This window comes from Sceloporus occidentalis, unplaced genomic scaffold, assembly GCF_023333645.1.
Source record: "Sceloporus occidentalis isolate IW3139 unplaced genomic scaffold, rSceOcc1.0.p SCAF_7, whole genome shotgun sequence".
Classification (NCBI taxonomy): Eukaryota; Metazoa; Chordata; class Lepidosauria; order Squamata; family Phrynosomatidae; genus Sceloporus; species Sceloporus occidentalis.
The window spans coordinates 84215658-84358983 of NW_028316987.1; the positions used below are offsets into that span (position 1 = coordinate 84215658).

The following is a 143326-nucleotide window of genomic DNA, read 5'->3' on the forward strand; positions in this document are numbered from 1 at the left end:
AACTTTAACAAGGCTGGGGGAAGACAGGATTCAAGCACACAAGCTGAAGGTACAAACTAACTGTGAGATTAGTAGTGGGAACAGCCATGTTCAAATCCCCACTCAGCCATAAAGCTCATTTACTTTTGCTTCTCATCAGCTCTCGGACTGACTTATGCACCATTTTGAGCTCCTTGGAGGAAAAGCATGATATAAATATGGGCTACATAAGCCTAAACCACAAAGTCCTGGTTCCTGCAGTCTCTTGTGCTTTGTCAAGAGGCACAAACAGGGATGCGGTACATGATTGCAAGTAAATGTTGGACTGAAGGCATCCTGCCTTGTGGTTTGTGTTGAGGATTCAGCTGAATTCATTGTTCAGTTGCACATCATCTTCAGAGGAATCTGGCTGGTTAGGACACCTGAACATGCCACTGCTTTTTTACATTTGCCTTTTCTTATTGAAGGCTTGCTTCATTTTAGCAATAACGTGTATTTTATCATGCAGCCTTAGAATCAACCAGCTCTTTCACACCAAGCCACTGCTAAGTAAGCAAAACACAGTCTTAAGTGTTTGACTCCTTTCCATGATACCTTTTACAGAGGCCAACCGGTTTAGTGCATGTGGACTGTGATCTTATCCTGATTTACCATCTTCTCAGTAACCTGAGAATTTCAAGTTGGCACTTAATGAACATTCCCTATACCTGTATTGTAAGGTATAACCAAGAGCAAGCTCTGACTATATGGCAACAGAATGCTGAAAGTCATTACAAAGCACCAGGTTAATTTCCTAATCCCTCCTGGTTTATAGAAGTAGTTTTCACATCCCTTGTCTTCTCATGATTAACAGCTGTGTTGTACTATCAATCTTCCTCTGAGATTGTATCCATAAAAAAAACCCAAAATCTTTGTTTTCCTTGGCTTCAGATAAGTTATGCTGCAGAAATGTAGATAACATTTTGACAAAGCTAGATAAGGAATAAAAATCAGATTAAACCTTACTCCATCATTTCACTTTTAAATAACAAAATGCCCTTTCTCTGGGGATGTTGCTTAAGCTGGTGAGAAATCCAAACATTAAATAATCCAGTTATATTAACCTGTTTACCATCATCACTTGCTGGCATTTCATTCGAGGAAGCACAAAGTTGGATCTTAATATAGTCATCTCTCTATAGTATAATCTCATCCAAGACAGGCAAACGAGGCTCACCTTGACAAACCCCAAGTACAATTAGACCCAGCTGTCTGCTAATACATAATTCAGCACCTCCAAATACTGAATCTGAATAAGTGTATTTTAAATAAATTTACTCTAGCTCTACTACTTGAGGAGAGGGACAGGGACAAAACGTTATACCTTAATATTAGAACTTAAATCAGCCACTTCTCTTGTTCCTGAGATTTTAGTAGGCATCACTCGCAAGCATATACAGTACAGTGAATAATTTAACTTTTCTTCAAAAGGAAAGTTGAGATTCTCAAGATGTGGAGTCTCCCATCTCCTGCAATGCTATGTTCTGCACATTTTCTTTGCTTCCACAGGGAACTCACAATGCAATCCACTTACTTGTTGTTGTTGTTGGCGACCCTAGGGTGGATCTATCATGGGGTTTTCTTAGTAAGATATGTTCCAAGGTTTGCCACTGCCTTCGCTTGAGAGCATGTGATTTGCCCAAGGCCACCCAGTGGATTTCATGGTCAAGTGGGGAATCAAACCCTGGTCTCCAGTCATAGTCCAATACTCAAACCACTACACCATGGACCAGTGCCAAAACATGTTCTTCATAGTGTGGCTTGCTGGCTAGTCTTCTCATGCCTAATTATGAAATGTGTTAGCTGATCAACTACTCCATTAAATGGTACCATTTTCAGCAGCCATGAACTTGGGACTTTTGTGATATTTTGTACAAGGCACTATATTAACCAGTGATAATTCAGTGTTATGATGACCTAATATCGTTCAAAGAGCATGAATAATCTTGATATTATATTCATCACTGCCACATCTATCTCGTGTTAGCTGGTTTGCTGTTGTGTGCCTTTAAGTCATTCCAACAAATGGCTGATGATGATGAATGCTAGGTGAACTTATCACAGGGTCTCCTTGGCAAGATTTGTTCAGAGTGAGTTTGCCTTTGCCTTCCTCTGAGGTTGAGAGAATGTGACTTATCCAAAATCACTCAGTGGGTTTCCATAGCTGAGCAGAGATTCAAATCAGCTTGATGTGGTAGCGTTTACTCCTGTCACCGCACCACATCAGCATGTTAATGTTTATGAAGCCATGCTCACATTAAAATCCAAATGTATTGCTTCAAGCAAGGATGGGAATCATACACACCTTACAATACTGCTGGACTGCATCTCCTAGCACTCATCATCATCAGCTAGGTTGGCTAGGATTGTTGGAAATAACAGTTCGACAAAATTCAGTGGGCCTCATTATTCTCACTCCTCGTTTAGAGCAATGGCAGAGAACATTCAGCATTCCAGTTGCTTTTAACTTCAACTACCAGAAACCCCATTCAGCATGGCCAATGATCAGGAGATTTTGAGAGGTGCAGTCCAAAGCATCTGAAGGGTCAAAGGACCCCCACTCCAAATGCTTAGAACTTTCTCTTTGAACCTTCTTTGACTCACAAAGATTATACAGACCATATTGTACAAGAAGCCTATTAGTGCAAAACATTTTCATCTACACCATTTTGGAGATTTTTATGCTTGTGGGCAAGTCACCTGCTTGTACATGCTATTGATATTTTGGATTGCGCTTCTCCTCTGCAAGAGCAAAAAGGAGTAACAGTGTCATTTGTTCAAGTCCCATTTCAGTTTTCACACTTGCAAAGATTACTCCAAGAGAAATGTTTAACTCCAATAACTTAACATGCTTGGCCTCACTCATGCTGTCTGACAAATTCAAAGATGACAATTTTGTAAGAATATTCCAGGAAGGATCTTAACTATGCAAGATGTTTCCATAGCAATCCTAACACTTCATTTTTATATGAATGCAACAATCTTTGGATCACTTGTCAATCTCGAGTTCAGCTTATTGTAAGCTGTATCAGTTATTTCTGTTCAGTCTGTAAAGTTGTTTCGTGATACACTGAGGGCTGTTGTATCAAAATAAATTGTACTGATTCTATGTTTTGACTGGTTTCTTTAAGCAAGAAAAATCAATTTAATGTAACATTGGGGAAACGAGCCACGTGGAGGATGTTCCTAACCTGTGTAGCAAGATGCAATTAAAGATTTCCTTGCAAAGAATATGGAAGGAAATGGAAGTGTACAAAAGTACCAGTAAAAGGCACTTTTAAGTTATATAGTTCAAAATGTATAACAGCAAAACAGGACCACACTGTGTAACACAGACAAATCCTGTTTTCAACAGCTACTTTGGGTTTTTTTCTGTGAACTATGGCTGATAATGTAACTAGATGTTAAAAAGGACAAAGGGGTGACTACTAGAAATCGCAGGATTGTATCTCATTCTCGTAATGTTAAGCTATTTATACACAACTGACCTCAAGGTGTGAGTTTCCCTCTCCTGTAGTCAACAGCCAATTAGCAAAACAGGGACAATTAAAATCAGTATTATTGTGTGTCATGTATGGTATATTCCTAGATGTTTCAAAACAAAAGGAAATGAAAATGAGAGAAGGCCACTATTTTTAGTGGCAGTCCAGTGGTTTGTAACATCTCATTCCATCTTTAATAGCAGACAAAACTCTCAGAAAAGGCTGAACTACTTCTGACTGATATTCATGTAGCCAGCTTATTGAGAGAATAAGGAAAGACTTTTACGAATCACATCATTTGGAGCTTATTAAAAATGCAAATTCTGAAATTATGATGAATGGTTTAATGGCATTTCAAATTGCAACAAAGACAAACACTGAACATCTAAAAAAACTCACAATTATATATATCACCAGAACCTCAGTAAACAAAAAAACAAGTGGTTCTACATTGACACACAACTACAGGATTTTCTCCCTCTCAAGAAGTTGGTTTTCAAAGACTTAGGCATCAAAATAAGATTCTTCTGATTTAGAAATAGTTACACATTTTTTCATCTGCAAAAAATGATGTGCACTGTTTGAAGAACTTATATACACAGAGAAAGAGACAGACAGACACATGTCTTTGTGATTTACCCAGTGATACAGCCATCTTCTGCAAAACCAAATCTCAATACTGAAAATATGCAACAGTCACTTTCCTTCTATGTGAAATGCAGGACATAATTAAGTACAGCAGTAGTTAGAATCCTTATTCATTTTGACATGGAGATGAGAAAAAGTGGAGTGTGTAACTGACTTTACTGACCTATTGAAATGGGCACTTGTTGCCTCAAGGCAACACTTAAGATATTGCAGTAGTTCAGTAACAAATCTGCTCCTTTAAAAAAGCTAAGGCCTACTGCTTAAGTCAGAACAACTCTGTGGATATATCTGCTATGAAAGGTTGGTCCTTTGGTGATATAAAGCTCAGCAACAGGGAATCGTATCAGTGCCATGTTCCTGTTACTTCTCATGCATTTAAGAAAAACTACAGACCCAAAGCATGTGACCTTTTTATGCAGCTGAAGCCAAAGAACCATTCCCAAACCATTCCATAGAGACCCCAGTCAGCGAGACCAAGGGGCATGCAAGCTTTTCCCTAAAAGGGGTGTGTGTGTGTCTCAAAGGTCCAAATAGTTTATTGCTCTCATACTGTACATGAATTGGGATTAAAATGCGTTCTGCTCCATTAGCCATGGAGCACACAGATAAAAACAGGGCTTTTTAGAGAAAGAACTCTACATGTGTGTTGTAGAGTTGAAATTTACTCCAGCTTTTCTTACTATCCAAACAGGAGAGTAAAAGGATGAACTGGCATGGCTACTTCTGTCCAACTATGTTGATTTACCTGCTAATCACTCCATGGCAATAGTAGATGTACATGCCCCAAAATATAATAAATCCCATCTACAAGTTTTGGAGCACAAAGAGATCATGGAGTCTTTTTTTTTTTTTTCAGACACAAGTAAGGATTCTCCAGGGAGGAGAGAAACCCCTCTAGTAGATTTAAATCAACCTGCAAATCATCATTATATGTCTGATAAACATTCAGAGCACTGAATCCCACTTTAAATTCAACACAGCCACTTCAGTTTTGGGATCATGTAACCATTTGCCCCAGACAGATCAAGCTACTGTTAACGTTATATGTTTGTTGTAATAACTCTCTTCTGGGTTTTCCATAAACTACCTTAACTGCCATTTATTATGTATCATTTCATGGCTGGTGTTGTTTCTAGGATTCTGGTTCTCTTGTAAATATATATCCACTTTTGACTTACTCTTTCTGCTATACAGAGAAGGAAATAAGAGCAAGTCTCTCCAATTTATGCTGGGCAGTGCTCTGGAAAACAAAACAATCTAAACTAAACAACAACAAAGAATGAAGAAAATGTAATGCAGGGTTTTTATGGGGATTCATGTTAAAATATTTGTAAGCGATCTACACTTCCACTTTGATTAACTCCAACCCTGAGATATGGACAGAAAGTTAAGAGAAGCACTTTCTGCTTTCAGCTGAAAATGAAACATCTATGAAGAAACTGTAAACACAGCCTCCACATATTTTTTTTTCAAAACTGCCATCTAAGAAACATCCTTACAAATCACAGACGCCAAACACAGTGCAGGAAGAGTAAAACCCATTTAGAACTGTCTTGAATTAAATTTAAAGAAAACCTTTAAAATGTTGGGGAACAGGGACTTTTATCTACATTCAAAATGAACAAGTAATGCCTAACTGTGGTAATATTTTTATTATGCTTGACTCAATTAAAGTCTGAAATTTGGTATGATTGTCTTCTACTCTTTAAGACAGCACATCAGAATGAGATCCAAAGTGCCTTGTCAAGGTTAAACAGCAAAATTCAAAGTAGCCTTACATTCATTTTTGAGGTAGCATTCTCAGTTTCAATGGCCAGAATCCACAGAAGTATGTTTGGCATGGCCAATGGCTTGGGCATACCTGATTAGATTTTTAAAATTATTTTCTTTTAACAATGGTCCACTATGTGACATTATGTACTGCTTTTGTAAGACCCCTTAGTTTCAAAAGTAGCTTGCCATGGGATGGGTGGAGGAGGGCAAGGAACACTCAAGCTGCTTTGAGCATGCAGAATTCATATGCTTGTTAGGATATTGACCTTTGAATTTTTTGGCTCAAAATGTAACTATGATGGGGGAGCTCCCACCAAATCTGAAATATGTTAAACACAGCTATAGTTAAAAAAAAATATTCTCTGCCTTAAAAAAAATACTTCACAAAAGTGTAGTGATGTCAATCCTTCTTAGATACAACTCTCACATTCTTTAGGAAATGTCATCAAATACTGGTGGTTTATAACTGCTGCTATAAACTAAAGTGCTTATTAAGAACTTATTCAGACTGCCGTGATTGTAATAGTTTGTCATTTGCTGAGATTTCAAAACACGGAGTGGTAGCTCAAACCAAATGAGAGGTAAGAATGAACCAATTAGTTCTTGAAATGTATAGGGATATTTCAACTTGGCAACCTAACATTCTATGCCCAATGTTAAAACATTACTTTTCATCTCCTTTTATAACCATTAATTTCATTCCAGTAACTAGACTAGGTTTGGTGTTGAAATTAATACTACACTGGAGTCAGGTCAGACTTCATATAGATATAAGTAAATTTCCATCATACTTCTCAATGAAATTCTCCCTTCATTTTAAAAAGTTTAGCCCTATACTCTTTTTAACAACAAGGCAGATATGTAAAATGATATCAGACTATATATTCTTCACAATAAGTACATAGAATTCACATTTAAGTCAGACATAATGTCCTACTCTTCATCTAGGCTGAATAACTTATGAACACTTATATGCTCCATAGGAAAGCCAAACATCCTTCTAGTCACCAGTGGATGCCAAGATATAAAAATTCATACACAAGAACCTAACATCTTTGAAAGGTCACATTTTTTCTGTATATTTCATGCAACTGTGCACAACGTGGTAACAACTTTGCAACACATCCCCTTTCAAGGAGCACCTTGTACAATGATAGCAGACTAGCTTACAGGAAAGTCTGCACAGAAGTCTATGGCAACAAAACTGAAAAGGGAGGGGGGGAGGATACTTCCAACATCTCATTTTTCCTGAAGCAAGGCAGGGATGTTGATGTTCCATCCAATAGCCTGGCGATCAAATCCACAAGTGAACAGATTACATATTGGATGGTCTTCGCTCCAAGCGGAACAACAGACCATTCTTCTGTGGCCCTGTAACAACAAAAGGACTGCATTAGAATTTCTGCCCCATGTACTCCTGTTGCTGTTTCAAAAACATGTATACCAAGATGGTTTGTTTGTTCATATCAGTTAACTTTCTGAAGGATTCGGTTCCCACCATAGCTGAGACTCAACTCTTGTTCTGATGATCAAGTTATGCTACATACAAAGTAAGCAGCCAAATACAACTCATAAATAAATTGAAGATCATCCTAATTGTTGGAAAGCTTTGGAAGGGAATCAGTAGACTAGATCAGCTCCTCAGAAGTCCATTAGTCACACTATTAAAAATATGTTATCAAAACAAACAAAAGAACCAAAGAGGGCATTATCTGACTAAATTTAAATGCTTTCACATCCCTTTGATTTCAGTGAGCAAATTAAACATTTATTTGAAGAACTTTATGAGCTCAGTGGAACTTCCTATGGCTATGTTTAGCAACACATGCCCCTGCTCTCTTTGACTTCTTTCCACCAGCCTGAGAAGTTCTCTGACTGTCTTTACCTACAGAACCTCCTTCTATTGCTAATACACCAAAATATAACCAGACTAAAGTCTTCATTTTTTACATTACTCATTATGTATATTACTAGACTGTCTCATCTTGGTATATATTTATCAATATGAGGTGTTTCAATTATATTTATCAATATGAGGTGTTTCAATTATATTTATATGGCTTGTAAAAATTAGTCCTTAATGTGAAGTTTTATGGTATTACATACTTCTGATATCACAAACCAGCTTGAACATGGCTTATCATGGAAAAGCAACACAGAGACAGATATACTCAAAGCCCAAAATTAGTTATGGCTCCCTGTCAAATAGATTCTGCATAACCAAGCTGGATTTATGTAATGTGGTGTTATTTTTTTAAAAGTCCCAAAAAAGCATGGATTGAAAGACAGCATAGTGAAGTGACTATATTTTCTATTGGTCAGAAGTCTCTCATATTAACTTCCAATATTTTTTTTTAAAAAAATGGTAGCACAATAATATGAACCAGAACTTGCAGTAGGCCTGCCACAGGAAAAGATCCTTCCTTGATGCTACAAACATTGGACTCAATGCTAAGTGAGCTTCTTTGAAGAAACAGTTCCAAAATGAGAAAGCATTGTGAATATGCACTAGCTTAAATTCTGAAAAAGGAAGAACTGCAAGAATGTCTACTGAGGAAAAACTAAATAGCTGTCTATGGAACAGGAAAGGTCATCCTTAAGGTGTACCAGACTTAAGCCATTCAGGACTTTGAAGACTAAGACCTTCAGTGGACTTGGATACAATGCAGTTACTTTAAATAGGCAAACTGCACTCAAGATATGCCAAAAATAAAGAGGAAGGAAATACATTTTTATTCAATACATAACGGTATGACAGTTTGACTACTGTTAGACCAGGCATGATCTTTGCAAAGGACATTTCCGTAAATTAGATAGCCCTTGAATAAGATATCCTGCAATAAGCATTCTAAATTCTGAAAAAAGGATGGGAAGCATCTTTCTAATATATGGAACTAAAACTGCTGGTACCTGTCTGTTGCTGCGAGGGAGCCGTGCTAATCGCACTCCAGACATGTCAAATAATCTAACCTGCCGGTTGTCATGTGGAAGTGCAATGATTCTTTGACCGACACAAACATTAATCCTGCACAGAAGAGATTTTAAAAAATAGGTTAGGGAGCCTGACACATAGGAACTGACAGTTGTTCAAATTCACAGAACATGATTTACCTGATATTTAAGTTCTACATACTTCCCACCATTGCGTACAACAATTTTTAAACTAAGAAAAATAAAATCCACAAGGTGGTCATCAAAATCCTCATTGTTACCACCACCACTAGAAGCCCTAATACAGTTCTCTGGGCAAGGAAGGACCATGGAAGATTATAATTGGGCACACTGGAACTTGCCTATATTCCCCTCCCCTCAGCATCAGGGAATCTTCCAGAGGGATAGCTAATGCAGTCCAAGGGGAAGTAAAAGAAATTAAGTCATTCACTCAGTTTGCATTAAGTGCCTTTAATTGCACACATGGGATTCTTTATACAGTCTCTCAAAAACAACTGTTACATAAACAGCTAGTAACTCAGGTATGTTTGTGCAAATTCACAGGAAAACTCTAACCTGCAAGCAATAAACAAATACATCCAAAGTAATCCTGAAGTTTTAAGAGGCCTTTCTTACATTCACTCTAAAGCCCACAGGATAGCCTTCAGCACTACAGCTCAAAATGATCTGGTACAAACCATGGATAATGCTTGGCTATTATTTGTTGTTATGTGCCCTCAAGTAATTTCTGACTCAGGCCTCATTCCACATGTTGGGAATGATGTGAATAACCTCACTCTCACATTCCGTGTTATTCACACCATGAAACAACTTCTTTCCAGGAACCACATCGCTTCGCATCTCTCTGACTTCGGATGCTCACATGTGCAGGCACCCTTCTCTTGTCCCCGCACCCATCAGCCAGACAAAAAGGGACCAGCATCCCTTTTTCTCTGCCTCCTTTTCTTCTCTCTCTCCTCTTTTCTCCCCAGTGATTGCTATTCTGCTGGGAAAGGGGTGGCGTTTTCTTGACCACATGGGCTGTTGATGATGTGAATGCATTTGAAGCCCGTTAAAGGCATGAGGAATTTTATCCCGAGTCTTTTCAGCTCTATTCGCATTGTTGTTCACACAGCCGACGATGCAAGTCTTTTGTAAAAACTTGGAGGAAAGCCCAATATCGATTATCCTGGGGTAAGTGGGTTTTTTGGCAGCCCCTCCCCAAACTTAAACAAGTACATTCGGGATTCGTGTGAACAACAAAGATTTCTCCCAAATTCATCCCGGATTATTTTCACTGTGTGAATAACCCTTCAAATACAGAATCCATGCAGCTTTCCCAACAGTAATTTTTAGCTGCTCTGCACCCCTGATTTCAATAATTTCCTTTCAGAAAAGGCTAAGAGAACTGGGTACCACAATTATGACATACCACTACAGTTTCTGGAGTAATTAGAGCTCATGGTTAAAAGAGTACCAATATGTCTAATTTACTGCTGTGATTTTAGATGCAGAGTATTAATCTCAAAATCATAACATTCATCTAGCTTCAACAAAACAATTATGTAATGGATGTCAATAAGGAGGGCAGGATCCCCCAATCTATGGTATATTAATAGTACAAAGTTTCTGAATGTAAACAGATCCTCCCCTCTGACTCCAACAATTATGTTAGTATCTCAACCACTTGTCCAGATGGGCTCTTCTGGCTTACCTGTTTACCGCAGAATCTGTGCGAATAGTGGCAATTGGCGATCTCATATTTTTCAAGTCCCAGACTTTCACAGTACGGTCGTCACTACCCGAAACAACATTGTCTCCCACAGTGAAGACAGCTGAAGTCACAGTGCTTAAAGGGAAATGGTAACAGTTATCACAATTATTCTTGAACTTTTTAAAATGTACAATACTGCTTTGAAGAAAACTAAAATCAAATTATTTCAAAATTGTAATAGTGGAATAATACACACAAAAAGCCAAAGATTTCTGATATGGCTATTTATTTCAATCAACAGCTCCCTACAGGATGTAGTTTGTGCTTGTTTTTCTCATACACATGCATACTAAATAATGCAGTCCAACACTTTGACACATGAATGGATATAACACAGAAACATAATACCACATGGCAGTGTAATGGGCTGTTATGCCAATGTAAGGCACTTTTTGGAGTGTTAGGTAGTGGTGGTGTTGGAAAGGAATGGCAGAGAAAGCAATTCCCGTCAGCAGAGAAAGCTGTCCTGCAAGCTTCTAAACAGCTCAGGAGCTAGCAGAATAGTTTTCTCAGAAGAAACCTCATCATCACTGGTCCTTGCTCTCATGGCCATTTAACCCCTGCCAATGCCACCATCTATGCCAGTGTAGTTAATTCTATTTTAATGTACTATTTTTGTATGGTTTTAATTGTACTGTTTTTTAATGTGGTGAGCCACCCTGAGTCCCAGCTTTGGAAAAAGAGTGGGATATAAATAAATAGAAGAAGAAGAAGAAGAAGAAGAAGAAGAAGAAGAAGAAGAAGAAGAAGAAGAAGAAGCAGCAGCAGCAGCAGCAGCAGCAGCAGCAGCAGCAGCTTACCAACAAGATTGTGGTCAGTAGCATAAACCACATATATGAAGAAAAATTTAACTCATAAGTAACAATAGGTGATCTTGGTCTCCTGTGTTATTGGTAGCTGATTCCTAGAAATGAAGTTGTTGGGGTTTTTTTTTCTTTAAAAATCCTGTTTATTGGCATCACAATGTTCAAATGAAGGCTCAACAGAGAACAAAAATAATTAACCCAAGTAACCAAAAATATGTTACATCTGCAGAGACAAAGACTTGAGTTTTAAGGGTCCCCCCCCCCCTTTATTCTAGTCTACGAAGCCTTTAGCTTGTTTCCACCTGTACAGCATGTTAACAAAGCATTTTGTTCCTTCCCCTGGCTCATTACAGTGTGCTTCTCAGCTCAATTTGTATGGATTGCATTTAATGACCTATCCTGTATAGCTTGGGGGTCACACACATCAATTGCTTGGAATTTAGTAATTTTAATTTAAGGTGTCAAGTTGCTCCTGTCACTTCTATTGTACTGTGAGAATGTGATCTCATGTCCTATTCAGCCTACTGATTGAGATTAGTATTACCCCAAGTCACAATGGACTAGTATGTGCAAGCCCTCTTAATTTAAATTGACATCAAATTAAAGTTTAATTAGATCCAAACAGCATTGTGTCAGTGGTATGAAGTTTTTTAAAGCTGTATCAAAGTGCCACTGAGCTGGTCAGGGTAATTATGTGGCACAAACTAAAGGTTTTCACTTGAGCCTTCTGAGCCCAAGACCCAATTACATATGCCTATGCACCTGAGCTGCAGTGAGGGCACAAGCAATTACAAATGGCTACTTGATCTATGGATGATCTCCAAAATTACCATACATTCACACCAAGAAATACACAGAGCATCTCAAATTATATGCATTAGATACTGAAATATTCCTGCAAGGAGAGCTGTTGCATAACACATGACAATAGATTTTATTTTTCATCATGCATTAAAATTATTCATCTAGTTAACTAGATGTAAAAGCTTGTATTTTCAAGCAACTGTTCAAAGCTCCCTGCTTTTCAGTCTTTGCTCAAGAACTTGAACATTTTTTGTATTTTGTTTAAATTTGCACCCCAATCCACATCCCAAAGGTATAGCATGGGTCACATATGCTGAAAGATTTTTGAAGACAGAAATGGCAAGGAATTAACTCTTGAGTAGTTGAAATATTCCATGTGTTAACTTGAAAACAATGATCCAACACTGCTCATGAAAAATTCCCGTACTGTCAAAACATTATCAAATAAAATTTATTTCTGCTGGGTCACCTGTGTGCTCCAGATGGCTAAGGTCTTCTTCGTGAGATGTTTCCTACATTTCTTGTGGAAGATCTTATTTAACTAGAGATTCCATATATGAACTACGGAATATATACATGTGTGTTTTCCTACTCATTTATTATCATTCTGACTACCCAATGGCTTTCTGAAAAAACTCATCTGGACCTGGATTGTTGGATATGCCCACAGAGATGTGTTGGACTCCTTCTATAGTTTCATTTTGAGATTACCGTTTAGACTTTTCAATTTCAGTAGGCTTCTACAGTGCAAATCTGCAAATTTTTCATTGTACTTGGCTTCTTCCAATCATCTCTTCTCTGGGTTAAATATACCCAGCTCCCTAAGCCATAGTTTCCAGTGATCATATGCCAGTATGACTGTACACAACACTGGTACCTTCCTACCAAAGTGGTAGCTATTTATCTACTTGCTCTTTTACATGCTTTCAAATTGCTAGGTTGGCAGAAGCTGGGACTAGTGACCGGAGTTCTTGAACTGTCAACTTGCCAATCTTGCAATTGTCAGAGTCAGTGACTTAACCACTGAGCCACTGTGTGCTCATTCATAAATACTTTTTGAATTTAAGTCCTGCATAAATGGCACTTCACAAATGTTAACTAGATGCCCATGTTCCAGCACTGTACAAGGAAGGATGTCTTTTTCATATGAAGTGTAATGAACCTTTGAACCTCTCTAATTTGTGGTTCCCTCTAACATTATACTTCTAACTGCTCCTGTAACAAACAAAACAGAATTAGGGCCAATTTCCTTTTAAAACTTACAAACTATATTGAAGTTTCATCTCAATCTTTAAGAAAAATAGGGAAGGAGCTAAGCAGAACATTTGGTTAATTTAGTGATTTCTTCTACAGAGGCTAATGACATAACAGATACAGGTTATCCAGTCTCTCTTATCCAGAATTCCAAAATGCAAAATATTCCAAAAAACAAACAAACAAAAAACTCAAAAGGTTTTCCATGGGGGGCTGAAACAGTGTCATCTTTGCTTTCTGATGGTTCCGTTTACACAAACTTTGTTTCATGCACAAAATTATTAAAATTATTGTATAAAATTACATTCAGGCTATATGTATAAGAAGTATATGAAACATACAGGAATTTTGTGTTTAGACTTCGGTTCCATCTCCAAGATATCTCATTATGTACATATATGCAAATACAGGTATTCCAAAATCCAAAAAGAATCCAAAACACCTCTGTTCCCAAGCATTTTGGATAAGGGAGACTCAACCTGTACTGCCCAGACAGAGCTCAATCTGTGCTGAACCTGGAATGTTTGAATAAAAAACTAGGAAAGAGAATAAGCATCTCTCCCCCCCCCCTTTTTTTTTTTTTTTTCCTTTCACTTGATGCTGATTCTCTAGCAACTGTAACCAACTTAAATCTGTGGTTAATATCCCTTTGGCTAAATTAATGAAAAATGTCAACAAAAGATCGTTAGACATAGTGTTAATGGAACGCTAAAAGACATTAGCTTTTAATAACTCAGAATGGATGACAGGTATTCTTTGGGCATTAAAAAAGTTGGCAAAGAAGCAGTAGTCTTACAACACCCTTAAACTGTGGGTTTCCCACAGGGAGTTTGGTGTGCTACTACCATTCTGTGGAAAAACTTCAGACTCTGCCAAGACCCAGTAAAACTCATTTATCTTGTCGTAGGGAGCAGCCGAGCATGTACTTCCAGCTGACAGAGTGGCACTTTCTCACCACACACCACTGCCTGATCTGGAACATTCTGCTCCCTCCGTGGGTCTCAATCAACAGAAATACTGTAAAGCTAGCACTCCTCATTAGGACTAACAGCTGTCTCCCCAGTCACACAGAGACACAAAACTGTTTTGCATAACAATCTGCTGAAATTTCACACTCATGGGGGAAAAATATGATGCAGAAAATGCTGGACCATGAAATGCTGATGCGGTGTGCAGCTTGGAATGGCTTCAAAAAATTAACACTGCAGTGCCCATTTTACTCACATGGCAGGATGTTTCAGGGAGTGTTGGAAGGGGGGAAACAAATTCAATGCATTTTGGAAAGAGGTGTTTCTTACAAAAAAAAAATGTTATATATATTTTCATTTGCAGGCTATTTTGAGGGCCCTTCCCAGGCTGAAATATGACTCGTAAGTTTTATAAATAAGCCAGTCCCATTTTGAGGAGAAAGGCAGGATAATAATAAAAGTAAAACAAATGCTTGTTACTGAACATTAGAAGTAGAGGGAAAGATGACATCCTATTTAGATTTTAGTTCAAGTGAATAAGCACTACTTCCCTTCAAACAAAATGGATCACTGTCAACATTATTGACAAAATGGTAAACACTAGAAAATTAGCTATTCAGACATATATTTTCCAAGAAGTATTTTAAGCAGCAACTAAAATTTGGAAAGTGCCAAGTCTCATTAGGATTCTATTTACTGCACTACTATATGATACAGAGAGAGCAACTGTCCGGTGAATGGACTCAAATATCATCTCTACTGGAATGAAAAACTCTCTCTTCCCAAGTATAACTGAAAGCAGTAAAACTATAATCCCTAATTCACCCCAAACAGACTACAGTACACACATAACAGTATTCATACTAGTTGCCATTATTTCAGCAAGAAATGTTAACTCACCAAATACTCATTCACCTGCCCACCCACCCACCCCAAATTATTGTCTAGTGGTTTGAAGCTGCTTCTTTATTTCTTCCCATCACAAGGAAAGTCTTTCAATAATAATCTTTCTGCGTAACCAAAACAGTATACATTTACTCTTTATTTTAAGTAAACCTATATTTTCAGTTTCTAACATGCAGAAGTCTAATTTTTGTTCTTTTTTCTCAAGCAAGGCAATTCATAATTAAGGCTTCAGTTTTAATTGTGTGTACCCAAAAGTTATGGCATGGCAACTGAAGTAAATATGCAAGACCAAGCCAACATTGTATTGGTTCAGAAGCTTCTGAACTAGAAATTAATGTGAAAATCTTGCTGCCTCTTATATAACAAAACCCCTGTTCACAGCAAATTATTTCTCAGGGTATTTCTTCTAAAAATCTGTTTGAAAAAATAGCAGCGTTGATATCCTTACTGTATTCTAGCTAAGAGTATGGACTATCAATGGCTAAACAATGTAGTTCTACACTACTTCTCGGAGCAGAGACATGTGGCTTTCAAAGATCAGTTCCTAGGGAATATGTACAGGAAAGTACTATTGCAGTCATACAACTTTGTAAGTTCGATCCTAGAGGAGGGCTCCAAGGTGCACTCAGCCTTCCATCCTTTCATAGGTCAGTAAAATGAGTACCCAGCTTGTTGGGGGCAATTGGCTTACGTATTGTAAACTGCTCAGGGAATGCTAGTTCACTGATAAACAATATAGAAATATACTTCCTATTGCTATATTCTCCTTATAAAGCTTGGCATCTGGTTGGGGGGTAGAGTCCTGAACTATACAAGAGTTTAACCTAACAAGATACTTCTTGTGTTCTTATACACAACCACATTTTTTAAAAAAATCTTGATTTAAAACACTCTTGACATTTCTGGAAGTGCACATTATTACCTTCCCTCCAACATTGTTTCTGAGGCTGTTTCATCTCAGTTCTGAACTGCCAGATATATTGATAGTGTATTAAAATCTGATACCATCACCTTCTAATATCAAGAACCATTAAGCCATGAAAGCAAACATTATATAGCCGTGCTTACTTTTTTCATGCTGATTTCTCCTTTTTCTAGAGCACATTGTTTTAACCCAAGGCATTGCAAACATTTAGTGAAACGTATTCACACAGCATTAAAAATTAAACAAATCCTGTACTGCTGTGTTTTATAGTCTCACTCGACATTTTTAATGGAATCTATATATGCCTGGATGTTAAAGATAGTATTTTTTTTTCAGGTTTGAATACAGAACTAAGGCGCCATCTGGTGGAAAATATTCTATACATCAAAAATGTTTTTAAAAACACTCATTAGCAAAAGTATGGCATGTAGAAGTTAAGATGGTCTATCATTAAGCCATTGCCCTCCCTATTTTTCAGAACTAAGCAAGTATTACATTTTCACAGGTGTAATAAGATACTTAAATCTGGTAACGAAGAGTGGCTTATTTATTTTTTTAAAAACACAAACATGTCTCACACTTAATGACCACTGATGGAAAAATGCACACAATTATTAAGATGCTCACAAAATTATTGTGCTGGACCTAAAGAAATGTAGAAGGAAGAACTACTTCTGTCAGTGTTGCTTTTGCAAACTCAAGTAATTGAGAACTCACTTAAGAACCCACAACAACTGGACCATCAACAATGTCTACACGGATTTAGGGCTTTAAAAATTACACTCAGTTGAGGTTTCTACTTGACAGAGTCCAATAAGTCACTGCAGTTTTAGGTGAACCTGCTATGTCTCTCTAGTCTTCTGCCCGAGGAAAACAGATACACTTCCTAAAATTTCATCAGATGAAGAAAAACATTAGGAGAAGCCAAAACAAAGAGCACATTTGCATCTTGTGTCTTGCTTTGCATTCCAGTAAGCATCTTTCAGTTCAACAGTATGTCAGCTCTTACCATAGATGTTCATCTAAAACACGGTAATCATAGACTTGATGTTCCAATGCTGTATCTACACTAAAGACCAGAGGAAGGTGTGTTGTCACAAGGAGGAAGGAAGGAAGGAAGGAAGGAAGGAAGGAAGGAAGGAAGGAAGGAAGGAATTATGACAGAAACCAGCAAGGGAGAAGAAGGGGTAAGGCAAGTTAGGAGCACAGTGATGGAAGCAAGGCAGAATCAACCAAGGTCCTCAAGGAAGGGAACAGTATAATTGATTGCTTCCATGTTCTGCTCCCTGAAAAGTAGAGCTAGGAGGAGGCTAGAAGAGAGGCTAGTCAGAAGCTTCTTAGGTGGATGCTCGATGTGAATATCCACTCTCTGGAATTGGATCCAAATGATTAAAAAAAACCACACATGTGTTCTGATACATCAACTTCACATTTATTTGCCTTTGGAGTATCATATGGGTATTAAGTGTTTAGCACACTTCAAAGTGTGGTAAAAGCCTTCTAAGTGGCTGCTCCCACCCTCTGGAATGCCCTTTTGCAGCAGGCTAGGCTGCCCCACTACCTGCTTTCTTTTCAATAGCAACCTAAGACATTTTCATTCAAGCAGGCTTTTAATATATAATCATGTCAGAGTGGCCTTTATATGGCATGTGTACTTTAGTTATGTTTTTACAACTTTTGTATATTTTTATGTAATTTTATATTGTTTTTAGATAGATGATTTTAATTGTTTTTATATTTTTATTGAAAAGATTTTAAAATATTTTTATCTGTGAGCCACAGAAAGGCGGCATACAAATGAAATAAATGAATAAATAAAATGTTCAAATAAGTTAAATGTGCATAAGAAAGGAATACCACTTACCTTGACAATGTAAATTATTTGGGGGGAGGGGCATAATTACAGGATGAAAATGTAGGAAGGATTTACACTAAGAGGTACAAGGATAGTGGTACTGGAGGAACCACATCTGCCACAATAAATTAGTACTTTCTTTGAAATGCCTTTTTTTCCCCATTTAACAAGAGATACTTTTCAAAGTTTTTAAGAGGATAGCTGTTTTGGTCTTTTGCAGTAAAAACAACAGGATGTATTACCATTGCTGATTGCAGCCCACATCTTCAGATTCCTGGAGAGAATTCTCACTTGGCAAATATTTATACATACATTGGGGGTGGAAGGATGTATTTAGTGATATTAGACAGAACAAAAATGTTAAAAGTACAGACATTTATCACTACCTTAACTGTCATGAACAACCAACAACTAGGTGGGAGAAGAGACATCCTAACACAGATCATCTGCTTAGTATGTATATTTTGATGAAAAGTCAAATAGGTGAAAGAAGGTTACAGTAGACAGTTTTATAGTTTTAATATTTATCCTATATCTCCGAAGCAAATCAGACCACAATTTCTTTTTCCCTTCAATTACTGCCATTTGTCTTTATTTTCTTCTGGCATATGATGAAAGGAAACCTAGAGGGAGCATGTTGCAGATAGGAATCAGCTAATTTGTATAGGGCTGAGACAATTGAAAAGACCATTACAACGGATTCATGCAAACATCAGCTGACAGGTGCATGTATACACATGACTGAAAGGAACAAGACTCAGCATGTTGTAGTGGTCTGAGTGTTGGATTAGGACTCCTAGAGACCAGGGTTCAAATCCTCACTCAGAGATGTAACTCCACAGGGCCATCTAGACAAGGCCTACTCTCTCAACTTTAGAGGAAAGCAAACCGCCTCTGAATAAATCTTGCCAAGAAAAAACTATGATAGGGTAGCCATAAATCAGGCACATAAACAACAAAGAGAGAAACAATGCAATCCTTAGAAGGACAGAGCTGCTACAGCAATCCTCCAGATACAGTGGAAGCTACTGCTGGGAAATCTACTTCCAATCTATTCTAAAATGCAGTACAGATCTAAGGACATTCATTTAAAACTGATGCAGCCTCTCATAATTCTATTTCAATGCAACCAGAAATGAATATCTCTTAACTTTCTTTTATCTGACAACAACTAAGTTTTACTTTGGTTTGGAAAGGCATAAAAGACATTTTGAGAAGTCCCAAATACAAAAAAATAACTACAAAATCCAAAGGATAGTGTCTTGAGCATAACTACCCTAACAAAATTCCCCCTTAAAGACCTAGAAAATATTTTTCACTTACTCTGTATGGCCCTGAAAGACATTCACAGAATGGATAGAAGGATCTCTGAAATCCCATAGACGAAAGGTTGTGTCGCGTGATGAGGTCACCACAAGACGCTGGGTGGGATGGGTGCAACAATGTGTAAGTTCTTGATCATGCCCTACAACCACAGATGAAAACATTAAGGCACTGAGAATGCAAGACATTCTATTTCCTCAAACACTGGAGATGAAAAACATCAGACACAATCTTTATGTTTTGACGACAACCAAAATGACTCCAGAAAGCAGGACCCTTGCCAGTTATCAATTCTCCCCAGACCCACGTGTGTTATTATAATGTTTATCCCAGATTGCTAGCAACATTTCTAACAAACAACAATTAAATTAAAATAAAAGCATGTATTTAAAAAGCTTAATATACTTCAAACATCCTGATGGTGAGTCCAATTTTTCCTACAAGATCTGCCAAGTACCAAAAGGATAAACAACAATTTGACACGTGTTGTGATGCTGCAACATGCAGAGACACTCTGAATTGGGGGATTGGAGTCTTATACAATCAGTAAGCTTGTGAATTGTATTGAGCCCTCCCTTCAAAAGTGCAGCAGACCATGTGCCCTTGCCAATCATTTACAAAATCAGGCCTGGTTACAGGACAGACATGTAGAGAGATCTTGTAGCACCTTTGAGACTAACTGAAAGAAAGAAGTTGGCAGCATGAGCCTTCATAGACTTAAATCCACTTCCTCAGACACTAATGACATATATAGGTCTGTCCCTTGTTTTCCACTCCATCAAATGCATCTGATGACAGCTTCATTCTTTCAGTTAGTCTCAAAGATGCTACAAGATCTCTCTACACACTGATTCTACACATTAACACGGCTATACCTTTGAATTCTACCACTACAGGGCAGTTCGAATTCTACAGGACCGACAACCTTTGTGATGACCTATGGTAGGAACTGGACAGATGGAATTGCGCCCCTGTTGATTCTGCTGGACTTCTCAGGAGCTTTTGGTTCCATTGATTGTAGTATTTTTCTGGGTCACCTCTCTGAAATAGGGCTTGGGACACTGTTCTGCAATGGCTTTAATCCTTTGTAAAACGCCAAGCTCAGAAGATGGTGCTGGGAGACTCCTGTTTAACCTCTTGCCTATTGCCCTTTGGCAGGGGTAGGCAACCTTTTTGAGCCGGGGGCCGGGTTGCTGTCCCTCAGCCGACTAGGGGGCCGAAGCCGGGGGTGGAGCTTCAACCCTCCGGGGCGGGGCCACCTGCCGGGGGTGGAGCTTCCACCCTCCAGGGCGGGGCCGCATGCTGGGGGCGGAGCTTCCAGCCTCCGGGGGCGAGGCCTCCCCATCTTTGCTGGCCCCTGACGGGGTCCCAGGCCCCGTCAGAGACCGGCAAAAAAGCTGGGGGGGCCGCCAGCGCTGGAGGGCCCCAGAGATGGCACCGGGCCCCCCAGAGGCCCCCTGCCGCCCTCGGAGCCCTCCTGGAGGGCCCCGGAGACGGCAGCGGGCCCCCCAGAGGCCCCCTGCTGCCCTCGGAGCCCTCCTGGAGGGCTCCGGAGACTGCAGCGGGCCTCCTAGAGGCCCGCCAACGCCGCTGCTGCTGCCCATCGCAGCTTTTCACTGCTCTGGGCGCCACCATTTTGGGCGGCAAAGTCTCGCGCGACCTTGCCGCCATTTGGGGGGGAAAAAGACGGCGCCCATAGCAGCCTCTGGAGCTATGGGCGCCGCCATTTTTGCGCCCAGAGCGGCGAAAAGCTGTGACGGGCGGCCGCGGTGGCGGCAACAGCAGCCAGGGGCCGGTCGCCAGGCCTCCGCGGGCCGCATCCGGCCCGCGGGCTGGAGGTTGCCAACCCCTGGCCTATGGGGTTCTTCAGTTTTTCTCCCTATGCTATTTAACATACACATCAAACTGCTCACAGAATTTGTCCAGAGTTTGGGTGTTTGGTACCATCAGCATGTAGATGACATCCAATTCTGTTAAATCTGTAAAGCTGCTTCCAATTCTGTTAAATCCTTTCCATCTGATCCCAAGGAAAAGGCTTGGTACTAAAGCAGTACCTGTTATCAGTAATGGACTGATAAGGGTGAACAAACTAAAGTTTAATCTAATGAAGGCAGAGAGCAATTTAGGCTGGGGAAAGGTGAGCTACACTGATTGTCTACCCATGCAAACCTAAAACTAAGGACCAAGCTTAGGACTGTAAAATCATATGCTGAAAAATCTAGTCCAGAGATGGTCAACCTCTAGGAGGTGGGATATCAAGCAACCACACACACTCAAATCATGAGATTCACTGCCACCACTAAAATTCAATCACAATATGGTTTAAAACAAGGCATGAAAATCATGCTTTTCAGAGAGTGTAAAAGGACACAAACTGCATTCAGCCTATGGAACACACAATGCCTAACTTAATATAATCTGTACTTCAGGTACTATCCACAAACAAGCTTTTAACAGATTACAGGCTGCCACTAGCAGATACAGCAGCAGTACACCATTTCTACAAAATTACAGGGGCATCATCAGACAAGAGAATGTTGAGGAAAAACTAAAGGTACCTCCTTGTTCAACAGGGAGAAGTCAAAACTAATCTGCTAAAAATAACTGTATTTCGTTACTCCTAAAAGAAAGTTTTTAAAACTACCCTGAATAGTGGTGTTTTAAAATGCATTTTTTTAAAAAATCAGAGCCAAATCTAGTAAGCCGTGTTCTACAGAACTTTTCATTAGGCAGAAACTGATCTATATTAACTATATCACAGATTTCACATTTCTTACATGTAACGAATGGAAGTCTTCGTGTATTTGGTAAAAAGCTATGACACACCAAGCTTCTGCAGCTAGTACAGTGGTACCTCGGGATACGAAATACCCAGGTTACGAAATTTTCGGGATACGAAAAAATCCCATTGGAAAACATTGTTCCGGGTTACGAAAGTTTTTTCGGGTTACGAAAAAACTTTTGGTGCTTTTCGGCGCGATTTCACACGGAATCGCGGCTTTTCCCCATTAGCGCCTATGGGAATTCGGCTTGCGAAAGCCTTTCGGGTTACGAAATTGACAGCGGAACGAATTAATTTCGTAACCCGAGGCACCACTGTATAGGAAAACCTCCAATCATGAAAGCATAACACTTATATAGGATACAGTATGTGTGTAGTTTTTGTGTTGTTTGGCAAAAAAAAGTTAAATAGATAAACATTTTGTATGAGTCAAATACAAAACTTATTTTTAAATACATTTTTAAAAATCTGTATCTGTTTTGACTTTTATATTATTTATTTATTTATTTGATATGCCTCCTTTCTCCCTGGAGAGACCCAAGGCAGCTCACAGACAAAACATTTAAAATCTCAATAAAATTCATAATAATTAAAAACATCTACTCTCAATATAAAATCACATAAAAATTAACAAAAGTTAAAACAAACTAAAAACAAACCTGCTCCATAAAAAACACCCTGCAATGCATTATATACCTAATGCCTGCCTGCATAAAAACATTTTTACTTGCTGACAAAAGGCCAGCAAAAAGGGGGCCAGTCTAGCCTTCTGAAAAATGGCATTCCACAGGGTGGGAGCAGCCACAGAAAAGGCTCTCTCTTGTGTCCTCACCAGGTGAGCCAGTGATCTTGGAGGGACCGAGAGAAAGCTTTCTCCTGAAGATCTTAGGGCTCTAGCAGATTTATAGGGGAAATATGGTCTCTCAAATAGTCTGGATACTGTCCTGAATCCCAGGGCCAGGAAAAAGTCAGGAGATTTAAAGAAACAAGATGAAAATGAAACTTCCATACAAAGAGATATACCTGTCAGAGAGTGTACAAGTTCGGATGTCTCCACATCATACAAGTTTGCTGTCCTATCCCATGAAGCAGTCACAGCTTGCTTTCCTCCAACCAGCCAATCTGCTGCAATGACTACACCTTGATGGCTTTTTAGAGAGGTTGAAGAAGTCCGGATGGTGGGACAATCACCACAGCCATCTCCATCTGCATCAGTTTCATCTTTATCAGAAAATTCAACTTCATCTTCTCCAGACATTTGCTGTTAATTTTGAGAATATTTGAGAATGTTTAATATATATTAAACAGGCCAAGTTAAACGTTGCTTTCAGCAGTTGGTACTGAACAACTCCTGATCCTTAACATGGAAAATTTATCCCACAAACACAAAAGTTTCTGTTGTCTGAATTCACACTGTGCATGTAATTCCCAAGTCAGACAGTCTGAGAAACAAATAACTAATGAGGGACATTAGCAGACACAGAAAGATTGGATTGTAGAGAGAATCCACAATGGTATAGGATTTGGGAGGGAAAGACACAGGGCACAAGACCAAAGGGTCAATATTCAACAAATTTCCCCTATTAACTGTGGGGGAAAGTAACTTAAAACATTCCCTCTTGGAATTCTATTTTCAAATTGTATATTGTCATGAGCCTTTCAGAATAAAACAGGACACTGAAGTTTTTATCTAAAATCTAAAAGTTAGCCAATACATTTTCTTTGAAAAGTTTACAGAACCTTTATTAAATCAAGAGCAGTGTCTCCTGCTATACAGTCATGCCCTGAAACTGTCAAGCGATTGGGTCTGTTACATGGAGAATAGACTAGGGACAACAAAATCAATAGAAGAACTATACAGAAGCTGGAAATGCTAAGGGCATAGTTTTCAAAGTTTTTTTTAAAAAATAATGCTAGTGCCAAGTTCTTGATGGGCGAGGGCCAGCTAACATTGGTTCTAACAGTAGCAGCCCTCTGAAATAAGCCACAAGATTAGGTTGATAGACTTTACAACATAGTTACAGTCAACCATACCATGTCTAGCACATGCAATAATATAAAAATAGCAATTAGCAAAATACTACACAGTAATAGTGACAAAAGAAGTTTTGTCAACTAAGCCAAGGGAAAAAACATCTTCAGTTTCCATGATCTCTCTAGATTTCATCACTTACATTGCAGTCTGTGGTAGGTTGAGGTGTAGGTAACTGCACCATGTATCTCCAGATATGAGCTGTCTGATCTCCTGAAGCTGCAAAACAAATAAATACAGAAAATTAAGAGACACCAATTCAGAATCACACACTTGATCCTCCAACATAGAACATGAAGAAGTGGAAATAGGAACAAGCTCAAGTGTTCCCTCCTTCCCAAATTCTCTTTCTTTTGCAATTCTTCATACAAATTTTCTAGTTTATTATGGTGTGGAAACAGCAAGCAGTTTAAAATGAGCCCTCCAAACCAGTATTTCAAACAATGGTTTTGAGTCTAATTTATAATCTTGTTTTGGTGGTCTGCCACTCTCAATGACAGAACCTGAGAAAACTGGAAAGATGAGGGAGCACTTGGGTTTGTGCCTAATCCTTCATATCATGCTTTAGAGAATGCGACATCTGAACACTGGTTATTATGTGGGTTTTTTAACCATTTGAACAAATTACATTACTTTTGAACAAACAGTATTACCAATCATTACAATTTAGTATCTGGCTGTTCATCAAAATAATTTATTTATTTATTTATTTATTTATAGTATTTATATCCCGCCCTTCAGCCCTAAAGGCTATCAGAGCGGCTTACAAATAATGCACATATCTCAAAGGATATTCACCCCTTCTTACTACCAGTGTATTCTGCCTTCGTTTCCTGTATTGCAATCTAAGCTTTAAAGTGATTACAACTTCAGGAAAGCAAATGGCATCCTTAATCCATAGCTGGCATCCCTTATCTTCCCAGACCCATTACAATACTTCATCATTTTCTCCCAACTAAAGCTTATTATGTCATTCCAGGGACAGAGTATGAGCTATACATGTCAAAAGTACACAATTATCTCCAGGGAGGCAGACAATTAAAAAAAATTAAATATTACAGAAATTATTTTGGTACAAGCTTTTATGGGCCAATGAGCTGCAGTACATGAAAGCTTACAGTATAATAAAGCAGCTAGTCTTTAAGGTGATCTTGATATGACAGACAGATTATCATGATTTCTTATAGCTATGATAGTTGGAAACCTATTTCATTTTTTTAAAAAAATTAACACTTTGAATCCACTGATCAAACTGTAATGAAAAATAATTTTCAAAGAAAATGTGACCACGTCAAAAATAATTTGTAAAGTGTCAATGGCAAGCCTCAAGTTCAATTCTTGCCCTCATCAGCCAGGATAGAAACAATGGGAAAGCTGCTGTCATTAATAATAGATAGATAGACTGACCACTTAAAGTGAATTGTGGGAGAGTCATGACACTAAGTGTTTTTGTTCACACATTTCATAGTTAACTTGGGGAAACACAGATGACATTAAAGGAGGTTTAGACTAATTCATGGAGAATGCTATCAATGGCTATGAATGATGATTATACACTTCAGCCTTTTGAATACTAGTAGCTGAGAAACAGTTAGAGAAGGCTACTGGCTTCACAATTTGCTTATGTGATTCCCAGGGTGGACTGCTGTGGATGACAGGGTGCAGGTCAGATAGGTCTTCAGTCTTAAGCAGCAGAGTTCTTATGCTATTCACAGGCTGACAGTACAATGCAGTTTCCTACAGCCCTATACACAGAACCTGTAACAAATTATTCAAAAGACACATGTGTGAAACAAGCAAGTATACTGTGAACACTTCTTGGAACAAAATGTTTACATACCTGTGAGAGCCACTTGCTCTGTTGGATGGAACTTTATGGAATTTACTGTGTTAAGAACAAAGGAAGAAAACACAAGTGTTACACCAAGAAAACCAGAGGAAAGCCTTATCAAAAGTCACATGCAACTGAACTGTTCCATGGCATAGCCTGGCCTCCACTGTGGCAGATTCTGTGTAATGAATGGCTTGTGAGCAGACTATGTGAGATTCAATCTTTTCCAGCTCTATAAGTTAAAATGTATGGTTCCATTCTGAGCTGTTCCCAATACTTATACTGTTGTGTTGAAAATGTAATTTAAAGAATAAAATAAAAAGACAAGTTTTTTTTAATGTAACTTGTGCTTTCTTTTCAGGAACCTTTTACCTAGCACTAGATAAATCTGCATTTGTGCACACAAATTCTGACACAAATCTGCTGGATCTAATGTGCAACAGTGTTTTTTGGGAGGGTAGAGAAGAGGGAACCTCAAGTAATTCTAATAGCAGGAGGGCTGGGGAAGAAAAAACCCTTGTAGGAATTCAGAGCAAATACTTATAACAGCAGAAAAAGTCTGTCTGATCTAATCAGAACCAGTTCACAAGTTACAGAGCCCAAATTATTTTACTTCATATTATAGGTGGGATGGGGACAGAAAACTAGAACTCCCTGCATATTCCCTGTATACTAACACATCAAAGGAGAATACGAAGTGTGCCAGTTTTTGACAAGTAGGTAGCTTTCTGCATGTAACAGTTTCCAATTCCAACTCCAATTCTAATTGGACGAGTAGGAGGCTTTTCAATAATCCAGGAATGTGACATCCCTTAACCTCAGTCTGAAGAGTACAGTTCAATATTATACCACCCCAGTTGGTATAATGTTCTAACAATCAAATGAATGTTACCACTAACACTAGCAACCAACGTACTAGTCCCAACTTCTGAAGACTGTAGCGAATAACATTCCATGACAGGCTGCAGGCCAGGTCCAAATGAGAGGTGGGAAGTGCTCGATCCAAGGCAGATAGGCATGTCTCTAAGTTTGATGCAGCAGCAGCAAAATCTCCTTTGGCCAAGTCCAGGTCTGCCTGCTTCCGATGCCGCCAAAAGGTTACAGAGGAGCGGGAATGCAGCTGGGTCACTGGCTCTCCATGCACTAGCAATTTTATGAATACACTCAAGACAATAACACCATTCACAAACCACAAGATCAGAGTGGGCATCATCCAGCCAAACCAGCCACCAGAGCCTGAATCTATCGTCAGTGTACTCCTTGCAGAACCATGACGTACAGGGCCATCAGAGTCAGATGTCCTCTGGACCTCCAGCAGGGAAGTTAAAGGATTGAAGGAGAGGCAGAGGAATGTAAGAGCACAAAGTAGCATTCGTGAACGGTCAACCATTCCCAGAGCAACAGCTGGAGAGTCAGGTTCATCTTTAACCTTTGCATCATCCAGCAATGGGCTTCTTGGCTCTGAATCAATTGAATAAGGAGAAAAGCCTGCTGGTGAACCAGTCAGAAGCTGGAGGAGACATCAACTGAGCATTTTGGTTGAAGCCATCCATCTTCAGATCCACATCATTGTCCACTAGACTGCTTAGGTCAAAACCCTTCAAGAGCTTGTTTTTCTGGTTAGCCAGCTTCAAGACCATGTTTTTCTTGCCGCAGCTTATGATTAACCTGCTGTAGATGTAATCAATGGCCTTCCTCAGTACACCAGACTTGTGCATTTTAGCATCAGTTCCCATTACGAGATCCTTTAGTTCTATAATCTTGTCATTTATAGAGGATCGGTATCTCTTTTCAATGATATTATGAGTGGTTCGTTTCTCTCCTTCCTTTGGTGGTTCTGGCTGCTTGGTAGCACCAGGCACCTGTTTGATGGGCATCTTCTCTTAACCTCCCATCATCATAGGCATTGTAGTCAAGATGGTCCCATTGCCACCAACTAAAGTCTGCAGGGCTGTTGTCTAAATAGGCGTGGTCAGAGCTGTGAGGGCTGGATTTTGAACAGCAGCTATTACAGGACTACCATCAGCTTTCAATGTTGTTAAGACAAGAAAATCTGTCTTGAATATCTGTGGCTGGACAAGGACTGGAACTTGCTGCACTTGAGGGGCAGCTATTGCCTGGACCGTGGCTGGCGTCAGTGTCTGGATGGTGCCATTGGCTGCCTGTGTCAATACTCTCTGAGCCTGCATGGTCTGCACTTGCTGCTGGATGGTAACTGGCTGAACTTGAGAAGAAGCTACCAGGCTCTGAACCTGTGGCTGCAGCACTTGAAAACTTGTGGCTGCATTTTGGTATATTACAGGCTGCTGAATGATTCGGGTCTGAGGAGCAGAGCTAAAAGTTGGAGTAATCATCACTGTTTGTTGCTGGAGCTGAGGCTGAACCTGGGGACGAGGTTGGAGAGGAGGAGCAGTCCGTTGTGGAGCTGGTGGTGTGGCAGCTGTCTGGGATGCTTTCATTTGAATAGCTGGAAGCTGTGGAGAAGCTGCATTAGGTGAGAAGGACTGTAGCTGTCCCTGGCTATAGGACCTCTGTGATGAGGAATCAAATGTTCCACTGCCATTACATGTGCTGTTGCTCTGGAAGGTGCCACATAACTGTTCAGAAAACAGTTCTGGAAAATCTCCAACCTGGTTGCTGACAAATTGTAGCATCTCGTCAATATCGCCCAGCGTCAGCTCGTCCCCGAGCTCCGTCAGGGTCTCCATGCTGTTCAGTTCGCCACTCTCCATAGCCGAGCCACTCAGCCTCAGAGGCCTTAACCCTTTCCCAGCCAAACAGGCGGCGAGGCGGCTTCAGCTCAAGCGGTCGCCTTTCTCTGTCTCAGCGGCGGCCACCATCTTAGACTCAGCCTGCCTGTGACTCCGCCCCCTTTCCACCTGCCACGTGCGCCACCCATGTTTCTCTCTCACACACACACCCTCCCACCGCCCACTAACACTAGCTTCTCAGCAACAAAATTATCAAATTTGAAACTGGAAACCAATTTAAGCAAACTATTTCAATTTGTTATTCTGTACTCAGATATTGGTTTTTGTGGACAGATCTACATTACAGTTATATGAATCAAATCAGTTCTTAAAAAGTATTTTTACACTCAAAGTAGTTTCTAAAGTTTGCCTAAGCATTTATCTTCTACTAAACATGCCATTATGGGAAGACAACATACATAAACATGTTATCTGAAGTTCTTGTTCATTGTCAAGAATGTATTCTTACCTGATCCAGCATGCCCGATATATTTGATGAGACACTTTCCTGTTTCTATGCTCCATAACAAAGCAGTGTGATCTGTAAGAATTAAAACAGACAGGAAAATGTATACCATATTTCAAGAGATAAATGAGTTTATATACTGTAAGCCTGACAGCAAAACATACCATCACTAGTTTATGATTAGCAACCTATGGACTTGAAAGTTAAACCTGAGAATAAAAGGCAATGAAAGTTCTAAATGCTTTTAAAAAATGCCTCTTAGAGGAGTCACACAACTTTTACTCTTCTGCCCTCACAAGGCAGAAGACTTCATTACTACATGGTCTAGTACTGCAGGATGATTCATGCACATCTTGGGTTCCCGTTGTTTCATAACTCAGCTGAATGACTGAACTGACTCCACTGAAAAACACCAATTTTAAGGTGATAAAACTCTTTTTTAAAGTGATATTTTTATCTGTGATGTTTCATTCACACATGGAAACCACCGCCAAGTGATAAGCCACTCTCTGGGCTGCAAATAAAAATCCAACATTACAAGAGCAGATTTTTGTCAACGCAATAGGCCTTTCCTCTCTTGCCTTTCACTTTGTAGCACCCGCTATTATTTCTACAGAAGATTTGAGGATATGGAGATAGTATTTCTCCTTCTTTTGCTGTGAGAAGCTGCTTCACTGGTACAAAGAATTAAACAGATATTATCCTATCTTCATAATTTCATAATTTCTGTGAACCATGCCCTCCTGCTTTTTCCAATGACCAGTAGATGGCACTAAAGTATCTCAGACTCCTCCTTTTAATAATGGAAATTGTTACTTTTAAAAAAGAGTGGGGGAAAATTAATTTAAGACTTAGTACTGCTTATAGCCATAGGAAGACAGGGAGTTACAGTGTGCCCGCGTCATACGCGGGTGCACTTTACGCAGCTTTCAGCATATGCTGAAAGCCGCACAGGGAGGAAGGGGTGGTGCATCCCATAGGGAGTAATGGGGTACATGTCTGTGGCGCACGCCGCACCACCACATGCACAAGCCCCATTCATTTAAAGGGGGCTCGAGCATGCGCGGAATTTGCTTTACGCAGGGGAGTCCGGAAGAGATCCCCCATGTAAAGCAAGGGTGCACTGTACTTTATACTGAGACACGCCATTGGTCCATATACTATAGCTCTGTCAACTCAGGCAGAAGCTCTCCAGATTTAAAAGCAAGAATCTCTCTTAGCCTTAGCTGGAGATCCTGCTTCTAAGATCAGAAAGTGTGGTTTTCAGTTACTAGGTGAACAGACAAAGATTAAGAGATGAGAGACAAACTTGAAAATGAAAAAATAAAGAGGAGAATGCAATAACAGCAATTTAGAATTTTAGTTATTTTATAGTATTATTATTATTATTAACCTTTATTTATAAAGCGCTGTAAATTTACACAGTGCTGTACATACAATCTTTTTAATTAGACAGTTCCCTGCCCTCAGGCTTGAGAAAATATTATTAACAGAATATTTTTCTGAAGCTGCATCTCAGCAGTTAAAAATGAAGCTACTATAGTAATCTTGAGAGAGACTTACTTCAAACCAAGAGGCACTATAGGTACTTTTTACAGAAGAAGAGACAGCACTTTACAGTGATTACAGTGTCTGGCTGACAAAAAAGACACTAGTTCCCATTTGAAGAGAAACATATCCAAAATTAAAGAACTGTAAACTACGCTTTCAGAGCTGCAGACTAACGTTTCACTACAGATAGACATGCCCACGGAAGCATCTCTTCTTTAGCAAAGTACAAAGAAAGGGAATGCACAAGACTGAGGGTCCTCTGGTCACTGGCTGAACATATACAATCTAGCTTGATCCTTAAATATCATAGGCAACAGTGAAGACATGATGTAATAATGTTACCAGCAGATGCAGTCCCCAGAACTACTGGCTGAGTTTTCGTAACACTGACATCCCAAATCCCATCCCGATGACCAATATACTCTTTCACTAGCTGGCAGATTGCTCTGGATGTTGTTGTTTTGAAACTGGATACAATCTAAGAAAAGGAAAAGGCAGATCTGAGACACAAAGTATAGAAATACAATTGCTTACCACTATCCCCCCCCCCCGCACCACCGCCATCCTGCTTAAATGCACAACATAAAAGCTGTTGATGCATTTAACTCTAGCAGTCTATGGATGCGTAAGCTTTAAGATGTTTTCTCCTAAAAATAATGGGACCAAATTTGTCCTGTGTGAAGTTAGGACATTATATTGTAAGCGCCAAAGCAGAATTTGGCCCAATATGAACATTTTAGGAGGTCATAACGCAGCAAACTCTCAGATTCCCCTGTACCTTTTTTCGATAAACAGGTAAGTATAATCTGAGAAGCACTTTGCTCTTTTTTTTTTCTTTTCTTTTTTTTTTTTTTTTTTTTTTTTTTTGCCTAAAACCATACAAATCTGTTTGTTATATACAGCTAGCCCAAAATGGGTAAAGTGGGAAAGAAATAATGAATAAAAAAATCCAAAGCCATGTGAAATGGCAAAATATCACAGCTGGAAATAACAATCACTCTGGAAGCAGAGGCCAGGTTTTTTTGGTTTTTTGCATGACAATGAAACATTCCTTTCAAGAAATAGTACAGTATGAAATAAAAGAAATGGTAAAAAAGAAAATAAGAGAAAAGTCTAATGAATGCTTATATTAATTACTTTACTTGCCTGCTCTGATTAGTGCCTTTGGGAGAAAAAATGGAGAAAACCTTTCCCAACTTGCAACCATTGCTTTAAAAAAAAACCTCAGCAGGAAAAGGGAGGTATAAACAGTTCATACTTTTCCAGAATTCTCCCTGTAAACAGAGTGTTTTGGCACTAGTGTTGCAGGAACAACAGATGGAATATTTGAATGTCTGGAGCAATCTAAAGCAGCAATAATTGTTTATAAATATTTGTTAGAATGGAGTAAATTTTACATTCTAAAGTTCAGACCTGTGAAATAAGGAACAAGACCATCTTGTGCAACATAAACAATATAATGGTGCTTTAATATCTAAAAATACTGTTTTTGTAGATATGAATCTGAATGCCTGAGGCATATTGGATACCAGAGTGCCTTTGTAGAAAGGAGCTGACTAGTACAGCCACATGTGTTCAGTGCCTCTCTAAAGCACACAATAAGGTAATGATCTATGGCGGCTTCCTTTTAGTTGGAAGTTGATTCATATTATTTGAGCTTATAAATCTTCAATGATTACAGATGCTCATGCACCATTAAACTACATTTCTGTAAGGACAAGGTGGAATTTAACATAGGATAGTAAAAGTGGATTGCTAGAGCCCCTACAGTGTAAAAAGATGTTACACCAAGGTTGGATAGATTAGCATTCACCATGGTTTGCTCAATAGTCTCAATGTTCTATCCATATTTTAATATATATTTTTTGCATTTTGTGGTGGGACACTTTTTGAATACATGAACTGCCTCCATTAATTTATATGCTTTATTGATGATAATTTGAGCCTTATTAGTGGATTTTTGTTATTGTAAACTGACTTCAGACCCCCCACTCCTCTTTTGTGTATTCGGGGAAATAGTAACAATGTAAAAAAGCATGTAGGACTTAGGTTTCCAAACACACAACTAGGTGTATTGAACTTCATAAATCTTGGATCATCAGAATAAAAAATGGAAGAACAAAATGAAGTCAGATATAAAATATCTGCAGTTCTAGATCATGCAAATATCCAGAAGGAAGCATGTTAAATTAGTATAGCCATCTGGCATTTTTTTTCATCTTACCTCTGTCTTCAACTAATAGGTTGGGAGGTGGGTTAGACAAGCAGCACTAAGAGTGTGGAGAAAACCCATGTAAGGCAGGACTATAAAATGCCTACAAAACCAGTTTGGTTTTTAAGCGGTCTCTAATATGGCCTGGCACAATCCAAAAAAATTCCAAACATATTCAGACTGAACCATTCATAGCTAAAAAACATTGTGTTTGGGATTCAACGTCTGTCCCACTTATATGGGTGCTACTGCTCACCATAGCATTAGCGCCTACTTAAAGCAGTAAAATAAGCTTTAAGGGATTTGGAACATGTGGAATTTAGTATGCTCCAATTAACAGGAGAATGGGTTGTGGTAGTGAATGAAGAAGCCTTTATTAGTGATGTTTTGACAGTCACTAATAAAGAAGATGGAGGGGATCTTCTTAACTATGATACCAAGTATGTGGTGGCCCCTCAAAATTATGCCAAACATTTTGGGCTCATTCTGTGCCACAGTTTACTGACACATCCAGTCAAGTTTCCTAAAATTGTAGTTACCATTCAGATCAATGACAACTTTCTATAGTAGTTTTGTGCTGCTCTCCAGAAGCATGCAACTAATTCATTCAGTATTGGAGCCTACTGAATATGCCCAAAGTATCACTTCCATATCTCCTCAAACCTCTGCCAAGATTTTCTGCTAGTTCTGTGCTGTTCTGTATGACTAAGATCAAGTTTTGCAGTACTATCCTTTAGTGTATAAATATTTGTCTGGCTGGAATTCCAAGTTAACACCAACAATGAAGACTGATAACCTCTCAAAACCTATGCCCATTTTTTTAATTGATATTTTTGGTGGTGTTCCTTATCACAAGCAACATCTGTGGCATTTTTAGTGTACAGTAGCAAATCAATTTTTTTAAATGTCTGAATTTTCCAATTCACTCAGCATTTCTCAATGATTTGTACTGAGCAATGACATCTACTGCACTAACAGCTGCTTGACTTACCACTGCTGAGAAATGGGAGGGGAAAAAAACCCAAATGGAAACCCAACATGCAAAAAAATGGAGCATGGCACAGTGAAAGTGGCCTACAGAAATTCAAAGATGAGTTTAAAAGGTGGGGGGACCATTATGTCATGAAAACCCATATTTGATAAATCAACAAAGGTTACTGAGATATCTTTAAGAAGTGATAGAGTACAGTCATCTTGAGCTCCCAGATAAATAGCATTTTCAGAGTCCCTTTAGGAAAAATCTGTTTATGATATTTTGAATTATCAAATAGAAACTACAGCTGAATGTTTCAGCACACACTTCTGAGTAGCTGCTCAAAACTCAGGATCCAAGATACAAACACTGGGTTTGAAGGATTTCAGGGTTAAATTTCAAGGTTCATAATTTACAGAGCATTATACATGGGGAGAGGAACATGGTCCTTCATCCAGGTGAGTTTGCTAATCCTTACAGAGGCAGAAAATGAAATGGTTGTATGTGGTTATAGATCAGGGTTAATGGTGGGTCTCACATCTGAAAAGGTAGAGGACTAATGGTTTAAATCATAGTAATACTTCTTTCTATGCAGTTCTCATCTATTATAGTATGCATTATTTATTCACATAAATCAATTGCAATAAACTGTTAGGGTGAGCCACTGCGAGGATCTGTTTAAAAAGGATACATGAAGCAAATACTGTCATTACATACATGATCCAGGGAAAATTAATGGTGCTTGAAAGTGTGCCTTAAGCTGCTGGAGTTTTTTCTAACAGTGTTCCCATTACTTAAAAATTCTAATTTGGAAAACATTTCTAAGAAGCATCTTAAAACAAAAAGAGACAAGAGGGGATAGAGTTGAAAGTTATTTCCAAACAACGGTTTCAGGTGAGAGCCTAAGATTTTTTGTCTAGTAAAGAGGAAATATCATTTTAAGACATGTCTGAATGCATGTGTTTTTATATCCTCACTTAATTGCGCCAAGAATACTTGTGGCTCCCTATGAAGTAGAGTTAGATCGAGATTTAGTCATAGAGAAGATACATTCAAATCATTAGAACTTAAGTTAGTCACAACTAACTTAACTTCTCTTGATTATAATGGCCTATTCTAAATGTAATTTCATCTAACCAATGTTTGCTGCTAGTAATTCCACAGAAAGAAATTGAGGCATTACCTCTGTATCCATGGATTCTTTATCAATGGGATCAACTATCCACAGCTTGAAAATATTTTTCAAAATATAAATTCCAAAAACCTTGATTTTGCAAGGGACATCATTTTACTATGCCATTGTACATAATGGGACTTGAGCATCCACAGATTTTGATATCCACGGGGTTTCCTGAAACCAAACCCCCTCAGATACCAAAGACCTACTGTATATCAATTGCAGCACTAAGAGAAAATGTTGCCACAAAAAGAATTAAAAGGCTTGAAAGAAGAAGATGTGTATATTCATCTTTAATTTAGGAGACTCATTAAATATCCTACAAGTAAACTTAGAATTAGAAGCAGTTATATGAAGAGCCTAGTTAAGCCAAAATCCTTGATGCAACATGTATTGTCTTGTAAACAAACACAGAAAAAGATTTCAATTATAGTCAATTCTGTTATTATAAGCAAGGTCTTAGGAATGTTCAATGATAAAAACCAAAATAAAAGACAAGGTATTATATCAACATATACAATTAAATTTTAGGGAGGGAATAATTTAAGGACCAGAGGAAGCCTAAAACGGTTTAGGGCGTGACAGTATTCCATTTTTTCCTCCTTGTTAATATTTACAATGATGAAATGAGACCTAGATGGAATCATAATTAAGTAGTTAATGAGCAGAATTGTTTCAAAACAAGTAGAAGCAATAATTTCAATGGATGCATTGAAAAGGAAACAGGTTAATTCTTGCATAACTAGGTTCAGATTAGTACTTAAACCACAGTGTGGAATTAATCATAAAATGTTCAAGGCAATATTAAAATTCAGTTGTCAGATTTAATAAATGTTTTCAAACAAAATAGAGTTATGTATGAGAAGTGGAACTGCAGAATAAATTGGAGCAACTTGCATAGCTCTCAATTGTTAACAAGAAGTGGGAAAGAGTCCTGATAGGCTCCTGGGTCCACAACTCACCTCAACGAGGAAAGTAATTTATTATAAGATCTCTTTGGTTTCCTAAGAAATTTACACAGCATAGTTCTCTGAAATATTTAAATTCTAAGATTCCAAACTCCCGATGGTGGAAGCTCACAAAGTGTCTGCTGTTGGAAAAGTGACATGTATGTTAATTCTGCTTTCCATTTATTTTTACTAAGGGACACCTTAGGCCTACTCTGTAAACCTATTATCAATATAGTTTTTTAAATTTTTTATTTATTTAGCTAAGATACATGTTTTTGTTAAAATCTAACTCAAGGAAAAGAGAGGATATGAATACAACATTGGTTTTAGAATGCCTGGGTAGAATGACAAATCCTGGCAGAATAGTCCAAGAGTGTCCTCAGTAAGTATGCCTTGTCTGAAGATCATGTCCTTTGTTTTTCAACAGCCTACATGGTTGTTTATCTAATTCATAATAGTTGTTAGCCTCCATGCCAAAGCTGGCAATTATGCCACCCTCCAGATGTTGTCGAACTACAACTCCCTGCATTATTGGCTATGTTAGCTAGGGCTGATGTGTGTGTCTTACATCTGGAAGGCCATATGATACTTCTTACTCTACACTTGTTTCTTATGCTACACCTGTTTATTCTCAACCAATTTTCTCCTTCTCCCAGACCACTCAGCATATTTCTTAACAGTCATTTCTTCCTATTAGATATGGGTTTTGATATTGTTACACACGCCACACTGGTTACAGTGGAAGACAATGAATAGAGCCTGAGTGCTGCAGAATTAGCCCAAGATCACTGCATACGTGCACTGCTTTCTTTGAGGTGTGAGCTGGTCTGTTGCTAGACAGTCTTTCAGTTCAGCAAGACAGGACTCACAACAGCTGTTTACCAGATTAGTAATGGGACTTGTAATCATGCAGATTGGTCATTACAAGAAAGGGGGAGGCTTAATGACTGCTAATATCATGAAGACACTGAAACCTGCATATGAAAGTAGTTTTGCTGCAGTAACTCCATCTTTTGGGGTTAAAGGGGGCACCTGAAAAATTGCTCCTGGGTAGAAGATCATATGTGGACTAAAACTAGGCTGCTCCTATTCCCTACTTAAAATTCCTCACAACATTGCTAATGTACAATGTTTCAGAAGAATACAGACTGATAGATTTACAAATGAGGACCATTGTACTTTCTAATACATTTAAAGGGTGTCAACACTTACACTAGAGGAGATCATAAAGAAGAAGAATGTCTTATTTCTTCACTGTCTATTGGAGTCTACTATTAACTAAATGCTTTATATACCTTTCTGCAGGGTAGTTTTCACAAACAGCAGCCTACTTCAGCCACAATACAGGTATCATCTTTAATGTCATTTGATATTTGGGCTCTTTTTAACTTACAGAAGAGTAATACAAGTTTGTAGCTAGTATTCTTCAGTTCCTGGAATTAAAAAAGCATCACTGCCTACTCACAGTCTAACCTCAAGACTTATAATAGGCTCATACACTGCTGGTTGTCAAGTCTGGTATGTTGCACTAAGAGAAATCATTATGATTTAGCCTCTGTTAAATGCTGTCATGGAATTAATTGGCTGTTTCATGTGCCTTAACAAAAAGTAAGTGTGTAATTTCTCTTTACTTGCCATGAAATGGTAAAAACTCCTTACAATAACATCCACAAAATTTATTATAACTCTATAACTTTCGGTTTATTGTACATTACCTGTATTTAATTCATATGACCTACTGCAAAGTTTTAAACTGTGCTTGATTCTACTTCCAAAATCTGAAGCCTTGATTACGGTAGTCTTTTTACTGACAAGTACAAGAAGTTCTACAGCCTCTTCTGATTTATGACAGCCATACAGGAAAACAACGCACCTATATCTTGCTTATTTTCTGAAACATAAACTAGGATGAATCCTATCCATATTTGAAAACCTAATCTTTTCCAGACTACAAACCACAAAACATAGAGAAAGGATTAGACTATACTAAATTTATTCATCTTAAATAAATAAAACATTTACCCCAGTTAACCCAAACTAGAAAGTCAGCAGGTTCTATTAATTTAGATTATTACCTCCTATAAAAATTTCCAGATTTCCTTCTTTAGACTCATTCACTGCCAACACAGCCTTAATTCCAGTAAACTACAATTTGATTCTATTGTCCAAGTAAAGTCTTTGGAACTAGACTTGATCTCAACCAGCTTTGCATAGTTTTTTTTTCTTTTTGCATAGAATATGAGTGTATTCCATGCAATTTTAATTTCTTCAAAATCTACACACTGACATTATATTTCATCTACTAATATTTTCATTAGGTAGCTTAAGGTGTCCAAATATATAATTAACAACCAGTTATTATTACCTTACCAGGAGATTTGTTGTTCTTTTTATTAAGAAACAATTCATTTTAGTACTTCCACGTGATCACTAAAATGGTTCTTCCTGCAGCCTCTGTAGATTTGATTTTTTTTCTTCTCTGAAGAAATTTTATATGCTACCACCACTGTTTTACAGAGTATTCAGTTTAAAAAGAGGTTTATCAGGCTGTATTGTAGGGATGGAGCTGCTGTTTATGAAACCCAAACCCACCTGGGGCATCTAGTACTAGCTACACATTTGTGTTTCTAGTTCTGAATTTGCCTTTTCATTCACAGTTAATTTAGCTAACTTTTATATTATTATTTACTACTCTTCCAGACACTACTCAAAAAGTTATATGTCCAAAACACACTGCATAAATAATCTAGTTTGAATCTGCTTTAACTGCCTTGGCTCAATACTAGGGACTTCTGAGGACTGTTTTATGAGACATTTAGCTTTCTCTGTCAGAGAGCTCTGGTACCACAATAAACTACAATTCCCAGGATTCCCTAGCACTGAGCCAAGGCAGTTAAAGTGGTCTCAAACTGGATCATTTCTGCAATGTTTTCAACCACAGTCTGACAAAAGTTCAGCAACATATTTCTGAAATCTCAAAAGGGAATTAATTCTGTTTTATAAACTTCTCCAGCAATATGAATATGTACAAATCTGCTAAATAAATGGACATATAGAAGGATCCTCTTAGTGCATATTAGAGCTTTCTTCCCCTCTCCCATTCATCCCAGCATACAAGCAACAAGTACCAGACTATCATGGAAGATAAGAGATCTGTACTTCTTACATCTTATCCACACTCAGATTCATTTCTTACACAAGTAAAAAGATATGTGTGCATATACAGATCTCATATTCTCTACAATGGCTTGGTAGTCTTGAGTGCTTGTGTATAATCATTTGCAGAGGAAGGAGGAATAGATCTGTTATGCCCTACAGAGATCTCTGTCTGTCTATGGGTATATGATTATATAATTCTAATAGCAATAGGTAGTTAGTTTTAATAATTTTGAATTGTAACAGAGGAATATAATGGGGGAAATCTGCCTCTTTTGTTAGATCCTGATTGAACAACTAACACCTAAAAACTAAAACAAGAATTAACTAAAAATTGGGTAACACAAGGTCCACCAAGAGGGCACAGTTGGCAGATATGGCATTCAGAGAAAAACTGCTTAATATACTATTCTGCATGTTCCACCACTCACTATTGTTTAGCTGGGCATGCAAACTGGCACACTGGGAAGCAAAGCAGTTACCCAGGAGTCTCCACCCCATATTTCCCAGCTTCCCACGCTGAAGTTGCGAGGTCCACCTGATTTGCCTGGGAAAGAATTTGAGCGCTATGTAGCAAGTAAGAAGAGATAAATGTTCAGCACTTGCTTTTAAAGAACAACAATTTATAACATACACTTCACAGCAAATTTCTTTACTTTAGCGACTATGTAGAAATTGAACAGTCTGCTGTTCACATTTAATAAATAAATGATCTATCAATACAAAATGGAAGGGGATATATTTCCTTCCCACAACATTAATATTAATGATTGGGACAACACAGAAAGTGAAAGGATGACAATTCCTTAAACTAAAAATTAGCACTGTAAATAGAAGCCATTAAAGCATTTCAAAAAATTCTTCAAAATCTACACATTGACATTATATTTCATCTACTAATATTTTATTTGATCAAATGGCAGTAGGCCACTTATACTACAAAAGGTTCATTGGAGAGAATCTGATTAAAAATGACCAAAAAGGATAATGCACTGAAATATGTTACATTGAGGATAGGTTTCGATTATTATTTAAAGCATTTCTGCAGCTGCTAAGACAAGAGGCTCTATGATGCCTAAATGCCACCAGGGTGTAAGAGGCTTGAGCTTAAAATCCCTCCTCTTCACAACATTTTAGACACCACAAATAGGTTTCACTTAGGCAGCAGTCAACCTAGCATCAAGGTAGGCACTGTCATCTTAGTATAAGGCCAGTGGTGCGAGCCTAAGCTACAAACCTACACACTCTGTTCCAACCATAAGCATTGTATCTCCTTGGTAGTGGAGATCATATGGATGAGGGGGAGGCTCGCTGTAGACAATCCTAGTACCAATAGTCTTTTTGTATACTACACTACCAATGAATAGCAGGTGCTGCAGGTTATACTTCAGAGGAAGGAACTGGCAAAACTACCTCTCAGTATTCCTTGCCTAAGAAAACCGTATGAAATTCATAGGGTTGACCTAAGTTGACAGATTAATTGAGGGCACATACACAGACATAAGTTACAAAGAGGGAGGAGAGGCAGATTCAAACTGTGTAAGCATACATCTTACACAGAAAAACAAAAAAGAGAGTATTTGAGGGAGGAAGTGGTTTTCTCCTTTGTTTTTCAAAAAATCAGAAAGTACTACCCCTCCCAATCAATCAATAGGACAAGATATTTTTGACAGCTGATAAGCAAACCTTAATTTCATGTGATAGCCATGACTGGAAAAGACAAGTGTTTCATCCTAGAAATGTGATATTGATTCCATAGGAATTTTCAAAACTATGTGCATAAGACTTTTTTTAAAAATATGTGCACAGCTAATTTAATTTTGTGCCTGAAAATCTGGTTTATTTCAAAAGATAGGAAAATGGGGGGGGGGGGGGTCGGGGAGAATATGAACTCTACAGCTGACATGTGATTAGTCAGTCAAATTGCTTTGCAAAGGGGACACAAGAGAAATGATGCCCTTGAACTATGAGAAATATTAGGGGAAATAATTTAATACTTCTTTTACTGTATATATCTGTGTATAAGTCGACCTCATGTATACCTCAAGGGCAGTTTTGGGGGCCAAAATCATGGATTTTGATATGACCCATGCATAAGTCAAGGGTCGAACAATGGAGCATGTAACAATGGATCTAAAGGAGGAAACAAACCACCACTTCCCTCCCTCCTTCTCCCTCTCTGGACGTCTCCCAGTTTCAGCATGGAAAATGGGGAAACAAACATCAGCACACACACTCTCCCTCCCCCCCCCCTTCACCACCAGAATTTGCCAGGTTCACAGCTTGCAAAACAGGGTACAAACCTCTCTCTCTCCCCTTTTCCAAAAGCATTTTCCAGGCTCATGACTTTCAAAAGAGGGTACAAACTTCTCTCTCTCTCTTTTCCCTTTACCAAACGCATTTCAAGGCTCACGGCTTGCAAAATGTTGTAGATGCCTAAGCACGTACACTCTCCCTTGCCTCACCAGCTGTTTGTTAGCTCTGGCTATGAGGGAAGGCTGAGAGTAAACACACACACACACACAGAGGAGTGTGTGCAGGGACTCAAACAGGGAGTCAAACTCTCTCTCTCCCTCCCTCGCCTCAACTGCTGTTTGTTTGCTCTGTTTACCAAGAAAGGCTGACGGATAACACACACGCACACACAGGAGAGCACGTGGAGACTCAAATGGGGAGCTGTTTAAAGATCCCTGGCTACAAAGGTGGACACTTCTTTCAGGAACTTTATAAGCAGTATTACCATAATGCTCCATATATAAATTGACCTATGATTTTGGAATCATTTTGGGGCATACATTTCTCGACTTATAATCGAGTATATACAGTAATTTAAGTACTTTTGTAGAATCCTATCAATAACACTATTAGTTTTAGCTTTGTGTTGGCATCTACAAAAGCAATCCTCTTAACAATTCTCCTTTGCTACAAACCTCCCGCCATTAGATTTGCTATGTGATTTTTCTTAATGATGTAAATTATTCTGAAACAACACTGTTCTAATAGATTTCATTAAGTGTTCCTACATAAAGACAGTGCTTAAAACAAAACTGCCACAGTAAGACTGGTTGGTTAAATGTTCTAGGTAAAGGAAAAGTTTATGGTGTATCATACCTTGCTAGTAGATGCCTTGTAAGTAGTCTTTAATTTCTGAGAGAGCTGACTGGTACTATGACTGGCTGTTGAGACAAATAAATTTAAAAGGAATTTTGTTTTTAACAGGTTATTTTATTATCTTATCTGAACACTGGTATTAATATCCTTCCAAGAGATTGCCAGGTTAAGTTATAAAATGTCAGCTATAAGAAGCATATTGTCAAGACTCTTCTTACCTTTTGTTTTCAGCTGTCCCTTGCTTAATTCAGCTCCATCAATGGTTTGGCCTTCAGCTGTTAAGCGCTCATTAAGTGTATCAATCTCTCTACGTACTAGCAGTAGCATAAAAATTCATGTTAATGTAAACAATAAGCATTCAATCATAACGTTTAAATTAGAGATTTCTCATTTTTAAAAAATGTTAATCCTAACAATAAGCATTCAGTCATAATTTTTAAATTACTATATATTCCCCACTTCAAAGGCAACAACTCTCAAGCCAATTCTTCACTTTTCATCTACAAAGGATGCTTATAATTGTATATTACTAACATGATACATAATGTCAAGAGAACAGCATTCTGAAAGGTTTCATAATGAACATTATCTCAGGTTTGCTTTACAATCAATTTCTAAGACAGTACTAGTGCAAAGCAACCATAAGCTAAAGTATCTCAGAGACCGCCTCTTCCCATACAATCCTCCCCGCGCTCTCCGGTCCTCTGGGAGGAACTTGTTGCAGCCTCAAAAATCAAGGCTTGCAGTGACCTCCCGGAGGGCTTTTTCTGCTGTCGCCCCCAGGCTCTGGAACGACCTGCCGGACAAGATCCGTCAATTAACATCTTTGGACAGCTTCAAAAAGGCTATCAAGACGGATCTCTTCAGGCAGGCCCTCCCAGACTGAAATATCCCGGCCTCAGGATCTCCCCCCTCCTCAGTAATGTCTCCAAAGCCCCCTTTTCTTTTCTTTAGAACTGAAGTTGCAGTGGTTTGTTGGTTGGTATTATTTTGTTTACTTTATTGTTATTTTAATTAGTTATTGTGGTTTTAAATTAGATATGTTGTTTAATAACTTTTTAAGGGGGGAGGGAAATATATTGTTTTTATGCTGTATGTTATTTTAATGTTGTAAACCGCCCGGATTGGTTCGCCACAGGGTGGTATATAAATAAAGATTTATTATTATTATATTATAAGTAAAAGATAATTAAGGAAGGAAAATGGCTCTGTCTTCCAAAATCAGAAATTCACTGTTTGGTAAGAATCCTCTTTGGGTATGTACAGGTTGAGTCTCCCTTATATGGAATTCCAAAAATCCAAAATACTCCAAAATCCAAAACTGTCCACATGGGTTTGTGTCTGGTTCAATGTACACAAACCTTGTTTCATGCAAAAAAATATTTTACAATGTAGTGTATAAAATTACCTTCAGGTTATGTTTATGAGCTGTATACAGTCATCCCTTCGTTTCCATGGGGGATCCATTCCAGACCCCGTGTGGATAAGTAAAAATGTGGGACAACGGGAGTCTGCTGTCCACGGAAGCTCAAATCCATGGGTGGTAAGCCCATGGATAACAGGAGCACTATATGAAACTTAAATAAATTTGATGTTTAGACTTGGGTCTCATCACCAAGATATCTTATTATGTATATGCAAATATTCCAAAAATCCAAAAAGATTCCAAAATCCAAAACACTTCTCATCCCAGTCATTCTGAATAAGGGAAACTCAACATGTAATTCTATTACAAATGGGAGGAGACAATGAAACCAGCATTACATTATTGCCAAGTTTTAAAAAAAGAACATCTAGTCCAGATACTTGGTAACAAAAACTTGAATTAATTCACATTAGGAATGAGTAAGAACCTATGTAATACTTCAGTTTGAAAGATTAAAATACACACTGTAGTCTGCACAGAAATTATCTTCAGTTGTTGTTGTTGCTGTTATTATTATTGTTATTATTATTATATTTATTTGTATCCTGCTCTTTTCCCAAAATAGGGACTCAGAGCCGCTTTACAATATTTAAAAATAATACAATTAAAAACATAGAAAAGTGACACATTAAAACAGAATTAAATTGTTAGAATATTAAAATAGATTACTCCAGAGTCAGTTCATTCCAGGCAGTTGTGGAGGAGTAAGAGGCTATACATACTGGCCCTCTTCAAAGATCCCTGCAACACCACCCTCAGAATATAACACATGGGCAGAAGATCTGCAAAATATACCTATGGCGCGTTACAGACAGCCCAGAAGGGGCCGTCTCACGCCACCACCGGTTGCAGCATCCGGGAACCGCAGCAGCCAAACGGCGCGGTTCCCGGATGCTGCCAAGAAGGAGCGCGAAAATTGCGCTCCTTCTTGCTCCCCGGAAGCGACGCTGCGAGGCACTAGTCGCGCACTCGCGGCGTCATTTCTGGGGCGTGACGTGCAGACGCAGAGCATCCGTTACGTCAAGATGGTGGCGGCTGCGTGGAACGGCCGCCACCATTTGTTACAGACAGAGTCCGTAACAGGAGTAGGGGCGTCTAGAAGAGACACCCCTTTTTTAATAATAATAATAATAATAAAAACTTTATTTGTATACCGCCCTGAGGACGTCCCAAATGGCGGTATGTAACCTGCCTAAGAATGTTTGGCCTGAATGCATATACACTCCTCCATGTAACTGGGAATATTGACAGGATAAAACTCCAGACTCTGTGAAGAACCTGCACATGTAACCTTCCCTTCAATGATGGTGAGATGACAAAACTCGAGGCTTTGTGGTGACTGGGGCTCATCCAGGCCTCCCCCTAATACATTTTGAGAACATAAAGAGGGTAATGTCTGTACAAGGTTTATTTGACTGGTATATTATTCCTTGTCATTTATTACTTAATTTTACACTGTCACCTGACCAACTGAGTCACTCGTTAAAACACCATGTCCAATAATAATAATAATAATAATAATAATAATATTTATATCCCGCCTCTTCCATTTGGGGATCGAGGCGGGTAACCACAGAGTTTATGATAGGCAATATAAAAACAATAAAACCCACAAAACCCTAATCCAACCCTCCTTCCCAGACTATAAAATTAACATAAAACATGATTAAAATATATAACCATACAAAACATTACAAGATTATTCTAAAATCCACGAATGACGAGGAGATATAGTAGGACGGACGGATAGAATCAGTTCTGGGCGGTTATCACTCAAGGAAGGCCTGCCGGAAGAGAAAGGTTTTTCTCACTTTTTTAAAAGCCTCCAATGAGGATAATTGGCGAATCTCTACTGGCAGGTCATTCCAAGCTTTAGGAGTCGTAGCAGAAAAAGACCTCGGGGAGGTCACCCCCAATCTGGTCTTTTTTGGATGTAAAAGATTTTTCCAGGAGGAACGGAGTGTATGGGAAGGATTGTATGGGAGGAGGCATTCCTTCAAGTAGACTGGACCCAGGCCATGTAGGGCTTTGTAGGTAATAACCAACACCTTGTGCTGAGCCCGGAAGCTAATAGGTGTAATGACTTTAAAATAGGTATAATTCGGTCAAACCTAGATTTTCCGGTGACCAGTCTGGCTGCCATGTTTTGTATCAGTTGAAGCTTCTGGACATGGCACAAGGGTTGCCCCATGTAGAGCCCATTACAGAAATCAAGACGAGAGGTTACCAGGGCATATACAACTGTTTCTAGGTCCCGCTGCTCCAGGTAGGGGCACAACTGGCGTATCAGCCGAAGCGGATAACATGCGCTCCTGGCTGCCGCATCAATCTGAAAGGATAGATGAAGCGACGAATCCAGGAGCACCCCCAAGCTACAGACGCAGTCCTTCGGGGAAGTGTGACCCCATCTAGAACTGGCGAACATATCTCCAAACCCGGGTTGGGGTTACTTATCACAAGTACCTCCGTTTTGTTTGGATTCAACTTAAGTCTATTTTCCCTCATCCAATCCATTACCGACCTCAGGCAGTCATTCAGAGGAGAGATGCCCTCCTTGGTCACTGAAACAGTCCTAGACATAGAGAAATAGATTTGGGTGTCATCAGCGTACTGATAACACCCACCCCATGTCTCCGGATGATATCACCCAGCAGCTTCATGTAAATGTTGAATAGCATTGGTGACAGTATTGCGGAGGGACGCCCGAACTAAGCTCCCTTTTGGCCGAACAACTGTCGCCAAGCGACACCATCTGGAACCTGCCCGAGAGATAGGACCAGAACCACTGCAAAGCAGTGCCTCCAATTCCTAGTTCCCTCAAGCGCTCCAGAAGGATACCATGGTCTATGGTATCAAAAGCCACTGAGAGGTCCAAGATCACCAACAGGGCCACACTTCCTCTGTTGATGCACAGACGGAGATCATCGACCAAGGCGACCAGGGCAGTTTCAACTCCATATCCCGACCTAAAGGCAGTTTGAAATGGCTCAAGATAATCGGTGTCATCCAAGACTGCTTGGAGCTGGTTTGCAACCACCCTCTTGATCACCTTACCCAGAAAGGGGAGTAGAGATACTGGTCAGTAATTGTTTTTGTCCAGGGGATCTAGGGAAGGTTTCTTTAGAATGGGTTTTACCACTGTTAATTTTAGAAAACAACATTCCCTGAAGGAGGCATTAATTATAGATTGTAACAACTTCCGAGTTGCCTCACCTCCCTGGATGGCCAGCCAAGTAAGTGTATGTCCACTCTTAACATAGGACCATTCCAGAGATAGCCTGCAATATCCACATAAACAATTTTTGTTGGTTCTGCTACTGCCAAATTCAGCAGTGTGGTGGTTTAAAAACCCAAACATTTTGACTTTAAAGCAAAGCATGGAAAAATAAACTCACATTCAAGATTTTCAATGTAGAGGTTCTCAAACTCTCTTTCTATTTGGCCAAAAAGTTCCAGAAGTGTATTCCTAACAGACGATGGAAGTTTTGAATCCTAGAGAAGATGATACATTGAAATTACAGGAAAGGTTTGAACGGTGTTATTCTTATTGTTTGGTAAGGTACACAAAATTTGCTATTGGACTCCTTCAGAGAATATTCTGAAATTATGTTTCATCATTTCAAAGCAGAGATTTCAAGTTCAAGCACTCAGATCCAAACCATACTTCCCTTTACATTGTTGGTTTGCATTTTTTTAATGAAATCATATTTTTATCTCCATATAACAAGCAGCTTCACTTTTATTGTTTTTAAAGTATTTACAGTGGGGCTTCACAATGTGTAGGCTTCCCATCCATTCAGTTGCCTGCAGACAATCGTGCCCTGTACTACTCAAGGGTGGTGACATGCACAGACACACTTCAGAATGTGCATGTTCACATTGTCATTACTGAATATGGGGCACAACTGACTGGTTTTTTATTTTTGGGGTTTTTTTTGCACCTGTGGGGAAGCCCCAGAACTGAACTCCTACTGATACTGAGAGTCCACTGTATTTACCATAGCCATTAGAAGGTGTCTCAAATTGGAACACAAGAGAGTAAAGCACTCAAGTAAATACTGAGAATTATTTAAAAGCAACAACAACCAAGAATATAGAAAAAACATTGTTTTGGTAATAAGTGGGGTGGAGTGGTAAGAGAGACTTAATATTCTTTGAATATTTCACCTTCAGGCTATGCATTTCAGATACAAGCCAAGAATGATCAATTCATTCTCTTTTTGAGCTGAAAAACTTGTACTGCTTGCAATGGAAGAAGAGAATGCTGATGAAGCTATGGCACAATGATCACTATAACCCAGAATCTTTGGTATGGCCTTCAGTACAATTTCCAGTACAAGTCAAATACTGCACAAGAAATTTCACACAATTATCCCGTGATATCCTTCCTAACCTGTTCAAGGATTTTTTCTTTAAAAGTTGGCAGAATAGTTGACAATTTTCTAAGTTTAAGACATAAACATCTTCTGCAACAGAACACAATCCTAAAACCAGTTCAAGCTTTTATGAATCTTTATTTGCCACTGAAACAGTCATTCTAAAGATCATGTCTTGTTTTCCATCACTTCTGGATACTGAATGTCCATATCAAACCTATGTCTCCCCAATAAGCTTTGAGATTTAAACCGCACTTCACCTGAAAGGTTAGAAAGAACTAACACTAAAAGAGAAAAACTAAGCAAATTTCCAAACCAAAAAAGGTGGGTTCCAAAAGATCTGATTAGGCTAAAAAAAAACCTGTCAGCATTGCTCCAGTAGAATCTTTTCCCCCTTTGAACTACTGAGTCTGATGCAATCATTACTCAAGTAGTAAGGGGAAAGAGTCTCAGGGCTGAGAACAGAATACAAGAAACCTAGAACACACTTTGGTTCATTAAAAGTTCAGAATTCTTTGAATATTGGCCAATACTCCTACAAACAGGTTTTGGCGTTTGTTGCTTTTGTTGTTCAAATAGAGATAACAAACTTTCTAATTTATAGAAACTTGGGGAATTTTTTCTTTTTACAAAACTGAAGATATGATGGTCATGTTTGGATAATAATTTGAATTTTCAAATAAAAAAAACTGGCTTATGAAGGCAAGAACAAGAGTGGCACTAAACACACCACTTTGGCCCCTTCCCTCCACACAATGTTCCCCAACATGTCCAAATCAGGAGCTTAACCACCCGTGAGTCAGACTGTGCTTACTTTCTTTATTTCTTAATCATCAATAGGCTGAGGGGATGATGGAGAGGAAGTTGGCTCAAAAATAACACCTGTTCCTCTCTTCATTAAACATGGTTTATTAACTGCTGAACAATCATCTGAACGTGCCCTCCTAGGTCAGGCATGAAACTCAAAACAGCAACCTCATCCCCAAACCTACTTGGAAAGATTATAACAAGGAACAAGGTCACAGTTCTTAGGGACACCCACATTTCAAAGACATTTCTTCCTAGGCGTTTTAAGTCTTTATGCTTGAAAATGTGCTTTCCATATTAGCTTGTTACATGTCTTTTTAATCTGTGATTAGATTTGTTGTTCAGTGGATTGTTATCAAGGTACTGTAACCTGCCCTAATACTGTAGAGGTGAATTCGAAAAGTTAAGAGCATACACACATGCAGAGACATTTTCTAATCATGTTTACCTGGCCTTCCAGCATTTCTCTCTGCAATCCTGATCGCTCTTGCTCAGAACTGTTGGTTCGCCGTATAGAAAGACTGTGAGACTTGCGCTTCTGCTTTGCTTGGCGAGCAGTGGCACAACTTCCACTTTCTGTGGGCATTACTTCAAAAAAATAACTTCCCAGAAGCTCCTAAGATAAACTAAACCAAGCATTAAGTATTAAAGCTTGCCTCTTGCAACAAGTTACATTTTTAAGTAACAACTGTAATGGAAATGTTTAGGCTTGCTGAATTCTTTAATGATTTTAAGGTAAGTTTTTTCTTAATCAAATATTTCCAGAAAAGAAAAGAAAAACTTATTTAATTAAGATTAAAGCTGTGATTTCACTTCTTTAGAAATAAGTTGCTGATAATGACTATTAATTCCGCAAATAATTACATCACACTTTCACTATTAAGTGCTTTGTACAAAGCAAACCATAAAAAAGATCAATCCCATCAAGATCTACTATGCATTTTTAAAATGCACTCCCACTGAATTGCAAAACAACTGAGAGTTCCAAAATGCTTTCAGCAAACAACCAATATCTACTGTAGTTCAATGAAACACATGCAAAGTGATAAATATACCAGTAGCTAGACATACATTGCAGGATGATATTTAAAAGGCAGTGTCTCAGGCAAATTATCTAGAAACAAATCTTTGCTTGCCTCTATGAAGTCATTTTAGATACTTCAAAATTGAATTCCATAAAACACATTTAAATTGATTCTACATTCCATGACTTCAGCCGGACTCACCGATTCATGAATTATTTTGCTCCCTTCAAAAAAAAAAGTACTTCATGTACTGATGTGTACAAGAACTGTACCACATCCACAGCTTCTAAAAATAAATATGAGGCTACTAAGTGAGTAGCATTTTTCATTTCCTACTCTCCCTTCCGCCATCAATTAGGGCTGCAACATTTAATCACTTAAACAACTAGGTCTGCATCTAATCAACTTTTAGTCTGATTAAAAAGGTGATCATCATTTATCCAGCAGTAGATTTTTATTAATATGTATTGTGTTTAGTACAAATACTTTAAAAATCTGAGAGGCAGATACCATCTTAATTGAAGTTTTCCTCCCCTGTTCCATGAGAAAGGTTGCCCCTTCTAAAATAGCCATACACATACATGCATAATTTCAAAAACACAGAGTGTTCTCATTCATGTGTAATTTTAATCAATTATGCATCATAGTTAATGATTTGAGATTTCATTAATTGCTGACAGTCCATATGTTCACATAAGAAGTTTATTTCTACTTTCAGTAGAGAACAGCATTACTGCTTTGAGATCAAGATTTAAAAGGCTATCCGTTCATCTGACAGAAAGCAATGTTAATTCTCTGGAAATTTAATAGAACAGCAATGACAGTGCAAGATCCACAATCTGGTAGCGCAAAGAAACAGAAACAGTAAACAAAGAATTTTGAGCAGGATTTAAAACAACTATGCTCTTACCCCAATCCTGGGATAGATGACAACATGCTCCAATAAACTAGGAATGAACACGGTCACACTTGTAACAACTAGGGGATGGTTAGGATTTGAAAAATTCTTGGTTATGAAATATAAAGTCAAAGATAAAATGTATTAAGTTTAAGTTAAGTCAATGCAGTATAGATAGGTCATCTGAGATCAACACAGAAAAATACAGTTCAATTATGTCCTTTCCTTTTGGTATGTCTATGTAAGTAAAGGGTATCTTCTTGATGTAGCCTTTTTTCCATGTCTACCAGCTAAGCACTATTTTCACAATTAAGCAAATGATTATCAGCAACGTGGAAGATATCCCCATGTGCAACATCACCTTAAATAAAGTCAGTCTATTAATGTTAGTTCTGTCAGACCAACTCCACATTGCACATAGGACCTCTTTTTCAAATTATATTATTAAATTATTTCATTTAACTCTTCCCAGATTTCTTTCATAATTATCAGAGAAATACATTTTCCTCATGAGGTATTAACTGTGTCCAGATAAAAATCTACTCTTCCACAATTTTATCATTTTTTTTTTCCTAATTCACAACATAAAGGAGGTGAAATCTTATTTAGCTATAGGGTTCTTTCAACTGATTCCAGCTAAGAAATCAGAAGAAGACTAGGACATGGAAGGGTAGCTATGAAGAAACCAGACAAGGTCCTGAAGTGTAAAGATATATCACTGAATACTAAAGTTAGGATTGCCCACGTCCTTATATTTCCCATGACTATGTAGATTGTGAAAAATTGGCCAATGAAGGAAAGCTGATAGAAAGAAAATGAGCTCATTAAAATTTGGTGAAGGGATAGAGTTCTATGGATAGTGTAGACTACTAAAAAGACAAGTAAATAGGTGGTAGAGAAAAATCAAACCTGAACACTCCCTTGAAGCTAAGATGACAAAATTAATACTGGACATATGAAAAGACATGATTCACTAGAAAAGACAATAATGCTTGGAAAGGTAGAAGCCAGTAGGAAAAGAGGAAGACTGCATTACAAATTGATAAGACATTGTCTATCAAGAAAGACACGGTTCTGAATCTGCAAGACCTGAACAGGGCTGATGATGATAGGATGGGTGACCTGAAGGTCTTTGATTCATAGGGTCACCATAAGCCAAAGTCAATTTGACAGCAGTTAGCAATAAAATAAGAGGCAGAAAGCTGAAGCCACAATTAAAGTGATACAAGCCAAATTTGGTGAGTAGGAAGAAACTGCACTAGCATCTACTGTACTAATACTATTTGTAAAGATTCTAAAGAAATGAATGGCTATATGAACACTTAAGTACAGGCCTTGCCCAATGGGTTGCCAAATCTAGTTTAGACAAAAACTAAAACGTCTACGTAATCAGGAGGAAAGGGCTAAATAAACTTAACAAGACACTGTCAACCCCTCAAAAGTAATATAATTTGAAGAGCAGAGTTAGTTATTCATTTATTAAATGCTAACAGCTTACTTATTTGAATATCACCATTCTGTGTTTCATTGCACTAATGCTCCATGGACTAACTTCATGCAATAGCATGGCTGCAAAATGCATGCATTATTCAGGGAAACATGTCACATGCAGCCCTCTCCCAGGTCTTGCAAGAAGAAAAAACCTAACATTAAAGAGGCAGCAAGCAAGCATACACAGAAGAGAAAGCGAGAAGTAACAGGCAGGGTCAATCTTCAGGTGCCAGCTGACATGTGATGTTTCTCCTAAATGGGGAATCCTGGTGTACAAGAAACATACACCACTGTAATGACGAGTGAATATTTTAGTACAGCTAAATTAGCAAGCCAGTGTAGGAAAAACATCATGTGTGAAGTAGCTCTAAGTGTATTTCATATTATTTATTAAAATGCAGTCTTATATATCCTTAGAAATAACTCACACTGAACTCAGTGCAATTTATTTCTGGTTAGACATGTAGAAGATTACTTGGTAAATCTATCCACAAGCCACTTCACTAGAAATAAAGAACAGCCTTATTAGAACAGCATTATAAGAAATACAGAACAGCCTTATTAGAACAGCTTTATAAACATCAAAGGAAAATTATTTTAAATGTTTGTCATAAATCACGTCTCCAAGCTGAAAAAGTGATTTATGTCATCACCAGCTGCATATTTCACAACATCTTACAGATTTAAAAATTAAATTAATTGAACAGGTCCTTAGCAATATGATGCTACAAGGAGACAAACAGCTGAAAATTTTTGCCAGTTACCTGGCTTCCCCGTATAAGATTAGGTTTTCAAAACAATGGCAATTACCTGTCCAGTATATCAGTGTCATGTTACATATCCTATGAAAACCATATTAGATATTGATTAGTGAAACATTCAAAAACAAATCAAAAGACTTTAAAATGTGAAAGTTAATTGTACACGAAGCATGCAAAATTATTCCTGCTTCCAAATGCTTGCTAACAAGGATGGTAAAGGCAACAATCACAAACCATTGAAAAATTAGAAAACAAATAGTTCAAATTATGTAGCAGTTTACCTTTAGTATGATCGGACTCTTGCTGATTCATGCTCTTGGGACAGCAATATCTACAGAGCAGAAAGGCACCCCTACAGCACCATCCCAAATTTACCTACTTAAACTTGCAACTTACTTATTTCAATGAGACTTACACTGAAACCATGGCATCAATGTCAGTAGAATTATTCTAGACTAGTTTTCAATCAAGATCAAGTTCACTCATCTGCATGTAACTGCAGAGTGAATTGAGTCCACCTCTTAGTACACCAGCATCCAAGCCAAGGTGAGCCAAATAGTCTTACAAAATGTAATTACATATGGTCCAAAACATTAAGTTAACACAGCATGGCGTATGAACACAACATTGTAAAAATTGCTCAAAATCGTCAGGGAGCTCGGTTCAGCAATTCTCATTCTGTCAGATGGAATTTATGGTAGCCACAGCACAATGACTGTAGCCTGCAAATGGCAACATGCAGGACAATCAGGCAAGTTAACATAGGAACGGTTGGTGAAGACCTGACCCATACCACTTGGCAAACATCACACATTTCTCTGGAGTGAGTCTGACCCCAATGCTTTTGAATTGTCAGTGGCACTGGTATATGTTGTGAATTTTTCACATAAATAAAGGGGCGGTAAGGGGTTAGCTAAATGGTGCTAGATGTCACTTGCAGAAAAGACACCACCTACTTCAGCAGCTACATTTTATACCAGTGATTCCCAAACTCTGGTCCTCCAGGTGTTTTGGACTTTAACTCTCAAAAGCCTAGCTAGCTTGGCCTGAAGTCAGGAATTCTGGGACCTGAAGTCCAAAACACCTGGAGGACCAAAGTTTGGGAACCACTGCTTTACAACTGTGTTGAATACTGTATCTGCAAAAAATTATGCAGCCCAAATACCTTACTTTGCACCCCTAAAAGCCTCATCCCTCCAAATAATAGTGGTTACTAGCAAATGTATTATCTGAATTGACTAACAATTTATTAATTTCAGTTTCACTCACAGCAAAGGCCTTTTTTCAGATTAATTGCTTGAATAATAAGCCTACAAGTGATTATTCAAAGTCAAAACTGCATATTTTATTTTACTCTCTGGAACTCTCTTCCGGCTCTCCCCCTCCAAACTGCTCATGTCAGTATTCAGAATGCACATGAGTTCAGAACTAGTTTGATAAATTGTAGATAACCCACCTTTGACATGCACACATATAGTATTTTCGCACAAAGAAAAAAGAAAAATGACTGGGTTTAAATCATTTACATACTAACAAATCTTCCCACACAAGGAAGAGAAAAAATGTATTCCACACAACAGCAAAAAGAATACAATTATGTATATGTACATTTTGAATGCCATTATTTCAGTGTTTTAATATTCATTTCATCACACCTGATCTCTCCATTTAAATAAAATGCTTGAAATAGGGAAGATATCAAGTTCCATGTGAAATGAATAAATGCAAAACAATAATCTTTTGCCTGAATAAGCAACAAAGTCTGGCAATGAGGGTATGAATTCTCCTCAAAAGTCACTTCTTTAACATTAGTTATAACTTGCTTGCTTATATAGTCAATAATCAAGTTGAGTTGTATAACGAAAGGGGGGGAAATCCCTTGGATGTATGTGGTTCTGAAAGCCAAGTATCTCTGTTTCAGGAAGTGTCAAAATGTGGAAAGAATTACTAAAGCAGTGTACTTCCTTTTTTGTTGTTGTTTGTTTCAGGTGACTAAAAGACTGGGGAAATGGGAGGGTGGCAGACTAAAGCAGAAAAATTGAGGCAAGACCTCCACCCTTTTCTGTTTCAGTGTCTAATATACAGTTTGATTTTGATTCAAATTTTAAACAGGCACTATTATTACCAAGGGATACCCTCAGAAGACGATAGGAATAGAAAGAATGCAACTGAGGGCCTGTAGGCAAGGGCCAAAAGGCTTACATTCCCTCTGCTTCATGTTGTCCTGTCCTATCTACAGGCCATTAGCCCCAGGCTGGGTTTGGCAAGTCCAAAAACAAATCTGCCAGTCCTAGAACGAACAGGTCAATGGCACATTGGCAGAAGGGTGTGTAAACACCCGCTCATCACCACGCCACCCCGGGTACTGATCCAAGTTGGAACCTGGATCAGGATACCATGGACTTGGTATAATCCAACTTCAATCCCCAGAATTCCACAGAATTGAGCCATGGCAGTTAAAGTAGTGTCAAACTGGATTATTTCTGTCATGCAGATGTAGCCTAAGACTCTGGTAGTGACTACCTAAAGAAGTGACCTCCTATACGTTCTATTTAACAAACATGAAACAAATGAGTTCACATTTTCAAAGTGGTGGTTGTGTAAGTCAGATGCGGGGGGGGGGGGGAGCAGGTTGTTGTGTCACCTTCAAGACTTAACTCATTTATTTTGACATATATACTTAACAAAGAGGCTGTGCAGACTGCCCCTGAGGGATGGCCTGCAGCCGCAGCTGCATGCCACTCCCCAGTCTGTCTTTTCCAGGGCACAAAAAGGAGCTGCAAAAAGTGGCTCCTTTTTGCGCCCTGGAAAGGGAGCGATGGCTGTGGGGCTGCGGCTTTAAGGCACTCCTTTGGCGCTGCATTGTGTGGACACAGCGCCAGAGGAGCACCATGACGTTGTGTGCCATGTGGAGCAGCGCGTGACATCATGCTGCCCTGGGGGAATAGTCAGGGCAAGGGTCACATGGACGCCACGACCCGACTCTGCCCCAGGCCAGCCTTTATGGCTGGTGTGCCCAGTCCCAAAGAGCAAAAGAAAAGGTTAGATATTACGAAACAGAACAACACTTTTCAAACTGTATTCCATGGAAACCAAAATTCCCAAACGTTTCAAGGTTCCCATGGTAAGATAATCATACTGGATAACTACTCCTAAATGATAGCTGGGTCACCCCAGGAAAACAGAACCAAAGAAGTTTAGAGAATACAGTATAGGAGAACTGGGTGTGAACTCAAGACGTTCCTCAGAAATCCTCTTCAACATGCAAAGGATCCTCAGCCAATAAGATATGGAATGGATTCTTTAGGGATAAAATGAAAGCTTCTTCTGAAAGCTGGAAAAGTATTGCTATTCCCTGGCCCATCCACCTGGGTAACTATCAGAGACCTCCAACAGCTTCTGTATGCCCTGACTACTTGTGTTTCAATCTCCATCTGGAACTGCTGCTTCCCTCATCTAGATTGTATGTTTCTGAGCCATTACTGACCATACGAACTAGTGTTTATACTCCAAAAAACATATAGACGGCCACAACTGCTCAGCTATCATCTAGACAGCAGTCAATGATTACTGGGTTTTTTCTTCATCCTTCAAATTACTTGTCTCCAACGGTACTTAGTTCAAGTTACTCTATATCTTACCTGTACCTCAGCAAATGTATAGGGGTATATAACAACATACATTTTTCCTGTTTATGCCAAACTCTAATATTCCTTTCTTCTCCTGCATGTGTTTTAGACTGTGAGACTCTTGGGGTAGGAACCTCTCAGACTTACGGTAAGTATAATTAAAGTAAAAAAGAAAGGGGAGGAAAGAATCAAATAAGATGATGATCAATGTACAAGTCATATACCTGTTTTCATTTTCACTCTTACTCACTTTCATAAGAGTCAACTCAAAAATTCTAACAAATTAGCCCTAGCACTATTTGATCTAGATACACTGACCAAAAACATTTTAACCATTTAAAACACATATTCGCCAAGAAATTCTATCATCCATATGAAAGGTTTCTGTGGCTTTTGGAAACTCCACTTCACAATTATATGTAATCATATTACAGGTTCAATTACAGTCTGGACTTGTATTACTGTCCAGGTACCAAACATGGATGGTGCCTAATCTAGCCAACCTTGTTACTACAGTAAATATCACCACAGCATGCTTGCATTAAGGAAAGCATAGCTCTACTGCTAGTGTCATAAGACAAATGTTTGAGACCAGATCTTCCTGACAATTTAAGTCTGATTCTGATCCAAAAAACACTGCAGAAATAATCCAGTTTGAGACTGCTTTAAATGCCCTGGCTTAATGCTAGGGAACTGGGAACTGGAGTTTTGTGAGACATTTAGCCTTCTCTGTCAGAGCTCTGGTGCCACAATAAACTATAATTCCCAGAATTCTCTAGCACTGAGTCAGGGCAGTTAAAGCAGTCTCAAACTGGATTACTTCTGCAGTATGCTTTGGATGAGAATCAGACTTAAATTGACAGGAAGATCTGGTCTCAAACACGTTATCATACTGAAACTTAATTGCATGATCCTCCATTATCTTATATTTCACTATGGTGAAGATCAATAGCCAAAGCCCCTGTGTATCAGTGGGAAGCCCCTGTATCATGACTGAGGACAAATACCAATCAGAAGCAAAGCATATGCGGAACTTAATGAGAAAATGCTCAATGTCCAAACATAGTTTATAATACCATGAGAGCAAATTTAGTCACTAACATTACCAGTCACACTCTAGGGAAGTAAGTGGTCTGTCCTTCATGTACATCAAAGCTCTTCTTCCTTTCCTGGCATTAGAATCCCAGAGGACAGCCTGCTAGGCCTTTGATAAACTGCCTAAGCAGAAAGCATTATCGTCAGCACCAAAGGAAAAAAACATTAAGATGAAGCAGACTCATAGTCATTACCCTGGGACAGGAGCCAGAAATTCAGCTGGCAGTTAGAGACCCAACAGATGGAGGTAGGCTACACAGGGAAGGAAACAAGCATAAGGAAAACCACATCTGATATACCCTGGTAAGAAAATGCTAAGACAGGAAAGGAAGTGCACTGAAATAGGGCATAATGTGGAAATCTGAGTAGATGTACATCACCTGGCTTTTGGAATTATTCAATGTCCAGTGCAGATGATATCCACCTATCTCTACTAGCTACTAGGACAGTGATGGCGAACCTATGGCACACGTGCCAAAGGTGGCACTCAGAGCCCTCCTCTCTGTGGGCACACATGCTGTCGCCCTAGCAGAGAGTTTGCCAGAGTTTCTTACCAGAAAGCCAGAAGGACATGGCACTTTGCAATAAATAAGTGGGGTCTGGGTTGCGGTTTGGGCATTCGGTGTGTAAAAGGTTCACCGTTACTATACTAAGAAATAATGGCATAAAGAGTTGGCTTTCTATTGCCTATCTCCAAAGACCTGAATTTAAGGTCTGTCAAGTGTCACAACCCAACATGGGAATACTTTCCCCATAATACAGTCTGTATTTCAAACAAGGATTTCTATAAGCAATATAATACACAAAATTGGAAGTACTTGATAGGGGCAAATGGTGCTGTAACGTGGCTAATTTCAACAGCATACATGAAAGTTCTCCAGATTAGATAATTTGTCCAGGTGAACTACCTAATCCATTCCAGTAACTAATTTTCTGTATTGGATTTTACCTAATCTAGTTTTTTATAGACTTAAAAAAATTGCAAGCTTTTATGAACCACTATGGAACCACTTGGTCACTTTCTTCTCCTTATCATAAGCATACCTGGATAATAATGTGTGTGCCTTAAAGCCACATCTAATCTCTAATCAGAAAACAGATAATCTGTTCCATTTTCTTATTACCACATTTACAAGTTTATCCTGTTCTGATATAAGGGTTTTAAAAAAAAAAGGCTTACCCAGTGTCCTTAAAAGTTCAAACCCACTAATCTTGCTCACAAAATGTCAATAGCATGTTATTTTTTAAAAGGGATCAGATGTGTAAGTTTGTAGAATCCAAGCAAGTTTTCCAGCCTATTTTCAAAGTAATTAATGGATTCTGTTACTGAAAAGAGACACAAAAATATCTGTATTTTTTACATAAGGTATGTACATAAAATATAAATGTGAGGCTAATTTTTTCCCTGTAATAACAACCCCCCTTACCCCTTTCTTTATTCCTATTGTTTTTGTTACTTTAAAAATAGCTTTTTAGTGCTCTTCCTTATTTCCTACAATCCCTCCTCTACTCTAATCTGCCAAAGTAAGGGACATTCTATATCCTATGCACTGCACATGTGGGGAGCTGCTGGTACTACTACAACTCAAAAATGATGGTGCAGCTGCTGGTAGACCGAACAAATAAGAAAACACTGCATAAGCTATGATGCTGAGGCCCACGGGGTGCCCCAACCTATTATATAAATTTTGCATTAAGAGTTTCTAGTTGAAAAGAGAAGAAAGCTCCCAATAACTGAGAAACACCTCTAACCTACCAAAGCATGGCCAATATTTACAGCCTAGATGTGCTAAAACATGTGGCACCAACACAGTGGCACTACAACAGCGAGTATTTTAATCACATGTTCTGTAACACAGTTTTAGTTAAATACTCATTTAGTAATGAAATTGTTCATATCACTACCCTGACTATCAGCAGGCCTCACGTATTTCAAAATTTCCCAAACCTTTCCAGAAACAGGAGTTGAACCTGGGATGTTTTATATACAGGTACAGTTGGTCCTCCATATCCATGGATTATGCATCCACAGATTCAGCTATCCACATCTTGAAAATAATTTTTTTAAAAATCAAAAATTGGGGGGGGGGGGGGATCCTCCACCACAAAAAATCCAAAAAGCAAACCATGGATTTTGCCATTTTATAAAAGGGATGCTATTTTACTACACCAATGTATATAATGGGACTTGTGCATCCATGGATTCTGGTATCCACAGGTAGTCCTGGAACCGAACTCCAGAAGATAACAAGGGAACAATGCATTCCTCAGTTAATGAAGTCGATGAATACCTGAGCATTATTTCTTTAACAGAAAATTTGGTACCAAAAGTAGAAATAACATGGAAAGAACAGAGATAGGTTCATTCACTACAAAAAGAACAATTGAACAAACTTTTTATCCAAACTAACAAGATGCCTCTGTAAAATGAAGCAGCCAGGTCAGGTAAGGCCTGACTGAATAAACAAAATCATTTTAAACAACCTGAAGGCTTCTTCCAAAATAAATTCAGTGGGTTTTTTTTTTTGGGGGGGGGTTGGTTTGGGGGTTTTTTTTGTCTTTCACCTGTCTCCGCTTTTCTTATGATTTTCACTTAGGTGGCCAAATCTATAGATCTGTGCTTTTTTAAAATGCTGGAAGTAACTGATGAGGAAGCCTTATCTGCTCTTGTTCATACACGGTCAGTAAGCAGCGTTGCCAATTTCCTGGGAATTCCCCGGAATCCTGGAAATTTAATTAATTTCTTTCTGTGGATTTTGACTGAATATTCCAGAAAATATTGGGGAATTCCAGGGATTTTGGAAAAACATTCCGGGGAATATCTTCAAGGCTTGTTGGCAACACTGTCAGTAAGGGATGCTGTTTACCTTGCCTGCCGTATGCAGGCACACATTGCTAGTGCAGGATCAGCTAGAGCAGAATACCATTATTTCCCAGCTCAAGCTTTACTGCATTGTTTACTGCAGGCACACTGCCGTCACCTGATACCAGAAGTCTGTGTTTCTCAAGCCTTCCTTCACCACCCTTCCAATGCTGATACTTGATTAAAAAAACAACTCCAACTAGACAGAAGATAAGGAAGAACACAGGGCCAGGTGGCATTGAAGGTCTTTGTAAAAAGGAGCTTCTTTGTTAAAAGCTTTGTTAAGTGAGGTATGCCTTTATCAAGAACATGCTCTACCATTGAGTTACAGCCGCTCTGCTAAAATTCTACTCCACCGTGCAATTTCTATAAAATAACCTCTATCTTTCACCTTTTTAGCAAAGTATTTTTTTATTTGTAAGCTGCTACTAATTTGAACCTGAAGCCTGCATAAGGTGTGTAGAACGAAGCCTAACTTATTCCCTAACTATAGAAGAGCTATTAGAGAGAATGTGTTTGGAAATGAGCAGCTTTTTAAAACGCTAAGTCTCTCTGAAACTGGCAGTGTTCCCAAGACTAATTATCTTTCTAGGATGTCTCTGCTTCATAAAAAATACACCTTGGAGCAAGAGTGCTGGTGAACACCTCTGCAGTCAAATGACCGTATTCATTGTTGAGATATTTTGAAGAAAACTTGAAAAAGAAAGAGTCCTCGTTTAATAAAAACACAGCTGTTTTCCCTCTCTTGCTTTAAAATATAATTTAAGTACTATTAAGTACTATTACATCTTCATTTTTATTTCCTCAGCAAGGAATCCACACTTACCTACACACACACCCTTCACATTAAGTGATATGTTTGAGCATCATATGGGATTTCCAGGTATCCCTAATTATAAGGGATATCCCCTGCTTCTTTTTAGATAGATTGCACAACAAATTCCATATTTTGAAGTGTGGATCCTTCAAAAAGACCAAATTGCGTGCATCAGGTAATTTATGAACGTCAATGACATGTTAACTTTACAGAGAAATAGTTAACTGAATAATTAAGTAAACATCTATCCTTTCATTTGGAATCTAGGCAGAACACAAGCTTATTAATAGCTGCTTCCCAAATGCCAATCCTGCATGTCATACATTTCAATAGTCCCTTATTGCTGTTTTGAAAAACTGGTGCTAACCCATTTTCTTTGTAAAACCTATTTCCCCCAGGGCTGAAACACAAAACCCTAAAACACAAAAACACATAACAAAGTACTTTTACACTGTATTCCAATCATACTACACACACACAAATGTGTGCATGTGTGATTAAAAAGCAAATCAACAGTACTCTCAAGTTTGTCCTGGATCCCAGAAGGATTGCAGTTAATCCCGCATCCTTCATGCGTGTGTGTGTGTATATAAGTTGTCCTTCCACATTTGCAGTTTTGACTTCTGCAGATTTGATTAACATCATCTCTCTAGGAATCTCTAGGTCTTCCCTCACAAAACTGCAGGACCTAGAGATTACTAGATACAACACTTATCTAGGGATGTATAGGTTTTCCAGCATGAATCTGTGGTCAGCCTCTGGCAAATGTTGACCTTAAGAGTTGCACTGCAGGACTTAGACCAGGGGTAGGCAACCTGCGGCCCGGATGCGGCCCGGTGAGGCCTTGGGACCGGCCCCAGCCCAGTCCTGCTGCCGATTGCCGCCGGGGCCTTTGGGGGGCAATTGTCTATAGAAGCCTCAGAAACATGCATTTATATTAACATTTTTTAAAAAATCAGCAAATTTTTTCACGTGTCCTCCATTCTTTTTTAAAAAGTGTCTTCCATTTGAAAATGTTGTCCTACATTTGTCCTGGTTTATTTATATATTTAATTTTTTAAAAATTATTTAATTATTTATTTTTTTTGCTTCGGCCCCCCAGTTGTCTGAGGGACAGCAACCCGGCCCCCGGCTCAAAAAGATTGCCTACCCCTGACTTAGAGATTGTTAGAGAGGTGTTTCCTCAGGTTTCCTCAGTGATGTTTTACCTGCAGTTTCCCCACTTCCACAGGGATCCTGTGCCTCTGACCCAGAGAATGCGGAGGAGGGCCCAGCTATGTTTCTGAATATGAGTGTGTGTGCGTGTGTACTTGTGTAGTTGTTGTCATCTGCCTTCAAGTCATTTCTAACTCATGGGAACCCTAAGGCCATGAGTATCATAGGGTTTTCTGGGCAAGCTTCCTCAGGAGGAGTTTGCCACTGCCGTCTTCAGAGGCTGAGAGAGTGTGACCTAACCAAGGTCATGCAGTGGCTTCTCCTGGCCAAACTTGGATTCAAACCTGGTCTATCGACATCTAGAAGCTCTAGAAAAGGGCAAACCTCCTCTGAAGAAACCTGCCAAGAACAATAGGTTCTGTGTCAGAAATGACCTGAGAGACGCACAACCACAAAGAGAGAGAAGGGAGGAGCATATAGGTGTGTGTGTGTTACACAGCCTCCTCAGCTGTAGACCAATCAGAGGTTCCCCCAGCCACCCCAAATCCTCATATGCCCCTCATCCCCCCCATAATGGCCCCTAAGCCAGAGGGACCAGACATCCTCCTTTTCCAGGACACGTCCTGCATCTCAACCTTTGGTCCTGGAGGACATTTCAAAATGCCCTCCACTTTGAGCCTAACTAAGACTGCATCCACACTGGAGGAATAACCCTTCTTCCCTTCGGCCCCTTCAGCGCCTTCCTCTCGGCGGAGGAGGCAAGTGGAGAAACCCCGCTGGAGCTCAGGTGAACGGAATCTAATGCCCGGGGCTGAAAAGGCAGGATCACAGAAGGAGGGAAGGAAAGAGAGAAACAGGGATAAAGGGAAGGAAGGAAGGAAAGAGAGAAGGAAGGAGGGAAGGAAGGAAAGAAGGAAGGAAAGAGGAAAGGAAGGAGAGGGAAGGATGGAAAGAAAGAGGGAAGGAATGAAAGGGAGGGAGGAGGGAAACAAGGAGGAAGGGAAGGAAGGAAGGAAGGAAGGAAGGAGGGAGGGAGGGAGGGAGGGAAGGGGGAGAGAGAAGGAGGGAAGGGGAAGGAAAGAGAAGGAAAACAGGGAGGGAGGGAAAGAGAAGGAGAGAGGAGGGAAATAGGGAGAGAGGGAAGAAAAGAAACAGGGGAAGAAGGAAGGGAAGAAGGGAGGGAGGGAGGGAAGAATGAGGGAAGCCAAGAATGAAGAGTGGCGGGAGAGAGAGGCCCCGGAGACTCACCCGAGGTCCAGCCGAGGAGGGGCGCTTCCGAGGGAGGGAGGGGGCTGCGGCTGACGGGCGGATTAACTAGCCAAGAGCCGGGGGCCAGACTGAGGGGCGCTGAGAGAACGGTCCACCGGCGGAGGAGGCTGCCCTCCCTCTCCCTCTCCCTCTCCCTCTCCCTCTCCGAGTCTCCCTCCCGGAATGCCCTCAACCGCTCTGGCCCCGGAGCAACAGCGGCGGCGGCGGCGCCTAGAGACCACTTCCGCTCCTCGCCGGAAGCGCTCCCTCTAGGCCCCGACAGCCACCATAGAAACAGACCACCGAGACCACTTCCGCTCCTCGCCGGAAGCTGTGCTCCCCCCTGGACCCCACAAACTCCAACTCCCAGAATTCCGTAGCGCTGAGACGGAAGAGTCTGAGCGGTACCGAACCGGGTTAGTCCTCCAGTGAGGATGAAAGCGCTCTCAAACCAGATTATCCCTGCAGTGCGGACGCAGCCACAGTTCCATCTGGCACCATTTCGCTTGCGCTTTGCTTGTAGAGTGCATTTGTTCCGCCTTTGCACACATTCAACAGCGATATGTAACGGGCTGTTTACGTTTTCAGTGGCCAAAACGCATTTGCAAACTGGGTTCCGCTTTCTGACGCCGTCAGACAACGAGGCGCATCCCGAAAGGTCATAGACCCAAAGGCATCTAATGTGTCCTTCTCAGCACTGACACGCCATTAAATGCAGAGGCGCTTTTCCTCCTCCGTTTCTTTCAGCGTCTTCCCTCTTGATTGCCATCGCAGGATCTTTATGACTCGCAAGACAGCAGCAAGGGCTCAAGACAAAAGAAACTGCCGAAGGCAACCCACATTCCAACAAGCGCAACAAGCCAGGCACACCTCAGCTGTGGAAACCGAGCCGCTTTGGTGTGCTTAGCGTTGCATCTGGTTAAACGCTCAGCTGGAAAGGCGCTAAAACTGCCCGGAATAAGCAGACATCTCACAAGACCACAGGACTCAGGACTTCCTAGCATTGAGCCAGAATCATAGAATCCTAGAGTTGGAAGAGGCCACAAGGGATGTTTGATGGAGAGTTCCTGCATGGCAGAATGGGGTTGGACTGGATGGCCCTTGCGGTCTCTTCCAACTCTATGATTCTATGATTCTAGGGCCATCCACTCCAACCCCATTCTGCCATGCAGGAACTCTCAGTCAAAGCATCCCCATTGACAGATGGCCATCCAGCCTCTGCTTAAAGACCTCCAAGGGAGCAGACTCCACTACACTCCGAGGAAGGAGTGTGTTCCACTGTCGAACAGCCCTTACTCTCAGGAAGTTCTTCCTAATGTTGAGGTGGAATCTCTTTTCCTGCAGCTTGCATCCATTGTTCTGCGTTCTAGTCTCTGGAGCAGCAGAAAACAAGCTTGCTCCCTCTTCAACATGACATCCCTTCAGATACTTAAACAGGGCTATCATATCACCTATTAGCCTTCTCTTCTCCAGGCTAAAGATCCCCAGCTCCCTAAGTCGTTCCTCATAGGGATGGTTTCCAGACCCTTCACCATTTTAGTTGCCCTCCTTTGGACACATGGCACCAGTTTCTCAATGTCCTTTTTGAATTGTGGTGCCCAGAACTGGACACAATATTCCAGGTGGGGCCTGACCAGAGCAGAATACAGTGGCACTATTACTTCTCTTATCTAGACACTATACTTTTATTGATGCAGCCTAAAATTGCATTGGCCATTTTAGCTGCTGCATCGGACTGTTGACTCATGTTCAACTTGTGGTCCACTTGGACTCCTAGATCCCTTTCACATGTAGTTTCACTCAGCCAGGTGTCCCCCATAATCCTATATCTGTGCATTTCATTTTTCTGCCCTAAGTGCAGTACCTTACATTTCTCCCTGTTGAAGTTCATTCTGTTAGCTGTGGCCCAGCTTTCTAGTCTATTCAGATCATTTTGAATTTTGATCCTGTCCTCTGAAGTATTAGCTATTCCTCCTAATTTGGTGTCATCTGCAAATTTGATGTGTATTCTCCCAATTCTGTCATCCAAGGTCTCAAATTGGATTATTTCTGCAATGTGTTTTTGGAACTATCTGACTTCTATGTAATTTTCTGGTCTGGTGGGCAGTGATTTTGGACCATAGTTTGCATGGAATGAAGAACTCTAAAAGAAAAAGAAAAAAAGCCATCCCTATTCAGGATGCATAGATCTTATTTGGCTTCTTCTGGGCCCAAACCAGTACTGAGGCCTGATAGAAGTAGATCAGTTGCAATCCTGAGATACTGGCATTGCACAACCACTTCTCCCTCCAGCATCTTGGCCAGGAAACAAATTGCTGCAATCTCCCAGGTCCATAAAGCGCTCTTCTCTTTTCTTCCCAGGAGTGGCAGCGCAGCCGCCTCCCTCCTTCAGGATGGCTGCAACCAGCTCCACTTGCAGAATAGCATTCTCTGCTTCTTGCTGTAGCAGTTTCCAAATAAGCAGCCCTGTTAGTCTTGCTGCATTAAAAACCTGAGGGGAAAAAATCTGACAGCATCTATAAGGCTGATTTTCACCTCTGGATTTAAAAAGCAAGTTTGTTTTTTTAATATTAAGGATAGAAGTGCAACTTAGTCCAAAAGTGATGTTGGCAGTTTTGTTGGCTTCTGTTCCTGCTGTGTTTCCAACTTATGGCAACCCTAAGGCGAACCTATCTTGCGGCTTTCTGGATTAGCATTGTTCAGGGGAGGGTTTGCCATTGCCTTCCCCTGAGGCTGAGTGTGTGTGACTTGCCCAAGGTAACCCAGTGAGTTTCATGGCCAACCAAGGAATCGAACCCTTTTCTCCGAGTTGTAGTCCAACACTCAAACCACTTCACCACACTGGCACTCAGTCCTGTATACATTGGGATTTGACATTTAAGTGACACAAAGCCTACTTCTTCCCTTTGCCCCACAGGCTATATACACAATGGTTATCTAGATATTGTGATTGTTCATACATTTGTCTAGCAGGCATAGCACATCATGTACTTCCTGGGATCCCTGTGTCCCCATCTCCACAGGCCTTTTAAACAATTTATTTATTCAATATGAAGTCAAAGGCTTTCACGGCCGGCATCCATAGTTTTTTGTGGGTTTTTGGGCTATAAGGCCATGTTCTGGAAGAGTTTATTCCTGACGTTTCGCCAGCAGCTGTGGCTGGCATCTTCAGAGAATGCTGGCATGGAAGAGAGTGGGGTATATATACTCTTGGTTGAGAGGAAGAGATTTACATGTTAATCTGTGTATTCTGTGGCTGAATGGCAAGGTCTACATGGTGTCTATTTAAATAGTGATCCATGTCTGCTAGAAAACCCCCAACCCTGGGTGGTTTTCATTTGCATTCTCTGGGTCTTGACTTTGGTGTTTTTCAGGACTGCTAGCCAAACTTTGTTTACTTTCAGTGTTTCTTCTTTCCTGTTGAAGTTGTCCAGATGTTTATGGATTTCAACGGCTTCCCTGTGCATTCTGACCTGACAGTTGTTGGCATGGTCCAGAATTTCAGTGTTTTCAAACAGCATTTTATGCCCAGGATGGTTTATAACATGTAAATCACTCACACAGTGTGTATGTATGTGCATATACACACACACAGTGTGACCCTTGGTTGAGAGGATGTCATTTACAGATTATATATATTATATACACACACACCCCACTCACTCCCATGCCAATATTCTCTGAAGACACCAGCCGCAGCTGCTGGCAAAACTTATTAATTCATTTATTTCCGGTATCTGAGCGGCTTACAATTATTATTATTATTATTATTATTATTATTATTATTAAACTTCAGGAATAAACTCTTCCAGAACGTGGCCATATAGCCTGAAAAACCCACAAAAAACTATCTATCTATCTATCTTTTATTAAAAGTAGTTACATACACACCACTCTTCAGCCACAAAGGCTCCCTGAAGGGTGGTTTACAGGTGGTTAATTTGATAGTTCCCTGCCCTCAGGCTTACACTTCTTCTCAATCAAGGGTCATACAGTGTGTGTGTGTGTGTGTGTGTGTGTGTGTATACACAAATCTCTCTCTCTCTATCTATCTATCTATATATATATATATAGAGAGAGAGAGAGAGAGAGAGAGAGAGAGAGAGAGAGAGAGAGTATACACCACTGGACCCCAAACTATGTCCTTTAAAGGATTCTGGACTTCAGCTCCCAGAAGCCTCAGCCATGTTGGCCAAAAGCCTGGGATTCTGGGAGCTGAAGTCCAAAAACCCTTAAAGAGCATAGTTTGGGGACCATTGGTATACACTATATATATATATATATATATATATATATATATATACACACACACACACACACACACACACGACACAAAGGGAAAAGGGGAATCACATCCAGCAGATGCTCCTGGCCCCTCTCCCTTCAAGGCCGGGATTGTGGCAGTTAAGACAGAGGGAGGGCTTCTTGGCCCTACTCAAAATGGAGGACCTTTTGGAACAGCCTCTCAGGCAGCCTGACATGGAGGACGCCTTGCTCGTTTTGGCCCCGCCCCTTTCCTAGTTTTTGGTCCCTCCCCCTTCACCCTCCTCCATCCGATTGGAGGCCCTCAAGACAGCCCCGCCTTCTCGGGTGATTGACCGGGTGCTTCCCGAGATGGCGCCATCGGCCCACGCGGTGACGTAGGCGAAGGCGGCGTCCGCGATTGGTCAGTACGTCTCGGGGGAGGGGGAGGCGTGTTGCCTGGCGATGTGGCGCGCGGCGCGGCGGTTGGCGACGGCTGCTGCGGCTGCTCTCCCTTCCAGGGCTGTCGTCTCCTCTGAAGGACGCCGCCGCTGCTTCGGCTGCCTTTCGCCTCGGCCTCCCTTCGCGGCGTGGCCTCGGAACGACGGAGCGGGGTAAGGGTTGGTAGGAGGAAACTCCGATAAATGTAAGGCTGCGTCCACACTGGAGAAATAACCCGGTTTGGAACCGCTTTAACTCTTTGGCTCTTTGCTCTGGCGCCTTGAGGGTCTTCGGTCCTTGTGTGAAGGGTATAGGGCCATCCCTCTCCCAAACAGCTGTTGCGGTTTAGGGGCACCTGCCCTTTTCGTTGTGTGACTGTGGCGATTGTTTCTTTCTTCTCAGCGTCCTCAGCGGGATAAAGACTGCAGCAGCTATGCCTGAAATAAACACAGACGACCTGGACGAGCAGCAAGTCCAGCTGCTGGCGGAGATGTGCATCCTGATCGATGAGAACGACAACAGAATCGGCTCCGAAACAAAGAAAAACTGCCACTTGAATGAAAATATCGACAAAGGTATTCGTGAACGTTTCCTGTTGCGATTGTGGCTCTGCTCACAAACACAACCCAGTTGCAGCGCCTCAAGGAGGAGGATCAGATCCCCTCCCTCCGCAGGCATCTGTCTGAAAGGCAACTCTTCAGCAAGAAAGAAGTTAAAGGGAATAGGAGGCAAATCAAAAAGTGGAAGGAACTAATCTCATGCATTCATCTAGAAATAAGTTTGAGTTGCTCAGATGCTGAAGTATGCTCTCTCTCTAGGCAGCTGGAAGGCAATTTAGCTTTGCTAAAACTTCCCAGTCGTCAGTCTTCTCTCATATCAGGAGCCCCAGATACTATTGGCCATGATGCAACTTGCCATGGCCCACCACTTGGTTTAGGCTTTATACGCTTCAGCCTCAGGGCTTCAGGTATTTATTTTAAGTAGTAATGAAGAATGTGTTCTCAAGGCAATGCTGTTATTCTGTCACTGCTGCCAGGCTTCATGCAAACAAATAAGGATAACACATTGTTTTTCCACTGTCAGAACATCACTTTGGTGATACAGGACATGTGCACCTCTCCCACTTCTCTTAAAACCAGAAGTAGTAATTAAAGAGTCTCTCTATACTTTCTATTGTGTTGCTTCAAGTAAGTTTCAGAGACTATCCTGGGGGACATTACAGTACTTAGAAGTTTTGTTTGTGCTTTCAAGGTATGGAAATCTTGTTAGAGACTGTGGAGAAAGGTGAAAGTATGGAGGGACAACCTGCTTTTAAATTCAGGCACTCATGCTTGAGAAATACTTTGAGGAAAAGGACAAAAGGATATTGTTCATGGCTGGTAAACAGGAACATCTTTGCATTACACATCATGGAAGGACCTGGTCTCCATTCAAATAAGACTCTAGGAACACAAGAAATGCCTTTGACCCATTCCCTTCTTGTCTGAGCCCCTAAAGGTGTCTTGCCCTTAGAGAGTGTAATAGGTTATTCACGTTAATCATTTAAATAGACACACCTTTGTCCTTTTTTCAAAGGCAGATATTAGCCTAAATCAGAAACTTATAATCATGTTTAAAATGGGGATGAGAAGTACTATTGTTAGCTTAAGGTATGGTTTTAACTGAAAAAATAAGTAGCTTATTTTTTTACGCTTGTTTTCTGTGTGTATTAGGATTGCTACATCGTGCATTCAGTGTATTTCTGTTCAACTCGGAGAACAAGCTACTTTTGCAACAAAGATCGGATGCCAAAATCACATTCCCAGGTTTGTTATTACTCACTGTGTAGCATGTGTTACATCTTCAGTTACATATAAAATACTTGTAGAAGAGAATAATCTGTTAAACATCTGGCATCTGGGTGCATGCCAGTTTAGTAGTCTTTCTTAAATGAACTGATGGATAGCAGCAACACTTACTGCAAGTTCCTTGGGATAGTCTTCTGGAGATGGGAGAATTTATTTAATCTGTTTTTCTAACAGGCTCTTATCAGTCAAATCTTACCATTTGTGATCTCTCAACAAGTGGGTATTGGATGGGACAGAACTTGGAAACATGGCTTTTGGGGCTACCTCTTTACAAAGTTCCCTTCCCATCATAGCCACTGATTATGTTGGCTGAGGATTCTGGGAGTTGTAATCCAAAAAAGAACTTTTCCAAGCTCTGAGAGGGAATCATAATAGAAATAATGAGTATATATTTTAAAATACAAAGGCTCTTAGAAGTATAGTTCCTAATAATTTTCACTTTTTAAAAGCAGTGCTTTAATAAATTTCTGTTCCTTGGAAGATCTTGAATAAGTCTGCTAGCAGGTATTCTGTCCCTTTTCACAGTATGTGTTTCCTACAAATGTGTGTGTCTCTGTGTGTTCAAATTTCCAGCATAGTAAACATGAATATTTGGTGCTAACAAAATCTGTTCCTGAGGTGGGCTAGTTCAAGTGCTCTACCGTCTGAATTCTACCAGTAACTCCACCAAACCTTTTTTTGCAGATTGTTTTACCAACACTTGTTGCAGCCATCCCCTGAGCACTTCACTTGAACTGGAAGAAAATAATGCAATTGGAATTCGGAGAGCAGCACAGCGGCGAATGAAAGCAGAATTAGGAATTCCACTGGAACAGGTAAATAATGCTTTTCCTTCCAAGTACAGTAACTGGCAAAAATAATCAGTTGCAGCACTGAAAGTAGCCTTTAGTTTGATATACCTGAAGTCTACATGCAGTTTCACACTGTGCTGTTCTTCCTGAATGAAGCCACAGTTCATTAGCTCCCCCATCTCTGAAAAAAAGTGTTCTTATGAGAGTTGGGGAGGGGGAGTAGTGAGAATAGTCTCTTAGTGAGAGTAGTCTCCCAGAGTACTTCCTGGGTATTGAATGTATCCTTAGAGGGGTGCTTCTTAAACAGCCTAATGTGGGTAACTGGTATTTTTCCCCAATGTGCTAGGGACTTATACTATATTGCCTATAGCGCTTCCATTCTTTCCTGGAAACTGTCCAGGGACTCAACAGCTGATGGATTATGGGCTGGTATTTTGTACTGCATTAGGGGAATAGATCGGTATTTTTGTGTTATCAGAATTAGAAGTAGCATTCTGTACTATTTGTATGTTGGTGGCTTCACTTAAAAAAATCATTGTAGGTGACTCCAGAAGAACTCCTCTACCTGACCCGAATTCACTACAAAGCCCAATCCAATGGGACCTGGGGAGAACATGAAATAGACTACATCCTCTTTGTGAAGAAAGATGTGACACTGAATCCAGATCCCAATGAAATTAAAAGTTACTGTTATGTGACACAAGAAGAACTAAGAAAGCTGCTAGAAAAGGCATCCCAAAATGAAGTCAAGATTACTCCATGGTTCAAATTGATTGCAGAGACTTTTCTCTTCAAATGGTGGGACAACTTGAATAATCTGAAGAGATTCATCGATCATGATAAGATACACAGAATGTGATAGCTAGTAAAACATGTTCGCCTGAAATGATGTAATAACTTTTAATACTGATCAATGGTACATTTGAAACACTATTTGTAAAAGTTGATTGCAACACAAAGGGTGAAATAGGAGCTTGCCTCGTGGATGAAAGGGATTTGCTTTTGTATCTGCATGACCTAGATGTCTTGTGCTAAAGTTTGAGTCTTCTGCCTTTCACATCTTGGGTTTATTAGCTGGATTACTAACAAGTTGTCAACATGCTTGTTGACATACCCACTAGAGGATGAAGTCTGCATGTCCACTATGCGATTAATTATGATGAAGAGTTGTCACGGCCAGGATCTCTTGATCTGTGTTTAAAGATGGGTTATTTCTGGCGTAGAGAAGGGATTGACTGAAGCACAATAGAGTGCTTAGAATAGTTCATCTATCCTGTGAGTCAAATTTTTTATATTTCATAAAATATGACAGCTTCGAATCTGGATATCTAAGGATAAGATAAGCAAGTTATTATATAAAATTTTCTAATAAATTGCTGTTGAAGTGTTTGTTCACTAGTCATGGCTGAATGTGGCTTTTGTCATTAAGAGAAATTACTTTAGTGTGAATTAACTTCATGTAAAAAGGAGGAAGCAAGTTCTTTTCTGGAACAAAAAGTCTTTCTAGAAAGTAGCCTTCAGAACACCTAACAGAAGTCTAGAGATTCTAGTTTTGTTGGAATTAGAGAATGAAGAGCTGCAGAAAAGGCTATTAATGTATTTACTCATTAAAACATCTGCTGGGTCCTGGAGATTTAATGTTTTTAAAAGGCTTTGGATATGTTTATATAATGAATGAGATGGTTATACTAACTACTTGGAACAATTACAATTAATAAAATATGCCCTAATTTTCAATACCTTGTTAACAGTGGTTTAATGCTAATTTAGAGAAAAAATAATATAGGATTCAAATTCATGTACATATTGAATTCCCCCTCCAAAATGAGGTGAAAAAAACATTGGTCGACAGTAATAGGGGGATTTGTTCCCTCATTTTGAAAAGATAATGTCACAGTAGGCTACAATTCAGGTACCAATAGTAGTTTGAGTGAGGCAGGGGAGTGATTCAACGTTGTGTACATCTTTGCCTTCCTCTGAGGCTGAGAGATTGTGACCTGATTTAGGTCACGCAGTGGGTTTCCACCTTATGATCACTCAAGTTGTAGTCTTAACACTCAAATCATTACACCACCCTTGCTTTCCTGTGGCTCAATAGCTGTGACAATTTTAGTATGATGACACATACTGCTCTCCTGGTGTGTGTGTGTTTTACTATGGTTCCGCTCATCCATGAACAATAGCAAGACTGTGCTAGGAGAACTGGGAGTCTGAAGGGCCTGGAGAATATTACACTGACCTGAGAAATGTTTGCAATGAAGTCATGGGGCTGCATGAATTATACTGCATTTATGAGGCACCAGATAACAGATCATCTGAACCTCTTGAACATGATGTGGTTGGAGCTGACTTCAAAATTCATTTCCCATTGTCTTGCATTTTCTAAACCAGGTGGGCAGTACGCTGCTTATTTTCTTTTGGTTACATTATTCATACTTTTGTAAGCCTAAATTAAAAAAAAAACATATTGTATACAGGTCTTCCCTTGGTTTTTTTTTTATTATTATTATTTCAATTAGTACAAGGCACTGCCATTTCTTATTGTCCTCATAGGAGTCATTCATCTTCGTTGTGTTGTGCCAGATTTCCTCTTGCCAGAAAATAGATGTTTGGGCTTAAGGTCAAAAACATGTCTGTCTGCCTCGCCCTTCTTACCCAACCGATTCATTTTCCTCTGAGCTTTCTTCATCATGGTTTTGGTCTTCTTCACCATCTACACAAATGATAAAATTTTTTAAGTAAAACAGTGTTTAACTTCCATGCCTATAAGACCTAAAATACTGCATCAAAATCTTGCTAACATCTATAGACTAAATGTTCATCTTTCTTCCATCTAAAGACACAAAGAGATAACACACAAGAAAAAGTAACCTCGTAATTCTTTACACTGCCTTTCCTCCAAGGCTGGGCTCAAGGCGGCTAAAGAAGCAATGAAACAATTGCTACTGCAAGACGCAATGAAGCAATTGTCCAATTACAAAATATAAAGGTAATGCGTCTCCTGTAATATCAGGCAAGTCCTTGCATAACCTAAACAGGTATGCGCAAGATGTAGCAACAGAGTTATGTTGTGAAGTCAGATCTTTATACTTATTTCAAGCTAGCATGTGAACAACAGCCATGTATGCTTCCTTGCCTAATTTTTGCTGCCTGTGATATTTCTGACATTAAAATGAGATTCGACAGTGGACCCCACTGATAGTAACACTTTTAGCAGGTGAACACATGTATGTGTATCACTACACACACACACACACACAAAGAGTGTTCTGGGAAACCAAGAAAGGCTTAGGAACTAGTTTGTAAGGAGCAACAACAAAGACGGAGTGGTGTCAACTAAAGACTACTAGGCTGATAACTGCAATTCTATACATATTCAAGACTTAATTGCTAAGTCCCACTGAATAAGGAGTGAAAAGTGTGCAGCCTTACTAAGGTTGAACTTAAACGCCCAGAATTCTTCACCATTTGCTATATTGCCTAGGGCTGCTAGGAGTTCACAATGATCTGGAAGCCATAACTCCACTCCTGTTCTAGGGCTTAATAGCTGTAATTACTCTCCAACTAGAGCCTAAACTCATTAGCCTAAATCCTACCATTACTCCTCAGATAGAGTAGAACTATTGAATCATTTGGGATTTAACTATGTGTTGACTCATCATTTAATACAGTGCGCCCGCGTATGACGCGGATGTGCTTTACGCGGCTTTCACCATATGCTGAAAGCTGCGCAGAGCGGAAGGGGCAGTGCATCCCGTTCGGAGTAATGGGATGTGCACCCATGGCACGCATGCGCCATCCCACCGCTTCATGCACAAGCCCCATTCATTTAAACCGGGCTTGAGCATGCGCAGAATTTGCTTTACGCAGGGGAGTCCGGAAGGGGCACACTGTACTTGATTTAATAGGTTTAATGTAGCTGGGACTAGCCAACAGGATTCCAGCCATTATGAACAGTACAGAAATCTATGTTGATTCCACTTCAAATTATGCTCTCCTCCCCCCCCCCCAAAAAAAAAAGGAATAAAAGGAAATTGATTTGATCCTGAAGATGCAGTACAAAATCATAGAGGTTTTTAAAACCTAACTTTTATTTTGTCTAGTTAACATTTTTAGCAGCAATTGATGAAACCAAAGCCACAGTTTAGCAAAGGAATAAGTAACCTGTGTCCTCCTAACAGATTTAGTTTTTGCCCCTGCCTCCCATACTGTGATACACACACTGATTCACAGGATAGCACAGGTGTGCACAAGTGCCCACACATACATGTCTATTTGCCCCCTCCACCAAGCCAGTGTTTTTGGAGTTTATCAGACAAGGGAAATTGGAAGTATAATCCAATGGCAATCTGAACGCAATCATGGGGTTTAATGATATTGCGTGATAACCCACTACACACAAGTTTGGGCAATGGGAAGTCAGTCCGAATGCAATCATGTGGTTTCACGTTATTGCGTGATAGACTGCCACATGCAAATTCGGGCAACGGCATGCTATTTTCTGGCAATGGGGAGCCAGTTCGAATGCAATTCGTATTCACGTAATTGCGCGAAACTAGTGACTTTAAATGAATGCGTTCTGGCCCCACTTTCTTTTCATTCGAATTTAAGAGAAATTCCTCCCGTTTGATAAACTCCGTTAACACAGATTTTCAGGGCTACAAAGATGGCCCACCTCTGCATTAGAGTAGCAAAAAGATACATCTGACAATATTCCATGGATGCTACATCTTTGGCCCCAGATTAAAAAAAATAATCATATCTAGATAACTCTAAAATTACTAATGCAGTCTTAGTAATGTAAATAAACTGAGACAGACCTTCATATCTCGAAGACCAGATACATCACGTGGTGTATGGGAGGAGCTGCGACTTCGTGCTAAAGATGTAGGTGGTACAGAGTCTTCTCGTTTACGTTTACGGGTAACACTCCGGGATCTTCTTGTGTCAGCAACATAATGTGCCTAAAAATACAAAGAGCTCAATCAGATGTCCCTGTTTTCTAAGTTGGACACTCAACGGATCTGACACTAGGGTAGTCTGACTTTCAACAGAAAACCAATCAATTTGACCAAGTGAGCTTATAATAACAAGTTTTGCTATTCCTTAAACAACTGGGATTTCAAATAAATTTAGGATGAGCTCTGCTAGATAAGGAAGGCCTGTATCACAGTTGCCATCCAGATGTCTTCTGAGAAGGCCACAACCACAAATAGGAGACTTGTATTCAGAAGCACGGCAGTTCTGATCCTGGAAGTAGTACAGATTGAGCATCCCTTAAACAGAAATTCAGAATACAGTGGGATCCTCTTATCCGCAGGCTTCCACAGATGGCAAGCCCTGTTGTTTTTAATGGAGGTGCATACATTCACATAGCATTACCACAGGAAACGAGAGGACTTGAGGTCCTGCATTTTTGTTTTGTTTTTTTGTTATCTATGTGTGTGTGTTGGGCGGGGGGCAAGAAAAGATCCCCTGCAGATACAAAAGGACGATTGTACTCCAAATTCCAAAACCCTTTTCATGGGTGGCTGAGGTAGTGATACCTTTATTTCTGATGCTTCAATATACACAAACTTTGTTTCATTCGCAAAATTTTTATAATATTGTATAAAATTACCTTCAGGTTATGTGTTTAAGATGTACATGAAACATAAATTGCATTTAGACCTGGGTCCTATCACCAAGACAGCTTATTATGCATATGCAAATTATCCCAAAATCTGGTGAGGGTCCAAATTTGGGGCCCAGAAACCCACTTCTGGTCCCAAGTATTTCATATAAGGGATACTCAACCTGTAGACAGAAATTATGACTGGTAGAAACAGTCCTACCACATCCTATTTGAGATGATTCTACATTGTACTGTTGTGAGAGGTCAGAAAAAATCTCCCTATTCCCTTTCTCTATGTCATAAATAATTCTATACACCTCCATTATGTATGCCCTTACTAATTTTTTTTCATAACTAAAATGCTTGCCAGTCTTATCCAGTATTCATCTACTCCCTTAATGTGTCTCTATTTCCTACTGCAGAAAATGGAAGGAGACCAATAACAACAAGAAACAGTAAAAGCATTGCCTACAGAAATCAATACCAGAAAATCAGTAAGAAAAAAACCCTGATCTTACATCATTTTTGCCAGCCATGTCTATCCCAAGATCAGTCATCTCCTTCTCTAAAGCCTTCCGCTGGACCTGAAACCACAAAGAATTTGTTGTACTTCCAGTGACCAACTTGTTTTTTCTTGCATTGAAAGAACTTAAGAAGCAACTCAATAATATCTATTCAAAATCTGCAAGAGAATCCTGCATTTAAAAACTAAAACAGTTGGGGATAAGTAGATCAGAAAACAGTAGTTTTAGAATTCTGCCAATCTGCACTCTCTTATTTGCTATAAGATGCCATGTGGACTGAATAAGTAGTAAACAATAACAAAGGTTTGTTTGAGAAGATGTCTTTCTGCATTCCCACTCAATGTACCATTTCATTTAGTGGTTTTGTGTAGATCAGGATGCAGACAATCTATACTGGGTGGGAATCGTGCAACTTTCCAGATGTTGTGTGCAATGCCCAGCATTCTTCACCATTGGCTCTGAGTGAGGCTGCTGGGATTTGTAGTCACACAATCTCTAGAGGTCCATGCGATTTCCACATCCATCTATCTATATGCTTTAATATTTTTTTTACTTTATTTTTTCTTTTTTAAAAAAAATATTGAATCTTAAGATATATGTTTTAAAGTTTACAAAAAAAACTTATAGGAAACAATAATTCTTTTCCTTCTGAATCATCTATAGACCTACAATTGCCTGTGGACTTATTTTTCCCCCTTAGGTTTAACTGGCATTAATCACCATGACAACATTGATTTTTAATTTTGCCTGTTATTATAAGTGAACCAGTGTATGTGTAATATTGAGCAATATTTAATCCCTCAAACCATAGTCATGTCTCAACAATTTTCAACAAAGTAGTTATGCTTGCCTTTCTAGCTGTTCTAGGCATCTTGGGCCCTTGTGTATCTTTCTCTTTGGATTCCAGGATCTTCAGTTTCTTTTTTTCTCGGATCTGTTGTGCCAACTGTCTGATTTCCATCATTTCCTCATCTTCACTTTCTGAATCGCTGTCATATTCTCCAGCTGCTTGCCTTAGTTCTTCTTCCTTTTCTAGTTCTTCCAATTTCTTCAAAGGGTTCAAACACAATGCATTAGCAACTTTTTTAAAAAACAATGTTCATTCTAATTTCTTCACCTATTAAAGTTTTCAAATCCTGAGTCAAAATAAGAGGCATGAGCAGAATCCCTGATATTGAAGAAAGGAAATCAACCAATTAGCTGTCTGCTTTCTCGGTAATGAATATAGTTATAACTACTTGTGCTCTCAATAGAAGGCAAGTAAGAAAAGCATAGACTGATATAGAGAAACACCCATTCTTTTAAACATCATGACATACACCAAATCACAGAGTAATGCTTACCTTCATGATATCTGGATCAATATAGTCAGCAATGTTATGACCTTGCCATATCTCAGGTATTGTATCATATTTTTCAGATGGATTCATTAGATCCCAGTATTCTAGAATAAAAAATCCAAAAGACAGAGAAACTATTAATTTGTGCTGCTCATAAGGTAGGCCAGTTTATGTAGGGGGCACTGGGATAAAGTATTTACATTATACAACAATAGGCTGCATGTTGGCAAGTGGTTCTCAAGTTGCTGTATCCAGTTTAGGTTGGCAACTACCCCTGAATCCTAGGATGAATTAAAATACTAGAAAAAGAATGAGGTTGGTGGTGGTGTTTCATTAAGATAACCATCTGCCAAATGATCACCATTTTAAAAACCATGGAAATAGGTTTTATGTAAACAGATTTCCCCATTGAGTTTGTAAACCCAAAAATTAGCAACATGGGATGCCCTGCATATTTCAACACAGATGTCTAAGTGCAATTGGGAATTGCAGTTACCAATTAAAATTTAGAAGGGAATACTAATATTGCCAAACAGAGCAACAGCAAGGGTCAGAGATAGTCTGAGTTTTACAATGAATTTGTAGGTTTCTACTTCAGCTGTCTGCAAAACAAAGCAAACAGTGTGATCCTATATGTATCTATTTAGATATAATTTCAATGGGACTTCTTCCCAGGTAAGTATGCGTGATTGCAGCCTAAATCCAGTTAAACATCTAAACATTAAGATTATTGTTGCAACCTACTCTTAAGGTCCAGTATGTAGTCATCTCCCATCTCCATTTCAATCTCTTTCTCCTGCAAACAAATAAAGATAATTAAATAAGGCCTCCTTTACATATTCTTCACAAGAATTTTAATATTGTTCCCCCAGGTAATTACACTTACCAGTTTCTTTTTAGGTACATCAACTTCCATACGTTTTTTGCGCAGCAAGGCACCCTCGGGTATAAAAGGTGGCCTTTCCTAAGATTTTAAAATGAAATCAGATTTTGTTTTTAATACGCTGCATTTTGCCTATTTCCTAATTGAGAATAATACACAAGCAACGGCAAATCAACACAGCATTGACCTCTAATTATGTTGCAAACACATACTTCTAAAGAGAAAAAAAGATATAACCATGCACATACCAACCTTGCTGTCTCTTTTGGTTGGAACAGCTAAATGGAGCCTGTTCAGTATATCATTCACCTTGTTACCTTTCATTTTGGTATCTACACGATGGGCCAGCAATCTGTCACAAGCCTAGAAAAAGTACAAAGTCTTAATTTAAAACATACTGATAAAACATGTGAATAGAGGCCCTGTTCAGTTCATTACAGATGGATAGCATCAATCAAGGAAGCCACAGCCCTGAATTTGCAGGATCCAAGCAGGGCTGTTGATAACATGAAGACTTGGAAGACTCTCATCATAAATCGATGGCAATTACCAACCTTTCAGCAGTCTCAAGAATTCCCTCTCTATCCCACAATGACCTTGAAATATAGTGGGCTCTTGCTATCCACCAGGGTTTGGTTCCAGGATTCCCCAAGGATATCAAAATCCACAAATGCTCACGTTCCATGAATTATAATGGACAATAAAATTGTGTTCTTTATAAAGAAAGCAACATCCAGGTTTTTTTTGTTTTGGAATATTTATTTATTTATTTATTTAAATTCAAGTTGTAGATGCTTGAATCAAGTGGATAAAGAATCCATGGATATGGAGGGGCTGACTGTACTTAAGTCAGCAACACAATGAACACTAGCTCTTATTATCCAAACTCCAGCATTAGTGTTTCCTGCAAATGCAAGACTTGCAGCATGATTATTATTCAAAAGAGCAACTCTTAAAGCTTTATGTCTTCCCTGAGCAGTGATGAGTGAAACTCAGCATGTATGGATTCTTCCTCTTTATCAACTCAGTGAAAAAGGAGTAGGCAAAAAACTGAGTCCAAGAGTTTTCCTAACTATAGTTCAAAAGTCAGGATCTTTATTTCAAACACATTTCAAGGGCAGATGTACAAATGTAAAGTGAGGGGTACGATTATTTCCCCCAGGAGTGCTTGGATATAGTATATGTTTCAGAGAAATCAAATAATATCCTTAATTCAGCCCCATGTATTTACTCAGCTGGAAGTTCCTTCAAAAGCAGAGGAAGTACTCCTGTTTCAACATACAAAACCACACCAGAAACCTATTAATGTCATAATAAGCAAAAATTCTTAAATTTTGTTTTGAAACCAGTAACCACCTTCAGTTTGGATGAAAACAGGAGGTGTTGATTAATTGGAGACTTTTCTCTGAGCATTTAACTGAGACCCACTGCAAATGGAGACAAAAAGGGGTTGTTTGTGTGTACAAAAGGCTTAAGCATACTCTTAATTGATTAAGCAAGAAATGGCCATCCAAACAGATCCAGGAAAACCATCCAAAATAATGATGTACTAAATCTACTAAAGTATCTGTTTTTTTCTTTAATGAAAAAAATGCAGCTTTGAAATTTAAGTAATAAAATAAAATGATGGCTATTCATAATTAGGACCTTTCCAGGGCAACCTTAGGCCTGTTACAGACTGCCAAAATAAAGCTGCTTCGGGTCTCTTTGGAGGTATGCTGTTTAAATGATGCATGCATCCTAAGAATCCGGAAGCTGCACCAAAGCTTCACTCCAGTGCTTAGGAATGGAGTGTGGCTTTGGTGCGACCTCCAGACTCTTAGGACCCATGCATCATTTAAATAGCATACCTCCAAAGAGACCTGAAGCAGCTTTATTTTGGCAGTCTGTAACAGGCCTTAGGAAAAGGAACACCTCAACTTCAAGATGTATGATTTACATTCTGAGTAATAAATATAAAAACCAGAAAGGTTATGTGATCAATCAAATCTCCATCTCCCTTTCCACTTTTGGAAAACATCTGTAACAAAGAAGAAAAACTTGGAAAGATATCTTTTTGTACTGCACAACCCAGAATCTCCCAGCCAGCATAGCCAGTAGCTGTGATAGTAGGGGGGTTCTGGGAAATGTAGTCCAAAAGTAACTTCTGCAGACTCTGAAAAGAACATAGTCAGGCTCTTTTTTGCATATCTGTGACCATTCTAAAGGTGGCTCAAGCTCTGAGAAATCATCTGGACAGATGCAGGTTCAGATTGTCCCAGGCTACTGAGGCTGAAAGGGACTATACCTGATTGGCAGGCAAAAAGGAAAAAGACGACCAACCAAGGGTTGGATTCCAGGTTGGGCTTGCTTATTCCCACTCTCGTAAATTATTTTGGAAACTTAGGTCCAAAACACACTGAGAACTAATCTAGTTTGAAACTATTTTAACTGCCCTGGTTCAGTGCTGGGGAATCTCAGTACAAGTTTATTTAGTTTAAACATCATATCTGAGCTTCTCTCTGCTTGGTTCTTTAATGAATGTATTGAACTGGAATTTCAAGTTGATGGCAGTTCTCTTGCATGCTCTGATGATTGGCTTCACTCACGCTTTCACCTCTTGGCAAAAACATGTTGTTATGAAGTTTAAAGGGAGCTATGGAAAGAGGGCCTCCATAAATGTCTAATATTGGATTCTTGTGTAACCAGGGCAGTCTTTAAAACATCTCTGAAGAACACAACCAAAGGTGTGTCTTGCAGCTTGTTCTACCATGCAAGTTTGGAAATATATCAGTTTGTTATGGAGTGGAGGAGAACAAAAAGAGAGCCATTTCCTCATGGAGGATAGTAAATAGTCACATGACTATGCTAATGTAAAAACTTCCTCAAAATAAGCAGGTGGGGGAAAATAGGTTCTTTTTCTGCCTGGGGTGCATTTTCGCCACAAGAGACTAATAATGAGGTAATAGGCAGAGAATGGCTAGTAAAACAAAACAAAACATGTAAGTCAGAAACTGTTATTACCTTTTCCTAATGCCTAGCAGCAGAGGTTCATTGGATTTATATAGAATTATTGGCAGAGTTCATATTTATTTTTTCAATGTATATCTCACCTTCCCACCAAAAACGGTGGTGGGCACTTAATTTAATTACCATTTTTTTGAACATTAGATATGTCATTTGTAAACTAAGATGGGGAAACAGTCTGCACATGTCTAAGTGAAGGACTGTTTAGGTATCATACATCTGTATGATCAGTATCAAACTGCATATTTCATCCAAAACCCTCCTCTCTTCATTCAGTCAAATTTGTACAAAACAAATACTCACTTCTGTTTTGACTTGAGTCACCCCTTCTTCGGTGAGAGTGCTTGTCTCTATTACAGAAAATCCATCTGCTTCTAAATCAGCAAACATTTTCTAAAGTATTGTAGACATACACAAATAAAATTAAACCTTTAAATTATTATTATTATTATTATTATTATTACTATTATTATTATTATTATTATTATTATTATTAAATACAACAATAACACTTTTAGTATTTATTCCTACAAGAATTTTTAAATGACGTTCATAGAGTGGACATCACAAAGGGTCCACTAAAATGGCTAGCAGCCAACATGAAATAAACTCCACATGTACAGACCAGCACACAAGCTCTGTGTGTGTTCTGTTGTGTAACTATTTACTAATCCGCACATTTATCAAAAGTTTTAGGAGTATTTCCACTATAATCCAAAAGTTGAAAATTGGTGCATGCAGTCTAAAACACACTGTTCACTAGACAAGATGGGATATTCTATTCCATATTTTGCTCAAAATATGCAGTATGTATGCCAAAGACTGATAGAAAAAGCACGTTCTCACCAAATCCAAATATGAGAAGTGAGAAAATTTTCAAGGATAAACTTCTAGTTATTGTGTGGAAGCTGACCTGAGTGCATGCTTAGACTGCAATAGCAGCTGGAAATGCATCCATTCTTGCACAATGCAATCACTAGACATATGTTTATAATAGTGAAATAGAAATACTTATGTGTTCCTGTCTGTTCTTGTGAAAACGTCTTACCTGATTTTCCTCAGAAAGTTCAGAAATCCTCTTCACATCACATTTATTTGCTACTATTATTAGAGGCTAAAAATGGAAAGAAAGAAAAAACAAATATGGAACTAAGTATCTAGCTCAGATTTTATATCAAATTTAAATTACTTAAATGAAATGATAAAATCCCACTCACCTTGTTTGCAAATAATGGCTTAATATTCCCAAAGAGTTCAAGTTGCTCCTCCAAACTGTGCCCACACTGTTCAGATATATCCATGACATACAGTACAGCTGCACGAAGATGGGCAAGTGCTGTTATTGCCTGCATCTCAATGGTGTTTCTTTCTTCCAGGGGATGATCCAAAATACCAGGGGTATCTACTACCTAGGATAAAGACAGGATAAATTAAAGTCTTTTGAGCTCACATATGTTGACAAGTAACAGATAAGGACATGATCTGGGAAAATATATAGCACCATCTGCAGATCTCCAACAAATCAGGGGCATTTACTGTGCAGCTTTCAAGCCAAATATCTGTTCCATTCCAACTTAAAAACAGGAGTGCTAAAATGAATTAATTCCTTGCTCCTACAGCCAGGTACTATAGCATTAATGGCTCCATTCCTGTGTACAATTATCTGTGAAAAGTCCTACTGAATTTAATGGGACCAACTTCCTAGTAAGTGGGCAAAGCATAAGATGTTTAGCAACAGCCAACGTATACTTTCAGCTGAAGGAAATGAAGCAAGAAATCTTATATGTATTGCTCTTCAGAATCTAGTGAATGTCTCCAAGGTACTATTCTCAACCACACTGTACTCACAAATTTTGAAGACACTGCTGTTTCAGTGAAGGATTTTATGCTTTTTTAAAGACAACGGTACACAAAAGATGCATGAATTTATAGACAACAAGGCTATATAGCTGAAGTAACTGGGTAGCTATCTTAACAGGTTGCTTCTAGCATCAACAATCCTTCAAGGGCTAAAAGCTTTGAACAGCAACATGTTTCCAATACTGGTGTACAGGGTTTACAGGCACACAGTGTCTTCAGAGCTAATCACATTATGCAGTGTGTACCACACCATCCCATATCAAAATCCCAACACTGTTAGTCCAGAGAACATCTGCAGTTTAGACTACAAAATACTATTCATTGGATTCCTCTGAAAACATAAGATTTTTCCCAACTAATTGCTTCAGATAAAAGTCTTACCTGCCAGCGCAGATATTTGTAATCCATGTGTCCCACAAAGAGAGATTTTGTGGTGAAGGCATATGGTTGAACTTCTACATCTGCCCTTGTCACCTTAAAAAAAAAAACCATCTCCAAATTACTGTCTATCCACTTAGAAAATTCCTTTTTTCAGAAGACATACTGTTAGAATTAAATTGGTCAGCTTAAACGAGAAGTGTTTCAAAGCCAGTATGGTTTAAACACATTTCTTTTATGGAGCAATAGGTGCAGAAAAGACAGGGAAAGATATTCTCTTTCACAAAGCTTAGAACATAATATAGAAACTAAAGATATATTTAGGGGCAAAACAGACCACCCCTTTGCACCACCATCCAGGTGGCTTCAGAACACTGCGTTCTGACAGGGCACGATTTGAAGCTGCCCGGAAGCTGGCTTCTGTTCACAGCTGGACAAAAGACCAGGCTTTTTGCTAATGCAAAAAAGAGTGGCTATTTGCTGCTTCTTTTTTGGGGTGGCAAAATGGTGGATTGGGGCTGTGGCGTGCGGCTGCTGCGGACCCAATCCATCTTTCTCAGGTGCAGCTTCAGGCCACCCCTTCGGCATGGTCTGTTTCACCCCTCAGAATCCCTTTAAGCAGCTGAAACATTTAAGATACCCATTTGCCCATTGGATTCAATTCAACTAAGACTGTAATCATAAATGTATTTAAGTAGGAAATAACTCTCACTAAAGTCTGCAGGATTTTTTTTTTTTAGTACAAATGTTTATGGTCACATTGTAATTTTCCTTGTCTTTGAAGCAACAAACAAGTCCACAAACCTTATTTATAAAGCTGGATTTTCCAACATTTGGGTATCCACACAATAAAAGCGTCCTTGTGTTAGGATCAATCGTTGGCAATCGGGATAGATGCTGACGCACTGCCAGAAAACATTTTTAAAGAACATTTACAGATGGAAACGCACAAAGCCACAGTACTTCTGCACAGCAGAAGTCATGTATCAATCATATTAATAATAATGGCGATACAACTAATTTTGCACCACTGACACATAACAATCTATGAAGATGTCTTCTTGGTTAAAAGCCTATTTTGTCTCATTGGTTCTCTGATTTATGTACCAACTCTGATTTTTCAGAGTGGAAATATTCTAAATGAATTAAATATCTTGACACACCTGACTTTCATCCTTTTAAAAATCTAGTTTCTAACTTTCTTTGTTAAGAACATCATTTGGAGAAAACTTGACACTGTGGACGAGATTGTCCCGGGACTCCTGCGTCCGATTGCCATCAAACTATAACAATTTCCATCTAGTCTACATTCCTGCTTCCACTTTCCCTGCAACAAGCTTTTTCACAGTGGTGCAATTGCCTCCATCATGACTAGGCACTTGCTTAGTTGGAGAGAGAAAAAAGGAAAGAGAATAGATGGGTACCAAAAGTTCAGTGTGATCCAATAGATTGTATAAAAGTAGAAGCAGGGTGACACTGGCTTATCTATGATGCTGTATGGGTAATCTTGGGCCAATCACTGTCTCTCAGCCTAATCAACAACTGTTGTGAAAATGAAATAAAGGAGGAGGATGGCTTCATATATCAGTCCAATTTTCTTGAAAGGCAAAATAATAGTAACAACATCAACCCTCCTATTGCTATATCAGATATACTCCACCTTGTTCTAAGTATTCCAGACTCTGTTTCTGTCTTTTGATTATCGTACACATCCGTCCCAATGCTGCACGCTTCAACTGTTTGCATCGGTAAAGAGAATCCCCATATTTCATCAGTCGTACATAATCTTTGGCAACACTGCATTGCAAAGACATATGTCAAATTTCAGATTGCTAAAAAATGTTAAGCTTGTATTTCTCCCTCAACCACAAGTATCTGAGCACAAGGGATGAGGCTTTAGCAGGGAGAGAGAAAGGGGTCATTTCTGGGGGGAAATTCAAGTGTTCTTCCATATTATGAAGGAATCCCTTAATAAAGAGGAACTCCTAAAGAATGCTTACACAAGAGCCTATATCATTTTTAGTGTAGTGTGCATAGGCATCAGGCTAGTTGTGCTGGATCTCAGAGAGGTACAATTGGACACCATACCTCACCTGTTGTGCAATAGCAAGAGTAGTTCCACACCCACCAACCCAAAAGTAAGTAAGAGGTCTGTAAATGTGCTTGTGGTAAAAGTGGCTGAATTAGGGACTATGAAGAAAAAACTGCATTCTTACTTGTCAATCAGATTTTTAGCAATATTAATTTGTCCCAAAGCCAACTTGTAATGATCTTTGTCATAAAGAACGTTCATCAAATCAGCATAAAATGGATGAATGTCCTGAGGAGAAAAAACAGAAAATACAAATGTATATTTGGTGTTTTATCCACATCAATCAAATACAATACACACACACACACACATATACTAATCTTTGATATAATTCCTCCACAGGGCTAGAAGAGTTATAAAACTAGTTCTGTGAGTCTTAAGTGTTCTAACTATTTTTAATCTCTATATTTATTGCTATTGTTTTTGTTTATGGGGGAGTGTTAGAGGATTATGTAGGGTTGGTTTTGTTTTATAATTTGTATTCTGTATATTTCTGTATTTTATTGAAATGTATTGTAACCTAACTCAATCAATAGGGAGAGGAAGGATATAATTTTTTTTATTGTTTCTTATTAGTAGGGAGTCAGACCTGTTCTTCTTCCAACTGCATTCCATGTAATCAACTGTTTATGATGCAGGGGAAAATCCAAAGAACACTATGTAATGTGGTATGTGGGTCTGCTGTTCAGTGGGTGATAGTTAAATGTATGCACTAGGTTAATACACGCCCTCTATTAGAACAAAGGCAGCTCTCTGAATCCCAGGCTATGATTGTGGCAACTGTTTAGTACAAGTCGGAAACCCCTGGCCCACGGGCCGGATCTGGCCCGGCGAGGCGGCAGGACTGGCCCCAGCCCGGTCCTGCCGCCGCCGCCACCACCAAGGCCACGACCGCTTAGGGATGCCATATCCCTAATGCGGGCGGCTGGCCACCAACCCGCCGCCCTCCTCCTCCTGGGCAGCGGCGCTGCTGCCGCGTCGCCCACAGCGGGGGTTTCCCGCCCGCGCACGGGGCTAGGATGGAGGAGCTCGTCCCCTTTGGCCAGCCAGCCATTGGCCAGCTAGCCAAAGGGGACGGGCTCCTCTTTCCTTGGCGCGCAGCCCGGGCCGCAGCGTGGGCCAGCGGCAGCGCACACACATGCCCCACTTGCGCACCCGCACTCAGGGCTTCCCAAGGAGCCTTTGCGCCAAGGAGGAGGAGGAAAGGTGAGTCATTTCAGGTCTGCTTGGGGGTTTTTTAAATTAATTTTTAAAAATATAAAATACTTATTTTTGTTTTTTTATTTCATTAATTTTTTATTTTATTTCATTATTTTTATTATTGCTTGTTTTTTAATTTTTATTATTGCTTTTTTATTTCATTATTTTTATTATTGCTTGTTTTTTATTTCATTTCATTATTTTTATTACTGCTTGTTTTTATTTCATTATTTTTGTATTATTGCTTTATTTCATTATTTTTATTATTGCTTTTTTATTTTAATAATAATAATAAAACTTTATTTATATACCGCTATTCTAAGGATCACAGCGGTGAACAATAAAAGATAAAACAGTTAAAACAACATGAGCCCCAACCCCCCCCCCAGCAGAATTACAAGAGTTAAGAACAATTAGCAGTCAACAACAATAAAAATCCAACAGCACCCCAAGCAAATGGCTGTGTAGAGTGGAATACATCGTAAACATTGCCAAGGGGAAAAGAATAACAAACAAGGCTCACGGGGGGGGGGGGGGGGAAGCCTGGCGGAATAAGGAGGTCTTCAGATCCTTCTTAAAAGTATTACGGGAGGTGCTAGTACGGAGTTCATTGGGGAGGGAGTTCCAGAGCTGTGGGGCTGCAACAGAAAAGGCCCTCCGGGATGAAGCATATGTAGCATCTGGAACTCTTAAAAGATGTCTCTCACCCAATCTAAGAGTGCGGGGCGGATTGTATGGGGAGAGGCGGTCCTCCAAGTACTCTGGGCCCAAGCCATTTAGGGCTTTATAGGTGATAACCAACACCTTGTATTCGGCCCGGAAGCTAATTTTATTTCATTATTTTTATTATTGCTTGTATTTTATATTATTTCATACATTTTATTATTAAATATATACACCCCTGCCTTGTTTCTTATTTTTTTCATTATTTTTTATTATTAAATGTATGCAAGTGCATTTTCTGTGTATTTATGGTGCTTTGAATGCTAACAATCTGCCTTTCTTGGACAATTATAGTGATGATGATGATGATAGTGATATCAGCAAGCCTCTGAGGCACAGCCAATGTAAGTTGCTGTGATTTTTACAAACTCATGCGCAGTGAAGAAAAACCACAGTGCCTTGACCAAGTACACACTTCTGAGAAGTAGTTGAACCCGAGGGCAAATCACTTCTTGTGAAACCACCTTGACATGTTCAATATGCATAGCCATGTGAACCCATGTTCAGTGTGGAGGAGCCCTGCTGTGGTCACCGTAGCCCTCCAGCAGGCTCCAGGGGCCGCAGCGGGCCAGTAGGAGGCCATGCAGCCTCAGGCCTCCCTCCGGAGAGAGAGGCCTGGGGCTGCAAGGGCCGTGGAGAAGCCCAGGAGGCAGCCTGCCCAAGCCCTTCCCTTCGGCTGAAAGGGCCCCTTGGAGCCCCTTTGGCTGAAGGGAAGAGCCGAAGGGAAGGGCCTGGGATGGGTGCCCAAGCCCTTCCCTTTGGCCTCCCTCCCCTTCGGCCGAAAGGGCCCCTTGGAGCCCGTTCGGCCGAAGGAAGGGACCGAGGAGGAGAGGGTGGGCACATACCTCCTCCTCCCCACGGGGCTTCGGCAGACCTGAGGTGTCCTTCGGAGGACACCTCAGGCCTGGCGAAGCCCTGAGGAAAGGAGCAGGGGCCACCGGCCTCCTCCTCCCCGCGAGGCTTCAGCAGATCTGAGGTGTCCTTCGGAGGACACCTCAGGCCTGGCAAAGCCCCGAGGAAAGGAGCAGGGGCCACGGGCCTTTTGCTCCTGCCCCTCACGGGCCCTTACTGGTCCCCAGCTGTCTCTGAGAGGCAGCTGGTGGCCAAGGAAGGGCAGGAGGAGCAGGCGTGCGCCTGTCACCCCCTCTCCCAATCCCCCCCACTTCTTGCTGTCTCTCGGACAGCTGGAGGTTGGGAAAGGGAGCAGAGAAAGCCCCGCCTCCTGGAGGGTGGAAGCTCCGCCCCCCGGCATGAGGTTCTGCCCCTAGAGGGTGGAAGCTCCACCCCCAGCACGCGGCCCCGCCCCCGGAGGGTGGAAGCTCCCCCCCAGCTTCGGCCCCCCAGTTGTCTGAGGGACAGCAACCTGGCCCCCGGCTGATAAAGGTTGCCTACCCCTGGTTTAGTAGAAACAAAGCAAAACTGGTGAACAGTTTTTATATGAATAAAGTACTGAAAAAAGAAGCACTTGTTCTCCCTGACTTTTAACTCTTGCTCTATCTGATGTTCTCTTTGAGCAAGTCATGGCCAGGAGGATGAATGGCTCAGGTGCATTTTGCAATCCATGGACAGGATGGTTCCATACACAGAAGGATGAAAATATTATAAAACTCTAAGCATGCACATTTGCTTACACTCTTAAGCTATCAACAGTAGACATACTGAATAACAGACTTTTAAAACAGATCAATGCTAATCTTGGTAAGTCAATAGTAGAATACAGCCTAAATCCAAAGCGTGTGTATGTGCCTTCAAGTTGACTTATGGTGATCCCATCAATTTCATAGGGTTTTCTTAGGCAAGGCATATTAAAAGATGGTTTTACGAGTTCCTTCTTCTGAAATATAGCTTAGAATACCTGGTATTTGTCAGTTGTCTCCCAATAAACACAGACTAAATTAGTAAATTCGTTTATGTAAGTGGTGACTCAATGGGTCTTCTATAAGTTTGACTAACAACTGGGTTTGCGCTTTTCACAATATACCACCCAAAACTCTACATGATAGTTTCTTCTTTAAAAGTGTTTGACTTGCCGTGTCTTGCTTCTTAACATAGCAGATGTGAGGAATGTATAGCAGTACAGATATTGTTGAATTCTTGTCATAGCTCAACCATTGGCCACCTAGGGTTAATGGATGTTGCAGTCCTACAGCATCTGCATGGTCACATGCTCCCTCCTATCCTGTAGTGAACTTTAACACTTTCATTTCAAAAAGTGTTATCAACATGAACAATATTAGAAAACAGTTCATAGCAATTTTGCAAAAGAAAGCAGATTCCACAAAACCATATATATATATTAGCAAAAAGAAGAAAAATCCAAGTTACTCACAGAGTACAAGCCTGGGCTTAAAACAATACTTTCTGTTCCATTGCCAACTACCAAAGTCACTTACATCTAGCTTTGGGAAATCCATTATGATCTGAGTGAGTCTGTCATGGTAATTTTGTTGAGTATATTTTACTTTTCTCATGTAGAAATGGCGAATGCGGTGAATTTGGTAATGCTTATGAATTACTGTAGGAGTTTTTCGCTGTGTCTTGGACAATGTGAGATCGATGAAGTCCTGCAATTGAAGAATAAGCAGCATAAATAGTATTTTCACATCACCAATCAAGACAATGAAACAAGAGAGTAAAAACTTCACATCTCTAGTATGAAAGGGCAATGTGTGCTACTGAGAAGTGTGCTTTATTTGCAGTATAGACATGACATTTTTTCAGTGTGAGTTGCTTGCCACTGGGAAATAAATTCAAGTTATGCTTAAATGGACAGTAATTTATCAACATTTATGGTTACTGCAATTGTGCTTTCAAAACCCAAACATATCCCCTCCATGTCCCAAGACAATTATACCATTATCTTAAACACAGTTAAAGTTCCCCTAATTCAATAATGGTGATGCAGTCCTCCAATGTGCCATGGGAAGTCAATGCTGCTTCCCAACCCTGTCCTTCATTTATCCCTGACACTCCAAGATAACAATCACCTTAAACTATGTCACAATATGTTGCAAGATAAAAGTGAAATAAGCAATGGACAGATTCTTGTCAGGAAGAAATACTATGAAAGTATTTATGTCATGCATTTCTACAATGAGAGGAACAAGCAAGCAATGGCAACAGGGGCAAGCAACCTATGGCCCAGATGTGTAACCTACTTCCAGGCAGTTTGTCAAGTTCCCGCAGGTACACAAAACTTACTGAGAAAGTGCTGAGTAGCAGGAATTTCCAACATCCCCTTCCCCTCTTACAGCTCTCAGCTGTTTTCTGCCAACCAGCTGAGCAGCAAAGAAGAACATGTGAGGAAAGCTAACAAGGAAAAGGACTTTAACCTTTCACATCCCCACCATGAAAACTGCCCTGTTGTATGCACACCTACAGTGCTATGAAGCCCAGAAAAGCAATATGCTAACAGGCAAAGAGTTGATCTGTTTCTCCTTAGTTAGCTTCGCTAGTTTCTGTGCAGGCTGCTAGGGAAGTCTAGTGCTACCAATGGGAAACATACAGGAGGGAGAGAAGTGCTGGCATCACAATAAAGGCAAAGCAAGGAATTAGGAAGAGAAGTTAGAAAGTATGGGGTTGCCATATGACTTCAGAAGGAATCATAGAATAGAATCATAGAGCTGAAAGAGACCACAAGGGACATCCAGTCCAATCCCTGCCATGCAGGAACTCACAATCAAAGCACCATGGACACACTCCCTCTGAACATAGTGGAGTCTCCTTCTTTGGAGGCCTTTAAACAAAGGCTGGATGGCCATCTGTCAGGGATGCTTTGATTGTGAATTCCTTCATGGCAGAATGGGGTTGGACTGGATGGCCCTTGTGGTCTTTTCCAACTCTATGAGTCAATGATTTGAAGGGTCTCAATACTGTCAGATAAGGATATTGACTGTGAGAGAAAGCATATTGGAAACTGTAAAGATGAAGCAGTAAATTCCTGCAGCTGTTTTATTAAAGTAACCATACCACGTTTGAACTATTCTACCTAAGCTACTTTCTTACCAATTGTTATTCAATAAAGGTACTATTTGTTATAACAGAAGCCTCTGCCTGAGTGAATTCTAGACCATATAGGCACAGACAAACATGCTACCTAAGATATTAAACCTATAAGAGAAAGACACTTGGGGCCCCAGCCCTTATACATTTAAGGAAAGTATATGAAGGTGGAAGCAGGGCAGGTGTCACCAACAAGGGACCTTCTGTAAGGGAGAGGTAAAAGGTAACCTCAAGGCATGTAAGGGAGGTCACGTCATAACACCCCAAAACGCCCTTCATTTTGCAATCTTGTCTTTCTTGTGCGTCTGTTCTTTCACCCAGTTCTTTTTCCTTTTCTTTATGCAAATTGTTTTGCTTTCCCCCTTTCCTTTCCTCATCCTCCTGCTGTTTCCCGTTCAACCACTCTCTCTTCAGTCCCCTTTACTGATCACACCCCTCTTCCCATTCCTCTGCCCCATCAGGCAATAACAAAACAGTAACACCAGTAGATAAAGAATATTATTGATTATTATAGATAATGCTGTAATATTTTATATCTATCTATAGGTATATGAGATAATATTACATATGTAAGAGAGCTAGTGTGGTGTAGCGCTTTGAGTGTTGGACTATAACTCTGGAGAACAAGGTTTGAATCCCCACTCAGCCATGTAAACCCACTGGGTTTCCTTGGGCAAGTCACACTCTCTCAGCCTCAGAGGATGACAATGGTAAACCTCCTCTGAAGAAATTTGCCAAGAAACCCCCACGATAGTTTCGCCTCAGAGCCATAATAAGTCGAAAACAAATTGACGGCACACAACAATAACAACGTATATCTATGTGTGTGCATGTATATATACACCTCATGTTTTATTATTACAATTATGTGTGTGCGTATGTATGTATGCATGTGTGTGTGTGAGAGAGAACCACCGAGGCATAATGGTTTTGAGTTTTGGAGACGAGAGTTCAATTCTCTACGCAGCCATGAAATCCACTGGGGGAAGTCACACGCTCTCAGCCTCAGAAGAAGGCAATGGCAAACTTTCTCTGAACAAATCCTGCCAAGAAAACCCCATAGGTTTGCTTATTTATATGTGTGTGTCTGTGCCATAAGTCGGGAACTACTTGAAGGCTCACAATAATGTGTGTGTGTATATGTGTGTGCGTGTGTACACACACACATAATTGCCAGTAAATATGTATATCCCTCCACATTCGCTGGGGTTAGGGGCACAGGATCATCATGAATGTGGGAAAACCACAAAACAAAACCACTATGTTTTTACCTGCGAGAACACCTCTCTAGGAACCTCTAGGTCCTCCAGTGCAACTTAGTGGTCAACATCGTTTGCCAGGCACTGTCCATGGAATTGCGGTGGAAGAGCTACAAATACTTAGTGGAGGGTTCTCTCTAGGAACCTCTAGCTCCTTCAGTGCAGCTTTTGACCACAGTGTTGTGCCGGAGGACCTAGAGATTCCTGGAGAGAACATAATACTCAAATCTGTGAATAATCAAATCCGCAAAAGTCAAAGCTGCAAATGTGGAGGGACGAGTGCATATGTTATTGCCAGTACAGCTGTCCCTTCATATTCGTGGACTTGAGATTCATGAATTTGATTATTCGCGATCTCAATGTGAACCCTGCCCTCCTCTTTCTCCTTTGCCTGGGGCCAGCTAGTTCAAGGCAAAAAAGAAGGTGGGCAGAGCTGGTGCATATACTGCCCAGTCCCCTTCTCCTATGCCTGGGACTCAGGAGTAGGGGGCTGGGCAGCGTGCGCACTGCCTCCGCCCACCTTCTCTTTTGCCTGGGACAGCAGACTGCAGCTGTTCAAGACGTCAGCTAGTTCCCAGCAAAGAACAAGGGCAATGGGCAGCGCAATTGCTGGCTCTGCCCACCTCCTCCTGTGTTTGGGGCAGCTGACTGCAGCTGTCCCAGACATCAGAACAGGTGGGTGGGGTCTTGTGCTATTTGCAAATTTCCATATTCATGAGGGTCTTGTTCTCCACGAATATGGAGGGATGACTGTATATATGCATATATGTGTGTGTGTGTATAACTACTAGTGTGTGTGTGTGTGTGTGTGTGTGTACACACACACACTCTCACCTCTCCATATTTGCGGCTTTGATTATTCACGGATTTGATTAATATGTTCTCTCTAGGAATATAGGTTGCGACTCTATCATCAACTTTAATTAAAGGCTGCACTGAAGGAGCTAGAGATTCCTAGAGAGGACCCTCCACAAGGCATTTGCAGCTCCTCCAGTACAGTTCTATGGTCAGTGTCTGTCAGATGTTGACCACAGAGTTGCACTGGAGGACCCAGAGATTCCTAGAGAGGCATCCTCTCAGATAAAACATGGTGTTTTTGTTGTTTGAGGTTTTTTCATATTCATGGGGGTCTTGTGCCCCTAACCCTACAGAATATGGAGGGACAAGTGTGTGTGTGTGTGTGTGTGTGTATAATATGTAATTGCCAGCGTGAGTGTGTGTGTGTGTATATATATATAATTACCAGTATATATATATATATATATATATATATATAAAATTGCCATTATATATGTATACTTGTGTGTGTGCATTTGTAATTGCCTAATATATACACACACACACATATATAACAACGCTGGCTCTTCAGCTCAGAAACAGAGATGAGCACCGCCCCCTACAGTCGGTTACTAGACATTCATGTCAAGGGACTACCTTTACCTTTTTAACTACATATATATGTGTGTGTGTGTGTGTATATGTGGGTTATATAATTGTCAGTATACAAGAGTGTGTGTGTGTGCATCTCTCTCTCTAGAGAGAGAGAGATAGAAGTACATAAAGGCCAGCCCCTGAGCAGCCACTCGTTGGACCTTCTTCTGCCTTGGGCCCAAAGGGCCGGAGGGCCCCTCCCGATGACACGTGGTCTCCCTCCTCGGGGCCGTTGCCACGGAAACGGCGCAGCCGCACACGCCCCTCGAGCGCGGGCCCCCCGCGAGGCCAGGCCCTGCTCGGCCTCCTCACCTTGGCCGACGGGACCACCATGATCTTCTTGAAGTTGTAGAGCGCCATGGCTGCCTGCGTAGCGCCCGGCTCCTTGCCGTGATCGAAAAGACAGAGCGGCGCGAAGAGGCGGGACTTCCGGATTCGTCAGTTCTCGCGAGAGAAGGCGACCGGAAGTAAACCCGCGCGGGTTTCTCTGTTGCACAGACTTAGCCACCGAATAGAATTACATCCGCTTTCAACACAATTGTCCCTTTGCTTATCTCAGGGCAAAACAAAAGTGCCTCTGGCGGGCGAAATGGAGAATCCACGTTTTATTTTGCAGAGCGAGTTTATTAACATCGCGACCGTTCAGCCGCAGCCCTTAATATTCTACCCATAATCCATAAACATGACAGGAACTCAACGTAGACGTATGAAAAGTTAGAGTGATACACGGCCCGAACTTCCGGCAACAGGAAGTCCGGCTTTTGATTCTCGCTCGATAGCAGCGACGCTCTATCCGTCCGCTTCTCTATGGTTAAGGCCTTGCCTACTTTGTGGCGGAAATGGGAAGCGGAGTGTTTAGGGCTAGCGCCAGATTGTTGGACTTCAACTCCCAGAATTCCTAACGGTTGGCCACGCTGGCTGGGGCTTCTGGGAGTTGAAGTCCAAGAATGCACCTTTCTTTTCTTTTTCCAGCCCCCATGAAACCCACCCAGTGCGGATGTCCTCCTCACCGTAAAGGAGGACAAGGCACCACAAAATGTAGGACAGTCAGGGGGAAATGACCAAATAAGAGCTAAAGAAACACACACATATATTTATATACATATATATGTTCTTCACTTTTATTTTAGCCATGCTCCTTATCCGTGCCCAAAATGTAGGACATTCAAGATATATATGTAGGACATTATTTTTTTAAAAAGGCTAAAAACGTATGTCTAGACAGATATGAATATATTCATGCTCCTTGGGTGTCCTCAAAATGTAGGACATTAAAGATATATATGTAGGGCGTTATAAAATAAAAGCTTCAAACACTCCCAGCTCCTTAGTCATGCTCAAAATGGAGGACACTTTGAAATCCCTCCTGAACAGATGGCTGGGATGTAGGACGTGTCCTGGAAAAGGAGGATGCCTGGCCACCCTGACCCAGTGACCCATCCTCCTTTTCCAGGACACATCCTACATTTCAACCTTCCGTCCAGAAGGGATTCCAAAACGTCCTCCATTTTGAGCAGGACTAAGAAGCCCATTGACTAACACCACATTTGCTGCTCCCCTTTAAAAAACTGGTCTGTTTATTTATTTAGAGTATTGATACCCTTCTCTTCAGCCACAAAGGTTTACAGGTTGTTAATCTGACGGTTCCTTGCCCTCAGGTTTACAATCTGGAAAAGACATGGCACAAAAGGAGTCAGGAATAGCAGTGGGGAAGGGGACTGAATCCAGCAGATACTGGTGTTCATCACACAGAGGTTTTTACAGCTCTTTGCAACTCAGATCCAACCTAACTGCAGGTCCAACTATGCAAATTCACACGATAACATGATGTATTATCACACGTAATTTCTTTCTATGGGGGTTCCTTCCATGGCGCTTCCGCAGTGATTCCAAAGTGAACCCTCATTTTGGTGAAATCGGTAACAAGCAAATTCAGAGAAATCGCTTCCAAGCTCACTTCGGTTTCACTCCGAATTGGTCTGGTGTGGAATGCAACGTTGCTTCTGCTCTGTTTCACCACCACAAACCCCCCCCCGATTGCAAATTTCCCATGATGCGGTGCTGCTAGGCTTGCCATATCCCGCCTGTGGGCGGGACTTTCCCGGTTTTGGGCGGGTCTGCACGGTCCCGCCCCAGGTTGGCCCCGCCCCCGGGATTTCCCCCGCCCCCGGGGCTTTGTTGCAAAGTGTGCAACAGCGGTGGCGGGGGAAAGAGAGAGAGGCCTCTGTACGCCTCTCTCCTTTGGCGGGGGGCTTTCCCCCCCTCTTTGGCTCCGCTGGAGCCGAGGGAGGGAAAGAAGCCTCGCCTGCCGAGTCCAGACTTCTTTCCCCACCTGAGCCCCACCGGCAAAAACGGAGCCCAGGGGGGAAAGAAAGCCTCCCTGGGGGCGGATTCCCTCTCCGCCTGGGCTGCCTGCAACGGAGCCCAAGCGGAGAAGGAATCCTCCCCTCAGCGAGGCTCTTTTTCAAATGTAGGACAAAAAAAAAAAAAAAAAAGGTCCTACATTTGAAAATTTTGTCCTACATTTGTCCCGGTTTGGAGGTCCGGACTAATGGCAACCCTAGGTGCTGCAATTTTCCCCCATTTCCTTTCAGTGGTCCTTTCACTTTCAGGGCAACTTTCAGGGCAACCCATTTTTTTTAATATATACATGTGTGTATGTGCATGAATGTGAATATACAGATATGTATATCTATCTATATGTGTGTGTGTTGAAATTGCTGAAATGGAAGGGAAAATAAAAAAAAAAGGAGATGAAGAAGACACAGAAATATTCACGAGGCAAATATTCATGCAATTACGCAAAACAGGGAACAAGAACTTGCGCCCCTTTTCACCCCGAAAACGTAAAAGGTCACTGACCATGCGCAAGGTTGCTGATTCAAATCGTTGAATCCGCATGGTATGCACTCACTCCGCTTTGCATGAATCCGCATCATGTGAATTGCCTTGGATTCGATTCCCCCTCGATTCGGAAGGGCAACCAGGTGTGATAAAACATTCACGTTATAGCATGAATTTGCATAGTTGAACTGAGCATGTGCACAAGAGCTAGGATACCACCAGACTTAAAGATGGAGAGCAGGATCTGAGCTGCAAAAACCTCTGTGTGATAAACACCACTTACAGTTCTTCTCTCCCTCTGAGGCAGTGGCAGTTAAGATGGAGGGAGGGCCTATCATCTGCCTCTGGGCCCTGTCATGGTGGACTTGTGCCTCCTTCTTCTTATCTCCCTCCAAAGCCAGGATGGATACAGGGAGGGCCCATTTGGCAGCCTGTCCTCAATGAAAATAGGCTGGGTCCTTCTAAGTTCTTTTTCCTAGGAGGAGGAGCAGCAGACAATAGCAATAACAAGTACATTTCTATACCGTTTATCAGTGCACTTAAGCACTCCTTAAGTGGTTTACAAAATGTAAGCTAATTGCCCCCAACAATCTGGCTACTCATTTTAGGAACGTTGGAAGGATGCAAGCCTGAGCCCTTTTACTAGTATTGAACTCACAACCTTCTGGTTTGTGAGTGAGTGGCTGCAATACAGGCATTTAACCACTGCACCACCATGGCTCACACACACAACTCAAGGCAAGTTTATTTCCAGGATGGGGAAAGGATAGCAAACGTATGAGGAAATGGGCTGCTTGAGGACACAATGCAAATGTTTAAAGGGTTTCCCTTCCCTTAATTTCAGCACAATGGACAAATGAAAGGAATAATTTTAAGGTAGAGTCAGTCAAAAGGTTGTTGCTATTACAATGAATTACAGTTTGACGCATCCGTATTGTTCTATGACTTCTATGAGGATATTGCAAGCCAACAAAGCGTTTTAATGAAGATAGGTTCATCAGAAAAATACAGATGAGTACATAATAAAATGCAGTATCTGTAATACAGCTGTAAATAAACCATATGAAATGAATTTATATTTATACAGTATTAGTGTTTGCAGCTTCTTCTTCTTCGTAAACTACATATTTCTTGAACATATTACATTTTGTGGTGCCTTTTCCTAACATTTTGTGTTAGGACATCTGGGGTTCATTCCCACTTGCACTTTAAAGCAATTTCCAATTCGGCTTTGCTCTGTGTTGATAATCAATTCTAAAAAGTCCCTCATTCCCACTATGAATCCGGATCTTTTCCTTACCTCGGTGAAATCACTTTCTTTTGGCACGATTGTCAGCCCCACTAGTAGCACCGCTTCAAAATGCATGTCCATCATCAGTGACGTAAACGGCAGCCCAGACTGTGGGTGGGGGCAGAGCACCGCCATAATAATAATAATAATAATAATAATAATGTATTTATATACCGCCCTGTGGTGAACCAATCTGGGCGGTTTACAACATTAAAATAACATACAGCATAAAAACAATATATTTCCCTCCCCCCTTAAAAAGTTATTAAACTGCATATCTAATTTAAAACCACAATAACTAGTTAAAACAACAATAAATTAAACAGAATAATACCAACTAATAAACCACTGCAACTTCAGTTCTAAAGAAAAGAAAAGGGGGCTTTGGAGACATTACTGAGGAGTGGGGAGATCCTGAGATCCTGAGGCCGGGATATTTCAGTCTGGGAAGGCCTGCCTGAAGAGATCCGTCTTGACAGCCTTTTTGAAGCTGTCCAAAGGTGTTAATTGACGGATCTCATTCGGCAGGTCGTTCCAGAGCCTGGGGGCGACAGTAGAAAAAGCCCTCCGGGAGGTCACCGCAAACCTCGATTTTTGAGGCTGCAACAAGTTCCTCCCAGAGGACCGGAGAGCGCGGGGAGGATTGTATGGGAAGAGGTGGTCTCTGAGATAGCTTGGACCCAAGCCATTTAGGGCTTTAAAGGTAATAGCCAACACCTTGTACTGGGCCCGGAAACCAATAGGCAGCCAGTGGAGGGACCTCAGAACCGGAGTGATATGGTCCCTTCTAGATGTTCCTGACACAAGCCTGGCTGCCATGTTTTGAACCAGCTGTAGTTTCCGAACCAGGCACAAGGGTAGCCCCATGTAGAGCGCATTACAGAAGTCAAGGCATGAGGTTACCAGCACGTGCACAACAGTCTCGAGATCCCTTACTTCCAGAAAATGGCGCAGCTGGCGTATCAGCCGAAGCTGATAACAGGCGCTCCTGACTGTTGCATTCACCTGATTTGTCATCAGGAGCGACGAGTCAAGGAGCACCCCCAGACTACGAACACAGTCACTGGAGGAGAGTGTGATCCCATCCAGGACTGGTGGTTGCAACCCAATTCTTGGTTTCGGGGCTGCTACCGTGAGCACCTCCGTCTTGTTCGGATTCAGCTTCAATCTGTTTTTCCTCATCCAGCCCATTACCGCCCGAACACATTCATTGAGAGAAGAGATGCCATTAGAATTCGAGGCCGACGAACGAGACATGGAGAAATAGATTTGGGTGTCATCAGCGTACTGATAGCACCCAGCACCATAACTCCGTATGATCTCACCCAGCGGCTTCATATAGATGTTAAACAACATTGGGGACAAAATAGCTCCCTGAGGGACCCCAGAAAGGAGCTCAATCTTTCTGGAGCTACTGTCCCCGAGCAGCACCCTCTGGGACCTGCCCGAGAGGAAGGACCAGAACCACTGCAATGCAGTGCCTCCAATACCTAACCCCACAAAGCGGTCCAGGAGGATGCTGTGATCTATCATATTGAAAGCTGCTGAGAGGTCTAAGAGCACCAACTGCGTCACACTACCCCTGTTGATGCTGAGACGCAGATCGTCAGTCAAGGCAACCATGGCAGTCTCAACCCCAAAGCCTGTCCTGAAGCCGGTTTGAAATGGGTCTAGCCAAGCCAGGTGTGGGGGGGCAGAGGAGGAGGAGGAGGGTGCGAGGGGAAAGAAGGCAAGGCATGGCATGGGGGGAAAGAGGAGGATCAGGACAGCACAAAGGGGAGGAAGGCATGGCATGGCATGTGGGGGGAGAGGAGGCTCATGATGACACAAGGGGGAGGAAGGCAAGGCAAAGTATGGCATGGCATGGAGGAAAGAGGAGGACCAGGATGGCGCGAGGGGGAGGAAGGCATGGCATGGCATGGCATGGCATGGCATGGCATGGCATGGCATGGCATGGCATGGCATGGCATGGCATGGCATGGGGGAGAGGAGGATCAGGATGACACAAGGGGGAAGAAGGAATGGCATGGCATGGCATGGGGGAAAGGAGGATTAGGATGGCATGAGGGGGAAGAAAGCAAGGCATGGCATGACATGACATTGGGGGAAAGAGGAGGATCAGGATGGTGTGAGGGCATGACATAGGGGGAAAGAGGAAGATCAGGATGGCTATGGAATCCTGGGATTGGGGGGGGTATTTAGAATTCTGTTAGTAAGCTCTAGGGCCTCCCCAAACTATAAATCCCACAATGCCACAGAATGCAGCCATGGCAGTTAAAGCAGAAGATAGCATTATAGCTGTGTAGTGTGACTCCCTAGTTTCCCTGAGTTTCCCAGGTTTATTTCAAAAGAGAAAAGTGAGGCACACAGACTTAGCAACATCTTGGGACTGTAGACTATTTGTGTTATCATCACACAAGTTGTCTAGGAACAAGAGTGCTGCTAAACACACACAGAGTTTCTTTTTAGGAATTTGGGGTTCTGTCACCAGCCATAATGCTTCTAGTAGTTGTGGGCACAGCTTAGAAAAGTTACATTTGTGAATACAGCTTCCAAAATCTCCCAGTCAGCATGGCTACTGGACTCTGAGATTTGTAGTTCCCCTCAAAAGTAATGTTTCCAAGCTTTAGTAGCGGACAAATGCTTCTAACCAAATGTAAATTATGAGTGCATCTCTTTTTATATGCCAAACTAGGAGTTATTAAATAAAATACAACACATTCTCTTGGCTGCTCTGAGCAGATTATAACATATTGGCAACTGTCAGAGTATTTGAACAGCATTTATATTCCCATCAGCCAAGCGATCAACTAATCCTTTTCACCATTTAGTTTCAATAATGAATAAATGAACAACACTTATCACAAATAAGACTGATAAAGATACAAGAGTTATGGTTCTTGAGAGTCTGTTTACAGCTGCTTTATCATCTTGGAGAGCAAATGACTTTATAAACATTTTAATTCATTCAGATCCATCACTCAGCTTTTGTTAAAGGAGGGTGAAGACTTCATCATTCACTGTGAGTAGAAAAGGGAAGGAAGGAACATTTGTGAATGAGGAGGCTGAGTAGTGCATATAGAGACAACTCCTTTATATTATAGGTACAAAGGCAGAACCTGGAAAATTATTTGTAAGAACAATCAATAAGATGACACGCTGAAAAGAAATATAACTGAACCCTGGTAGGATGATGCTGTACATCCATGAGCATCAGTTAGGCATCAAATGGGAGAGAGAACTGGTACATTTCTATTCAACCAGTCCAGCAAGCCTGCAGTCTTGGTTTTATCTTTGATTCTTCTCTGTCGTGTATCCCTCAGATCCAGACCACAACCAAGGCTTGTAGATTCTTTTTATACAATATTGACAAAATCCGACCATATCTCTCCTCCTCCACTGCCAAGATCCTGGTCCATGCCCTAGTGATCTCACGACTTGATTACTGTAACGTCCTCCTGGCTGGGCTTCCTCTTTCCCACCTCCGTCCTTTAATTTCTGTCCAGCATTCAGCTGCACGCATTATCACATCCGCCCACCGCTGTGACCATACCTCTCCTGTGTTGGCATCCCTTCACTGGCTCCCCCTCCCTTTCCGCATTCAGTACAAGCTCCTGCTGTCGACGATTAAAGCCCTCCATGGACTGGCCCCTCCTTACTTATCAGATCTTCTTTCTCCTCACCTTCCCACTTGGGCCCTCCATTCTGGTAGTCAAGGTCTGCTGTCTCAGCCCAGGATTTCCTCTGCCCCATCTCGGATTTGCCCCTTTTCACTCGCTGCCCCCCACTCCTGGAACCTTCTTCCCCCACAAGCAAGACCCATCACTTCTTTAACCAGCTTCAAAACGGAGTTGAAGACCATCCTGTTCAGGGCAGCGTTCCCAGGCTTTGCATAATTGTCACTTGCTATTTGATGTTCTTTTGTCGTCTGTTTTATTGAATCATTTCCTGTATTGCTATGTATTTTATATGTATTATCCTACTAGAGAGGCCCCTTCCCTACCACCACTCCCTTTGTGTCGTGTCTTTTTAGATTGTAAGCCTGAGGGCAGGGAACCGTCCAATTAAAAAGATTGTATGTACAACGCTGTGTAAATTTACAGTGCTTTATAAATAAAGGTTAATAATAATAATAATAATAATAATAATAATAATAAGGCGGCTTCCCCTTGCTGAAGCTTCGCAATGTACTTCTTTCCCCTCTGCTTCTGGATGTTGCTGGACTGCAACTTCCAGTATTGATCACCATTGGCTATGTGGCTCAAGGTTGCTGGGAATTGCAGTCCAACAACATCTGAAGGTCCACACAATTGTCACTTCTATATTAGTTGAATCTTCAAATATTTATGTCTAGTGTTTAGTTATGTTTAGTTAAACTAGATGACCCTTGTAGTCCTTTCTAGCTCCTACTATTGCTCATTTACAATGGCTTCATGCTGTCACATGCCAATACATTAAGTATACCCAGTTGCATCACTAGGAGGGTGCAGGGGGTGCAGACTGCACTAGGTGACATGCTAAAGGGGAGGTGACACTACTGCTCCTCAGATATCTGCTTTTTGGCAGAAATGGGTGGTGGCATTTGCCTGTGCCCCTTTAAAACACTGAAGAGATGGTGCGAATGGGGTGAGGCTCAGTGGAAGGAGAAAGGAGAGGCCCTAGTTTGTTTGTTTTTTAAAAATTAAAAGTGATTAATAAAGAAAAACAAGAAAAGCACATAAGCTAGGAGAGGCTGCAGCAGCCTGCTTTTGCATCAGCTAACTGGAAAGGGTAAACTCAGTGGGTTTCCACATCTGACTGGGGATTTGAACTTTGGTCTTCGGAGTCCTAGTCCAACACCCAAACCACTATGCCATGCTGACCCTCTTAAGAGCTGTACAACCCGTTTGAAAGGAATTCACACAACATATGTTAAAATTGTATAGGTATGTTATAAAATATAAAATCCATATTTAAAAATTAAACAAGCAGCAGTGTAAATATTATCATTTTTAAAAATCAAACCAGTTTCAACTTAGCAAAAGCACATTGAAACAGCTGGATGTTAATTTAAAACACATACACAGAGAGAGAATTCTATAATGGTGGGGTCACCACCGAAAAAGCCCTGTCTCTTGTCCTTGTGTAGCCAAGGGTCCGTTTAGGGGAATTTTATTATTAGTGTGCTACAATGGCCCTTGCAGAATCGTCTCCCGTTGTGTATACGGAGTAGACCAGGAGATCCCAATAAATGGAGCTGAGACAGACTTCTAGAATTAATAACCAATTTATTTATAAGGGGAAAAACACATACGATTCACTAGCATACACACACACATACAAGGCTCAGGAAAAGCATAGGTTAGCATGGAATAGGATTTTAGGCATCACTGGGGTGATATGTACCAGAATGTAGACTCCCTCCAGGAATCCAAATGAATATGATGAGGATGCATTGAGGCTCAGCCATAGAATGACTGGCCAGGAGCCAGGATTCAAAGGGACATAGCTTCCCCCTGAAATCCACACTGGCCCAGTGAACAGGCAAATCTGGGAGTATTTATAGGCAAAATCTTGCTTCTGGCAAAGGTGCTTGATGGTGAGAACAAAGGTGTTTAATTACTTTCTTTTCACCTGGATGTCCCTGTCTGATTGTCTTAGTGGTCTTAAGCTGCTCGGACAACAGACCCTGGGGAGGGGGTAAGAGCCTCAGGCAAGGCAAACATTTGCTCTTCCTGGTCCTATGATAATCCTTTTATGCGACTCCCTAGATATGATGATGTGGGTGCCCCTCAGGGGTGTGTGTACATGTCCTCATGCCTTGCTGGCAATGGTGGACAGGCTATTAGAGTTCATCTAGGGGTCATTAAGGGCTATCATTTATACAAAAATTTATATGAAGCAGCATGGGTAACACTTGCTTGTTGGACATAGATCAGAAAGCAAGGTCTCAGTAGCTGATTGCAATGACCAGATAGGCTTGTATGGGTGTATCTGGTCTTTCATAGTTAAGACTTTCATGGTAATGATCAACACTGTAAATTTGTCCTTGAATTCAACCAGCAACCTGTGCAGTCAATACCCAGTTGCTGTTTAAACACTCTAATCTCCTGCCTCTCCCCAAGAATTAAGTGTATGAATCTGAAGCAGATCCCCCAATCTGATAGCTATTAACTAAGCTCACATTGGTTTCTCATAATGATGCATAATTTCTGGCATTATTCCTGTCAATGAAGCAACGTATGAAAACTGAAAGATGGGCTTGGAACTGTTGCTGTCACATAGTATAACATGTCACGAACAGTGGCTCTTGAGGCTGACTTCAGCCTGCAGTAACACTCTAGGCAGACTGGCTGCTGCCAATAACATATGGAATTACGGCAGCTTGAAATCTTGCTTACCCCGTCAAATCCAGCTCTTTATCTTTTAGCTGAGTCTCTTCTGATAACAGGACTGTGGAGGAAAATCATTAAAGCATTTTTAAAAAGATGACAGATTGTAAGCAGAGCACAAGGCTGGTCAGCCAGAAGGTGCCTTTCCCTGTCTGCTATTTTTGAGCTTTGAACACCCTCCTTTATCATTCTTTTATGACATAGTGGCTGTTTTGCCAAACAAGTAAAAACCAGTATATATCAATATTTCCCACATTTTCCAAATATTTTCATCCATGGAAACCTACTGGCTGACTTGGGGCAAATCACACTCTCTTAGCCTCAGAGGAAGGCAATAGCAAACCCTCTCTGAACAAATCTTGCCAAGAAACCCCCATGATAGCAATGTATAAGGTTTTGTCTTAGGTTCCCCATAAGTTTGAAATGGCTTGAAGGCACACAACAACAAATGGCTCTTCAAACTAGTATATCAATATTTAAAATAAATACAGGTATATGTCAGTGAATGAAATAGATTTGTTCCCAGGCATTTCTTCTTTAAAAGATTATTTGGTACCAAAGACAGAAATGAAAGTGACAAATTAGGGATAGGTTCCTATACCACAAAAAAAAAAAAAAAAAAAAAAAAAAAAAAAAGAGCAGTTCAACATGTTCCTCAACATTAGGAGGAGCTTCCTGACAGTAAGGGCTGTTCGACAGTGGAACAAACTCCCTCGGAGTGTAGTGGAATCTCCTTCCTTGGATGTCTTTAAACAGAGGCTGGATGGCCATCTGTCGGGGATGCTTTGATTTGGATTTCCTGCATGGCAGGGGGTTGAACTGGATGGCCCTTGTGGTCTCTTCCAACTCTACGATTCTATGATTCTATGTTTCAGCAAACCTGTAATTTGAAAGTAACAATATGCACTTGTAAAAGAAACAAGCAGACCAGGTAAGCCTTGCACAAATAAGCAAAAATTTTTGAACCTTGTAGAGACAACTTGAACACTTCTTCCAAAATGCATCCAGGACACTTTTTCATCCACCACTTTTCTTATGATTTCAATGGTGGTGGCTAAACCGAAGATTTATGCACTTTTTAAACATGCCAAAGGTAGCTCATGAGGTAGGCTTCTTTGCTCTTCCCTTTTCTCTCTGTTTTGCTGTTCACACAGGCTTAGTAAGGGATTCTGAAGGCAGCTGCTGTTTACCTTACCTGCTATAGGAAGGCACATACAGCTACAGTAGGATTCACTAGATGAGAATCCCTTTCTTTTCCAGGTTAAACTTTATTGGATTGGTTACTGCAGGCCACTACTGCAGCCCAACACCAAAAGTTTTCAAGCCCTCTTCCACCAACTTCCAAGGCCTGGCTGCATAGTAAACAAAGAAGTGGGGGTGGGTGGTTTTGAGGGGCATAAAGAAGACCTTGTAAAAAGAACTTGGCTTTTAAAGGTTTTGTTAAGTGAAATATGCTTGTGAATTAATTTTTGCAAGCAACAGACCACTCATATAATGTATATCTGTATGCTAAATTCACTAATGTATACATTTTTAGTGTATATTCCCTACGCACTCCAGTGGACACATTTCTATACTCTTAATAGCCAATTGTAAAATTCAGTGCAAATGCTGCATGTAATTATGTTTATTACTGGATTATGTTTATTACTTTTTATCTACTAACCATGCTACCTGGGATTTTGGGAGCTATTAGTCCAAAAACTACACTCAAATGTGCAGCAATCAAGTGGATAAAATCTGCTCCCCCACCCCTAGATTTCCAGGCCAAAACAAGCTTTAATTTTTATGCTCTTAGTCCACTGTGTTTTCCACTAGTGAAGGAACCATCAGCCTTCCTTCTTTCTATAACATTTCAGTAGGAATTCCAATTCTCTCCTTAGGCTTTTATGTTGATTGAGGTCAACTGGGCTCCAGCAGCTACAAGTGACCCCAATCAATTCCTTTTTCACTCAGAATATTGCTTTTCACACACACACACACACACTTAACTGTGAGGCCATCTTCTCCCAACTTTCCTTTTGTTCTGACTCTCTCAAATACTTTTTAACTCCTAACAGGGTTTTCTCAATTGTCCTGTGTTTAACCTCCCATTCTCCTCACTACTTTTAATTTCTCGTTAGCAAAATATTCCTTCAAAGTTTAATTTTAGCCGTTATGGCCAGCTTGCTAAACATAAGTGCCAATTGTTCCAATGAAATGTAGAAAATGTTGGATTTTCATATCTCTACATAAATAAATGACTCCCAAAACAGCAATCAGAATTAGATTTATACTTTTTTTGTAACTTTGTCATATTCTACTTTAGTTTTGCCTTCAGGATTAGTGCTGCTTGTGCACTAGTTTTAACTGTAAAAATCCACTCCTGGCCACATCAGAAACCTGGATATCCAGGCAAAGATCTGAATCCAGGGGCATACCCAAGCTGCAAACGTGAGATTTCAGGGGGAGTGCCACCCCATCCAGCCCTGAACTGCCTTTCGACTGACCAGAAGCATCTCTGTATTGCCTTGATTAAGTCTCAGTTTATTCATCCTCATCTAGCCCATTACTGACAACAGACACTGGTTTAGTACAGAGAAGCTTCCTTGGAGTAAGATGGAAATGAGAGATATAGTTGGATGTCATCAGCATACTGGTAACACCACACCTCTCCCAACAGTTTCATGTAGACAGAACCAAACCCTGAGGGATCCCACAGGCCAGTCGCCAGGGAGTTGAACAGGAGTCCCCCAACACCACCTTCAGAGTTTGCCCCTCCAAGAAGGACCAAAGCTATTGTAAGACAGTGCCCCCAGGTCCCATTCCAAAGAGGCGACCTAGAAGGATACCATGGTCAATGGTATCGAAAGCAGCTGAGAGGTCCAGCAGGGACACACTCCCCCTTTCCAGTTCCCGGCACAGGTCACCCACTAAGGTGACCAAAGCTGTCTCTGTTGCATAGCCATGTCTGAAGCCAGACTGAAATGGATAACAATTAATTAAATAAACAATTATAGCACTCCTAAAAGATACCCATTCAACCTCTGTTTAAAGAAGGATAGTCCACCAGGCTCCTAGACAGTCTATTCTACTGTCAAATGGCTTTTACAATCAATAGGTTCTTCCTAATGTTTAGGTGGAATCTCTTTGCTTGTAATTTGAATCCACTGATTCCTGTTCTAGTCTCTGGAGAAGCAGAAAACAAGCTTGCTGCATCTTCTATAATCTATATGATATACTTCCAGATGTTTAAAGATGTCATGTCACATTATTCTTCTATTTTTCATTATGCAAAGGGATCTTGTAGCACCTTTGAATCTAACTGAATGAACAACCATGTTATACCATGTATCTTAGAAAGTAGGCCAAGTCTACAAAAAATTTATGCTACAATGTATTTTGCTTAGTTACTCAAAGGTGCTACAAAGTCCCTTTGCATACTTATATTCTAGACTAGCATGGCTATGTCTCTGAATTCTCTTCTTAATGTTCAACATACCAAACTGCCTAAATTGTTCCTTCTAAGTGTGTAGGGCTGGGTATGGGAAACTCCAGCCCTCCAGATATTTTTGGATTACAGCACGCATCACACCTGACCATTGGCCATGCTGGCTGGGGGTTTGGAACTAGAGTGCAATGACATATGGAAAGCTTCAGGTTCCTTGCCACTGGCTATGTAAGTCTGAAGCAGAAGTCATCTATCCTGAGTTGGTAGTGTGGCCTCTATGACTTTTGCTGGGTAATAATATTTTTCCAGTGCTCCCTTGTGTTTATTCTTTTACTTACATGCAAAAGAAAAAGTAGGAAGGGCTGTCTTATAATCTTTCTCCCTATATTTCTAGTCCTTATAACTGTGTTTATTTGTCTGTTTAACAGAGAAACTCCCAAATGAAATGTTCCTACTTGCAGTCTGTACAGCTCACATTTCCTTCAGATGACACTTCTAAGAATTAGGATTCTTAGAGAAGGGGTCTTCCCATTAGGTCTTCCAGATGTTTTGGACTGCTGAAACCAACACTCAAACCACTACTCCATAGTTAGGATTGCCATAAATCGGAAATGACTTGAAGGCCCACAACAACAACAAAGATAAAAACATACAACCAACTAAAATCAAATTCAGTTTAATTTAACTAAATGCAAATCTTAAGAAAGTGACATTTGATTGGGCAGTCTTTTCCACTTACATTGCCATGAAGTTTGGACTTGGAAATATTTTCCAAGATTGAAATAATCAACTGTGAAATGGGAGAAGTAAGAGAAAACTTTAGAATATACAGATGGGACATCCCATGGCCCTAACATGACAATAATACAGAAGATTTGACACGTGCTTCTGATTCTGTTATAAAACTTTATTACACTTATACGTCCTATGTATTGCAGATGTCACCTTCTTGAGGTGTTTCTTCTATTTCCATGCTCAGCATGTTAAATAAAGTTGCCTTGGTCTTCTACTGACTGTTTTCACCTCTTAACTGCTTTGTGTTACTGATAAACTTGGGAACCAAAATATTTAAGAAAATAATTATACCCTAATTATTGTTTTATCAGGCAGTTGTTAACCTATAAATGTTTGATGGAAGCTGCCTCGATCTTGTTGAAGAGGCAGGATAGAAATATTATTATTATTATTATTATTATTATTATTATTATTACAACAACTACTACTATTATCCAAATGTCTGCAGCCTTCTATGGAGTCAAAGCCCAAGTGCACATTATCTCATTTGCCAAGTAAGCTGAAGCTGATTAATATTTATGGAATCGAAGGCTTTCATGGCCAGCATCCATAGTTTCTTATAGGGTTTTCAGGCTATGTGGCCATGTTCTAGAACAGTTTCTTCCTGATGTTTCGCCAACATCTGTGGCTGACATCTTCAGAGAATGCTTGCCAGGAAAGGAGTTGGGTATGTATATTGTGTGACCTGGAAAGGCAGGAGTGATTTGCATGTGTATTGTTATGTTGCTAATGGCAAGCTTCAGGGTGGGAGGGTCTGCAAAAGAGGACGAGTGTCTGCTTGATTGGTGCTCATTGTCTGCTGGCAAACCCCTGACCCTGGGAAATTTCTCATTTGCATTTGTTGAGTCTTCATCTTGCTATTTTTCAGGACTGGTAGCCAAACCTTGTTTACTTTAGGGGTTTCCTCTTTCCTGCTGAAATTGGCTTCCCTGTGCATCCTGACATGGTAGTGGTTGGCATGGTCCAGAATTTCAGTGTTTTCAAACGGCATTTTATGCCCAGGATGGCTTATAACATGTTCTGCTACTGCTGATTTTTCTGGCTGACCCATTCGGTGTCTCTCGTGTTCCTTGATTCTTATTTGCGCACTGCGTTTGGTGGTTCCTATGTAGACTTGTCCGCAATTGCATGGTATCCTGCAGCCGCAGGAGTTTATTGCATACCATGCACCTGCGGACAAGTCTACATAGGAACCACCAAACACAGTCTGCAAACAAGACACTAATCTTCTTTTGCATACCCTCCCACCCTGAGGCCTGCCATTAGCAACAGAACAATACACATGCAAATCACTCATGGCTTCCCAGGGTCACACAGTATATACATACCCAACTCTTTCTAGGCAAGCATTCTCGGAAGATGCCAACCACAGATGTTGGCGAAACATCAGGAAGAAACTCTTCTAGAACATAGCCACATTGCCCGAAAAACCCACAAAAAACTATGATTAATATTTATTAAGAAGATATTTTGCAGAATTTACACCACAGCTTGGACAATTTACTTTCTGACTGTAATTCCCAGGATCACACAGTAAACTGTCTTGGTCTAAAATAGCTGGAGGATTCTGAGAATTATGGCATAAAAATATTTATTTTTCCAAATGCTGGTCCTAACATTAGACTTCAGTTGCTGTATAATCTATTCAGTACACATAAATATAGGAGAGGAAGTCTAACTAGGCAAATTGAAAGTTAACTGTGAGAAATGTCTGTATTGTGGTAAAGAAGGCTATTACATGAATATGCGGAATGTATGGGTTCATTTTTGCACATAATATAAAAGGAAGTTTTACTGCCTATGATGTATAAATATCATTCTTTGAACGGAGAATTGGCTCTCTCCATAGTTTTATTTTTGAAAGTGTGCCAACTGTCTGCATCAGTATGTATCATGTAGGTCTCTAAGTTATTAAAAGTCAGATTCTCCCATTTGCAATTATTGCAAAAGGCATCTATCTAATGAGCCAAAGAGCTTTATGAGTGTAATGAGGGGATTATAATGCACTATCAGTTCACTTATGGAAGCCTGAGTGTTCCATGCCCGGTAATGCAAGTATAATGCACATCAGCTTGGGATTCTCGTACAGTTATTTTGTTCTCAGCTCTGAAAAAGCATCCTGCTTTGTCAGAGTAGATCCAAATACAGATTGTAATGAAGACCTGCATATCCTACGGGAAGGAACTGTCTTTACCCCAAGGCAATCCAAGAGCAGATTGTGTGTGTGTGTGGGGGGGGGGTTCTGCTGCTGCTACTGCTTTCAGCAAATAAAAAAGATAGGATGGGAGAAGGAGAAAAGAGACACCTGTTAGAGTAGGACTAGAAAAGTTTTTCTCCAAGTTTTGTTGTTGTTGTTTATTACTCTCCAGTTGGCCCCGACTCATGGCAATCCTGTGGCTGAGACATCTCCAAGATGCCCTGTTCTCCACTGCTCTGCTTACGGTAGCTCCTGAAAATTCAGGCCTATGACCTCTCTGATTGAGTCTATCCATCTGGCATATGGTTTTCCTCTCTTTCTGTTGCCTTCTACCTTTCCTAGCATTACCATCTTTTCTAGTGAGTCATGCTTTCTCATGATGTGGCCAAAGTACGACAATACCAGAGGCCATACTGCCACCACATCTCCTATCAATGCAACCAAAAATTAACGGCCACCAGAAATTCAGTTCCTGCTACTGAAATTCAGCAGCACTTATGGCAGCTCTCTATGATGCAGAAGGGTGCCAGAGTATCCTCTCATACCGTATGTAGAGTTATGCCAGTTTGCAGGGCAGAGTGTCTCTTTTACATTAGGAAAGGAAGAGAAACCACAGGAGACAAAAATGTGGAGTAGATTCACAGACCAAACTGATATAAAAGCTGCCAGAGGTGGCTCTGTTGATGGCAGTAGCAGCCCTACCAATTTCAGTGTCGGCAAATGGGATAACTGAGGAACACAAGGAAGACCTAGGGGGGTCACATGCAGCTCAGAGTCTCTGTGTTACTTAGCCCTGCCCTGGATGTAGAAGGACTTCAAGGAGGTAACAACAGGGCAGGTTAATAGTGAGAGAGAAATCCACTGTGCCAAGATCTAAAGATAAGCAGGAGCCAGCTCCATCTCATGTATTCCATGCTAAGGGTGCCATGAATACTCTGAGTTTTATTCCAAGCTTTAAAGGAGGTATCCAACGCCCTGAACCTTATTGCCAAAATCTGTTAAGCATCTTAGTTTCTTTGAAGTCTGGAATGCATCCACTACACCCCTGACATGAAAGCCAATGGCTGCTGTAGTAGTGGTTTGCGTGTTGGACTATGGCTTCAAGAGAGCAGGGTTCAAATGCCCACTTGCCCAATAAAGCCCCCTGAGTGACCTTGAGCAAGCCACACTCTCTCAGAAGATTATCGCACTGCGTTCTGAGACCGTTCTCATCACGTGATGAGAACGGAACGCATTTGAGTATACCGCACAGTATGTGTTCCAATCGGGTTCTCAGAACGCTTAAATGCGTTCCAAATGTGTTCCAGGAGGGTACAGATATGAATGTGTTCCCAGAGAGCTGGAACGGGATGAGAACGTTCCAACAGAGGTGTGTGCGGTATTCTTATGTGTTCTCAAATCCGTTCTCGCATTCCTCCGTCTCCTGATTGGCTGAAAGAATGCCCTTCCCTTTTAGTCCTCCAAAGTCCTAGAGCGTACTAATTTTTTCTTTGCTCTCCCATGTATGACATGCCCCCGTCTTTGACAAAAGGATTTTATCCTATTCTCTGCATACACACACGTGTGTGAGGTTTTTTTTTCTGTGCACGGGCACAAAAAAGCAGAAATGGAGACATTACATAGACATAATGCATAGCACTAAGTATCACAGGTTGCATGTTTGCAAACTGTTACCGAGTCGCAAAAGCAGAGGATACAAGTGTCTCCGGAATTGTCACAGAGTGACTTCTGTCGCCAGCATATTGCAATGTGTCTAGACATATTTATCTCTGGAGTTGTGTAAGTGACCCATCTCTGTTGTGTGTAGGCACAATACACCATGATATCCGGGGGCTGGGGTTTAAAGGACATCTGGGGTCCGCGGATGCAGCGACACCGAGGGCAGCACTAGGAAAAGGGGGGAAATATTCTGAGCGGGGGGGGGGGGAACCTGGAGGTTTCTCAGTTTTTTGTCTTTTTAAAACCTCTGTCGGGCTCTGAGGATTTGGGGCTGGCCTCCCTGCGTGCTTATGACAGATTGGGCTTTTTCCAGCTCGGCTTTGGGGCTTCTCCTCCCCCTGCAGATGATTGACAGAGGAAAGGGAGGCATTTAGGGGCAAATTTAGACTGGGGATTGGTTGTTCGGGGTCACATGTGCGGAGGCAAGGAGACTATTGGATGGCCGGGTTTTGGGTATTGAAGCCATGGAGGCCATAATGGATGAGGGGTGCTGGAATGCTGGGAAATATATGCAAATTAGCTTTAAATTTTGGACAAAACGAGCTCATAACAGCAAAAGGAGCGGGTTGTGGGCAGCAGGACAAACGGTATAGGATCGACCATATAGAAAGAGATGTCATAGAGCAAGGAACGGCGATACTCGCCATGACACGAAAGACAGTGGAAATGTGTGGGGTCTGGGTTGCTCTTGATGCCAAATTGCTCAGTCGTGGCTCCTGTCATGGGAGCTCGACATGCCGCTGTATGCTGTTATCCTTGTGGGTGACACAGAAAAGAAAGGAGTCGCCTGCAGCGGGCAGAATTCTGGAACAGCATTAAAGCCTCTCATGAGATGCTTTAATGGGCTGCCAGAAGACCGCTGACCAATATGATCCTGTTCTGATACTGTGTGACCTACAAGGATGACAGTATATTTCGGCCTGCACAAAAAGAGGCGGGGAACTTCCCCGCCTCACATTCTGGTAAAAGAAAAGAAATAGAAAAAAACCCCTTCCCTCCCCAGTGTCCCCTGAAGGTCTCTTCCATTTTGGGAGAAAGGGTGGGGGCCATGTAGAAATGCATGCAAGGTGGAGTTTCCCACACTATAGACATCCATAGAGGGTGTGCCGGGGATTGGCAGCATGCTGGCTAATATGCAAATGGATCTTCTTCTTTGAAAAGCATGAGCAGCCCAAAGAAGAGTATTAACTAAGCCAAAATTACATCTGAGGAAGTGGGTTTATGTGTAATGTTGACCATGGTTTTCATTGCTGGCTGGTAAAATTATTTTCAAAGAACTGTTCTCCCTCCAGCATGTTAAAAAAGGGATCATTTCTGGATTTCAGGAATTATGTTCTTTTTCATCTGTAATCTGTTATGCATTTGAGAAATTATTTCATATTCAGAATTTAATTAATATTAGAATTTGTTTATAGTTCTGCACAATTTGCCACTCAAAACTTACCATTGCTGATGGATCATTAAGCAACCATGTATATCAATACTCTCTGCCTGAATATTATTATTGTTATTACTGGTAAGCTTTATTTGCCAAGTGCTGAAAGTTTACACAGCAATCTATTTCCATTGCTTTTAATTGGGATGATTTTTATTTTGTAGAACATTTCTACTTGCATGTATAAAATAACATGTATGGCCACTCTACCATGCATTTGGGATTGTTGGAATGAAGACACTTCTTGGTCACAAAGTACATGTAAAGGCTGTCAAACAGAAGCAGTATGATGTGGGCTAACTTTACAGGGGCCAACTGGTAAATGTCATACCAGCATCTACCTTGACTGTTTGGAATGCTAGCTTTTCACAGCTAAGCGAATTTGATATCTGGATAAAGGTTGTTATGTTACCTCTATCTTTATGAAACTATGTACCTTTGATGCTCTTGGCAGTGTGTATTTCCTGTACTTGGTGGCATGGTATTCAAGAAATTATCAATCTGCCAGTCTGAACAGCTATTTTTATATAGAAGTAAAGGACACTACTGTTAAGCATGGCAACAGATGTGAGTTATTAATTACAAACTGCATTTATTACACTGCGACGCAATACAACAAAACAATCTTCTCAATCCGTAATATAATAACAAACAAATGATTACCCAGAAATTGGGTTATCACACTTGTTAAAAATAAAGTCTGGTTCCCTTGGAACAACATATATGTACCATATGCAACTTTGGATGCAAGTCAAAAAAAGGTTTTATAAAAAAAACATAAGTACCCTTTTTAAAAAAAGGACAATCATAACTTCGTTATCATCGATCGATGCATGTTATTTGAAAACAAAATAACATCCATCTTACGTTAAGAGTACAGTACTGTGTCCAAACTCAAAACTTGTATTCAATAACAATGCAGTAATAAAAACATGTGTGAATACAATTAAGTGTTGGATGTTTTCTGCAGATGCAATTCAATTATATTTTCGATTTTCTTTAGTCTTCCATTCATTTTCTGTAGTACTCCCACAATTTTCCGATTGATATTTTCCTGCGTTTTCAAGGAAGATTGCACTGTACAGACAAAAGATATATACAAAAAGCTTTTAATAAGACAGTTTATTGCAATGTATTCTCTGTTTAACACAATATGTTCATATATTTCTTTTTATTTACTGTCTTGAAAGTAAAGTTTTCGTGATATTCAGTTCTCCGGTATATAGATTTAAGTTATTAATATAAACCTTAATCCTTATATGACCACCACTCTATTTTGAAAAAGACAATGCATATTTATTTAAATTCACCTGACTGTTGAAGTTCAGTTATGTAGCTGGGTACAAGAGTTTGGGGTTCTGGCAAGATGTCTCCACTACAGCAAGGTTCATCTATAGTATCTGCATGTTGATCCATATAAAAAAATTAAAGAGATAACTAGATCAGAAATTGTGCATTGAACATAGTAAGAATACTCTAGGAAAACTGCAGGTTGATAATACAACTAAAAATGTAGGACATCAAAATGTCTCCATCTTTTTGCAGTTAGAAAAAAGTAAGAAAACAGAGTGGCAATGCTGTTGTCTAATAAATTTATCCTCCATATGTACACCCATCTATCCCTTCCTATGTTGGAAAAGTATGGCGACCTCAGGGCTGGTAGTCCATTGTAGTGTTTTTTCCTTTTGGAAACTGATAAGGGAAGTAGCCTAATATGATATTGATATAGTGACTGTCTTTAGCAACTGTTCCTTATGGCTACAACACTGGAGGAATTCCATGGCATACTATGCAACAATGAGCCTTTACTTGTAAAGCTACAAACTTACCCGAGGGATTTTTTTCCTGGGAGCCATGGTTCCCCGCCATAAGCCACAGCTCTTTCATTAGGGGGAAAAAGGGTGGTTGTTTTTCTTTGGGGGGTGATGGCCCAAAACTATTTAGACTGGCCAAAAATTTTTCACGCGTCATTTTGAACTTCATGTACACCTCTTCGGCGGTGCGGTTGTAGCCATGCATTTTTAATTGCTCTGCTACCTCTCTATGCACAGGAAGAATGGGTACAGAACGGGACCTCATGAGCGTCTTTAATTTTCCGCTCCCCCTAACACTTCTCAGGAGCAGATCAATCTCCTTATTGACCCATTTGGATCCCTTACTACGCGCCATCACTGCTTCCCAATAACTTCGGCCACTCCGAAAAGTCCAGCGGGAAGAGGGATTTGCAACGTCATCACTGTGCAGGGATTCTTGGCGCCAAAACTAGACTTGCGCCCTCTAGTGCTTTTACTGCAGTGCCGGGAGTTTGGGAGTGCAGAGAGCCAGCATCAGCAGCTAAGTGCTAACGCAGAAGTTTATTTCACAGCCTCTATAATTAAATTGCAGACAGTATTATTTTATACTTTCTGTAATTAGGAAAGCCATGGATAGCCATGCAGTGACCGAAAGCAGTGCCTCCGCACAAGCAAGGGGGAGGGTGTGGAGTGCCAATGAAGTTTTGGCCTTATTGGAGATATGGAAAGAACAAAAATTGCAGACCAAATTAAAAAAGAATTACAGAAATTTGGATAAATTTAAAGTTGTATCTGATGAAATGGCAAAGAGGAACCATGTCAGATCTGCCGAGGAATGCAGATCTAAATCAAAAAAATTGAGATTTGAGTACAGAAAGGTTGTGAAACACAATCAGAGAAGTGGAAGCAACCCTATTACATGTCCCTTTTATAGGGAACTAGAGGAAATCTTTCATGGGGATGTTAGCATCACCCCTAACAGGTTATCCCGAAGTCTTGATTTTGAAAGGGAGGGTGAAACCACAAATGTGACTCAAGAAACCGCATCCACCTCCATGGCTAACACAGGCGAAGGAAGCACCCAAGAGACAACTACCAGACAAGACAGTGATGAAGGCAAGTTGCCCATCTGTAATGCCTGAAGATTTCTGCTATGTGCGTGACAACATTATTTTGTTAAAAAGACAAAGGCTTTACTCTTTTTTTCCCCTTGCATTTTTCAGATTCTGATGACACTTGTCTCGATGACACAGTCATTACGATACCTGTCACAATTTTGGAAAGTGGACCTACGCAAATAGCAGGTAGTCATATATAAATTTATGTCAATTTCTGGATCTCTGTTTTCTTCATAAATATTGTGAACCTGTATATGTGTTCAAAAGAAATAACGTTGGTGTTTAATGCTCCACTTTGAAGGTGCGACTGGAGAACAATTGGGTGACTTGGAAAGACGTGCAGATGATACAAGCGGTAGAAGCGATGGTAGGTAGCATCTGCTTTTCTAAGAAAATTCTTTGTCTACAACCCTTTACATGATGCTACCATTAGAAATAAATTTCCTTCCTGTGGGCTTAATCTATTTTCACTAATTTTTAAATTTCAGTACCTAACGATCCAGAGGACGAACCACCCAATGTATTGCTGTCTCCTGGAACAAGGCTGCGTTCAAACAGGAACAGGAATCGTCGCGCCAGAAGAGGAGAACATATTGCGCGCACTATAATGCAGAGTGCAAGTCGAGAGGCCCAACTTACCCGGAGAACACAGGAACGGTTCATGGAAATTGTACACGACAGCATGAAAGACTGTAGGAGGACAGAAATGGAACTTGTAAATATTATGGAGGAAGATGTAAGGAGAAGTGCACAGGACAGACAGAGAATGTTGCAGTACATGGAGACCATGACTGAACTGTACCGGAGGAAAGTAGATCATGAATGTGCACTTCCAACGGGGCAACATGATACTGTTGCCCAAGGAACTATGCACACATCATTCAGGGCATCTCCGTGTGATATTCCTCCTTCAACACCAGGCCCAGCTGTCTTTACAGATTTCCAGGAGCAACCATCCACATCGGATTTTGGTGGGAAATGTCAAGGGAACAATTCCCCTGAACTCTTTGATGAACTTCCTCCTGCTTATGCTCCTGATGGTTGTCCTGTCACTCCTAGTAGTGAAATTAGAGATGGTGACAACACAGTAGAGAACATCAACAGGGATGTTCGGAATGTTGTTGCAGTCACTGATCCCCCAGAAAATGAAGGCTGCATTGGAACCGTGCAATGTGTGAGCAATGCAGGAACATCTTCCTTGCAAGGCGCAGTTGCACCTGTTCAAAACCAAGATAAACCATGCAGTTCTCGTACTGGGAGGATAATCAAGAAAAAAAAAATATTTTCCCCATAAGGGAAACATATAGGGAAAAGGTTCTGTTTTGAAACCTCAGATATGTTTCAGCATTCTATGTTTACCCTGTTACGTGCCCTTTGTGACCGATAAAGAGGGACTTAAACCATTTCTCCTTGAACCACAGTAAAATTTCATGTTCATGTTAAGGAAAGGTTTTGTATGTCACCATGTATATATGGATATGTTCTCACCTAATGTATATACAGTGTATATAAATGCGTGCTTTGTTGACATAATGGAAAACAAGCCACCAGACGGTTTTTTTCCAAAAGAAAAAGGATATTTAATCGTGTTTTAAAATGTTAAGTTATATTGTTGATAAAATACAGCTGTGTTCTCAGAAATTGGTCTACCGTCCTTAATATACCTAAACATTTCCACAACAATAGCAACATTATTCAGCAATGGTTTCTAGAACAGCCTTCCTTTTGGTTTTCAAGGTAGGAAACATGATGTATTAATATAAATGTAATATAAACAAACCATTTTTACACCATTGTTTTCCTATATTCCCAAAAAAGGATATTTGAAACATCAATATAGCAATTGTATAACACTTCAAAATAGATTTCCAAAATTTGGGTAAACCATGAAGCTAATCTATAACAGTCGGGTATTTATACCCCACAATAATATAAACACCACTAGCAGAACCTGATTGGGAAAAAAAAAGTTAAAAGAAAAAAGAATCTAAACAACCGTGATTCAACATTGCCGTCTGGTAAAGTTATTCACATGTTGTACATGACATGTTGTCAAACACATGTATATCAACATTTATAGATTGATACAAAGGTAAACCAAGAAGAAACGTTTGGATCAGATCAATGCTGTTGCCATAACTGAGGTGATGTTATGAAACATCAAATAATGTCAGTTTCTGGAGTTAACGACCCAAAATAATGTTAGTTACTGCAGATCTAACAGTTTGACCCTCTTTTTTGTGATTTGTAGAGTGTCCTCTGATGTTATTCGCTAAAGCGGGGAGGACAATTTTCGCAGGTGGCTCTACATCGGGATCAAGCACTTCTCCCCTCGTCTCGCAAATATTGTGCAGTATGGCACATGCTGTGACAACAGAGATGAAATTTTCCTCTTTCACAGTTAGTCTACCAGACAGACACCCCCACCTAGATTTCAATCGCGAAAAAGACCTCTCCACCACGCATCTTGCCTTGCAATGGGCGGTGTTATAAGCAAGTTTGTCAGGTGTTAATTCTCCACGATATGGTGTCATGAGCCATTTCCTGATTGGGTAGGCACCATCCCCTATAATCAGTGGTGGAATGGCTACATCGTGGACATGAAGGGTGGGATTTCCGGGCACAAAACAGCCTTCATCCATCACTTGACAGATAGCGGAATTGGTAAATATGTGGCTGTCATGAGATCTCCCACAATTCCCTACTTCAATGTCAATAAACCTCCCACTGTGATCTGTAGTTGCTTGCAGAACAATTGAAAATCCCTGCTTGCGGTTGATGTATTCCTCTCTGCGTCCCAGCGGTGGGCAAACAGAAATATGAGTGCCATCAATAGCTCCTATGCAGTGTGGGAATCCGAGTCTCTGAAATCCATCCATAATCTGAAAAAAGGCAAAGGTATAATAAATTTGGGATATCAAAAAGGTGGGTTAACATATTTCATATCAGATGATGCATTATTATTATTATTTTTTGGTATATAAAACTGGGATCAAAGAGACAAAAGCATAAAAAGGGCAATAGAAATTATTATGGTTTATATATATACCTAGAACACACTGAAGGGGAATCCAGATGTTACTTGTTCACATATCAACTCTTGCAAATACATCAAGATACATTTTTTCAGAATTGCAAACCACAACAGCACATCTGGATAAGAGAGAGGCCAGCAGCAGAGATGCACCTATGAAGTGCATGCTCCAAGCCCAGGACCACCCCCCAGCACAGCTGGATAAGAGAGAGGCCAGCAGCAGAGATGCACCTTTTAAATCCATGCCCCAAGCCCAGGACCACCCCCCCAGCACAGCTGGATAACAGAGAAGCCAGCAGCAGAGATGCACCTTTTAAATCCATGCCCCAAGCCCAGGATCATTAACCCACCCCCATAATTGCAAAGGTAATTTAAAGCCTTTCTTTTTTTCCCAAACAAGGAAAAGGCAGGATGTAAACATATCTTAATGGTATTACATAAGCAAAACCTATCTATCTTTAGATATGCATTAATGCATTTGCACCCAGAAGTCTTAGGTTTAAAAGTAATATTGATACACACCGTGTGGTAGTTTCCAAGCTGGATAGTTTTCCTCAGCAGCAGCTTCTCCATGGCAAGGCACACCTCGATGGCGATTTCTGCAGCTGTGGATGCTCCAACCTCGAAACGGGAAGCCACCTTCCTATACATCAGAGGGCTTGAGAGCCACCAAATAGTCAGGGCCACTCTCTTCTCCACCGGGATGGGACTCCGGAATCTAGACTCCCCACGCTCCAGCTCTGGTCTCAAGATGCTGGCCAGATCAAAAAGGGTTTCTTTAGACATGCGGAAGTTAGAAACCCACATGTCGTTATCCCATCTCTGGAGGACTTCGTCACTCCACCAGTTGGTCCGCTCCCGGGGTTGCTGCCACCAACGTGGGATGCGAGGCCAGGTCGCCATCCATGCCAGACAACTGGATATATCAAGATTGCCGCTGGCAGCCATGACTGCAATCTTACTCAGAGCAGCCCTCTGGCGCGAAATGAGGACCAGTGATTGAGCAATGCGACTCATTCTTCTCCTTCTTCGCTCTTCTTCTTTCTCTACCATGCTCACAAGATCAAACCATGCTTTCTCCGACGCCATCTTTACACCCCACAAGGAAGTCACCGGACGACTTCCGGTTAAAAACAACCACCGAGTGGCGACGTCATTGGTACACCGCCCCCAAGATCTAATACGCATGCGCTATAGCAAACCGTTCTGAGAACGGTTTCAAGAAAAAGGAATCGCAGTGCGGTAAACTGCCGTTCTGATCACGTTCTCATCACGTTTTGATTGCTAATGCGGTAATATCCGTTCCAGGAACGGTCTCATCACGTGATGATATGGAACGTTCTCAGAACGCAGTGCGATAATCTCCTCAGTCTCAAAGGAAGGCAAAGGCAATCCCCCTCTGCATACATCAGAACCCTAAGGTAAGGTCAACATAAGGTGAAGTTGACTTGAAGGCACATAATAAAAAATACCCTAAGATATGATCTTGGAAGCTAAGCAGGGTCAGTTCTGGTTAGTACTTGGATTGGAGACCACCAACAAATATGAGGTGCTGTATGGTACATTTCAGAGAAAGGAACTGGCAAAACCACCTCTGAGTTTTCCTTTCCTAAGTAAACCCTATGAAATTAATGGGGTCACCATACTTTGGCAGGTGACTTGAAGGCACATGCACACACAACAACAACTGTTTCATTATTATACACAACCAAAAATGTGAGTTCTGTTTCATTTATGACATGTCTTTACATTGAACACTGAATCTCATAAAAGGAAGATGCATCCCTGATAACAATCATTGAAGATACGTTTGGGAGAGGTTTACTTTTTTAAATTGCCAATCAAATGTTTGGAAGCTTTATAAGGCAACATTAAAATATAAATGAAGAATGATATGAGTAACCAGGTCAAAAATAAACAAAAAAGGCTGTGAGGTTTCAGGTATTGCTATCATCTTTCCATATAAAAACTTGTATAATTACAAATATACCATAATAATTAGTGTATGCTGTTACAGGTGTTGCCAGGAATCAGCAGGTGGTGCTTTTGAGTCATGGGTGGTTTCTTGTTACTAAAGATGGCTCCTGAATCAGACATTACAGTACTATAAAATATATTTTCTGCAATGCTTCTTTAGCAGTGGTCAAAGGCCCATGGTGAAAGGCTAGTTTATACAAGCTATATCCCAAACTGTATTATATTGAACAGTTTCAGGTAAGTGTTCAGATTCTGCATTCAACGTGACCTGCATGTGATGATTTGCAATCACATACACTGATGCTTTCTCTGTGAGGGGAAATGATTGCCGATAGAAAGCTAGTAGGACAGGAAATGTTCCACCTTCCTTCCTTTTCACAAGGAAATAGATCTTCTATCTTTCTGCATGCAGGTGAAACCCTTTTTATTTTGGCAGGCCTTTGAGGACTTATTGCTTAGGAAGAATGGGCCTTATAGAGTCCTCCGAGGCCACGCTGGGGCTTGGGAGACGCTGTCTCCCAGGCCCCAGCCAGGCCCTGGCAGCGGCTCCACAATCGCGGAGTCCTCTGAGGCCATGCTGGGGCTTGGGACAAGGTTTAAAAATGAAGGACCTTTTTTTTTTTAATTTCTTGGCCAGGAAATTTTTTAAAAAAGAAAAAAAAGTGCTACATTTTTAAACCTTGTCCTACATTTTTCCCGGTTTGGAGGTCCTCAGGGATGGCAACCCTATATATAATGCATTGGGTTTTCTATCCCGCCCCCCATTTTTTCATAGTTTGTATTTTCAACTGGTTTAATGTTTTGATAACTTGATTATTCATAAAGTAATTTTAAATTGTACACTACAAATTTCTAAACTATGTTTGTTTTAAACACTGTAAACTGTTTTGAGTCCTGGATTAGGGAAAGAAAGTAAATGAATATAACAATAGTAATAACAATAATATAAGGAATAATAGCATAGTTATAAATAATTAATAAGGATTCTCAGTTATAATTGATTTTTTTTACCAGCTGTGCATTGGAGATTAGCATATAACAACTGATCACTTTCCTTCACTCTCTTTTCCATTTAGTTCCTACGGTACTTTATTTCTTGCTTGCTGCCCCACTTGTTATGGGTTGGGGAGCTGGGAAGTATTCTTCAAACGTTTGCTGCCGAGTGTGTAGCTACTCTGAACTTTGTTTTCCTCAGTGTAGGTTGACATGGCCTAAGAGGCCATCTGGGGATTTTCATGGTTCAGTGGGGACTTGAACATGGACAAGAGTGTAAATATGCAGGGGCAAAATGAGGGCATTGTCTTTCAAAAGGAGATTATGCCCAACCAATGAAATTTTCTTTCAGTCCCTAAATTTCTAGCACACACAGCTCTTCAACCAAGGGGAAATACAGCTTGTGGAGGTGCAGGGGACTCAAGGGCAGGGGTTTCCAACCTTTTTTGACTTGCTGAGCCCTAAGGGCCCAATGGAGCACAAGTTGGGAACCGCTGCTCTAGAGGAATGGTCAGGGGTTCATGGGGCTCCCTTTATCTGTCACCTACTGGTAGGGCTGGCTCTGATGTTCCCAGACTGGTTTGGAAAGTCAGGAAATTCATGTAATGGAAACACAATACAGTTCAAGGAACCGGCGTCCTGAAAGTCCTTTAAAAAGCTGTTATTAAATGAAAACTGATAGGCAAGGTGCTGCTTCATTGGCTGCACTCTTATCCCTTGTAAGTCTGCGCATGAATTCAGCTGCCAAGACCTTGACATTTTGACTAGCTGGCAGCATAAAACCAAGGAAGCTAGGAAGAGATAAATGGATGTCCCTGGCTATTAAGATGTATGGGATTTAAACGTATTTTTAAAAAGTGTTCTCTATTGCAATTAAGCATTAAATAACAGGCACCCATCCTCACAAGAGACCCATGATTAAAAACAAGCAAACAAACAGGTCTCATTAGGAAAATGCAAACAAAGGATATTTGTATGTGTGTAGTATGTCCAATTGATGAATATTAACTGTGTTCAGCATTGGGACTCAGGCTATATTACATAAACCTGTGTGGTAACTTTAGCAGTAGGTGGATTACTCACTGCCATATAGTTTTCTACAATTCTTTCTACGTAAATGGAAAAAATTGGTCAAGGTCTAATATGGCGTAAAATCTTCCGTCACTTCCTTCTCATCCAAATATAGATGTTTAAACACCAGCCAAGCAGAGCCGCTGAATTAACCAATTAACCATTGTTCCCATGACATAGTGGGGTGAGAGGAGAGAGCAGATGACCATTCAACCAAAAATCTATCTCTCAGGTTCCTTCGTACGGGAGGACAAGGCTACTGCTATTGGATCAGATATTGAACATTAAGTAAATAGTCCTGTGCTGCCTGGTGGATCCTATGCCAGTGGGGTGCTGAATCTGCTCCAGAGTCTAGTCTGAACATTAAAGGAACAATCTAAGATGCTGTTTTGGGGACAATGGTCCAGTACTTTGCACAGTTCCTTTAACCTTAGAACAAAAAATCTGAAGTGGGTTTGTTGCTTCCCTAACCAATTGCTACTACCTTGGTCCAGACAGAAATAAAAAGGATGGTCTACCTATTTGACTTGAAAAGAAAAGAGCTTGGGGAAATAATATTTTTGGACTGCATCTCCCTGAATCCCCACACTGGCAGGGAGATTCTGGAAGTTGTAGTCCAAAATGTAAGCTACCCAACATCTCACAGAAGCTTTTTTGACTTGTTGCTCAAGGAATAATTGCCTGAAAAGAGGAATGTTGTCCGAAAGAGGTATTTGAACACCTGAGCTTGGAAATTTACCTTTTAAAAGTAGTTAACTGAAGTTGCAATCCTGAAATCGCAAAAATAATATAGTAATGGTTAAGATAGTAACTTTCCATTATATTGCAAGGGGAGGAGGAATCTGAATGCTACAAGCCACTAGGCTGTGGTACAAAAGACACTTCATTACATCCTCATCACTCTCAAGAGAGTACAAGGCATCAACCTGAGGCAACAGCACAAGCTCACACTTGAACCAAGTCATGTTAACTCTGCAGCATTTGATAAGGATCCTCCCTTGTGAGTATAAAAGTTACAGTTCCATCACAAAAGGAATGAAGTTCTCCCTCATTAAGGCCTGGTACAAACGGGCCCTCAGTGATGCCCTTGTCATGTGCTAGGGTTGCCTCGGGGCAGAGTGCCCACACACCTGCAACCCTCGCACGTGACGAGGGTGTAATAATGGTAGCGTCCTGTATACATGGGCGCCACAATTGTTACGTAAGCGCCGCACGACGTCTGCATGGTGCTGCATGCCGCTTACGTAACCAGTGCACCAGTGGTACACTTGTTACGCCGCCCTTGCGGTGTAAAAAGAACCCGCTTTTCATGGGTTCTTTTTCCGCTGGAGGGAAGCTGCGTGGTTTAGCGGCTGCGGCTTCCCTCCAGCGGAAAACCAGGTGCTGGCAGGCCGCCATTTTTCAGCGGTCTGTGTCACGCCTAAGCTGCAATTGCAATGTACTGGAATTATACCTTTATTAGAAAAATGAATAGTTTACAAGCCAGTCAGCATACTGTAGTGGTTTCAGGACTGGAGCGTGATTCTGAAGACCAGGGCTCAAATCCCCGCTTGGCCATAGAAACCCACTGGGTGACTGTGGGCAAGTCACACTCTCTCAGAGAAAAGCAAGAACAAACCCCAACAACAACAACAACACATATTTTCCTAGACCTTGCAAAAGAGGTGGTCAAGAAGAAAAACAGTTTTAGGGTGAGTTCCAGACAAGCAATCTTCTCTTATTTCATTAATTACCCCATAACCCAAGAACAAATGTCTATATGCTTTCTGTTTACACACACACACACCTCCTTCTGGCACAATGAAGCCAGGATTTACTTTAAAAAAACCAAACAACAATCTGGGTTAAACCATGAATTTGTGTAACTGTACCAAACTGGCTGACTTAACACATTATGAATAGGCCAATAGATCCAATAGTGCAATTACCTCAGAAAACAGGAAAATGATGCATTAATGAAGGAAGCAGGGAAGGAAACAGCCAGAAAATGGTAGAGTACAACACTTCTGTTCAAACCAGACACACAAAAATATGTATTTTTACCAATGTCAAATATTAAGATGAAGCATAAGCAGCATGCTATTCTCTTGCAAATATTAAAAGCAGGCCTGCCTAGGGCAGTTGTGGCTCTTCCTATCTTTAAAAAAAAGGGACAATACTTATGAAGTCAAATGATTACTGTTGAATAATAACTGGAAAATACTCTGTACTTCACACACACACACACACACACACACACACAGAGAGAGAGAGAGAGAGAGAGAGAGAGAGAGAGAGATGTATGTATACCCATCATTTATCGGGAAAGTTATTAGCCTTTGAGTGCCTGTCTCTTTGGGTGCTCAGATGTCCCTCGCATTAAACATCAGTCTCACTTGCCCAAGACAGCATACCTCTTTTTGTTGGCTGCCAAATACACTACTCTGTATGAACAACAATAACAACAATCTGGGCTGTTTCCCAGGGCCCCCAAAGTGAAATCTGTGCACATCACATAACTGATACATTATGTCAAAGGTCTCTCTCTTTTTTAATTCAACCCAATCAAATTTTTCAATGGTATGCCACACTGCTTTGTACAACCAAAAAAACTATTGGAGTATTCCCCAGGATTGTACCAAAGTGAATCTCGCATGCATCACATAGATATATTTCAAGACAGACATAAATTTAATGGCATAAACATTCCAACAGAAATAAAGAGACACACGATAATGTGTGCATGTTAAGATTGTGTGGTTTTACATAAATGGAAAAACAAGAGAGAGTCTTGTGGCACCTTAAAAACTAATAAACCTATTGCAGGATTAACATTTCTGCAAGCAAGGACTTGCTTTATCACGTACTGTGTTTAATCTGTACAAACAAAAATCCATCAGTGATACCTTTATTGGCCAACTGAAATGCACAACATACTTGTTGCAAGCTTTCAAAGTGCCATGGGAAAGATGCTACAAACCAAATAGGAGAAGAAGAAAGAAAAAAAAAACAATTGGAGATGTTAGACACATGCCTGCCTGTTGTTTCAGACTTTAGGAAATATGTTCTGAGGGGGAGAATATCTTTTGCTTGCAGGCTCCCTTCTGGCCATATGGCAATAGGGAGATTTTCAAAGTCTATTTTCATCTCAACAGGGACCCCTCTTTTGCAATCCAATATGTCTCCATTCCAGTGAAGTCACAGGCCTCTTTGTAGGCAGAGAACAATGGGTTCCTCAAGAAGTCTCCATGTTTTTGCATCTTGGTGAGGTAGAGGTAAAACATGAAAATACAGTCCAAATTTGGGAAGAAACAAATAATTTCACCTTGGTTGAAATCCCAGTCCACAAGCGACTCTGGTGTTTAATCTGGTCATTTTTCTAGGAGTCATCCAGCATTTCATAGGAACAGTTTCCCTTCCTCTAAGTAGATTCTCAGTTGCTACTAACCCAAAGGATATAACTTTATCTATACATCAGCCTGGGAGTGGACCAATTCTAGAGTTCATAAGGACTGTACTGGATACCTCCAAAGAGAGCAACAACACTTACTCATGAGTGTATATATTTAAGATAACACTATAAATACATGCACCACGCAACTGTACTGAGTTTGCACCAATCTGTAATTAAGATGGGTGTGCTTGAGTGCTTTGGCTGTCACATCTGCAAATGCTTCAGTGCTTTGGAATGTCACCTTGCACACACCTTGCGGCTTCTCTTTCATTTAGAAGGGTGAGATAACAGCATAGAAGGGAGCTATCAATGCCAAATCATTCAAGGAGCAACAAAAAGAGAAGCAAAGAAATGATCAATTCACTATCCTGTCATCCCTTGAGAATTAAAAAGTGATGAGAAGTACCGTCACTAGATTTCCCTGATAGTGGTCAATTCCACACTATCTGCATAATGCAACTGACAAGCTGATTCTGCATCTTATTATTATTTTTCTAAGGATCTCAGTCTGTTTCTCATGCTTCCAGATGACTATAGTGTTTAACCAGTTGTAGTTGAAATGGAGATCAGGTGATCAGAGATGGCTGGTAACTCTTAACTTTTCATGGGAGTTGGCCACGAGTCTGACCCTAATCCTTCAGGTGATTCTTCCTGTAAGCTCTATACTGTAAACTCAGCATCCTGTTGCTGTGCCCCTTCAAATCATTTCTGACTTACAGCAACCCTAAGGCAACCCTATCATGGAGTTTTCTTGGCAAGTTTCTTCAGAAGGGATTTATCATTGCCATCCTCTGAGGATGAGAGATGGTGACTTGTAAACTCAGTACTGTGAAGAATTTGACATTTTGGACTTCCCCACTTCCTCTGGCATGATGATACTACCTTAAAGACAAGAAACTAAGAGACATTTCTGGGAAGGAAGCCAGCAATAGTGGAGGCCAAGGAAGGAAATCAATCCTCAACAGTGAAATAAACACTTTTGCCATCTATCAATATTTGTTTCCATGTCCAGCTAGCTGTGTTGAGAAAACACACAGTTTGTTTTCCAAGATACCAGCAAGACAGAAATGGGACTTTGCTATGTGCTGAAAGGGCACTCACTGCACATACAAATGAGTCACCGTGATAAGAAAGGACGTGCTAAAAGATAGGGGGGGAGACAGGGTTGGATCTAGGGTGGATTTGGGCTGGAAATAGGAGTAAAGATAATACGATCCAGCCTATTGGCTCCAGAGTAAAACAGGCAAATGTCTAGGATGGTGGATTAAATCTTAGGGTCCTCAGACACGTGGAAACAAAACCCATAATCCTCAAGATCAACAAGAACTGTTGTCCAATTTATGTGGACCAGTGATCAAGTATGGACATGAAAAGGAAAAATTCATAGAATTTTCAAGATAAACTGAAATTAAGGACCAAAAGGAGCCAAGGATTAGACTGAAGAAGGAAATCCTGTGGCCCTCCAGATCTTCTGGGATTGCAAATCCCAGCAGCCTGTTCATTCAGAGAAACCTGTTCTCAAACCATGGTACTTTGCATTGCAGCTAAGCAAAGTAAAATAGGGCATTGAGCTTAGGCTGCTGATATTTGGCAACTGCTGTCAGCATACAAAAAGGCACCCTGAGCATACCAAGTGTTAGCAGATTCTCACATACTTTTTTAAAAATAACTTGGACTTTAATCACTGGATCAATCAGAATAATTTAAAACCAGAAGTTTTCAGCACACAAAACAGACTTTTAACAGGGACAGGGCTGTCACATTGAGCAACCAACTCATTATTCTCATGACAGATTGAAGATGACCTTTTATATGCCACTGTATTATAGAAATCAGTATCTTCATTAAAAATGTAATAATAACAACCCATTTAGGAGCTACGAACGTCACTTGGCTCACAAGGAACATCTAACAATTTTATCAGATTAACACTACAGTGCCTTTGCAAATAGTCTTCCCTTTCCCAAGATCAGAGTATTAAATCCCATATCATGTTGGGGATTCAGTGATTGTGCCACACCGATAAGTACATAGGCTAATGCTTTGACTTGGGACCAGAACCACTGCAGTCTGCAGACCTCCACAAGAGAGTCACATAATATTAAGACTGGCACAAGCCCCCAGTTTAAAAGAAGACTTCACTGAAAGGTATGGACAAAGCATCTGTTCGCTAGAGCAGATAATTTGCACATCCTCCAGCCAACAAGGAACTGAAATCTCCCACAGCCAGCAGTGTACAGAATCAGTGGGCAATATCAGGCAACATCAGTAGGCTAATAAAGGTCCAAAACACACTGCAGAAAAAAAATATCCAGTTTGAGACCGCTTTAACTGCCCTTGCTCAGCACTAGGGAATTCTGGAAACTGTAGTTTTGTGAGATATTAAGCCTTCTCTATCAGAGCGCTCTGGAGCCACTACAAACTACAGTTCCCAGGATTCCCTATCACTCAGCCAGGGCAATTAAAGTGGTCTCAAACTGGATTATTTCTGCAGTGTCTCACCAGGCTAGCAGCATGCTTCTTCCTCCACATACACCCCTCCCTAGAACAAAATCAAAGTTGTGGTTCAAGAAAGAGACTTATACAGCAAAGGTCTAAACAAAAGGACTCTGCTCAGCAGAAGTAAAGCTTCTCTAGGAGATTGAGAACAAAACACCGGACTGCTACAGTAAAAATCACTCCTGCACACTTCCCAAAGCTAGATCAAGAAGTGCAGGCATATATGCTCTGCTATTCTTACAGTGAAATAAGGGTTCTTGTGTTCTAATATACTGAAATGCCAGGCTGAGATGAAAACTATAGGAAAGCCTCTTACCTATAGAAAGCAAAATATTAACGTGTTTGATGTCTGTATGAGCCATGTGATATGATTCTGTAAACCCATGATAGCCAAGGCCACTCATCCTACAGCTGTGTTTGCACCACTGTACCATTTGACTCATTTTATTTTATTTTGCTTTTGATTGATTCTTTGTGGTCTCTCAGTTGTCCTTATGTTTCTATCATGGTTACACTGCTGGCAGCGGGAAAATTAATCTATGAATGACAGAATACAGTATCGGGTGAAGAACACATCAGAGGCAGATGTCCTAAGCATTCTCTATGGACGGATTTGTTTCTTTGTTTTGTTTTAATTTAATATGCTAGATTTTCCTTTTCACCATGTTTCCTATCCTGAATTCATTTATGCCAGAGATGGAGTATGTGTGACACTATAGATGTAGAACTGCAGCTCCCATCAGTCCTCACCACTGGGTATGTGGGCTAGGGCTGTTGAATGTTGCAGTGCAGCCACATGGACACTCCCAAGAAGCAAAATATTCTGCACCACCAATTGTCTTGTGAGAATTTTGTGGACTCAGGGTCTCCAAGTAGAAAACTAAGTGGATATCCAAGACACTGGAGTGTATGCTCCATGTAAGGCAGAGCAAAGTGTGACCTTCTAGATGCTCCTGAAATGTAACTTCCATCAGCTCCCCCAGTCATAATAGCAAATTGTAAAAAATGTTGAGAGTTCAGCAGCATCCAGCCACTGATTTTAAGGGCTCTGCCTCTTGAAAACATCATAGACTTAGAACAGCTACTGGGGAAGATCAAGGAATAAAGTGGAAAGGAAAGCTTACTGTTGAACATAAAGAAAACAAAAATAACGACCATGGAGAATCTACACAAATTCACTCTAAATATGTGAAGTCAAAGGCTTTCATGGCCGGCATTCATAGTTTTTTGTGAGTTTTTCGAGCTATGTGGCCATGTTCTAAAAGAGTTTCTTCCTGACGTTTTGCCAGAATCTGTGACTGGCATCAAGATGCCAGCCACAGATGCTGGCGAAACGTCAGGAAGAAACTCTTCTAGAACATGGCCACATAGCTCGAAAAACCCACAAAAAACTATCAACCTAAATAATGAGGAAATAGAAATAGTACAAGAGTTCTCATACCTGGGATTAGACATTGATCAGAATGGAGACTGCTGTTGAGAAGAGTAAGAATGGGGAGGGCAGCTATGAAAGAACTAGAGAAGATCTTGAAGAACAAAGATATATAATTGAGCATGAACATTAGAATTGTACAAGCCATTGTATTCTCCTTAACCCTTCGTCAGTCGAGCACAAGAGAGAGAGTGTGGGGAGAGATAGAGAGAAAGAGAGAAGAGAACTTCTTCAGAGCATCACACTGAAAGCCATCTCATCTACACAGTTTCCAACAGTCCGAAATCACCAACCGCTGCCAACCATGTGATGATCCCTGAGGGCAAAGCCCTGTGCGTGACTATTACTCTCAGGGGATCCCTTAAAAAAAAAAGGAACTTTTCGCTGCCACCACCCAGTGAATGAACTCCTCCCCCCACACACACTGGGACTTGTGAGGGATAGACAGAGAGAGATCTAGTTTCCTTTCTTGCTCACCCAGAGCAATCAGTAGCCGAGTTAAGGCATGTGTATAGGAGCAGAGAGACAGCAGATGCTTTTTTAAGAAAGAAGTTTATTTTGAAAAGGGATAGAATAGGATAGAAAGAATTTATATCACTCTTGCAAAGCCCCCTTGCCTTGCAGGTCCAAAGAACATAGTTATAGAGTTCATTCCACACAAGCCAATGTTGAAAATAACAAAAGGCCTAAACGCACTAGCTACCACATTCCTAACTACTCACGGAAGATGGGATTTATAGTCCTTTTGAGTTCCTGGATGCAGGGAGGGCCCCTTGCCGCTCGACCTGCATTCCCCTGAGTCTGTGTCCCCCAGACTCCAAGAGACATCATCTGGTTCCCCCCTCAGGAGAGGATCAAGGGAGAGACAAAGAACCACATGGCTGCACAAGCCTTTTTAAAGATTTCCCATAGAAAGTTCTTGAATCTCGCGGTCCTACTCTCTGATTGGTCAGTTAGACCTTGCATCAGCTATGATGCCACAGCTCATTAGCATGTGATGTCATCTCTCATTAGCATGTACCTCCTCCCAGATTAACCCTTTGTAGTTCAGGAGAAGCCTCAGGTGACTGGAGGACCAGTCATCACAATTCCCTATTACAATGTACCGTTGCAAGAGCTGGACAGTGAAGAAAGTGTATAGGACGAAAATCAATTCATTTGAGATGTGGTGCTGGAGAAGAGCACTAAGGATTCCACAAACAGACAAAAAGACAAACAAATGGGTCCTAGAACAGATCAAGCTGGAAAGCTCTTTGGAAGCCAAGATGACTAAACTGAGGCTGTTGTATTTTGGTCACATCATGAAAAGTGACAACTCATTGGAAAAAAACATTAGCACTAGGAAAGGTGGATAGCAATAGCAAGTACATATCTAGACCAGTTATCAGTGAATTAAGCACCCCCTAAGTGGCTTACAATGTGTAAGTTAATTGCCCCCAACAAGCTGGGTTCCTATGGAAAGATGCAAGGCTGAGTGGACCTTGGAGCCCAGCCTGGGATCAAACCCACAACCTTGTGGCTGCAGTACAGGCATTTAACCACTGTGCCACCAGGGCTGCCCTGTTAATGGGAGTAGAAAGAGAGGAAGGTTACATGTTAGATGGATGGACACTATTAAGGTCACAGGTATGAATTTACAGGAACTAAGCAGAGCAGTGGAGGTCAGGTTCTTGGTGATGTTTCATCCATGGGGTCGACATGGGCCAAAATCGACTTGAGGGTGGTTAACAACAACAACAACAACTTCTTGAAATTCCACTTCACAGCCAAAGAGCATGGACCAGGCCCACCTCAAGCTTCCTGTTATTCAGCTGCATTGCAGATCAACTATTGAGATGACATCTGCCTCCTTTAAGAGCTCCCAGTTTCTGAAAGTAATTTTCTCTCACCTGCTGCCTGTTGCCAGATACTTGCTGGCTAGTGCTGGATAATGTCTACTTCAGCTGAGCCACATTAGAATTTTGTTCCTATACATTTTTCTCTCAGTTGATATAGGTCATTTGTCTGATAGGAGGAGTTGCACACAACCTTGTTCCATGTATAGATAGTCAAACTACAGAGAGAGCAAATATCCGGTCTCTTAGAAGATCCATCCCTTAATCAATGAAGCCCTCTTTCATATCATGTGCTACTATAATCTGAAATGTGGTTCAGAAACTCAATCTCTAAATTGTTTGAAGTTTAAATTAACAGTGAAAACTTGTTAAACATTTAGATGAGTTGAAGGAGGGCAATAGCATTTTTGGAAATCTTTCTGACAGTTAGCCAATATATTGAACAGGGGTGTCTGATAGCAAAAGGCACATGGGAATTTCAAGCCAAAGTACTGAATAGATTTGAGATGCTTCAAACTGTGTTTCAGAAATACAAAACAACAGATGTTAGAATAGTGAACATTTGCAGATAGGCAGTTGTTATCCATTCAAAATTAGAAATATACAAAACCAGCACACTTCAGTGTTTTCTACCTCCACAATAAATATTTCTATACCTCCTTATAATTTATTCACATTTTGTCCACTGAAAACCCTGTATGTTGAATCATTGAAGAATTTGTGCTTTTTAAAGGGTGCATTTGATGCCTTGGCTTAGTTTTTAAGACACCAATTCTGACGATTGTAAAGTGGGAAGGTTGGCAGTTCGAGCCCAAGAACCAAATGATGGAGTGAGCTCTCATCACTAGTCCCAGCTTCTGCCAACCTAGCAGTTCGAAAGCATGCAAATGCAATTAGATAAATAGGTACCACTTTGGTGGGAAGGTAATGGTGTTTGGTACAGTCATGATGGCCACATGGCCACTGGAGTCATCTTTGGACAACGCTGGCTCTTTGCCTTAGTAACGGAGATGAGCACCGCCCCCTACAGTCAGTTATGACTAAACATTCATGTCAAAGGGAGACCTTTATCTTTACTTTTATCTTTATTTTTATCCTTCAATAAGGGATCATTTTATCTATATGATTTATAATGTGCACTATTTGTTTCCTCCATTTTCTCTCCCACTCTGCATATCATGTCCTTCATCACCAACATTCGGAATCAGTCTGAAGAAATTCACATAGATCAGTGCTACTCTGTTGTGGTCCATGGACCAGTACTAGTCCATGAATTGTCAGTTTGCAAAAAGCTTACAAAAAAGAATGAAACAATTATAGCCAATGGCCACAAATATGATGCTAGTCCCTAGCATGTTGAGGGAAAAATAATTTTGGCCTCCCCATCAAATAGCATAAGAAGCTTTGAGATAAATCACAGGTTACCCCACCTAAAGGGAAGCCACAGTACTTTCATCATGAGATTGATCTCCCATTAATATCTAAATCTGAGGATTATTCTGCTGCAGCTTCTTTTGTCCCTCAGCCCAGTCCAAGGAGAAACAACTTTGTTGTTGTTCACTGCCATCAAGTTGACTTCTACTTAAGACAACCTATGAATCAAAGACCTCCAAGCACCCTGTCATCAACAGCCTTGTTCACATCTTGCAAACTCAGGGACATGGCTTCTTTGATTGAGTCTATCCACCTGCAATGGGATCTTCCTCTTTTCACACTGTCCTCTAGCTGACCAACCATTATTGTCTTTTTAGTGAGTCATATCTTCTTGAGATATATCCAACGTTTAGTCATTTTGGCTTCTGGCAAGAGTTCGGGCTTGATTTGCTCTTGAACCCATTTATTTGTCCCTTTTTTTTGCAGACAAATGTCCACAGAAACCTCCTCCTCCTCCACATTTTAATGTGTCAATTATTTTTCTATCAGTTTTTACCCCCATTGTCTAGCTTTCACAGCCATACACAGAAACTGGAGATAAAACACCATGTACAATTTTGACTTTGGTATTCAACAATTTATCTTATCCTTCAGGAAAACTGTCTCGTTCCTTCATAGCTGCTTTCCAGGTCCTACTCATATTCTGGTTTCTTGACTGCAGTCTCCATTCTGACCAAGGACTGAGCCAAAGTATAGAAAATCTTGTACTATTTCAATGTCTTCATTGTCTACTTTAAACTTATATAAATCATCTGTGACCAGTCTTTTTGTTTTCTTACTGTTCAACTGTAGCCTTGCCTTTGCACTTTCTTCCTTGACTTTCTTCTGTAATTGTTCCAAGTCTTTGCTATTTTCTACTAGTAGTACAGTGTCATCTGCATATCTTAAATTGTTGATATCGTTCCTCTAATTTTCATGCCTTCTTCTTCCAAGTCTAATTCTGCTTTACCTATAATCTGTTCAGTATACAAGATGCAGATAGAGTACAAATAACCTACAGATAGGGTATAGATAACTTACCCTACAGATAAAATGCAGCCATGGTTGACTCACTTGCCAATTAGATACCATTCCATTTCTCTGTATCTTGTCCTAATGGTGGTTTCTTGTCCTGTGTACAGGTTACACATAGGAAAATGAAATGGTGTGGTAGAATTTAAGTGGATGCTTGTCTGTGTAGCTTGAAACAGCTCTACTGGTATGCTCCTGGTGATTTATTTCTCCCAAGTGCTTTGAGTGACGCTTGTACTTGACCTTCTAAAATTGTAGGTTCATTTTCAAATGGTTCTTACTTGAATGAATCTGTTATCCTCTCATCACTTTTATACAGTTCTTCAGTGTATTGTTTCTATCATCTTTTATTTGTTCATGATCATGCAGTGTGTTCCCCTGCTGGTTGTAGAGCATCTTCACTATTTGTTTAAATTTTCCTTTGAATTCTCAGATCTTGTGGAAGAGAAATAACTATGGGACCTTTAAAAACTATAATCAATATTCAGCAAGCATGGAGTCACTGGAAAGGTCAAGCTCTGCTGGTGTTTTTGAAGTCTCAGTTGACTGCAGCCATTCACTGACTCAAGGCCTTTTCCTAGCTAATTTATCAGGGCACATTGGGAGCTGACCATGGACCTGATTGGGCACCTAAACTTCTCCAAGCCTAAGCCAGTATTAAAGGGTGTTGCCTTCCAGGTGTTATGGACTTCAACCCCAGACCATTGGCCAAGATAGCTGGGGATTCAGGGAGCTGAAGTCCAAAACATCTAGAGGACTATAGGATACTAAATCTATCTTCACTATCATGCCACTGACAACAAGATTTATTGAAAGGAGATATGCCAATGCCCTCCTCTAAGGCAGAGAGTTTGACTTGCCCAAAGTCACCTAGTTTCCATGGCTGAGTGGGGTCTGACTCCTCACCTCCCAGAGGCCTAGTCCAATAAACTAGTTCTAAGTCACATGTCTGACTTACTGTAACCTTAACCAGATGTACTTGACTGGACCTAATTTACAGTGACTTGATGAAGTCAGTTAGAGCTGAGTTACTTTAGTTACATGTCTCTCTTGACATGCTTCTTGACAAGGGAACTAGCTTCTTCCCTTGTGAGCTCCAAGCCCCAGTAACCAGAACACTAGAGATCTGCCAGTCAATGCAAGCTGCTTGCATGGATTTTCTTCACCTTGTAAGATAACACCTTTGAATTTTCAGTATGCCCATAGCGAATCCTGGAAAATGTAGAGACGCCTTTGCCTTTTCTTTTTCAGATGGTTGTTACTTTGAAGCCTGTTTTCTTTCCAGGTTCTTTTGAATCTCCGGAGAAGTAATTTAGAATATTCTCTAAAGAGATGTTGCTTTTTTTTTTTATCATACCCCATCTTTATTCTTGTAGTTCAGTACAACTGGATATGTCTGCTGCCTGTCACACAAGATGAAAAAAGCAGTTAAAGATCAAGAGCAACAACAGTTCTCTAGCTTGAGAGACCAATAGGCATGCATGATCCCAAAGCAACCAAGGAGTATCATAACTTTCAGAGGGAGCCATCAGGCAGACCCAGCAACATCTTGGACTGCCTGAAGGAAGAGGCCCCTCCCTCCTCAACTGTCATCTCGGCCTCAGAGGGAGCCATCAGGCAGACCAGCAACATCTTCGACTGCCTGAAGGTAGAGGCCCCTCCCTCCTCAACTGTCATCTCGGCCTCAGAGGGAGCCATCAGGCAGACCAGTAACATCTTGGACAGCCTGAAGGAAGAGGCCCCTCCCTCCTCAACTGTCATCTCGGCCTCAGAGGGAGCCATCAGGCAGACCCAGCAACATCAGGGACTGCCTGAAGGAAGAGGCCCCTCCCTCCTCAACTGTCATCTCGGCCTCAGAGGGAGCCATCAGGCAGACCAGCAACATCTTGGACTGCCTGAAGGAAGAGGCCCCTCCCTCCTCAACTGTCATCTCGGCCTCAGAGGGAGCCATCAGGCAGACCCAGCAACATCAAGGTCTGCCTGAAGGAAGAGGCCCCTCCCTCCTCAACTGTCATCTCGGCCTCAGAGGGAGCCATCAGGCAGACCAGCAACATCTTGGACTGCCTGAAGGACGAGACTTCTCCCTCCTTTAACTGTCACCTTGTATTTGTGTTGTATTCAATTTTTAATGTACACCGCTATGATCATTGAGGAATAGCGGTCTATAAATAAAACGTATTATTATTATTATTATTATAACACCTGATGTATTCTTTCATTGCTATATTAATTCCTTCCAGGCTTGGCTGTTCGCCTTGCAGTCCTATGCTTTAGCAAGAGTTTGTTGGAAGGGGTGCACACATAGGTTGGATCAGAGATCACTGTAGCTTGAAGTCCATATACCCAAAGTATACCTTCCATATATAGGCCACAAGCATAAAGGCAGAGCCCATTGATGGTGTTTCTGACATTCACATGCCCTTTGATTTTGCTCTTGCAAAACATTGCGGAAAGAAGTTATGTTCTCATATAAGTTGTGGTGAACAAATTGAGAGGCAGATAGAGGGTTTGGATGTCAATGCCAATGGATGCAGCCTCACTTCATGCAGATACATCTACAAAATGCTTACCTCCAGATGTTGTTGGACTGCAAATCCCATAAGATCTCCCACCATAGCCACTGGGGAGGAAGACTGGAAGCTGCCGAAGTTGTTGGAGGACCACATTTTGCAACCATTGATACTGAAGTAAGAGTCAAGCCATGTTCAGTACACAGAATAGGGACACCATCTTGTTAGTCCCCTTCAGCATCAAACTGCCTTCAACGATCCTGAGCAGCTCCCATAGAATGCCACTTCAGTTTGGAATAGTCTGTGAATTGTCCCAATAACACTTAATCCTCTTTCGAGCTGCGTCAATCCCAACCAAGTCAAGTAATTTGGGAGCATCTCTTTGCGAAGGTAATGGTTGAAATAACCCCCTTATCATGAAAACATGACCAGGAGACAGCAGTGCCCTAAAGAGAGAAATTATTCACTTATTTTGTCAGTTGTTTTATCTTTATACTCTACCCCTCACTAGACATTGCAGAGTGGCTTACAAATGTAGCAATGGGAGAGAGAGAAACTGTGCTAATTGCTGGATTGAGGAAACCGTAGTCCCTCCAAAGTCAGGTTTCCAAGCTCTGAAAATATATAGCTTTAAAAGGAGGAATTTGAAATAGGATTGTGAAAGAGAACAGAAACGATATACAAAAGAATACTTTAACTGCAAATACCCGCAAATCAAAATAAACAGAAAAATTAATTACTCATAAGAATTAAATGTGACTTTACATATTTGGACTACCACTTTTTCATTCATTCATGCCTGTCACTACAGTACAAATTCCACTAATCCATTGTGCAATCAAATAATGAAAACTATGTGGCTCTCACTATAGATATTCTTTATTTAAAAAAGAAATCACAAGACAGCCACTATTTATGCTTCTGAATGGTCCTCTATTGTACTGTGCTTTTTGCTCCAATGAAGCAGAACAAGCTCTTCTTTTTCTTTGTAAGAGGTGGAAAAAGAAAGGGGGAAACATAATGGTACTGGCTTTCCAATAAGAGCACAATTAATGCAGCTTCTGCTCACTTCAAGCATGCAGGATAAACAGAAAGCAGGCAGAATCTGATTAAATGGATTCAAATGCCCTTGGAGTCTATCATACTCCTATCCAAATAAACTATTAAGGCACAGGCAACAGTTCTACTTTTCAAGCTTTTCTGTTGAACAATGAGGGCTGGAAACTTTTTAAAGGACAGAGAAATTTCTGCATAAATCTAAAAGAAATCCTGCAAAGAAGCAAAGTAGTGCTTTGGTCATATTTAAGGTATCAGTAGCTTTCCTGCATCTATTTGTTCTTGCTAGCAAGCAAGATGATTATCTTTGATTCACAATATGTAGCTACATAGAATACACTTTATCTGCTGATCTAGTTGGCTGAGACAAGGAGGGCAGAGATGCATCAAAACCATTTTGGGGCCAAGATGTTATTATAGGGGGACCGGTTGTCAACCAACAAGGAATAGAATGTCACTGGCAAAACCCAAAATGGGTAACATAGGATAGGCTCCCTCCACTCCTCTGGTTTCTAGGAACTTAATTGTGGGTTCTACACTGCATAGGACCACCTCCATAAGAGTTTGGGTATGTATATCTTGGCTTCATAAACTGAGATTTAAACTAGCTCATTATTCTTGTGCTGTACTTTCCCTCCTCCTATCCCAGCATACTGCAGCTGCAGCTAACCTGGCAATTTTCAATTAACCAACATTAGAGAGCCAGTGAAGTGCAGTGGTTACAATGTTGGCTTGAGAGGTTAGGGACATAGCCATGATTTGGGAAGGGGGGGTCCAGACTAAGTGCCACCATTATAATGGGGCTTGGGCGAAGCGGTGCGGCGGCACAACAGCACGCACCATTCATTGTAACTAACAGAAGGGGGTCCAGACCCCCCCCCCCCCCGCTATGTCCCTGCGGAGATCCAAGTATCCAATGAGCCATGAAACTGACTGGGAGACCTTGAATCAGACACTCTCTGTCAGCCCAAGTATTCTTGTGGAGATTAAGGAGATAGGAGTGAGAGCCAGTGTGGCATAGTGGGTTGAGTGTTGGACTATGATTCTGGAGACCAGAGTTCAATTCCCAGCTTGGCCATGAAACCCACCTCGGGCAAGTCACATGTTCTCAGACTCAGAGAAAGGCTATGGAAAACCTCCTCTGAAAAAATCTTGCCAAGAAAACCACTTGATAGTTTTGCTTTAGGGATGCCATAAATTGGAAACGATTTGAAGGCACACAGCAGCAACAGGGGAAGGGAGCCATATAAACTGCCAAAAGCTCAAATCAAGAAAAGAGAAAGGTGAATAAGTAAATATTCAAAGACTTTTTAAAAAAGAAGTTACTCAGTGTTAGTATTTTATCTAGCCAATCCACAGCATGCAGTGGGGTGGGGGGGGGGAGGGGCTCATGCATATGGAAGAACTGGGATCAATACATATGGCTGCTCTAATCCCTTTATTGTTTCTCTCCCCAATTCTGGTGATTCCATTGCTTGTATGCATCAGACCTCTGTATCCATGGATCCAACTGTCCATGGCTTGAAAATATTTTTAAAAATGCAAATAGCAATCCTTCATTTTGCCATTTTATATCAGGGGTACCATTTTGCAACGCCTTTGTATATACTAGGACCTGAAGATCTACGGATTTTGGTATCCAGAGGAGGTCCTGGAACCAAACTCCAGTAGATGACTATAGCCCACTGTATAATGCATCATCTTGACCAAAGACCGTGTTTTGTTTGTTACTCCAAATCTTTCACATTTGGATGGATTGATGTGAAGAAATCATTGTAGCTCCTGTTCATAGCAAATGATTGCAATAACCCATTCATGGTCATGGAACTACTAGAGAGAAGCCCTTGTGTAGGTTACTCCAAACTGTTGAGTAAAACCCAAGGGAAAGCTGCCATCTCTGGATTCAGTTTACCTAATTTTCCCCCTATACGGGACCCAACATGCAAAATAGATTAATATCTTCTCAAGAATGAAAAAATGGCATAACAATTATATATCAATGTGTGTATGGTTTGTCTGCTAGTTAAGAGATGGCATGTAATCCAAAGACAGACACTACTTAGACAGGCAGTTCTAATTGAATCCTGTAAGCCACACATGACGGTAAGTAGTCTCATCTGGAGTTGCCCAAGTGAAAACAAGGATCCAGACAGAACAACTGTAAATTTACAGCACTTTATAAATAAAGGTTAATAACAACAACAACAACAACAACAACAACAACAACTGTACTTAGATGGGCACTACTGTGTATATATTCCTTATGTGACCCACTGACTTATGGTGACCCCATGAATTTCATAGGATAGAAGAGGAGTGGAGAATCTTTTTTGGACTTTAGCTACTTGAAGCTTCAGCCAACATGC

At 40.6% G+C, this 143326-nt stretch overlaps 3 protein-coding genes and 1 pseudogene across 6 annotated transcripts; 1 reads left to right on the forward strand and 3 right to left on the reverse strand.

Annotated features, from left to right (window-relative positions):
• Positions 1-3838: 3838 nt before the first annotated feature.
• On the reverse strand, positions 3839-64204 carry WDR37 (WD repeat domain 37). Of its 4 annotated transcripts, XM_089533518.1 has the most exons (16): positions 64050-64091; positions 53292-53323; positions 49516-49693; positions 47280-47376; positions 42677-42772; positions 42459-42523; positions 39830-39913; positions 31222-31357; positions 29332-29403; positions 26122-26166; positions 24424-24500; positions 23273-23510; positions 19468-19609; positions 10567-10701; positions 8832-8946; positions 3839-7292 (listed from the first exon to the last, which is right to left on the reverse strand). In XM_089533518.1, the coding sequence occupies exons 3-16, from the start codon at positions 49651-49653 to the stop codon at positions 7161-7163; spliced, it is 1572 nt and encodes a 523-aa protein (XP_089389644.1). In that variant the 5' UTR covers positions 49654-49693; positions 53292-53323; positions 64050-64091; the 3' UTR covers positions 3839-7160. The 4 variants fall into 4 exon arrangements, with proteins under 4 accessions (XP_089389644.1, XP_089389643.1, XP_089389645.1 ...); XM_089533517.1 differs by lacking the exon at positions 53292-53323 and having other exon boundaries at positions 64050-64204; XM_089533519.1 differs by lacking the exons at positions 53292-53323; positions 64050-64091 and adding an exon at positions 53524-54362.
• On the reverse strand, positions 26990-28853 carry LOC149310030 (sterol regulatory element-binding protein 2 pseudogene; annotated as a pseudogene).
• A 4577-nt stretch (positions 64205-68781) lies between the features above and the next one.
• Positions 68782-73832, forward strand: IDI1 (isopentenyl-diphosphate delta isomerase 1). Its single transcript, XM_089533521.1, has 5 exons — positions 68782-68905; positions 69135-69307; positions 70445-70537; positions 71264-71394; positions 71912-73832. Exons 2-5 carry the CDS (start codon positions 69166-69168, stop codon positions 72227-72229), a joined length of 684 nt encoding a protein of 227 aa, XP_089389647.1. The 5' UTR covers positions 68782-68905; positions 69135-69165; the 3' UTR covers positions 72230-73832.
• An 18-nt stretch (positions 73833-73850) lies between these two features.
• On the reverse strand, positions 73851-96103 carry GTPBP4 (GTP binding protein 4). Its single transcript, XM_089533522.1, has 17 exons — positions 95995-96103; positions 91384-91554; positions 87192-87295; positions 86636-86772; positions 85780-85880; positions 84979-85071; positions 83955-84146; positions 83786-83851; positions 83041-83130; positions 79984-80094; positions 79735-79812; positions 79593-79644; positions 78852-78952; positions 78359-78556; positions 77503-77568; positions 76191-76334; positions 73851-74083 (listed from the first exon to the last, which is right to left on the reverse strand). Exons 1-17 carry the CDS (start codon positions 96040-96042, stop codon positions 73931-73933), a joined length of 1905 nt encoding a protein of 634 aa, XP_089389648.1. The 5' UTR covers positions 96043-96103; the 3' UTR covers positions 73851-73930.
• Between the last annotated feature and the right edge of the window lie 47223 nt (positions 96104-143326).

Coding starts and splice junctions, on each gene's coding strand:
- WDR37 (XM_089533517.1), bottom strand. CDS start 49,653: ATGCCCACAGAAAGTGGAAGTTGTGCCACTGCTCGCCAAGCAAAGCAG. Junction 47,377..49,515: donor GAGAAATGCTGGAAGGCCAG/GTAAACATGATT, acceptor CATCTTCTCTAG/GATTCAAAACTTCCATCGTC. Junction 31,358..39,829: donor TATGGGGTGGAGACTCCTGG/GTAACTGCTTTG, acceptor TCCTTTTCTTAG/ATTGTATCCAGTTTCAAAAC.
- IDI1 (XM_089533521.1), top strand. CDS start 69,166: ATGCCTGAAATAAACACAGACGACCTGGACGAGCAGCAAGTCCAGCTG. Junction 70,538..71,263: donor TGCCAAAATCACATTCCCAG/GTTTGTTATTAC, acceptor CTTTTTTTGCAG/ATTGTTTTACCAACACTTGT. Junction 71,395..71,911: donor TAGGAATTCCACTGGAACAG/GTAAATAATGCT, acceptor AAATCATTGTAG/GTGACTCCAGAAGAACTCCT.
- GTPBP4 (XM_089533522.1), bottom strand. CDS start 96,042: ATGGCGCTCTACAACTTCAAGAAGATCATGGTGGTCCCGTCGGCCAAG. Junction 84,147..84,978: donor ACAAATATCTGCGCTGGCAG/GTAAGACTTTTA, acceptor TCTTTATCCTAG/GTAGTAGATACCCCTGGTAT. Junction 78,557..78,851: donor TTGATCCAGATATCATGAAG/GTAAGCATTACT, acceptor AACCCTTTGAAG/AAATTGGAAGAACTAGAAAA.